The sequence below is a fragment of the Geotrypetes seraphini genome, chromosome 3 (assembly GCF_902459505.1).
Source record: "Geotrypetes seraphini chromosome 3, aGeoSer1.1, whole genome shotgun sequence".
Taxonomy (NCBI): domain Eukaryota; kingdom Metazoa; phylum Chordata; class Amphibia; order Gymnophiona; family Dermophiidae; genus Geotrypetes; species Geotrypetes seraphini.
Window position 1 is genome coordinate 362,470,298 of NC_047086.1, and position 144,179 is coordinate 362,614,476.

The following is a 144,179-nucleotide window of genomic DNA, read 5'->3' on the forward strand; positions in this document are numbered from 1 at the left end:
CGCTAAAACCGCTAGCGCACCTTAGTAAAAGGAGCCCTAAGTGTCATTTATAGAATTGCCTTGCACAAGTGTGGCCGTTATTCTACTTGAATCAGCACTTTGGAAAAAAAAAATGATTAATCCAGTTGACACAAAGAGAGATAAATTGCATTTTTTTAAACCTGTGGGCCTCTTCAAATGTGATCTATATCATAAATTGTCCATGTAATAATTATACGATGGAAAGATCATTCAGACACTGAGACAAAGAATAAGTAAACACGGTAGTAATTACACCATACGAAGGACGGCCACTCCTTTAATTTCACGTTGTTTTGAATTTAAACACACTTTCAATTTCATTTCTCAGGCTGTAGATCATGTCTTTGTTTCTTTGAGGGGAGGTAATGTAGACTCGATATTATGCCAGCAAGGACTGCAGTGGATACTTAGGTTGAAAGCAGTAGCTCCATCAGGACTCAATGCATATATTGGCTGACTCTATAAACAGCACCTAAATCAGCCGGTGCCCCCCCCCCCAAAAAAAAAGGCGCCAACTGCATGTCAATCACGCTTAGGCGCTGTTTACAGAATCGTGGCTAACATAAGAATAGCCTTACTAGGTCAGACCAAAGGTCCATCAAACCCTCTAGCCTGCTGTCACATTGGTGGCACCTGTGTAAAAACTGAATTGCAGGTGAGGGTTTTAAAGGCCTACATTTCAGGTGCCAAAGTTTTTGGAGAATCGCGCTTAGCAGCGCCTAATTCACGCTCCACCCATAGAAAATCCCAGCTATCACACGACAACATTATGAGGGAGGTGCTGAAAAGTTCTCCGCCCTACCAACCAACTGCCTAAATTCTGAGCGGTATTTTGCCACTGTAGCTGAAAAGGATGTTATCTTATTTCGTTAAGTGCCAATTTACAGAAACAAAATTCTATGTTTTTTTGACACGGTTTCAGATCACTGATTGAGCCATATCCATGTCATTCTCTTATTGGTTGGGCTGAGAATTTTTCATCACACACACCCCCTATCATATCTAGCGTGGTGTTTCCCAAGCCTGCTCAGATTTTCAGAATATCCACAATGAATCTTCATGAGAGGGATTTGCATGCATTGCCTTCGCTGCACGTAAATGTCTCTCATAAATATTTATTGAGAATATCCTGGAAATCTGACGGGTTGGGGAGGCCCCTGGACAGACTTGGGAACCATTGATCTAGTGCAATGATCTAAACCTGTCCTGGGGGGACCCCCCAGCCAGTTGGGTTTTCAAACTATCCCTAATGAATATGCATGAGGCAGATTTGCATGCCTGCCACCTATTATATGCAAATCTGCCTTATGCATATTCATTAGGGATAACTTGAAAACTCAACTGGCTGGGGGTCCCCTCAGACAGGTTTAAGAACCACTGATCTGGTGAATGCATTAATGACCTATAATTACAGTGTATGAGAAAGAACTACGGTTTCAATAAAGGATTACCGTAGATGTTTTCCTGAAGAAAAGGGGGATTGAAGGATATAGATAAATATGCAGGTCCTGGACCTGATGGGCCGCCGCGTGAGTGGGCTACTGGGCATGATGGACCTCTGGTCTGACCCAGCAGAGGCACTGCTTATGTTCTTATGTTGCCACAATATCTCGGCTGTGTAAGTTGTAAGGGAGATTTAAAAAATAGGGAACAATTTCCCTTTATCAGTGAAGGCACCATAGCTCTGTAGTGGCTGGAAATCCAAAAGATCAGGAGGATAGGTTTTCACTTAGCTGTGGTAGCGATTCTGCTCTGGTAAATGCACTGAAGCCCATTCAATTCCTATGGGTTTTGGTGCATTTACAGCAGCATCATCGCTACCATGAACATAAGAACATAAGAATAGTCATACTGGGTCAGACCGATGGTCCATCAAGCCCAGTAGCCCGTTCTCACAGTGGCCAATCCAGGCCACCACCACCTGGCAAAAACCCAAGGAGCAGCAACACTCAGGGCAAGCAGTGGCTTCCCCCATGTCTTTCTCAATAACAGACTATGGACTTTTCCTCTAGGAACTTGTCCAAACCTTCCTTAAAACCAGCAATGCTATCTGCTCTTACCATATCCTCTGGCAATGCGTTCCAGAGCTTAACTATTCTCTGAGTGAAAAAAAAAATTTCCTCCAATTGGTTTTAAAAGTAGAAACATAGAAAAATGACGGCAGAAAAGGGCCAAAGCCCATCAAGTCTGCCCACTCTAGTGACTCTTCTCCTTGATTTTGCTCACCAACCCCTGCCTTTACATCATTAGAGATCCCACAATTTCCTTGTAACTTCATCGAGTGTCCCCTAGGCTTTGTAAATTTTTGACGGAGTGAAAAATTGATCCACTTGTACCTGTTCTATTCCACTCAGGATTTTTTAGACGTCAATCATATCTCCCCTCAGCTGAAGAGCCCTAACTGTTTTAGTCTTTCATCATACGAGAGGAGTTCCATCTTGGCTTCGTATAAGGCGTATAGGATGATTACCCCCATCTTGTTACGAGTGTTTACGAACTAATTTTGATATTTTTTTTCAGCTTACTTGCTGCATGATGTTATCATAAGGCTAAAAGAAAGGATTAGAGAATATCTGGGCAATATAGATGCTTATCTTAGAATCTATTCTGTCTTTCTGAGAAAGAGAAAAAAAGAAAATTCCATTCGGGGCTTGTGACTTTCCAAACGTTTCCCAGTCACGCACTAATAAATATGCTAATATTGTCAGCCGTTTATGCTTCTGCCAGCTAAATATCTGTATTTTGGGAGGTGTTTACTTTGCCATTTGGAGTAAAGCAAAACATCTTTTAATGAATGTTTTGCGCTGCCTTTGCTTAGCCCTCCTACCTGGTCAGTGGCAGAGGAGAACAGTGTGCTCTAATTGCAAAGAATAACCGACACTAACATTTATTTGACAGGAGGTACGGCATACAGAATGTGCTATTTCAAAAACAGCCTTGTAAAAAGAGGCCACAGTCAGCAACCAGGAGGCTCCTACTGAAGACCAAACAGCTTCTTTTCCGAAGCAAGATGCCAGAGCACGGGAAGCGCATCGTTTGCGTCCTGCTGCCTAACAGAAAGCAACTCCGCATTACAGTTGAGGTAAGTCTTAAAGATCAGATACTAGATGGCGACCTAAATATCATATGCAAAAGCCAACATTTAAAAGGTGAATTTTGTAAACTGCTCAGCTTGTGAACTAAAGTATTTTTCAGCAATTGAGCATAATTGGCATTTTGCAAGATTCAGTACACTTGGGTGCAAATCCAAATACAGTGGTGCCTCGCATAACGAACGCCTCGCACAGCGAACGCTGCGCACAACGAACTTCATGTCTTGCTTCCTACAACGAACTTCGTTTCACACAACGAAGTCGCCCGAGCTGCATCCTTCCGCGCAGGCACTGCGCTTAACTGCCCTCTCTCCGCCTGGCTCCCTGTGCAGTGGCGGACCGTCGGCTCGCAGGGGCCCGGCGCCTACTGCTGATGCGTTGGGGGGGGCGGAGCTACTCTCGCCGCTTCCCCGATGCTAGAAAAAAAAATGAACAGTTAAGTCCCAGTTTTTGCCGCTGAGACTCTGCCCTCTCTCACTGTAAAATTAGACTCTACTTAGTCTGTCTTTAAATTTAAAAAATGTGTGTTGTTTTAAAAAACAATTATGTTTTTAGATGTATCTAAATAATAACAAAAAATTTATCTTTTTTTATGTCATCTTAGCATATTTTATGCTACAGAACGAATTATTTTTTTTAACATGTATTGTTATGGGAAAACGCGTTTCACATAACGAACTTTTCGCATAACAAACTTGCTCCTGGAACGAATTAAGTTCGTTGTGTGAGGCACCACTGTATTTAGTAGCCAGAATAAAAAATATCTTTAATTCATATATATATTCTTTAACAGATTTGGTCTAATATTCAGCGGTGATCGTGCTTTCCTAAACACTTGCTGCACTGTTTTCAAAATGCACGCATGTGGTGCCACAATCTGGATAAGTGGTGGTGCGGAATATAAGTGGGGAGGGGCCACACATTTAAATTGGATAATGGGCACTGAATCACTGGGTGATAATAGCCAATTATTGACGTCAATTAGCACTCATTGAAATTAACGCGTGTGTCTAGATGCCTGCTATTCTATAAGGCATGGCGCCTAAGCCCCATGGTGTGTATTAGAGAATGACACGGGGACAAATTTGTCCCCATCCCCACAGGAACTTAATTTCCCCGTCCTGTCCCCGCAAGTTTTGTCACTGTTCCTGTCCCTGCCCCATTCCTGTAAGCTCAGCCTTAACTGCACAAACTTCAAACACTTATGATTTTAAAGTGTTTAAGGCTTGTGCAGATGAGGAAGGAACTTGCAGGGACGGGAAAATGAGTTCCTGGGGGGGGGACGGGGAAAAATTTGTCCCCGTGTCATTCTCTAGAATGTATCTCAAAAGGGAATGTGGCCATGGACATGTTGGAGGCAGTCTGAAAAGCTGTGCGCGTAATTACAGAATACTGCCTAACCACGACTAACTTGGGCGCCAGCATCTATACCAGTTAGGGACGGGATCTACGCTAAACGCTATTCTATATAAGGTGTATGCCCTTTATAGCAATGAAATTTTTTAGCACCTACATTTTGGCCAATAAAGTATAAGGGGTAAAGAAAAAACTCACTTCTCGGAGAGATTTGTGAAAATAAATGATCACAAATGTAAAGAACCCAGAAAAATCTAGACTGGACAATAATATTAATAATAATAACTTTATTCTTCTATACCGTCACAATCTTGCGACTTCTAGGCGGTTTACAATCAAGAGGGCTGGACATTCAGTGAAATACAATAAGTAGATATTCAGAGGAAATACAGAGATCAGAGACCTCAGGAGGCAATAGTATAGAAATACAATTTGCTGAGCGAAAATGTAATATGTACATTTTAGTAGGTAATGTCCGACAGGACCTGTTGGGGATAAATAGCAACGTAAAGTTACGATAAGATGAAGATAACAGATTATATTTATAACAGTGCTGTAAGTTCAGGTGGAATAGGGAGGGGGGAGGGAGAGGGAGAGCGGGTCAATTGTACTCTCAAATGGCAATATATACTTCTTATAAAAGTTAATGCTCAGAGACAAGGAAGCCCTACATATAAGGTCTCACCATCCAATCACTGCATATGACTTCTGAAATGTCGGAACCCTACTACATTTTTTGAGATAAGTGTATATTCAAGAACCAGTTACAAATTTATGACACTAACAAGTCTTGATAGAAATTGAAGTGAGATATGCAATACAAACGACATTTCAAAGAAGTCTATATTGCCATTTGAGAGTATTGTCCAGTCTGGATTGTTCTGGGTTCTTTATATCTGTGACCTAAATTTTAGTGCCATATATTGAATTCCCCATTTCCCTCCTATATGTACAGCCACTAATATATATTAATATGTGGTTTAATTTAGGAGAGTTGAATATTGCCATTATGCATGCCCTCATTCTATCTTTGTTCCAACTCAGCACTAAGTTGCGCTGGAGGGGTTAGAGGTAATTTTCAGTAGCACCATCTGCATAGTGACATTTAAGCTTCGCTGATAGATTTATTTACTCAATTTTCCCAGGGGAGCTCAGAACAGTTTACATGAATTTATTCAGGCACTCAAAGCATTATTTCCCTATCTGTTGCAGTGGGCTCACAGCTATCTAATGTATTTGGGGCAATGGGGGGATTAAGTGACTTGCCCAGGGTCACAAGGAGCAGCGTGGGTTTGAACCCACAACCTCAGAGTACTGAGGCTGTAGCTTTAACCACTGCGCCACTCTAGAAATCAAAATGTAGCAAAAGTAGCCAAGTAGAGGACAATCAAGCCATTGTGACATCACTGATGAGGTTGGCTCTTAGGCATTGGTGGATTGAGGCATTATGATGTCACAATACCTGCTCTGCATATCAGAGGCTGAAATATTTCACACTATTTATTTATTCCATTTTCTATGCTGTTCTCCCAGGGGAGCTCAGAACAGTTTACATGAATTTATTCAGGTACTCAAAGCATTTTTCCCTATCTGTTGCAGTGGGCTCACAATCTATCTAATGTACTTTGGGCAATGGGGGGATTAAGTGACTTGCCCAGGGTCACAAGGAGCAGTGTGGGTTTGAAGCCACAACCTCAGGGTGCTGAAGCTATAGCTATAACCACTGTGCCACGTAACAGCTCCCACATAGAAAATTTTATAAAGCAGTTCCTAGTTTCAGAAGGCAAGAAGGTTCTGCTCTGTCGAGACACCGACCCTGTGTGTCCTTATAAATTCTCAAGTTAGTGGGACAAATTGGGGCCAATATTCAAACCATGGGAGTTATCCGGACTGACTCCCAAGGTTGATGCTGAGCCCAGATATTCAATGCCGGGCCTTATCTGGTGACAAGCATTGAATATACAGTTTATATTTGGCCACTTTAAACTTAGCTGGCTGAGTTGATATTCATTGCTGACTGACTAAGTCTATAACAGCCAAAGATAGACCTGCCATTTGCATGGCCTGATTTGACCACTAAACATAGCCGGCTGGCGCTTTCAATTTCACCAATAACTGGCCAAGTCATGCAAAACAGCCTGCAATCCACTAGCCATTAAGCGCTAATTTTCAGTGGCCATCCCATGATAGATAGTAGCATTTAGCTCACTAAATTTAATTTAACCGGCCAGGAGCTGTTCCTGGTCAGTTAAATAGAGATGAATGGCCATACTGGGTCAGACCAATGGTCCATCGTGCCTAGTTTCCTGTTTCCAACAGTGACCAATCCAGGTCACAGTACCTGGCAGAAACCCAAATAGTAGCAACATCCCATGCTACTGATCTAGGGAAAGCAGTGGCTTCCCCCATGTCTGTCTCAATAGCAGACTATGGACTTTTCCTCCAGGAATTTGTCCAAACCTTGCTTAAACCTAGCTACGATAACCACTGTAACCACCTCCTCTGGACTGTACCAATATTGCAGGTACTACTGCTACTACTATTTAGCATTTCTATAGCACTGATAGGCATACACAGCACTCTACAACAACATATTTAAGAGACAGTCCCTTTTCAATAGAGCATACAATCTAAATTAACAAACAGGATGAGTAGAGACTTAGGGAGTTTCTCAGGACGCTTAGGGAGAGGGATGATGAGTCAAACGCATTCTCGAAGAGGTGGCCTTTTGCTCTGACTCCGACACTTTGTTCCAGGCATATGGTGCAGCAAAAGAGAAAGGGCACAATCTGGAGTTGGCAATAGAAGAGAAGGGTACAGACAAGAGAGATTTGCCTGATGAACAGAATTCCCGGGGAGATATTGAGGAGCCAAAGAATGAATACACTTGTAGGTCAATATGAGGAGTTTGAACTGTATGCAGAAGTGGATGGGGAGCCAGTGAAGTGACTTGAGGAGAGGGGTGATGTGAGCATAGCGACGCTGGTGGAATATAATTCGTGTAGCAGCATTCTGAATGGATTGAAGGAGAGAGAGAGATGGTAGGGACATTTAAACCATTTCGAGAGCAGGTGTAAATACCTATACTTAAATGATTAAAGCATACATTAAAATTAGCTCATTTTATAATCTTTTGCGCATTTAGGGGTGGAGCATAGGCACAGCACACAAGTACATCGTTGGATTATAAAGCATTATAATTTACTTGTGTGAACCTACTTGTCTTTATAAAATGGCACGGGTCCAAGAAGTGACATCAGAGGGAGAGCCGACGCTGGCACGAGCAGCAGGTTGGGGGTTGCTGCTCACGCCCAGAACGTTAAAGAGGTATGGGGGGCGGGGAAGGAGCAGATGGGAGTGGGGGGCAGAGATAAGAGCTGGGAAGAGGCGCCACCGTCCTGGGCTCCTCTCACTCTCACTACGCCACTGGGCTCGCAATCTGTCTAATATACCAGGAACAGTGAAGGATTTAGGGCTAGATTCTCTAAGCAAACCGATCGGTTTGCGATCCCTTTGCGACCCAATTTCCCTCCTGCAGTATTCACTAACCTGTTTTGCGATCCGATTCCGATCCGCGCATGCAAATGAGGGGAACGGCATGCAAAGTAGGCAGGGACGCGATTCACTACACAAATTTGCCGATTCGACTGTGCTGGCCGTTCAACCCAAAAGGCAACCGCTGAGGACCAGTCGTTGAAGCCCTTTCCGACTACCTTCTGCCACCCTGCTCTCAGCCCCGTCAGCCCCGATCTCCTGCCTCCTTGATCTGCCTGCCTGCCCCGACTCTCCCAACCTTCCCCGCAGTGTAAGCCCGTGGTTTTAACCCACAGACTTTAAAGCGGGTTAAACCCACGGGCTGTAAGAAAAAGTTTTAAAAAAGAAAAAAAAAAAAAAGTGCCGGGCCAGAGGTCTAGCGCATGTGCAGATCATCGGGCCCGATTGGACAGATCAGTGAATCTGGCCCTTAGTGACTTATAGGGAGTAGCGCAGGGTGCTGTTGGTGGACAAGTCTGCTCTGCACTGAGAAACCTGCCACTACAGGTCAAAGAGGACTGCGGTCCTAAAAATCATTAAATTCACAATGATATGCGTCTGGATTGTCTGGGGGAGATGGGAGGGAAATCCCATCTATTGACACATTTCTGCCTTGAGTAGAGGCACCGGGGCACCACATAACACATACCTTAGGGACTGAGAGAGCCTGCCCAAAGGGTTTAATGCCAGGTTGGGTCCCAAACCCAGACATGCTAAATATTAGCGTGCAAACGTGTCCATAGACTTTAATGGCCGTGTTAGCGTTTAGCGCGCACTAAAACGTCTAGTAATAGGACCCCTAAGTTAGTCCAATAAAAAAGGTATTATATTTTTCCTTTTATGTTTTTGTTTATTTCTACATATTACCCTGTACAATCCAAGAAATCAGACAGAAATATCAAAGAGCATCCTTGCACTGATTTTTATCTGCAAATTTCAGACCAACAAAATTCCATCCTAAACAATTCATATTGTACTTTTGACTAAGGGCTCCTTTTACTAAGCTGCGTTAGGGCATTAACGGGCGGAATAGCGCACGCTACTTTGCCGCGCGCGCTAGATGCTAACGCCGGCATTGAGCTGGTGTTAGTTCTAGCCGCGTAGCGTGCGGTGCAGCGCGCGGTACCGCCCCGCGTGCGCTAAAACCGCTTAGCGCACCTTAGTAAAAGGCGCCCAATGTTTTATTGCACACATTCAACTGAGATGGCTACTTTGCCACAAGAGTTTATGCCTCTCAGGAAATTTGATGCCAAAATACCAACCAGTATATGGCCTGCCCCGTTTAATGATGGTTTTGCTGATTTTTAAGTTCTGCTTGTTTAACAAACGTCAAGTGCCATCTATTCGTCACAATTTAATTACACATTACTTAATGAAACTTATAGTTCATTTGAATGCACTGCATGAAAATTACACTCAGCAGGATTACACCTTTCTGCAATGTGTATACAGTATATAACTTTCTTGGCTCATAGTAGCAGCTGATCTGATTTCTAAGGACCGTGCATTACAATGCCATGATTCAGATAGCTGAATGAACACTTTACCTAGACTAGAGGGGAACAACTTTTTAAGGCCGTATCACTTTCCATTCTCTCCATTTCTTGGGCCTCATTTCTAATTAAATCCTAAATTTGGTTTTGTATCTGATAATGTATTTCTATTTTTGAATCTGTGGTCTAATTTAAATGTGATTTTCTTACTACCCGTGCTTGTACAGCTTTTTAACTAGAATCTTGATGAAACAGGAAGTGATCATTTAGCCAGGGCCTGCCCACCAGGGCCTGCAAGGAGGGGGGTGGCGCAGTGGTTAAAGCTGTAGCCTCTACACCCTGTGTTTGTGGGTTCAAACCCCCACTACTCCTTGTGACCCTGGGCAAGTCACTTAATCTCCCCCATTGCCCAGGTACATTAGTTAGATAATGAGCCCCACTGGGACAGAATAGATAATGAGCCCCACCGGGATAGAAAGAGAACAAATACTTGAGTACCTCAATAAATTCATGTAAACTGTTCTGAGCTCCCTTGGCAGAACGGTATAGAAAATTAAATAAATCTCCAATGGCTTTTGCTCAGGAAGGAAGAGCTAGAAAAGACCGCTTTAGTCAGTGATTCAATTAGTGGCGTGTAGATAGCTGGGTGTCTGGTGGATGCGAGGATCGTTTGATCCTTTGTCTGCCTAGTGTGTCCTCATGTGTCAACTAGATAAGATTTTAGACAGCGCTTGGGTACATATGGGCACCAATAACATAGCGAAGATTAACCCTTTTTTTTTGTGCTTACCCTTTATGCTCTTTCTTCTCTTCTATCAAAATTGTAACTATTCCCCATGTTAACCTCACATGTCGTGTAAGTTACCCACAAGTTTACTGTAAAGTCTTGTCTACACTAGTCTGTTTAGTTTGTTAAATTTTAACTAACCACAAATTTTTGTTTGGTTTGTAACACTAACATTTATCTGTTTTATTTTTATTAATTAATGTTATTATTATTGTACATCGCCTAGTAATCTAAATAGGCGATTTATCAAGAACGATTAAACTTGAAACTTGAACTTGCAAAATGTGTGAGGGAGGTTCTGAATGCCAAATTTAAGCTCTTGGGTAGGAAGCTGAGATTCAGAACCTTCAGGGTAGCATTTTCAGAAATGCTTTCCATTCCACGTGCAGGACCTGAGAGGAAGGCAGAGATTTGGATTCTTAATGCACGGATGGAAAAATGCTGCAGGTGGGAGGAATTTAGATTTGTTAGGAACTCAGCAACATCTTGGGGAAAGAGGAGCCAATTTTTTTTAAATATATATGATTCCTTGTAGAAAATGACACTGCCCCGTCCCCTTCACCGCCCCATCCCCATCCCCGCCGTCCCCTTCACCGCCCTGTCCCCACAGAATCCACCCTTCCCTCTCGCCACCTCACCGCCCTTCAGCGGCCCAAGGATCTCCCTCCCTCCCCCTTACCTTCACGACACTTTACTACAGAAATTTACTGAAGCCAGCTGCCTGCAGTCGCGTGTAAGTGGGCGGAAGCTTCTCTGACACAACCGGAAGTTGCATCAGAGGAGAAGCTTCCGCCCACACACACGCAACTGCAGGCAGGCAGGTTTTGCTGGCTTCAGTAATTTCTTTAGCAAAGCGCCTCGGCATCCCTTTCTTCCCCCTCCCCCTCCTTTAAACTTGTCCGTGCCAACAGCAGCAATGTTGAAGACACGGTTGCAACATCTCACCTCCTCAAACGCAACGTCTTGTTCTGTTGGGTCAGGATATGGCGGAGGGAAAGCCCCAGGCCTGCCAGAGGAGGTGTCTTTAGCGCTGCGAAGGTAAGGGGGAAGGAGGGAGGGAGATAGATTTGGGCGTAGGTAGGTAGGGAAGGGGCCACGCGCGATCGGTGACCGCGTGCCTACCCTCCCTTAACTGCGGGGACAAGGCCATACACCGCTCCACAGGGCGGTGGATGGCCTTGTCCCTGTGCCTGCAGTGAGCACTTTCACCCCCCCCCCCCCCCCCCATTTCAGTGGTTACCCGCAGCTAGCCGCGGTTAACTGCCACCGTGTCATTCTCTAATTCCTTGAATAAGCCTGGTGTGGCTTTCATTCTTTTATAGTTGATCTTCTGAGGATTATTTGTTTATGTTTGTTTGATCTTATTTGTTTTACTGAATTATGTATGTAAAGATATGAAAACCGTTTAGGTTTAAACGGTATGGAAATTTTTTAAATAAATAAAAAGATGTACTCAGGGTAGAACCAGGTTGCTGGCACTAACATTTAAAAAGGAGATAAAGCAGCTTTTAAACTAGAAAGTGGGGGAAAGCCAGCAGTTGCTCAGGAGTGCATGATTTGGAGTGACTTATCTTTGAAAGATACTATCAATATAGTGAAGTTAGGGCATCTTGATAGAGAAGTTGCAGCAAAGGCAAAAGTAGAGTCAAGATTGAGGATTATCACCATCACCAGCTAAGCAGGAAGTATACCCAAACAATAAAAACCACACTTTAGAATGTCTGTACATAAATTGCTAGAAGCCTGAAAAAAAATTATTTATTTATTTTAGTATTTATATATCACTTATTACCGAAGTGGTTTACATTCAGGTACTTAAGCATTTTCCCCTATCTGTCCTGGTGGGCTCACACTCTATCTAATGCACCTGGGGCAAGGGGGATTAAGTGACTTGCCCAGGGTCACAAGAAGCTGCATGGGATTTGAACCCACAACCTCAGGGTGCAGAGGCTGTAGTTCTAACCACTGTGCCACACACGCCATCATTAAGACAGGTTATATTACCACAAATTGTGCTATTTTAGCACTGGGTCCCATTATATGTAACGAGACCCTATCCTAAAATAGTATGATCTGTGGCAAAATGACCCAATTTAATGGTAGCCCATGTTGATAACTTCCCCTTCCTGCCCTAAATAAAGAGATAGTCATAATAGGCATCTCAGAGACTTGATAGAAAAAGAATACCCAATGGAATAATGTGTTATTAGGGGACATATTATTCTGCAACGATAGGGTAGATCAAATTGGAGGGGAAATGGAGCTATATGTTACAAAGGGAATTGAGTCAAACAGAATAAAAAAATGTGCAGGAAACAGGATGCAATATGGAATCCTTATGGATAGAAATTCCAACTGTGAAGGGAAATATACTGGAAGGGTTATATTGCCACCTACTGGCTAGAACAGTGTTTTTCAACCTTTTTACGCTTATGGACCAGCAGAAATAAAACAATTATTCTGTGGACCGGCATTGGTCCGTGGACCGGCGGTTGAAGAACACTGGACTAAGTCATGGGCCAGACCCCGCCCATCTCTACCCAATGTCCACCCCAGATCCCGCCCCCATAATAATACTAATTGCACCTTGCGCATCCCTTGCCTCATCTGGAAGCCTTCCCTCTGACATTGCAGCGTCAGAGAGAAGGCTTCCAGTTCAGGCGCAGGATCCCGTAGGAGCCACTGCCCGTGGCTTTGTGCACTGAATCAGGAAGAGGGAGCTGGCTCAAAGGTAACGCCGCATCGATCGCACCGTGGACCGGCGGTTGAAGAACACTGTTTTGGGCCTGATGCACGTGCTGGCCCTGTGGACCAGCAGGAAATTTATTTGGACCGGCACTGGTCCATGGACCGGTGGTTGAAGAACACTGGGCTAGAACATATAGACAAATGATGAAATGTTAGCAGAAAATATGAAAGCTAACAAATCTGGCAACACTATAATAATGTGTGAATTCAATTACACTGCAGATGTTAGGAAGAAGGTGTGTTACTTCTGCCCATGTTCTGCCCAAATTCTCATTGAGCACACCTACTGTACAAGTGCATACTGCCTTGCAGACATTCAGATGTGATATCATTTTAAAAGAACGAATTTACTCGTGTAAATCAGTATTTTATGCATGGAAATGATTCATAAAATTATTCTCAAATTGCCCTGAAACTTAAGGGCTCCTTTTACGAAGGTGCGCTAGGTTTTTAGTGCACGCATAAAATTACCGCGCATAGCAGAAAATCTACCGCCTCCTAAAAAGGAGGCAGTAGTGGCTAGCGCGCTCGGGAATTTAATGCGTGCTATTTTGCGCGTTAAGGCCCTAGTGCACCTTTGTAAAAGGAGCCCTATAAACACAAATATTATATTGCATTTCTAAAGATAAAAATGGAAATTAATTCTACATCCAATGATGTTATTATGAGTGAAATGGTGTGGGGGCAGTTGTAGTCCACTTTGCAAGGTAGTATAAAGAAATGAAATAAACAAAGGAAATAAGGTAATACATTTTTTAAATTGGACTAACTCAATGCATTTTATGATGAGTTTTCGAAGGTAACCCTGCTTCTAATATTATCATGCAACTTTAAATATGATTTTGCAATGAGGTGGGAAGAAACAGGAAGTGAGGTAAGCCCCTGCACAACCACAGTCCAAGAAACAGAGATAGTGCCAAATGTTGACGGATAAGCACAATTTTAATTAATTCAAAAAGCTTGTCACATGATTTTATGGAAAATATTGCAAAGGGATACGAGTACAGATACATCTCCATAGCTACTGAAAACGTGTTTGAAAATGAGGAGTACATTATTGCATACTTTGATAGCTATAAAGTTAACACAGTCTTGAGGCAACTTTATAAGGAAAACGAGTATACTGAGCCCATCTACTTCTGCAGTTTCTGTGACCCTACCTTCCCCACTTTTCTGCTAAGTTTTATATGCATTCTATGGGAATCAACATTCTTTACAAAATGGTGGCATCAGCGTTTTGCAAATTATGATGAATGACCATGCAGTTCATATCTTTTTGCAGATGAAAGCAACTGGCCGTGAACTTTTCATCAAGGTGTGTGATTTGATGCAGATTAGAGATTCTCACTTCTTTGGCCTCAGTGTTGTCAAAAGTAAGTACACTCCAATGTTGAGTTTGTTTTATCGCCCAGCCTTTCTGGAGATCACCTCAGTTGGACCTGCTCTAAATTTCCCTAATCTGCTCCATATTCTTCTTCTTTACCGCCCTTCCTGGTCATTGGCATGTTAGTTTATTTTAATACAATGCTAGATATACAGCCCTTAATAATAATAATAATAATAATAATAATTTATTTTTGTATACCGCCATACCCAGGGAGTTCTAGGCGGTTCACAACAAATAGATGAGTTACATACAGTGCAGTTGAAAAAAGAAGAACATAACAAGTCAATCGAAGGGTCAAACTAGTTTACATTGACAATTTAAGTGAAGGAAGGGCTAATACAGAGCACATATATAAATAAATAGCATAAATAAAGTATCAGAGCAGTTTACAACCAGACTAAACAAAGCAAGAGAACTAGAAAGAGAAGAATAAAGAGCAAAGGAAAACCAAAGGCTGAGACAGGGCCCCAAGTTAAATGTTTTTACCCCTATAAACCAGAAAAAAAACAGTAGGTCTTATAGCCCAAATTTCCAAATAACAATGCTAGAACATAGAGGGTTCTTTTAATAAGCTGCAGTAAACAGTAGTATGGCGCGAGGCGAAGTATCTTGGTGTGCTTTTGGATTCAGGACTCACTATGAGAGGACAGGTGCTTGCTGTAGTTCGTAAGGTGTATTTTCATCTTCGGTTAGTTAATGGATTGAGACCTTATTTAGTGGCCACATTGTTTAGGATGGTGTTACAGTTGATGGTTTTGTCCGTTTTCGACTATTGCAGTCTCGGGGGCGCTTCAGGTGGTCCAAAATTCAAAGGTGCGCTCTCTGTTTAAATTGGACAGATGTGAGCATGTAACAGAATATTTTATAAGGTTGTATTGGCTGAAAGCATAGGATAAGACCCGGTACAAGCTACTGGTGAATGTCTTTATGTGCTTACAGAAGTTGGCCCCTAAACACTTGGTCCAGAGCATCTTGCCGTGTGTCGCTTTTAAGGTGGCCGCCAACAATGGCGCCAATTAGAGAATCCAGACCTTAGTGTTCCTATTCAATGAAGTTTTTATCAGGCATTTAAGTAGGTTGTCCCTGGATATTCAACAACATTTTACTGCACTGTGCTGCTGAATAGTCTCCGACTACCACAGAACTGTATGGTTAGTACTGGGGTGGTCCAGGAGCTGCGGCAGGGAGGAGCTCACAGACCAGCACAAAAAGCAGTTCTATTTTGCCCTCTTAGCTGTGCAGGAGCTGGCACTGAATATCAGCCGGCACCTGCATAATTTCCAGGTCATGAGATGTCCCAGATATTCTGTTTCCCAGCCATGGCCGGATTTTCCTATAGGCTAACTAGGCTTCAGCCTAGGGCCTCAAGATCCGTGTCACATTTTTTATAAAGGTTAGTACCAATAACAACATGTTTCATTTAACATATTGATATATATCACAGTAATAATGTATTTTATTATCTCTCATGTAATTTACAAACTTAAAAATGGGAGGTGAAAGGGCCTCAGAAGTGGAATAGCCTAGGGCCTCTTTTCATCTAAATCCGGCCCTGGCTCCAGCACTAAATATCTGGATTACAGTAGATTCAGCTCACAAAGGCTAACTACCAGTACCACATGCTGAATATTAGGTCGTTAATACCTATCAAACGAGTGTGAAAGCCATTAAAAGAGCCTATTTGTAATTTCAAATTCCTTTCTTCGCCTTTTTCTCAAAGATGTTAATGCCCTCCTGGGTGAAGATCTCCTCCCATGTTCTTTTACCTTTGACTCTCTCTGAAGTGCAAAAAGTCTTTCATCTGGTCAGTTCCCTTCTAATTGGAAGACAACCATGGTTAAATCGATTTTTAAAAAGCAGTCATTGGACCCTTTCATTCTCTCTCATTATCGTCCGGTCTCCCAACTTTGCTTTTTATCAAAACTGACTGAAAGTGGTCTTTTCATCAGCTGTCTACCTTCTGGGAGAATAAGTCTATTTTACATTCCAGACAATCGGGTTTTAGGAAGGGCTTTAGTACTAAAACCACCATTAAGGCCCATCTCAGTGAGGTTCACTCTAACTTGGATGCAGATGGTATTGCCCTTGCTGTTTCTTTAGACCAGGGGTGGGCACTCCGGTCCTTGAGGGCCGGAATCCAGTCGGGTTTTCAGGATTTCTCCAATGAATATACATGAGATCTATTTGCATGCACTGCGTTCAATGCATATTCATTGAGGAAATCCTGAAAACCCGACTGGATTCCGGCCCTCGAGGACCAGAGTTGCCCACCCCTGCTTTAGACCTAAGTGCAGCTTTTATATGAAGTTCACTATAGTGTCCCACTGCTCTGCTGGGATGTCTGCGTGGCCAGTCTACTACAAATGCTGGCTCCCCTACATCCCAATGGCTGGTTTTGTGCATTTTTCATTTGGAAGTGCTTTTTTTTCTAAAATGGTTCAAAAAGATGGATGCCCAGAGGATAGAGCAGTGGTTCCCAAACCTGTCCTGGGGGACCCCCAGCCAGTCAGGTTTTCAAGATATCCCTAATGAATATGCATGAGAGAGATTTGCATACCTGTCACTTCCATTATATGCAAATCTCTCTCATGCCATATTAATTAGGGATATCTTGAAAACCTGACTGGCTGGGAGTCCCCCAGGACAGGTTTGGGAACCACTGGGATAGAGGTACAAAGCACATTTTTGAAAAAAACCCAAGATAGATTCTGTTTTGCAGCTTTGAAAATGTATTTTTGTGCGTTTTCTGCAAAATGTCTAAACTCCGATTTAGGCATCATATCGAAAATGCCCTTCCGCATCTAATTTTGCTCATGTTCATACAGTAGTATCCCATTTGAATTATTGCAATGTTGTGTTTGCAGGAATCCCACAATATCAGATAAAGAGACTTTAATTATTACAAAACACAGCTGTTAGGTTCCTTTGCAGAGCATATAAGTTTGACCATATTTCTATTTTTCTTTAGAAATTACATTGCTTGCCTATTTGCTATTGATTTCAGTTTAAGATTTTGGTCTTGGTTCATTGCACATTACACGATGGAGTACCTTCTTACTTAAGTGCCATACTCTCACTTTCTTCCAGGTTATTCTCACCCATCTCTACATGAGTAATGTTTAATTCCTCCCTCCCCCCAATGTCCATCTGGAATCCACATGTCACTCTGCTTTCATTTTCCTCACCTTCATGTTATGGAATGCCCTTCCTGTCTTACTCTGCAAAGAGAAGAAATTCAAATCTTTACTTAAGACATTTTTTTTACACTGGCTTATACAACTTGAATCAGTGTCTAATTACCTTGAGCTGGTATCCTGAATGCATTTATAATGAGTGTCTCTGTTGGTTTGTTTGAAACTGTCCCTATTTTTTATGGCATTCTGTTTTTCTTCTTTAAATTCTTTTATAATGTTTTAATATTTATTATGAGCCATTTTGACCTGTTTGCCAGAACAGACAGTAAGGCAAGTTCTGCTAATAAACATCTCTCAACAGATTTCTAGGAGGGCCTGTCCTGCTAAAGAATGCTATTGTTGAGGAATTATCAGGCCTCTCCCATTATCCTGCCAAAACTGACTTGTTACTGTCTGCAGATCAGCTTTCTTCCATCTTTTCCTCTAAGGTTTTAGACCTCTGACAGTCTTTTCTAGCAGGTAGCTCTACTATTGGCCTTAGCAAAGGGTCAGATCTAGCAAAAATAGGGAAAAGGCCATTTTCCATTCAATGAGAAGCTGATAAGCATTAATGGAGAGAAAGACTTTGAGGTGATTGTGTCTGAGGATCGAATGGCATCTAAACAGTGTGATAAGGCAGTGGCTGTAGCCAGAAGGATGCTAGACTGTATAGAAAGTAGAATAACCAGCAGAAGAGAGGTGTTGATGCCTCTACATAGGTCATTGGTGAGGTCACACTTGGAGTATTGTGTTCAGTTTTGGAGGCCGTATCTGGTGAAGGATATTAAAAAACTTGAAGTGGTCCAGAGGAAGGTGACGAAAATGGTAAGGGGTTTGGACCAAAAGAAGTATGAGAAAAGATTGGAAAACCTAAATATGTGTACTCTGGAGGAGAGGAGGAACAAGGGAGATATGATTCAGATGTTTAAATACATGAAAGGTATTAATATAGAACCAAATCTTTTCCAGAAAAGAGAAAATGATAAAACTAGAGGGCATAATTTGAGGTTGAAGGGAGGAAGACTCAGGAGCAATATTAGGAAATTCTTTTTCATGGAGAGAGTGGTAGATGCTTGGAATGCCCTCCCGAGGGAAGTGGTGGAGAGGAAAATGGTAATGGTGATGGAATTCAAAAAAGCATGAGATAAACATAATGGATCTCTAAGTAGAAAATGAAGGATGCAAATTAAAGAACTAAGGCTGGTACTGGACAGACTTGCATGGTCTGTGCCTCATATGTGGTGATTTGGTGTAGAATGGGCTGGGGAGGGCATCAATGGGAACTCCACTAACTTGGAACAGAAGGATGTTACTAGCCAGACTTTATGGTAGATAGCCTGCAAACAGGATGGTTGAATAGGCTGGAGTGAGCTTGGCCGGCAACTTCAGCATTTAGAACCTAGGACAATACCAGCTGGACTTTACATTCTATGACCCAGAAATATCAAATAAAAGACAAATTAATTTAATCATTCATTTTTAATGGATATAACTAATGGGCAGACCGGATGGTCCTATCAGGTCTTTATCTGCTGTCATTTACTATGCTAACATGTTTCACACACAGCTTTTTCAAGGATCCTCTCCTAGAATGAATTATTACAAATACAGCTATTTAAAAGTGTCTCGCCTCTAATTTAAACTTTAGTTATACACCTAAAAGGACAGTGAAAACATACCAGAGCCATCCTTTGTCACTTGACTCAGCTTAATTCATCGAGACAAGATGGCGGCAGTGTTTTGTTTTTTTTAAGTTAATTATATCACTCTCAAAACAATTGACCTCAAGAACTTTTTAACAAGTACTCATTGATTAGTGCATATTAATTCATAGGTAAATGTGTGTAAAATCAATTTAGTGTCCATGAAAACCTACCAAACCTTCAAGAAATCAATTAAAACCTATCTCTTTGATAAATTTCTCTGACTCCTTTCCTGCCTTGTTGTATCTCTGAAATGCCTCTGGATATACCTGACTACTCTTGACTTGCTAATGTAATTTGAAAGTCTTTTTCTGTAACATCGCTGTCTGTGTACAGTCTCTTCCTCTGTAAACCGCTCTGAACTGCTATGGTATTGCGGTATACAAAATAAAGTTATTATTATTATTATTATTAACAAACAAACGGTGAACTAACAAATGCACATTCTTACTTCCTTGATCCTACAGAGTACAAGAAATTAAAGCATGCGTTTGAATCCAGGACAACCTTGCTATAGAGCAAAGGTCCACAAGCTTCACTGCTAATCCAGCAAAAGTGACCTAAAAGAGGGACTCTGTTTTTTATAGATATTGATTTATACCACAGGCTGGCTTTCTGACAATATTAATTTCATTAAAGCTGGAATGTAGAGTTGAAATCTCTCTTAGTATGGAGGAATGCGGAGGAGCTGTGAAAGGAGAGGAGAGAGTGGTAGCATCTAGGTTGCTTCCAGTCTTTCAAAGTGGAAGGTCTAAACTTAAGTGTACACATTTGCTGTCATGTTTCCTGTGCTGTATTCTATGCCTGCTATGTCTTTCTTGCTTGTTATGATCCTGGTTGTATGTTCCCTTTGCAATTGCTAATAAAGACAATTTAAAAAAAAAAATGCAGAAGAGTCATAACACAATAGCTTTAATAACTACATTCTAAATTAGTACATACCTTATGGCTGATTAATGACAATGATTAAAAACTAAGGCCAGACCTAATTAATCTATAAGAGAGACATTTCATATAGGTTGGATAGAAGGACGTGTGCTTTGTGAACATGGGCTATCAAAATATCCACCTGCATCTCATAACCTCTTAGTTAAAGGCGGTGGCATAGCGAGGGAGGCTGCCTACAACATTTCTATTCTTCCTTCTCTCCCTGGTCACAGCAGCTTCTAATGCAGAGCTGCCCAAGTCCGGTCCTCGAGATCTACAGGCAGGCCAGGTTTTCTGGATATCCACAATGAATATGCATGAGAGAGATTTGCCTGCACTGCCTTCTTGGTATGCAAATCTCTCTCATGCATGTTCATTGTGTATATCCTGAAAACCTGGCCTGCCAGTAGATCTCGAGGACCGGACTTGGGCAGCCCTGTAATCTAACACATACTTGCCACTCATAAAAGCTCACCGTACCACCACACTTCACAGCTGAAATTGCTAGTAAGGAAGAGCAGTCAGCTTCCAAACCGCTCTAGAATTTCTCATTCTGTCAAGGCCTCTGCATACATATTATTTAACAGCTATGCCACCTTTATTCATATCTACATTACCTTCTGCACAGGGAAACCAAACAATACAGTCAAAGACCAATAAAACATGGCAGAAAGGTACAGAAATAGGCTCCATTGTACTGGGTGTCACAAGCTTGATTAAAAGGAAATTTCGAGTAGATAAGTTGCTTCTTTATAAGTTATATCTCAGAGACTCCAAATAGAAGCTTTCTTTGGCACAACACAATTACCATGGTGAATATTAGCAGTAAATTAGTGAAACTGAGATCCTACTTCACATACTTTAGCTTAGGAATGAGGTTCGTTACTGTCATGTTATGTGCAAAACTAACAACCAATTTAAAAATAGAGATAAATCTTGACTTAATCCACTGTATTCACAATAATTCAAAAACATGTCAATCAATGTACTTCATAACCCTTCAAATACTTTTCAATTATTTTACGTATTTTATAAGGAGGACAGTTGTTAGATCATTAACTGAATAGTTTAAATCAGGGGTCTCAGAGTCCCTCCTTGAGGGCCGCAATCCAGTCGGGTTTTCAGGATTTCCCCAATGAATATGCATGAGATCTATGTGCATGCACTGCTTTCAATGCATATTCATTGGGTAAATCCTAAAAACCCGACTGGATTGCGGCCCTCAAGGAGGGACTTTGAGTATCTAGCAACCAGATAGTTTATTATTGAAGGGTTGCTGGCAGTAGCAGTGATTTCCACCCACTGCATGCAGCTAACCCAGAAGCCTCTCCTATTCCAAATACTGCCCAGAGAAAAACAGGAAGTTGTGTCTGTGTGTGTGGAGGGGGAGGGGGTGATACACAGCAGAGGGAAGGCTTTTGGGTTAGCCACAGGCAGTGTGTGGGAATCACTGCTGCTGCTGGCAACCCTTCGATAGAAAACTGTGAAGGGGGGTACAAGGATCACACTGGCAAAGAATGCATGGGAGGGAAGAAAAGAAGACCTACATGTAGGGGAGGTACTAGAGAGGGTTAATTGCTGGATTGAGGTGGGGTGTGAGGGAGAGATACTGCATGGGGTAGTATAGGGGAAGAGAGAAGGAGAATTGCTAGACATAGGATGGGATTGGATGGGATGCGGTGGAACCAACATGATAGAAAAATAAAATGGCCAGAGAACAAAGGTAGGAAAAAAAATCCCCACCATTTTATTTTGAATGTATTAAATGAAATATGTTAATTGGGGGGGGGGGGGAATGTGCATAACAGATATCTTTGTGTTATGTTCAGTAATAAAGGAAATGCATTTCTGTTTTTATTTCTCTAGTGTTGTAGTACATGCCAAGTTTAACTTCTTGGGGTTCCCAGTTCTATTTTTGGGATCCCTTGTTCTGCATTTGGTGAGATAACATTATCATTTATTAATCCGACATACCACAATGCACCATAAAATGGTTTTCATGCAGTGTACAACAGAAAAAAACAGCCAAAGAGCAGGTAGGAAGGATAAGAAATGAGGAGAGAGGAAGGCCTTAGGTGAAGACAGCTGTAATAAGATGAGTTTTAAGACCAGTATTGTAGTAATGGCAGGCGGGAAGATTGAAGAGAGGCAGGGAAGAGAAGGGATTAGGAAGGCCCCCCCCTCCATTTATTTTCTGACCTGGGCCTCAGCATATGAACATTGGTCAGACCAATGGTTCAAGTAGCCCAGCATCCTGTTTCCACAGTGACCAATCCAGGTCACAAATACCTGGCAAAAACCCAAAAAGTAGCAACATTCCATAGTGATCTTAGGGCAAGCAGTAGCTATTCCCATGTATGTCTCAATAGCAGACTATGAACTTTTCCTCCATGAACTTGTCCAAATCAGTTTACATATTATATACAGGTACCTGGGGCAGTGGAGGGTTCAGTGAATTGCTAGAGTCCCAAGGAGCTGCTGTGGGAATTTAGGAGAATCCAGATACGACCTGCATGAAAATGTAGGCAAAGAGACCCCCGAGACCTGAGGGAGAATCTGGACTAAGATCTATATTGCAGGCGGAAGACACCCCAAAAAGTTATACTTCTAAGAGAGACATTGTACTTATGAATTCATGCTTCTGGACATATTTCTCTTTGTCAGCAAGAGACAGTCTGCTCTATGAGAGATTCACCTTTGCTCTAGTGACTGGCAGAGGTCTGCCGACTGTGATATCATTGATAAACTCAAGCACCAAGATAGAACGTACTACCAAAGAACAAACAGAACTACAATTTGGCTCAGGAAAAGAGGGGTGTTCTGCTCTCAGAAATTATTACCTTAGTATTAGGAATGCAGTGTCAGGGGAATTAGAAAGGTCAGTTTTGGCACTAGATGACGTCATGTTTCAGCATGGCTCCTTGATAAGTGTATAGACCATTCAGCCAATAAAAATGACATATGTGACAAACCAATGAGAAGTGAGTAACTAGGAGGTACCCTAGGCTACTGAAATAAAGTATATAAGTGACATGCAAGATGGCATAAGAAAAGAGAAGAAAGAGGAGTCAGTCCCAATAGCCAATATGCTGTACTTTGCTATTCCATGTGAGTTGCCTTTTGCTTATTGCTAATAAACCTATCTTATTGTAACTGTCACTATCCCGAGGTCTTTATTATGGGCTGATGATAAGATCTGCAGCCAATCTTATCATTTTGTGACCCCTGACGTGATAAAAATAGCCATCTTGGGTCAGACCAATGGTCCAAGTAGCCCAGTATCCTGTTTTCACAGTGACCAATCCAGGTCACAAATACCTGGCAAAAACCCAAATAGTAGCAACATTCCATAGTGATCCCAGGACAAGCTATTCCCATGTCTGTCTCAATAGCAGACTATGAACTTTTCCTCCAGGAACTTGTCCAAATCAGTTTACATATTATATACAAGTGCCTGGGGCAGTGGAGGGTTCGGTGACTTGCCAGAATTCCAAGGAGCTATTGTGGGAACTGAACCCAGCTTGCCTGGTTCTCAGACTACTGCACTAACCATTAGGCTACTCCTCTACTCCTGTGATATTTATGGGGTTGTTGTTACTGCCAATTTAAATTTTGTTGTATGATATATTTATTAAAAAATTTATATACCGCATACAACTATACGGTTTCCATAAAATCTTGTTTCCCTCCGATTATCACATATAACAGACATGTCAAGACAACATCGTTAATCGTCCCTGTTATAATAGGGATAGAGCACAAATTCAATCAATTCAGAAGTACAAACAAGCTTTAAATCATACATTGATGTCAGAAAAATTCTAAAAGGCGAATATCAACTGAAATATATATATATATAATTGTATATAGATATAGATATATATCTGATTGTAACCTCCTTGGTATTATTTAATGTAAGGCAGGGTAGAATGCATTGGTAAGCACCAGTAAATAAAGAAATACAAATTTTACAGGACCCAATCCCCAACCTATGATCCTTAAGTACTGGAAGATAAGGCTGAGAATCAGGGAACCCAGACTTCAATTCTCAATAACACTCATTATGATCTTGGGCAATTTCCTCATTGCCTCAGTTTGAAATATAACATATGAGATATAAATAAAGTGTTATATAAATATAATGTTTATGGACTTACCTACAATACTAGCATGTAACCAGTGGCGTGACTGTGATTCAGTGGGCCCTGGGTGGGAAAACTGAGATGGCTCCCCTCCTCCAGCATACGTGCCTCCCTGGATTCGACAACTCCCCCCCTCTGTACTCAGCTACTTACCTGCCCACCAGGTCCTCCTTAGCTACAGAGACCATGCTAAAACCTGCTTCTCTATTTAGTGGAACCTCTGTTACTGTGTCCCACCCACAGGAAGTTGCATCAGCATTGTAGGACACAGCAGAAGAAAGGTTTCGTTGCCCCAGAAGCAGAGGGATGGAAAGGTGCTGGAGCTTGACTCGTGGAAGGGAGAGTTCAGCTGCAGGCAGTCCCTACCACCAGGCAGCCTTGGGCATTTTGTTGAGCTCATTCAATGGTAGCTATGAGCTATGACTCATCTTGAGTTACTACTGAAAGGAATTGAGCTAAATCCAGCATGCCTAATTTGCTATGCTATAATATATATTTATTATTCCCTCCTCCCTTTACAAAACCACAGAAACGGTTTTTAGCGCAGACCAGCACGCTAAATGCTCTGCGCTGTTCCCGACGCTCATAGGAACTCTTATGAGTGTTGGGAGAAGCGCAGAATATTCAGCGCACCGGCCTGCGCTAAAAACCGCTTCTGCGGTTTTGTAAAAGGGGGGGGATATATTTATTTGGATTTATTAACTGCCTTTTATGGAGAGATTCACCCAAACCAATGTACAATACATTGAATAGTAATCAGGTACTCAAGCAATTTCACTATCTGTTCCGGTGGGCTCACAATCCAAATAAGGTACCTACTCTGACTGTCATGTTACTCTTTTATGTTAATTTATATTTATAAACTAAACATCTTTTTTTATGTGTCAAATACATGAATCTGTTTTAGCACATTATCTTTACTTTATAAAAGGCTCAGAGATGATCAAGCCTTCTGTAAATGCACAGGATATTCAACTGAGACTGTCTATAGTGCCACACTTTCTACTGAGTGGGTTTGTTGACAGAACTGGATTTCTTTTTCAGACAATGAATATATATTTATGGATTTGGAGCAAAAGCTAAGCAAATATTTCACCAAGAAATGGAAGCAAGAAGGAAATTTTGTAAGTTAGACTTCTCTTTAAAAGAAAAAAAAAAATCTTAATCACAAATATTTCAGAAGTCCTTATGGCAAGTAATTGTAAATATCTATCAGTTCTGAACAATATTTACCTTATAAACTACCGTTTTCAAGTTTTACTTATTTATCTACATGAAGTACAATATTATACAAGCTACATATATGTAAAGGACAAATAGGCATCTCTTGAATCCGTTTACATTTAGACCAGCTCATATATATTCACATCATATTTTATACAATATACAGATCCTTGAAGGATTCCTCAACTTTAGGAAAATAATAAAAACATACCTCTTCACCTAACCCTCCCTGCCCTTGACCGATGGATCACAAACAAATGTATATTGGTACCAGAATCCAGTATGTGTCACGTAAGGAAAACATATATTGTACAATCTTACACTGTAACTATGGCAAATCCAACCTGTAAACTGACTGTGTGCTAATTAGGATACAACTTGTACTGGAAAACTTGCGCTGTAAGGATAACTATGGTAAATTGTAACCGGTAAACTCTATATTAAGTATATTAATACAGTGGTACCTCGGTTTACGAGTGCACCGGTTTGCGAGTGTTTTGCAAGACGAGCAAAACATTCGGCAAACTTTTGTCTCGTAAACCGAGCACTGCCCCGATAAACAAGCACTCAGCAATGGTGGCCCAGGGGTGAGTACCTGCCTGTGGGAGCTGCAGCGATTCCAAAGTGGTGCCTTCCTTCCCTCGGGGTCCCCATGCGGCTGCCTTCCCGCTTCGGCCGATGCCTCTGCCGTCGGTCAGCGCCTACGGGCTCCCACCTAGGCTTGCCGCCATCATGAATGCGCGCTTCTTCACCTCTCCTCTACTAAGTCAGCCACTGCCCCGACAACACGCTCGCCACCTATAAGCACGCAGGACGTCCTGCGTGCTTATACGTGGTGAGCGTGTCAGGAACTTTGCCTGATAAAGGAGCTTTTTTGGATTACGAGCATGATCCTGGAACGGATTATGCTCGTAAACCAAGGTACCACTGTATTAAATATCTAGTATGTGTCAAGTTAGGATAATAACTTGTACTGAAATTATGGCAAATCCAGTGCAAATTGTAACCTGTAAACCAGGGGTCTCAAAGTTCCTCCTTTGAGGGCCGCAATCCAGTCGGGTTTTCAGGATTTCCCCAGTGAATATGCATGAGATCTATGTGCATGCACTACTTTCAATGCATATTCATTGGGGAAATCCTGAAAACCCGACTGGATTGCGGCCCTCAAAGGAGGAACTTTGAGACCCCTGGTTTACAGGTTACAATTTGCACTGGATTTGCCATAATTTCAGTACAAGTTATTATCCTAACTTGACACATACTAGATATTTAATACAGTGGTACCTTGGTTTACGAGCATAATCCGTTCCAGGATCATGCTCGTAATCCAAAAAGCTCCTTTATCAGGCAAAGTTCCTGACACGCTCACCACGTATAAGCACGCAGGACGTCCTGCGTGCTTATATGTGGTGAGCGTGTTGTCGGGGCAGTGGCTGACTTAGTAGAGGAGAGGTGAAGAAGCGCGCATTCATGATGGCGGCAAGCCTAGGTGGGAGCCCGGAGGCGCTGACCGACGGCAGAGGCATCGGCCCTCAAAGGAGGGACTTTGAGATCCCTGCTGTAAACTGTATACTGTGTATGTGTAACCTGTAACCCATTCTGAGCTCTTTGAGGACAACGGAATAGAAAACTAATTAAATAAATAAATAAATATACACGCAAATCCCAGCCCCCTCCCAGCCAAGCATGGACAGCAGAATGGGCTCTCAACTTTTTTTTTATATACAGACTGGGTCCGATCACAGAACAGAACATCTGCTTTATGTAAAGTTTGCATGGTGTAGAAGGAGGCCTCTGGGACTGGCATGTTTGGGAAGAAATATGTTTCTGATGATAACACTATGGCCCTGTTTTACTAAGGTGCGCTAACCGATTAGCGCGCGCTAAACGCTAGCGCGTGCATGTGAGTCTGTGGACACGTTAGTGTTTAGCGTGCGCTAATCCAAGTAGCGCGCGCTAATCAGTTAGCGCACCTTAGTAAAACAGGGAGCATGTAACGTGATTTTTGTTCCTGGGCAGTAAATGTCATTTCCCAATTGCTCATGCCTGAAATGTGTAGAAAATGCTTGTTATTTCCATAAAACTTTGCTTTTTCTGACCAGGAGAGTGAAATTTTGCAATTCACTTATTTGAAACATTAAAAAGTCACATTTTCATCTTTTCATTCTTATAAAGTCATAAAAAGCAACATATGAATCACAATTAACATGTAATTACAAAGAGTTATATAAAGATGACCACAGGAGATTTAGAAGTGAGTAGCTTTTGGAGATTTGTGATTGCATTGTAAGTCACTTTCATGAATCAGCCCCCAGTTGTAGTCTCCCATCATGCTCTCATTATATTGTTCTTGGTTACGGCGTTCAAAGTCCAGTATATCCTGGTGGAAGCTTTCACCTTGCTCCTCCTGAACATGCTCTCGTGTTCTTCTTGAATGTTTCAAGATGAGCAAAGACATGGACTTTGAGCCTATTTTACTGTTATTCTTCACCAGTTTCTCAACCAATTCCATATAGAATTTGGCCTTGTAATTGCCCTGGAAGCCCCAAACCACTACAACAAAGCTGTTCCAAGCCACTTTCTCCTTCTTACTTAGCTTCTCGGGAAATTCCTTGCACTCCAGGATCTATCTTTGGTCCGATGAAGACATCAGCCTTGACCTTTGCCTCAGACAGATTAGGGAAGATGACTTGAAGGCTGACAACTCCTTATCTAGAGCTCTGACATTGTTTCATTAGGCCCAATTTGATGTGCAGTGGTGGCATCAACTCCTTCTGGGGGGGGGGGTCCATCAGTGGTTCCTATCTGACATTGTTTCTCCCCATACAACTCGATTCACCGTGGTCAGACCCACCTTTGGTAGTGTGTCTTTGTGTGCCTGCTCTTCCAAAGGCAAAGACATCAGGGAAATGTAGTAAAACCACCTTGGATACCCATTAAGACTGCCACCATTTTGAAGTCTCCAATGACCTCCCAACCATACTCATCATATTTCAAGGTGCCTAGGAAGGGCTTGATGCTATTGTAATCCTCTTTGAGGTACACTGAATGAGCCCATGGAAGATATGAGTACTTGTTCTCGTTATGGAGCAGCATAGCTTTGATGCTCCTGGATGAGTTGTCAAGAGACGCCACCCATGTCCAGCAGCACCTCTCCTTCTGACTTCCCCACCACCACTCAGATCCAGCAGCACCATTCTTTTTCCCTATTTTGACCCAATCCAGCAGCACCTCTCCTCCCTCCTCTGCCTCTCTCTCCTCTCCGCCCACCCACCTCTTCAAAACTTGGACGGCAGTGAGCAACATACTCTACCTGTCTTTTTATTTGTGAGTTAGAGCTGTTATGGTTTGGTAAGTTATATAGGTTTTGAATGTGTTTTTGCAGGGTTTTATGTAATTTTGACATAACATAATATAAAATTCACTTGTATACCGCAAATACCATTAAGTTCTATGTGGTTCACAAAGACTAGTAATACAAATGAATAGACATCCGATTTCTAACTTCTAAAGTGTTCCCTCAAAAGATACGTTTTTAAGGCACGTTGAAATTGTTGATATGAAGTTGGGAGTGTAAATATATAAGTTAAATCCCTAGTCCATGAAAAGATAATAGTTGTTCCTGAAATTTCTTGTATTTACATCCTTTCACAGAAGGGGAAGAAAACAATGAATGAGTTTTCCTAGGATGTTTAGAATTTGTGATAATAAAAGATTCCTTAAGATACTCAGGAATTGAGCCTGTTAGTGCCTTAAAACAAATATAGCCCAGCTTAAATTTAACCCGTGCCTCAACTGGAAGCCAATGCAGTTGATGATAAAAATCAGTAACATGGTTATACTTCTTTAAATTGAAAAATCAGCCTAACTGCTGCATTCTGAATTTTTGAAAGTAGGCCCTTAGCACACAAAATAAAAATGTTCAAGTCTAGTGGTCTTCACATCCCGAAGTCGCCACCCAAACAAAATCCTATCTGATTTAATCGGTGTCTGGCAGTAGAAGGAGCATGATGCTCCTGAGGGGATATATCATAATTTGAATATTTTTTATTTGAGGGGTAGATCTATTATTGGGGAGGTCTAGAGCTTATACTGAAATTCTGTCCAATTCTGTCCAAACTTCACGCCGCATAGAAGTATTTGTTGAATGATGCTTTCACTTATAATGGCAGTTTTACATGGTAGCTGAAACTAATTGGAACATGAGGATTTCTTTATGCATAAAAGGCCATGGCATCTTATTTTGATAATTTAAAAAAGGGCGTTATGGGTGGGGTGTGTGATGTAGTGGGCATGATGTGCAGAAATGTCACTTTGGCTTGCCCCCTCCATACCTAGTTTGCCCTCCTATTGCCCCTCCAAATATTTCTGTGTGGAGATACCACAGATTATCTTCCTTTTCTATTTCGGTCTCTTTTTCCTTTATCCTTTTCCTGTCTTCTTTCTTCCTTCCTTGTCTACCTTTTCCTTTTATCACCCACCTTTTTCACTTCCTCTAGTTGTTTCTATTCCTTCCTTCGATAAGCCCCAGTCCCTCAGTTTTTCTCCCAATTCTTCTAGCCACATCTTTACTTCAGGTAGCTTACATTAATATCCAGTTCCAGTGGTCCAGCACACCTTCTAGTGGTGCTAAGGGGGCTACACTAGCAGGTCCCCCTCCTTTAGTTTCCGAATCAGGCCACAGTATCATGTACTTGCTAACCTATCTGATGAGCCTCAGAACAACACACTCTCCAACAAGGCTAGTCTCGACCAAATTGCCTCCATGTTTCCCTTCTCCAGTCTGCTCTGCTGACCCTCCATCGACCCCTGCCACCTTTTCTTCCTTCTCTGAAATCATTGAAGAGGAAACTGCGCATTTTCTTTCCTTCTCCAAACTCACTACCTGTTCCTCTGATCCCATCCCAACCCATCTACTAATCGCCATCTCTCCTATTGTCATCCCCTCTATTTACCATATCCTCAACCCATCGCTCTCCACTGGAACTATGCCTGACACCTTCAAACATGCCATAATTAAGCCCCTCCTCAGATAACCCTTGCTGGACCCTACCTACCCCCCAATTATTCCAATTATAGCTCTGTCTCCTTCCTCCTCTTCTTATCCAATCTAGTTGAATATGCTGCTTGCCATCATTGTCTTGGCTTCTTTTGTCTCGCGCTATCTTTGATCCACTTCAATTGAGCTTTTGTCTTCTTCGTTCTATAGAAACTACCCTTGCTAGAGTCTCCAATGACCTTCTCCTGGCCAAATCCAAAGGCCTCTATTCTGTCCTCATCCTCCTTGATCTGTCTGCAGTGTTTGACACTATAGATCACCGTCTACTCATTGATATGCTGTCCTTGCTTGGGTTTCAGGGCTCTGTTATCTCACAATTTCCTACCTTTCCTACTGTGGAGGAGTGTGTGGCGCAGTGGTTGGAGCTACAGCCTCAGTACCCTAGGATTGTGGGTTCAAACCCCAAGCTGCTTCTTTGTGACCCTGGTCAAGTCACTCAGTCCTCCATAGCCCCAGGTATGTTAGATAGATTGTGAGCCCACCAGGACACATAGGGAAGATGCTTGAGTACCTGATTGTAAAACCACTTAGATAATCTTGATAGGCGTTATATAAAAACCTAATAAACTTGAAACTATTGCACTTTTAGCATAAGCTCTGGAGGATCATCCTCTGGCACCATTCCACTATTGGTTGGTGTATCTCAGGCCTCTGTCCTGGGACTTCTTCTTTTCTCCATCTATACTACTCCCCTTAGTTCTCTAATCTCCTTCCATAGCTTCCAGTATCACCTCTATACTGATGACTCGGAATTCTACTTTTCTACACCTGAAATTTCTACAGGAATTCAGGCCCAATTTTCAGCCTGCCTGTCTGACATAGATACCCGGATGTTTCACCGCCATCTAAAATTAAACATGGCCAAGACTGAACTCCTTATCTTTCCTCCTAAATCTGCCTCTCTCCTTCCTCCTTTCTCTATTTCAGTAGATAACCCTCTCATCCACCCTGCCTTGTCGGCTCGCAACCTTGGGGTCATGTTCAACTCATCTCTTTCTTTTTCTTCGCATATCCAACAGACTGCCATAACCTGTCATTTCTTTCTCTACAATGTCGCTAAAATCTGGCCCTTTCCTTTCAGGAGCACACTGCCAAGACCCTCATCCAAACTTTTGTCATCTCTTCTCTGGGGACTACTGCAACTTGCTTCTCACAGGTCTTCCGCACCTTGCTACTCGCAGGTCCCCTTCAATCTGTTTAGAATTCTGCTGCACACCTCGTATTCCACCAGTGTCGTTTTGCTCATATTACCCCTCTCCTCAAGTCACTTCACTGGCTCCCTGTCCATTTCTGCATACAGTTCAAACTCATCTTATTGATCTTCAAGTGTATTCAATCTGCAGCTCCTCAGAATCTCTCCTCTATACTGCTACTACTATTTATTATTTTTATAGCGCTGAAAGGCGTATGCAACGCTGTACATTTTAACATACAATAGACAGTCCCTGCTCAGAAGACAGGACATTTAAACTAAACTAAACTAAACCTTAGGTTTGTATACCGCGCCATCTCCGCAAGCGCAGAGCTCGGCACGGTTTACAGAAGTTAAGAGGAAAGGAACTACAATGAAGGGATATAGGAGAGGGACTGAGAAAATAGAGAGGGACAGGGTACTAGAGAACGGGAGGTGATTAGATTTTTTGAAAAGAGCCAAGTTTTCAAGTGTTTTCGGAAGGATTGGAAGGAGCTTGAATTTCTGAGCGGGGATGAGAGGTTGTTCCAGAGTTCTGTGGTTCTAAAGGGGAGGGATGTTCCAAGTTTTCCTGCGCGGGATATACCTTTTATAGAGGGAAAAGATAGTTTCAGTTTTTGGGAGGGTCTAGTGGAGTGTGGGTTTGAGGAATTCCAAAAAAGTGGGATAACGGGAGGAAGGACGCCATGTAGGATCTTGAAGGCTATGCAGGCACATTTATAGAGGACTCTGGAGTATAGTGGGAGCCAGTGAAGCTTGGAGGGTTGGGGAGGTTATAGTGGGTATAGGTATCTGACAGCAGCAGGGTTGGGGGGAGATTATAGCGGATCTAGGTATCTGACAGCAGTGAGGGGGAGTTTAAGAGTTGAAAGCAGTTTCAAAAAAAGTGGGCCTTTAGCTTGGATTTGAACACTGCCAGGGACAGAGTATGACGTATTGATTCAAGCAACCTGTTCCGGGCATACGGCGCTGCAAGAAAGAAGGGACAGGGTCTGGAGTTGGCAGTGGAAGAGAAGGGTACAGATAAGAGGGGTTTGCTCAATGAGCAGAGATCACAGGGGGGGGGGGAGCATAGGGGGGGAGATGAGCGAGGAAAGTACCCGTGGGAACTCTGTTAATCTGTTAAATCTCTCTTGTCAATCCCCTTCTCTTCTACCACCAATTCCTGACTCCGTCCCTTCTACCTTGTTGCGCTGTATGCCTGAACAACCTGTCTGACTAGGTATGTCAGGCTCTATCTCTGGTAGTATTCATGCTGAAAGTCCTCTGTTTTTAATCTGCATTTAAGTCCTAACCCAATCAACTTGTAAAGCACATATATCTGTTTGCCATTCCCTCTATAGTCCCCTACCCTTTCCACCTCAACATTTCCCTTGTAAGTCCCTGAGCAGTGTGGATAGATTCACCCTTTTTGACCCGTGTGCCTGTCATAATTAGGGTTACCAGACGTCAGAATTTTCCCGGATATGTCCTCCTTTCAGAGGACACGTCTGGACAGCTTTTCAAATCCCAGCACTTTGTCCAGGCTTTGAAAAGCTTTCACCTCGGGATCGCATTGGGAGGGCACCTGCACATGCACGGATGCAACATTGTGATGTCATGCGCATGCATGCATGCGACATCATCGTATTGCATGCGCACATGCACAGATGCCTTCCTGATGTGGCTCTGAGGATGAGAACAGGTTGAGGGGGCATGGCTGGGAGATGAGGCTGGGTGGAAATGGGCGGGTCTGGGGCGGGGCTATGGATCTGGATTTTGCAGGAGTAAAATCTTGTAACCCTTGTCATAATTTGATTGTAAGCTCTTTCAAGATGGAACTATCTCTTGTGTGTTTAATGTACAACGCTGCATGCTTGTGGTAGCGCTATAGGAATTATAAATACCGTTTCCCTGAAAATAAGACCTATCCCGAAAATAAGTCCTAGCATGATTTTTAAATATGCTCCTAATGGGAATGGGGAAAATGGTAAATTTATTGCAATTGCAACAATCATTTGGTCATTTCAAAATCTCAGGGTTATAAATGGTTGCAGTTGAAACAGACCATTCAGAAAGGGTTCCCTGACTGGCATAACTTAAAAAATCAGTATAGCTTGCCGAGCCTATTTTTTCAGACAGATTTGCAAGGGCACCAGGGCGCCAAGTGGTACAAACTAATATCTGAATATTTGACTAAAAAACCTAAAACAAGCCTAGAAGACATTTGGAGCATTGACATGAAGCAGCATATTTCTGCTACGCAATGGCCACAGATTTGGACTTGGAGAATGAAATGTACAGCGTCAGCATCTAAGAGACAAACTTGGTTTTTTTTTGTTATATAGAATTTTTTGGACCCCAGTTTGTTTACAAAAGTTGGATAGTTCAAAGTCTAATAGATGCTGACACTGTCATCCTGATGAAGGAACATTGGATCACTTGTTATTCTACTGTCCGTTGATGCTCAACTTTTGGAAATCAATTTGGGGTAAAATCAACAGGATATTGGAGACTTCTATTCCACTGTCTTATGACATTGTTTTATTTGGGGCTTTATTGAAACCTAAGAGTCCAATTGATGCAAAAAATAAAAAAAACCCAAAACCCAGACTTCTTATGACAGGGGTGGCCATGAAGTTAATAACGAGAAATTGGAAGAACTGGGACAGACTGAACTTTACTTTTTGGTGGGAAACTCTTTGTCAATATTATATATATGAAAGAATAAATGCTGAACAATTGGGACATAAAAAAAAGTTTAAAGAAACATGTGGTCCATTAGCGGCATTTCTTAAAACTAATTAATCAAATAAACCTTTAATTCCTAGTTGATTTCTACAAACATCCAGAGAAGGAAGGAGGGGGGGGAATGTACTTTGTATTAATATTTGTTTGGCTATAAATGCTGTTTAATGTATTATTTAATTGTATATTGTTTGCACTTTGTATTTGATCTGAAAATTAATAAAGATTTACAAAAAAAAAAAGATGCTCCTAGTATAAGCCCTACCCAAAAATAAACCCTAGTTAAGATTAACCCCCAAAGCCCCCGACACTCCCCGACTCCATCCTTGACACTAGTGCTGCCTGATTTGCTGATTAAAAAAAAAAATCCTGCTGCTTTAGGAGGCCTTGGAGTGGAGGTATGTCATTCTCACAGTAGGAGGATTGGTGGGATGGAAGGGATGGATAGAAAGATGCTGCACAAAGGGATGGGTGAGAGGGGAGGAAAGATGCTGCACATGGGAGGGGGAGAAAGGAAAGAGGAAGAATTGGGTTGGAGGAGAGGAAGGGAGAGATGATTGTTGTACATGAAAAAAAAAAAAGATATCCCCAAAAGTAAGCCCTAGTGCATTTTTTGGACTCAAAATTAATATGACTGTCTTCTTTTCGGGGAAACACGGTAGTAGTAGTAGTCTTCTTCTATATCATATTTTGAACATGGCTTAGCACCTGGAATTTTTCTGCTTCCGCTTTAAATATAGTTACACTTCAGACATAAGAATAAAACATGACATAACAAAGGCAGCAAGGAATGGAAATTCTATGAAGAAAATAAAAATTTGGGTTGCAGTGACAACATCCATGAGATAATACTTTTCTATATTATTCTCCTGTAGGGAACGGACAAGTTCAGGCCTCCCTTTCTTGCCTTCTTCAGAGTCCAGTATTATGTGGAAAATGGAACGATAATAAGGTAGTATTTTATTACTCAATGGTCTTATTTACAGTCCAGGTTTGTGCCCGATGGCTTGGAACTGTGTATGAATTGTGAACTTGTCTTGAGTGAATTGTATTCCCCAAGACCAAGCAGCAGAAGTTGAACATATCCAAAGTGCTTGAGACACTTGGCCTGTTACAACACATACACAGACATACTCCCAGATACACAAACATATAATCTCATGGACCAGAAACAGGGAAATGTGGTATGGACATGGGAGCGGGGGCTTTGATTGGTGGGGTACTGGATCAGGTGTGTGGGGTGGGGGATTGGATCAGGGATGAGATTGATAGGAGGGGGGACTTATTGAGAGGGAGCTCTGACAGCCTTTGTAAAATGCAGCTCGATGCTTCCAGGCTGCTGGAAAAATGCTGCCCCCAAGCAGTGTTGTTCATTTAGGGTTTCTTTTATCAAGCCCGATAGCGTGGGCTGCCACTGTAAATGCCCATAGGGCTTTGGGGCATTTGCTAGTAATGCAGCACTTGCTAGTAATGCAGCTTCATAGAAGAGGCTCTTACTAAGACTCATCAACTTTTGAGACTGTTATACTGCAGGTCACTGAATCCTGTGTTAATTCAAGGTGTGGTGAAAGCTTGCAATAGGAAGTAAAAAAAGGTGGGTGATGAAAGGACGAGGCAAACAAGGAAGGACGAAAGAAGACAGCATAAGGATAAAGGAAAAAGATAGAGACAGGAATAGGAAAGAGAAAAAGGAAGATCATCTGTGGTATATCTAGAAAGAAATATTCAGGGTGGTAACGGGGGAGGGTGGGGTGGGGGAAGCTAGGTATGGAAGGGGTAAGCCAAAGTAGCATTTCTGCACAGCATGCCCACTACATCACACACCCAACCCCCAACTCCCTTTCTTAAATTAGCAAAATAAGATGCCATGGCCTTTTATGCATAAAGAAACCAAGTAAAACCACCATTATAAGTGAAAGCATCATTCAACAAATTCTTCTCTTGATTCTCTACAGCGGTGTTTCTCAACCTGCGGTACGTGTAGCCTAGGGGGTATGCAGACCACCTGTTGGGGGTACACGGGCTGACCGCTGATTGCTCCCTGCCACTCCCTTCCGCCGCCACACACCAGATCCATTTAATTATCTCCTGCCACCACCACAACCCACCCTCTAGCTCCATTTAATTATCTCCCGCCGCAACTCCGGGAAGGGAAGGGCAGGTGCGTGCAGCGATTGAACACCGCTGGACCACGACTTCCAATTCTGGCATCGGAGAGAAGGTTCCAGGCCAGAATTGATGTCAGGGTTAGGCTTGTGGGCCCAGAATTGATGTCGGGGGTAGGCTTGTGGGCCGGCAGCATGCCTCCTATTACCGCCAGTGGGCGGGTGCTGCAGAAGGAGAGGTGAGGAGAAGGAGCGGGGCATCGGTGATGATAGGCACAGGTGCTTATGGTGAAATAAAACTTCAATTATGAGATAAATCCAACTTAGAAAGGTTAGATGGCTTTTCAGGCCGCCAACCCAACAACATTCAAGGAAAAATATCCAGACAGGACAAACAAAATTCTTAAGGTGCAAAACTTAAATTGTCAGAATGGCTTTCAAAAACACAGTTTGTCAGAATGGTATCAGGATACAGTTCAACATAGAAAGAACCAAAGGTAAAAGTTCCAGTGAGCTTTCCTCTCACACTCCAAATAAATGCTTCAGGGTTGTTGTCCTGCTTGTGTTCAGCACAAAGTAAAAAAAAAAACAAAATTCAAATTATTTAGTCTTTGCATGAAATGTCCAGGTTCCTCAGCAAGTCCTGTAAGCTTTGAGAAAGGTGTTCCAACAAATAGTGATAAAAAAATCTCTTCAGAAATAAAAACCAAACATTCTAGACCAGGGGTCTCAAAGTCCCTCCTTGAGGGCCGCAATCCAGTCGGGTTTTCAGGATTTCCCCAATGAATATGCATGAGATCTATGTGCATGCACTGCTTTCAATGCATATTCATTGGGGAAATCCTGAAAACCCGACTGGGTTGCGGCCCTCAAGGAGGGATTTTGAGATCCCTGTTCTAGACAGAGTGCGGGGCTGCACAGCTGAGACTAGTCACCTCCCCCACCTGCACTCCATTGTAATGGCAAAAAAAAAAAAAGTAAAGTCCTTAGCAAAAATTAGGTAAGCAGTTTTCAAACACACACATTCCAAGCTCAGTCTTTGGTAAGGAAAAACAACTTCTTAAGGTGTTCAGTTTTCCCACACAGGTTACCAGTACAGCAATACAAAAACAGTAGCAAAAGGTTTCTTTCCGTTTCAATTGCAGCTTTTAACTTGGCTTTTCAGATAAGATAATAACCTTTTCCACTTGCCTTAATGAATCAGCAGGTCTCCATGTCCTGAGACTGTGGGTCTGCTGGCACTGGAGAAGCCTCAGCTTCCATCCAAACTATCTGACATTGTAGTCCCTGTACCTGCTTCTTCCAGGTCCATTACCATGGGCTGCTCTGCGCCAGCCCGACTCCTCAGCCCTGAGAGCTCTGTATCATGAGGAAGCCTGCGTGCTTCTACCTGTGTGGCTCTCTTCCTTATTCCAACTCCCAGGCATCTGTTCCTCTCTGAGTTCCTTGCCTTCTCCAATGCAACTTGCCTGTTCTACCTAGCAACTCAGCATTAGCCCTTAAAAACCCGCAGCCCCACCCATCAAGCAGGGCAGGATTAACCAACAGGCCAAGTAGGCATGTGCCTAGGGCCCAAAATGGTCAGGGAGGCCCCAATGAAGGAGGGCATCAACATTGTTTTTTCCAAACGGCGATGGGCCCCTCCAGCATCGATTGGCAACGCAGCCCCCCCCCCCCAATCAGCAACGTGTCCCCCCCACATCGATGGAAAGTAAGACAAGCAAGCAATGTGGGTAAGAAAGGCAACGGGAACTGTAATTGTGCAAGCGGTGCTGCTTGCCCAAAGCTTCCCTCTGACGCAGCTTCCTGTTTCCGCCTAGGCGCATGGTGGGGTGGGGCGGGGCAGGGGGGTCCCAGTATACTTGTGTGCCTAGGAGCCCTTGACGAATTAATCCTGCCCTGCCTCCAAGCACCTGGTGCCGGAGAATCCCTCTCACTGCCTCTTGATAATGAGGAAAGTTCTTTCAGTGTGCTGTGTGTGCTAGGGGAAAGAGCAGAGCTGCTCCCTCTAGGGTTCTGGACAGGAACAGCATCAAACTTAGCAATATGTAATGTAATGTAATGTAATTTATTTCTTATATACGCTACATCCATTACTAGCAGGCATAGGCTGCTCACCACAAGGTGCCCAGGGTGGTAGTACCACTCTCCCACCCTGTTCTCCAACCCCCGCTCCTTCCCTGCCACCCCTGCACAAGTGCCTTTTCCCTTCCCCATACCTCTTTAACTTTCCCGGCGTGAGCAGAATCACCAACTTGCGGCCCGCGTTGGTGTCGGCTCTCCCTCTGACATAGGCAGGGGATCCAGAAGTAATGTCAGAGGGAGAGCTGACACTGGCGCGAGCAGCAGGTTGGAGTTACCGCAAGCGTCGGCGAAGAGCTAGAGATACAGTACAGAGGAGTGGGAAAGAGTGGGGGGCGGAGAGGAGGAGGGGTGCCAGTGCCCCCACCAAGAGGGCACCTGGGATGGACCACCCCCTATCCCTCTTACTATGCCACTGTGTACATGCCCATTGACTACGTACAACGATGTGCTGATGCACTACTCATATTCCATGAGAGCTGCTATTCTCACATTACCCCTCTCCTCAAGTCGCTTCATTGGCTCCCCGTCTATTTCCCAATACAGTTTAAACTCCTCTTGCTGACTTACAAGTGCGTTCGCTCTGAAGTCCCCGATATCTCTCCTCGCTCCCCGCCCCCCACCCCCCCTGGTGATCTCTGCTCGCCGGGCAAGCCCCTCTTATCTGTACCCTTCTCTTCCACTGCCAACTCCAGACTCCGTCCCTTCTTTTTTGTGGCGCCGTATGCCTGGAACAGGCTGCCAGAATCAATACGTTGTGTTCCGTCCCCGGCAGTGTTCAAATCCAAGCTAAAGGCCCACTTTTTTGAAACTGCTTTCAACTCTTAACTCCCCCTCGCTGCTGTCAAATACCTATACCCACTATAATCTCCCCAACCCCGAAATGTCCTGTCTAAATTAGATTGTAAGCTCTTCTGAGCAGGGACTGTCTATTGTTATAGAAATAAATAGTAGTAGTAGTAGTTTGGAGGTAAGTCTTTAATGTGGGATTAGTGTGTGAGAACAGGTTATGGTAAAAATATGCTAAAGAGTTTTGCAGAAATTTGCCTTTGTGACTTATCCAGCTAAGCTGGGTTCCTGGTTATGTTGGTGTAAAGTTAACCTGGGGGGGGGGGGGGGGGATCAATTTAGGAATTATAGTTAAAACCAAAATCTTGTAATGGAGATCATTGCTACACCCCGTTTTTGTTTCCCGTAGTAGCAAAACAGCAAGGCACCTGTACTACTGCAGCCTCAAGGACCAGATACTGAGGTCATGTTGTACACACAGGGAAGAAGTCTACTTTTTCTTAGCTGCCTATGGATTACAGGCTGATCTTGGAAACTACAAGAAAAATGTTCACGTCGGAAGATATTTTGAGCCTGAAAGCTATTTCCCACAGTGGGTAAGATTCTACAGGAGACCTTCAGATTGTACTTATTTTGTATTTTTTAATTATCGCTTTTAACAGTGTGATATACAAAATTGTGTGCTACATAATTTTAACCAGAAATTCGGCTGCAATCATAAGCTGGGGAAAACCATTTAAAAAATGTTTATTACTTAACAAGAGAACATTGATATTATAACAGCATAAAACATGGTGGAACAAACTAGAAAGTGGGAAGAGCAGATCTCACAAGAAGGGAGCAAAGGAAATCAAGCAAATCTTAGAACAAGGTGAGAAGGAGAGACGAGGAGAGAGAACGAGAGGAGTGGTGAGATGAGCAATAACAGTTAAGGAGGGCAGTGACATGTATGCAATAGATTAGAATATAAAGATGCAAGTTAGGATTTCATTCACTTGGCCTGTAAGCATATTTGGGTATTCAATTAGTTGGATGAACTAGGAAATAGCCACTGAAAAGAAACATCTGTGACTATGACCAATTTTAGATCAAAGTGTTATACGGCCCAATGAGGATAACTAGGAGTTCTAATCTATTTGCCTATCCAAAAATAAATGGCTGCAGATACAAGACTTTTTTTGGATAAGACTCTTGCATTTCAAGCAAGTAAGCAGCAGTCCTGGTGGGGTAATTGTATCGGTGGAGTTATGTTGTCTTATGGTGCATTTCGAAAAGTAATTAAAACAGCGCTGTTTGATAAATTCATTTCCTAAGCGTGGATACTATGGTTAACAAAAATTTTGTATTGAACATAGTTAAGAAATTGTTGAATTTTTAATTAATTGTATTTCGCTGATTGTCCAGCCTTCTTCAGTGTAAACCACCTAGAAATTGTTTGATTATGGTGGTATAGAAGAATAAAGTTATGTTATGTTATGTTATCTGAGTTGGTCTCTTTCCCCCTTCTTTTCCCATTTCCTGATTCTTTTCTCTTTTTTTTTTTCAACTTTTTTATTTGAACAGTGATCAATGCATAAGAGAGATTTGTATATAATGGAGGAGAAAGTATGCAAATATGTCTCCTGCATATTCATTATGAAACCCAAAAACACACAAGTCCAACTTCAAACTATTAAAAAATAATAAACATCTTTTTAGTGATATGATGTGCTCAGACCCATAATTAATATGCCACAAGTTAGACATAGTCGCATTAATGTCCCTGAACTGCTCTTCCCTCTCACACAACTGTTCAATTTCAAATCCCATTTAAGATATATATTCTCAGAATAAACTTATGTACTAGTAGATCGGCGGACGTCATAATGCCGCTTTACAGAGCAATGGTCAGACCATATTTGGAATACTGTATCCAACACTGGTCTCCCTATATCCCAGGATATAGCCCTGCTGGAGAGGGTGCAGAGGAGAGCCACGAAGCTAGTAAAAGGGATGGAGAATCTGAGCTACAAGGAACGGCTCGGAAAACTGGGATTGTTCACCCTCGAAAAGAGAAGGCTGCGAGGAGATATGATAGAGACTTTTAAAATACTAAAAGGAATCGACAAAATAGAGCAAGAAACATTGTTATTCACATTGTCAAATGTGACACGGACAAGAGGTCATGGACTGAAACTGAGGGGCAAGAGGCCCAGGACAAATGTCAGGAAGTTCTGTTTCACATAGCAAGTGGTTGTGCTTGGAATGCTCTCTCGGAGGAGGTTGTGACGGAGACCACCATTCGGGGATTCAAGGGCAAGTTGGATGCACACCTTCTTGCGAATCACATTGAGGGATATGGGTAAACAAGGTATTCATCAGGGAACACCTACCTTAGTCTCCGTGTGCGTGGGTCGCCAGTCTAGATGGACCTAAGGTCTGATCCGGTGAAGGCATTTCTTATGTTTAATGTACGTATGCACTTATCTTTCTTGTGTGACTGGTGGTTCCACTTCTTTAATTGTCTGCCTTGTTTACTATGCATTACCACCCAAACCATTCATACTATAAATACATATAGGAGGAGTGTTTATGTACTGTATTTATAGTATGAATGGTAAGGGTGGAAGGAAGAGATGTATCAGCTTTGGTCAAAATTTTTGGGCCAAGAGCAGGTCCAGATGATCCTCCATATGCCTACTGACTCGCCCTGGGATGGGTGACGTCTACCTGAACTGGCTAAGGAGACCAAGGGCTCCTTTTATCAAGCTGCGGTAGGGGTTTAACTTGCGGAATACCACGCGTTACACAGGTGTTAGTTTTTTGGCTTGCCGCAGGGGTTAGCGCGTGATGAAATGTCCGACGCACTAACCCCTGTAGCACACCTTGATAAAAGGAGCCCCAAATGTAGATAAGTACAAAATGTGACTGTACCATCTTTTTCAAGCCTTGTCAGAACCACCCGCAAGTAAAAGAGATTTACAGGGCAAGATGGCGGAGATGGCGGCTCAGTGAGAGGACGCTTGGAGCAGCTTTGGATACCGCCGAAGAACAGCATGGTGAAGTATGTTAAGATGTTAGTCTCTGTGTACTTTTGTCAATGTTTTAATTATTATTATACAACGCTTAGTATTTTTGATAGGCGTTTAATCAAATAATCAAATAAACTTGAAACTTGATAAACTTGAAGAGGAAAGGGAAGCCACGTTTGTTCCCAGCCGAACCGGCTCCCTCTCCGGTGTCGATACAACAGACGCTGGAGAGCTTTCTCTTACCGGCTAAGCCCGAAGGAATTTCCGGGGGAGAAGGCTAGCAGCTGACAGGAGATTTCGCCTACAGTGTGGCAGAAGCCACGCTGAGCCCCGAGGATCGCGAGACTCCACTTCAACTCGGAAGTACAGCTGAAAAGTCTATGGGAAGCCCCACGGATACCAGAGAGGTTGCTGGCGGGAGCTTTGTCGCTGGATCATCTTTTCTTCTTCTCTGTCCCAAGAGGTGTTACAACCAGCCGGGGAAATCTGTGAAGGAGCTGCAGGAGGATGGTCTGAGGGATTGTCCCCGAGGTCAGACTATGCAGCAACCAGCACTACAAAAGCTGGGACTAATCTTATACTTTCAGCTAAGAAGAACTCTTTTGAGCTCATGAACCCTGATTCTGACACAGAGATCTATCCAGAAATGACTGTTCTTGCTACAAAGATTATGACTGACAGCAATTTGAAAGCTCACCATTTTTCTCATTTCTTAAGTTGATCATCACTCAGACCATAGTACACCCTACCACATTGCAACTCTAACTCATCGACCAGCTGATGAAGGACTAGACATCTATCATTGAAGTTTCACCAGAGAGTCAGAGCTTCAGATCACCAAGAGCAACTTGGCACTACCTGGGAATTTGAACATTCAACTTCCACAGAAGACAACATAGTTCTTCAGCAGAGCCATCACTAACCCAGTGATCTACACACATTGTGAAGGAACATGATTTGAGGACATCATGGACCATTGTCCACTCCAGAGACTCTTTTCTCTCTGTTTTATGTTGTTTGTCTGTGTTGTCAGTCTCTTGTTTCAGCTCTTGAGAGACTGCAAGAAAGAATTCATCTGTACATCAGAGATGGCAGGACAAGCCAGAAGTCATAAAGTTTTCAAGTTCCAGTTACCGTACTTATAGACTGTGAATGGATTATGTGGTATTATTAAGTTTGAGTAGTAATAGTGGTATCTATAGACACCAAGTGGGAAGTGTACTTCATGTGAGCAGATTCCTGTGTGGAGAACAATTTATTGCTTCACATTACCATAGGAAAGCAGAGAGTGGTAGAAAACTGGAACGCTCTTCCGGAGTCTGTTATAGGGGAAAACACCCTCCAGGGATTCAAGACGAAGTTAGACAAGTTCCTGCTGAACTGGAACGTACGCAGGTAGGGCCAGTCTCAGTTAGGGCGCTGGTTTTTGACCAGAGGGACGCTACATGAGCGGACTGATGGGCACGATGGACCACTGGTTTGACCCAGCAGTAGCAATTCTTATGTTCTTATGGTTTACACCTTTGAATCTGCTAGTCTCAAATTTACTAACTTTGAATTTGCTAGTCTAAATACAGCTTAGTGGGTTAAGTTGGAGCAAAATATTATTACTTCACAGAATATGTGAAATACATTACTGGCTTCCCCTACTCATTGGATATGCCAGTATAGTGTGGACTTATATAAGAAGAACTTCCTTGAGATCAAATGAACTGTAGATTGTTTATTTCTTTGTTTTAATTTTTGTATTAAAGAACATTGTTTAAGTAATAGAGTCTAGTCTGATAATATTAAAGGCTACAGGCTCAGTTTATCTGACTGGGATTCTCTGGAAGAAGCTCAGTGACATGGGTCATCTCCCGTACACCCATCGGGAAGCCAGAATTTCCCACTGAGCAGCTTCTTCATCCAGAGGTAGCAGGAAATATTTTCATAAAACATTCTTTCCTGTTACCACTGATCTCTGATCTTATAAAAGCATTTCCTGCTGCCACTGAATGTGGAGGCCACTTCTTTTGCCCCTGGATACAAATCAGCTGAGCCAGTGGCAGAGATATGGGCAGGGTTGGCTGTAACAATTGGAAAGACTAGGTGGAGCTGTGGGCAGGGCTGGGGCAGAGTGGATGGTCTGGGGGCAGGGCCTAAATCTCCCACTGATTAGGTTGACCCCCTTGGCAGCTCTGTATTACATGCAGATTGGTGTATGATGATACGTAATCGGTCTTAGGCTGGAGCTGCCTTTGTTGCACCTAAACAATGTATTTGCATCCATCTTCAGTGGGTAATTGTTATACTAGTAGGGGGATAGGCTCAGAACGCTATCTAGCTGAGCATACTCACTTTGCAAGTGTTTTATTTTTAAGCACCAACTTAGATTCAAACTATATTCATTATTCAAAAACAGTCTAGAATCAATTTTGGGAAATAACTTCCTTGTTGTTTGCATTAGGAAGCAAGGCATCCTGGAATTGTTTGACCTTGAACCGATTATCCTTAAACGGGCAGACCTTATTTACATAAGGTTTCCTCTACCATATTAATAGAAACCTTGTGACTTACCTACCGGAACACAGGAGTATTGTACAAATTGCTGAAAATAAGGAGATATCAAGTGAATTGTTGTGTTGCCTTTTTTTTTTCTGCTATTTTGCAGGTAATTGCAAAGAGGGGCACTGAGTACATTTTAAGGCATACTCCTGAAATACATGGAGAGCAGCAAGGGTTTACAGTCAAAAAGGCTGTGCTGAAATTCATTAAGGACTCCTGTTTGTTGGAAGATGTTCCGATCCACTACTATAGACTGCACAAGGTAAACAAAGCATGGAAAACATCCTGTTTCTCTTTATGAATTTTAAACCTAGATTAACGCTAAACAAAAATTAAGCAGTGTTATGTTTTTCTTACTGATGCAGTTGTTTTGCTTCTGTATTAAGACTAGAGAATGAACTCTCCAAACATCATTAGTTGGTTACTGGTTTCCAGCAAGTAGAGAATGGCATGGGGCAAACTTTGGGGTCCTTTTATTAAGGTGCGCTAACCGATTTAGCACGTGCTAAATGCTAAGGTGCCCATAGAATATAATGGATGCCTTAGCATTTTGCACCTTAATAAAAGGACCCCTTTGTTCCCATCTCCGCCCCATCCCTGTGAGCTCAGTCCCCGTCCCCACTCCATCCCCCGCAATCTCTGTCTGATCCCATCTGTGCAAGCCTTGAATAGTTATGATTTTATATTGAAATCATTTTATTAAAGTATAAAAAGAAACAATATTCTGTGCAATTGTCTTTTATAAATCACAAATAAGACAGAACAAGGATCAACAAAACCCCTGTCTTCCCTCCCCTCCCCCTCCCAAATATCCCCTCCACGACTGAGAAAAACTACTGCAGAATGCTACATAGAACAATCATGCTAACAGAATACCTTAATCACACATGGCAGGAATAGAGTTAGGGGAGTGCAAAAAGGACAACTGCCCCTTGGCCAGAGAAAGCCCTAAGCCTGGTGGAAGCTAAAGAAGCTCAGCCTGGTAGTGGACTTTGTGGTCCCCAGTTATGTCTAATACCAGCTCTGGTAGAATACACATTTCAAATCTGATATATTCTAATCACAAAATATAAAATAAAATTATTTTTTCTACCTTTTGTTGTCTAGTCATTTTATTCTTCAGATCACATTGGTCTCAGGCTCTGGTTTTGGTTTCTTCCTGTCTTCTCTTAACTCACTCGCCAGGGTCTTTCCCCATGCTCACCATCCATCTTCCCTTTCTGTGTATGTTTTTTTTTTCCTCCATGTTCAGCATCTCCCTTCTCCGTTTCCTATACTTCGCTTTCTAGTATTTTCCTTGTACGTTTCTCCCTGCCTGCATCATCATCATCACCATTCTATATCCCTGTCCCATCCCCTTATGTCCAGTATCTCCCTTCTGCATTCCTATTCTCCCCCATAGCTAACCATCTTTATCTATATACCTTTCCATCTCTGGCATTTCCCTACTGAAAGCATCTATATACCACCCCATGCAGTATTCCCCTTTGTGACCCTATCCATATGCTCCCATCTATTCCCACCATCTCCTCTTTTTTTCTATATCTCCCCGTGTCCAGCTTCTCCTCTCTCTTGCTCCCTTACACCAATGTGTCCCTTGCCCTCTCTTTCTTCCAAGTGGTTTAATTCATACAATTTAGATCAGTGGTCTCAAACTCGCGGCCCGCCAGGTACTATTTTGAGGCCCCCGGTATTATAAAGGATGATTTTTTTTATGGAAAACTTGTGCCTTGAGTGTCCGGCGGTCGTGTCCAGTGGTCGCATTCTGGAAACATTTACCCCCCTCATTAACTAAGGTGCGCTAACCGATTAGCGCACGGTAATCGAATTAGCGCGTGCTAAACGCTAACGCATCCATAGACTAACATGCATGCGTTAGCGTTTAGCACGCACTAAATCATTTATCGTGCACTAATCAGTTAGTGCACCTTAGTAAAAGAGGGCCTTAATTATATAAAATTTACGGTGGTCAACAAGTGTTTTATGATCATTGTTTCTCCTAATTTCTCTTGCTTCTTGCATCGTATTCATTCCTTGCTGCTCGTATATCAGTACCAAATTTCTGTAAAACTTACTGAATTGAAAAAATGTATCATCACATACAAGAAGGGACCTACTTAAAAGAAGCAGCCAGTGAACTGACAAAATGTATTTACCTCCTCTTTTACTAAGGTGTGCTATGCTTTTTAGCGCACGTTAAATATTATTGCGTGCTAAACACGTGCTAATTACTAACGCATATATGTTATCCTATGGATGCATTAGCATTTAACGTATGCTAAATCCATGCTAAAAAGCGTAGCATGCCTTTGTAAAAGAGGGCCTTAATTACCCCCCTTTTTACAAAACCGTGCAAGAGGTTTTTAGCGCCAGCCAGTGTGCTGAATTCTCTACGCTGCTCTGACGCTCATAGGAACTCTATGACCATCGAGCAGCGCAGAGCATTCATCATGCCAGCTGGTGCTAAAGACCTCTTGCACAGTTTTGTTAAGAGTGAGATAGTTTTTTTTTTAAATCTCGTCCTCCCAGAAGAGCCCAGAACGGGCTACAAATTTTACTCAGAACCGGCAGGAGTGTTTGCACTGCTCACAGAAGCATTGCTTAAATGTTTCCCTGACGCAGCGGGAGTGCTGTTTGCCCCGCGAAACGCAGGCCGCGTCGGACGATGGATTAAGGATAGTAAAACAAGCAACAGCTTAAGCTCTATAGATACAGAGCATGAATTAAAAGCATTTTAAAGTTCTACAGATACTGAATGTAAGTTAAAGCACTTTAAAGCACCAGAGCACTTTTTTAAGATAAGTATCAGTGATTTTGTTACTGAATTAACTTTGACTTTGCATTTATCTGCCGGTTCTGCTTTCTGAGATGAGCTGCTAGGTTAATTTGTCTGTAGTCAAGAGTTCTCAAGTAAAGAATTAATTAGAAATATATATTTTTTTAAATAACTTTATAAACATAAATAAAATCTAATAAAGGTGATCAAAAAAAAACATTTAAATTTAGCGAGAGGTGGGGCGGGTTCAAGCCGGTGATGTAAAAAGGAGCAAGTGAAAAGAATCTTTTTCACAAGAGAACCCAAAGTGGGTAGACAGCTCCACATTCTGAGGCTTATAGAAGAAACACCTTCAGCCTCATTTCTTCTTTTACCAGTGGTTGTGAGTATTTGATTTAACAATTGGGTAACCACAAGTCTTTTTGGGGTGTTGCTGTATTACAAATTTTACATACACAGTGACAGAACAATAGTGGGACATTGTGGGCTCCTTTTTCAAAGGCACGTTAGGGTCTTAATGCGCACTAACCGCTACCGCCTCCTCTTGAGCAGGTGGTAGTTTTTCGGCTAGTGTGCACTAATCCGGTGCGTGCGCTAAAAACGCTAGTGCACCTTCGTAAAAGGAGCCCTATGACCCTAACATGACAATGAGGCAATAGGTATAGAAGCTCTTGGATATTGGAGAATTAGCTCACTTCCAGTGCATATTGTTTGTATTAAGTGGCAAAATGCTAATTGGTTTGGGGAAACTTGATCTCATTGGTTTTCTCTTGATTTACTTGAAATGAAGTAGGACAGCTGAATGAATGTCAAGGGAGGCAACAGTGAAAAGTAGGGGATGTGTGTTCATTAGTCTTCATTTTGTTTGTTAGTGCCTCTTAAAAACGCATACTAAATCGATTTAATTCACATTAACTTGCAGATTAACATAATTAAAGGCAATTAGGGCACAGTTCTATTTTTTTTATTATTATTAATATGAATGTATGAAATGAACTGGGGGGGAAAAAACCATCCATAAATGAGGAAAAAAAGGGCCAAACTGAAAATAAAGTAAAAATTTTTATTTTAGTAAAAACATGTCTTTTATGATATTTTACTGAAGACAAAACAACCCCCCCCAAAAAAAAAACCTACAGTTGACTATTCTTCAGTGGAAGAATAATAGCTTGATTGCAACATTTCTAACATATAAAAAAGAGAAATGCTCTATTAGTACTGAGCAAAGAACAGACAAGATGGTTGAAAGAAAAGAAAAAGGAAGACGGCTTCGTTATTTGGACAAAATTCCTCTGCTGGACATCATATTGCTGCTAAGTAGCAAACTAGTTCTAAACTGATCTAAACAACTTATGTTGTTACAGGATAAGAAGGAAACTTGTCAGACTGTTGTCCTGGGTTTGACTCTGCGAGGAATCCGTATATATCAGGTGATGTGATGACAATTTACGTAACCGATTGGTGATAATGAAACTGTAATTCCACTCTGGTTCCTGAAGTACTTATAAGGGGTTAGAGCAGACAGCATAGCTAAAGATTTGCGGACACTAAAGGGCAAATTCTGTAAGAAGCGCCTAAAAGTTAGACGCTGAATTAGGCACCGTTCAGTGCGATTCGAGTAAAATTGGGCGCTGTTTAGTGAATCGCGCTGTGCGGCACCTATTTTGGAGGCGCCCAATAAATAGGCCAGCTCTAGGCGCAACTAAAAGTTAGGCGCCCATGCGAGCGCTTAAGCACGCTTAAGAGCAGCGATTCAGTAACAAGGCGCCTAACGCGAAGCCACGCCCACGCCTAACGTGCATAGCGTCTATTTTTTTTTGAAGGCCACCTAAACTTTTAGAGGCGCCTTGTTACAGAATCGCTCTTTCTTGATAGGCGCCTACGTTTCAATTAGTGCTGGTTAAAAAGCTTAATTGAGCTTGTTATTCAATTTAGATAGGCGCCCATCTAGTTAGGCGCTTCCAGAATAGGTGCCTAACAGATGCTGGTTATAGAATTTGGGCCTAAATGCTAAGGTACCCATAGAATATAATGGATGCCTTAGCATTTAGAGCATGCTAATCTTTAAGCAAGAGCTAAATCGGTTAGCGCGCCTTAGTAAAAGGACTCCATTGTTGCTGTTAGTTCATTCAATTGGTTTATATAAACAGCTGTCTCCAGTCTAGTGTGCTTTTGTTGGTTGCACTTGCATTTGCGTATATGAGTTGCTATTTTACTTGTCTCCTAAGTTGTTTTTATTAATTACAATATTTATATGTAGGAGTGTGTGGCACAATGGTTGAAGCTATCGCCTCAGCACCTTGGGGTTGTGAGTTCAAACCCCGTGCTGCTCCTTGTGTCCCTGGGCAAGTCACTCAGTCCTCCATAGCCCCAGGTACGCTAGATAGATTGTGAGCTCACCAGGACAGATAGGGAAAATGCTTGAGTACATGATTGTAAAACCGCTTACGGCATCACGGTAACATGGTGGACTGATGAAAATGTCTGGGACACGGTGCTACCGGGATACAAATTATACCGCAGAGACAGAGTAGCTCAAAAGGGAGGAAGCATTGCCATATACGTCAAAGAGGGAATTGAATCTACTGGAGAGAACATGCCACAACGGACAGATAAGTTAGTCTCTATGGGTCAAAATTCCAGGAACAAATGGGCCAGAAACGAGAATAGACATCTACTACCGACCCCCAGGGCAGTCCGAAGAAATTGATGAAGAAATGACGGATGAGATTAAATGAAACTGCAAGGGAGGCAACGCAGTTATTATGGGCGACTTCAACTATCCGGGGATAAACTGGAACCTAGGCACCTCAGGCTGCACTAGAGAGACCAAGTTCCTGGATGCTGTAGGTGATTGCTTCCTGGAGCAACTTATCAAGGAAAACACAAGAGGAAACGCAATTCTGGACTTAGTTCTAAATGGGCTGCGAGACCGGCACAGGATATAGAAGTAGAAGGGATACTGGGAAACAGCGATCACAATATGAAACGTTGGTCCAGAACGACAGCCACAGCCCTAAATTTCCGAAAAGGAAATTACGGAGGGATGAGATGCATGGTGGGGAAGAAAATTAAGAAGAGGATAAACACTATAAAGACGCTGGAGCAAGCTTGGTCTCTTTTTAAGGATGCGGTCACCGAGGTGCAAAATCTATATATACCACGTATCAACAAGGGATCAAAGAGGAAAAAGAATAAAGAACCGGCGTGGCTCACTGTAGAGGTTAAGGAAGCGATCAAAGACAAAAAAATATTCATTTAAAGAATAGTAAAGATAAAAAACAGATGAAAACTGGAATAAGCACAAACATCAACACAGGTGCCATAAGGCGGTAAAAGTGGCAAAAAGAGACTATGAGAAAAAAATAGCCAAGGAGGCAAAAAACTTCAAGCCGTTCTTTTGATATATTAAAGGGAAATGACCCGCGAAGGAAGCGGTGGGACCGTTGGATGACCTAGGAATAAAGGGAGCGCTAAAGGAGAACAAAGTAATCGCCGACAGACTAAACACGTTTTTTGCATCTGTATTTACCAAAGAGGATATACACAGCATACCGGAACCCATCAGGCTATATGCTAGAAGCGAAAATGGGAAACTGACAGGGTCTACGGTCAATTTAGAAGAGGTATATCGGCAGATCGATAGGCTTAAGAGCGATAAATCCCTGGGACCGGATGGCATCCACCCGAGTGTCATCAAGGAACTGAAAGGGACCATAGCTGAACTGCTTCAACTAATAGCCAATCTGTCAATCAAAACAGGAAAGATTCCGGAGGACTGGAAGGTGGCAAATGTTACACCGATCTTCAAAAAAGGTTTGAGGGGAGACCCAGGAAACTACAGACCGGTGAGTCTGACCTCGGTACCGGGAAGGATGGTAGAGGCGCTGATAAAGGACCGCTTCATTGATCACCTTGACGGACACGGTCTGATGAAGACTAGCCCGCACGGTTTTAGAAAAGGCAGATCTTGTTTGACAAACTTGCTGCACTTCTTCGAGGGAGTAAACAAGCAGATAGACAAGGGCATCCCGGTTGACATTGTATATCTGGACTTTCAGAAGGCGTTTGACAAGGTTCCGCATAAACGACTACTTCGGAAAATTGCAAGCCATGGAATCGAGGGAGAAATACTCACGTGGTTTAAAAACTGTCTGGAGCATAGAAAACAGAGAGTGGGGGTGAATGGGCAATACTTGGACTGGAAGAGCATCACCAGTGGGGTGCTGCAGGGCTCGGTGTTTGGACCTGTACTCTTCAAAATCTTTATAAACGATCTGGACATAGGTATGACGAGCGAGGTGATTAAATTTGCGGACGACACAAAGTTATTCAGAGTAGTGAAGACGCAGGGAGATTGTGAAGATCTACAACGTGACATAATAAGGCTCGAGGAATGGGCATCGACATGGCAGATGAGGTTCAATGTGGATAAGTGTAAAGTAATACATGTTGGTATCAAAAATCTCAAGCACGAGTATAGGATGTCCGGGGCGGTATTTGGAGAGACCTCCCAGGAAAGGGACTTGGGATTTCTGATTGACAAGTCAATGAAGCCATCTACACAATGTGCGGCGGCAGCGTAAAGGGCGAACAGAATGCTAGGAATGATAAAGAAGGGGATTACGAACAGATCGGAGAAGGTTATCATGCTGCTGTACCGGACCAATGTGCGCCCTCAACTGGAGTACTGCATACAGCACTGGTCACCGTACATGAAGAAAGACACGGTACTACTCGAGAGGGTCCAGAGAAGATCAACTAAGATGGTTAAAGGGTTGGAGGAGCTGCCGTACAGTGAAAGATTAGAGAAACTGGGCCTCTTCTGCCTTGAACAGAGGAGATTGAGAGGGGACATGATCGAAACATTCAAGGTACTGAAGGGGATAGACTTAGTAGATAAGGACAGGTTGTTCACCCTCTCCAAGGTGAAATGGGCTAGATTCTGTACAAACATAAGGAAGTTCTTCTTCACCTGGAGAGTGGTGGAAAACTGGAATGCTCTCCCAGAGGCTGTCATAGGGGAAACACCCTCTAGGGATTCAAGACAAAGTTAGACAAGTTCCTACTGAACAAGGATGTACGCTGGTAGGGCCAGTCTCAGTTAGGGTGCTGGTCTTTGACCAAAAGGGTCACCGCGTGAGCGGACTGCTGGGCATGATGGACCACTGGTCTGACCCAGCAGCGGCATCTCTTATGTTCTTATAACTTTGGTAGGTGGTATATAAAATCCTAATAAACTATGCTTTTTATACAAACTTTTTAATACTTATGATTTTGATTGAGTTACTTTTAGTTTTGATTTTCTGTTATTTAGCTACATATGTTTCAGTATGTTGCCTATATTTATGTTCATATTTTAATAATATTTATCTCTTTTTAACAGTATTAAGAGCCCCTTACACAAAACCATGAAAGCAATTCTCCCGTGGCAAATACATCGAAACCTATATGAATTGAATGGGCTTTGGTGCATTTGTCACGGGGGGAATCACTAACATAGCTTTTTAATAGGAGCCCTAAATGCTTTGATGCAGCCCTATTGGTTGGCGAAACATGTTGGGTGATTTGTTAATTACATTCTCAAGTGTGTTGAATTAAAGTTTCTTTTGGGGAGCTTACTTTGACTTATTGCTGTCTTGGACTTTGACTATATATTTATATCACTTCTATTCATTGTAGGACGTGAACCATGTTCGTCAGTTACTCTATGATTTCCACTGGTCAACTATTAGGAAATTCACCTTCCTTGTAAGTATCAATAAACAAAAATGTTGTAGATGACAACTTTCCAATTGAAGTAACTTCCTATGTTTAAATATTTTATTACTCCAAAGTTTGCATCTTAATAAAGAACTCTAGCAAAAAAGAGTATTAAGAAGAGCCAGCAGTCATGAAAATAAAAGTCTCTCTTATCTGTACCCTTCTCCCATATGGCCAACTTCAAACTCCGTCCCTTCTACTCTGCTGCACCGTATACCTGGAACAAACTGCCTGACTCAGTACGTCAAGCTCTGTCTCTGGCAGTCTTCAAACCTAGACTCAAAACCCACTTTTTGGATGCTGCTTTCAATTCCAAACCCCAACCCACCTGCTAAGCACCAGTATCTGTCATCGTTCTCTCTGTAATTCCTCCACCTGAACAATGTCTATTAATGTACCTTCTTGTCCAGTTTGGCTGTCTTGACTAGATTGTAAGCTCTTTTGAGCAGGGACTGTCTCTTCTGTGTTTTGATGTACAGCACTGCGTATGTCTAGTAGCTCTATAGAAATGATTAGTAGTAGTAGGGTAGGAGGAGAGAATAACCTTGCACTCCTCCCCAGCACTGCCCCCTTGGGTGGGCTGGAAGTGATTTAAGCAGGGAGGCTGCCCCACTGCTCTGTTGCCATGTCTGGGTGGCCAGTCCATTATAGGATTGGCCCCTCCCATATCCAAATGGTCTTGTTCTGGCCATTTGGGACTTGGATGAAATTTTGTTCGAAAATGTGTATAAAGATAGACATTATGACAGGGTCTGGACGTCCTAATGGCCTGGACATCCAGATAGAAGATTTTCATAAAAATATATTTCTAGACGTATTTTCTTACTGCCGACTTTGGATGTACAGCGCAATACATCCAAATTGGACTTAGACGTATCTTTTGAAAATGCCCCTCCACACGCTCAAAAATTTTTCATAGCTGCTAAGTTTTACACACCAACCTCATCATTAGCCCTTCTTTTTAAGTACAAACTTTTTAAATATAAACTTTTCTTGTACTCATGATTATTATTTTTAGTATCACTTATCTCAGATCATGAATTGTCCATTCGGCTGGGGATAGTTAGCCAACATGGTTCGCCGAAACTGGCTTTTTCAAGGGTAACCTCTAAAAGAGTAAATATTTAAGTTATAGCCAACTGGTTAGTCAAACATGAGTTGTCTATCCGGGGCTACACTGCTAGTTGATTGACCTATCGCAGTTCCCCAGTACTGAGGTCTCTCTTTTTTCATTGGCCGTTGCTGTATTTTACTTATTCACTAAAACTTTCTAGTACTCTCCCCATTTTGGCTAATATAGTGAGGGGCTAAGGCCCTTTCTATATTTATTGCCAAAATATTTTTTTGGTATTTTGTTGAATTGTTTTTGGCAATTTTAGGTTTAGTTTCCACCCTATTATTAGGCATAATATAGGAATGGATAAAATGGTACATGGTTTTATTTGCTAACTTCACATAACATTGAATGATTAAGCTATACTGCAATCAAATTATTGGGCGGACTGGATGTCACCATTTACTCTGTTCCTACCATTTTACAGTCACCAAATTGGAAATTAATTATTTCAGGGGAAGAAATTTATTATACAATCTGATGACTTACCCTCTGCCCAAAAGCTGGTGTATTACACGGGTTGCCCTTTTCGGTCAAGGTATTTACTACAGTTGCTCAGCAACAGTCACCGATTCCACTTGAATGTACAGCCTATAATGATGCAGATCCGAAAGAGAGAGGATGCAGAAGGTATGTGATGGTTTCACAATGACGATCTCTTTTTATTCTTTTGTGTTTCTTCCAGTTGGAGAAGCCAGAGAAATTATGAAGAATAACACAATGATTTCCTTGCATAATTTGACCTCACCGACCCCCCCCCCCCCCAGACACACACACACTTTTACAAACCCACAATAGTAGCGTTTAGTGCAGGCTGGTGCCCTGAATGCTGTGCGCTGCTCACCACGCTCATAGGAACTCTATGAGTGTCGGGAGCAGCGCAGAGCACTCAGTGCGCTGGCCTGTGATAAAAACGGCTGTCGCAATTTTGTTAAATGGGGGGAGGGGGGAGTGAATGCTCTAATATCCTCATGGTTAGACATTTTGACATATCACTTTTGCATTTATTATCACATCTGGAAATTGTGACGATGTTCCTGTTAAAATATATACAATTGTCATTATTCTTCAAGAACTCAAACACTGACTCTCCAAGTATTTCAAATCAAGTACTGAAATTATGGCAAATCCAGTGCAAATTGTATAATATGATTGTTTAACCTGTAACCTGTTTTGAGCTATTTGGGGACAACGGGATTGAAAACAAATTAAATAACTAAATAAAAATGGAGTGCATACATGACAAGGAAGGCACTGTGTATGTTGTTGCAGCTAGAAAAGGAAGAAAAGGGGTATCTTCTCTGGAGATCCTTCCCCAGTATTATAGCTCTGAATGTTGCACAGCTTCTGACAGAAAGCTCAATGAATTTATTTTTGGTCGGGATTCAGTGCCCTAATTATTAATAAAATGGTTATATCAATGCATGCTATACACATTTTAAAATAACAACTCAACATTTTATAAACCACATTAATAGAAATGGCTGTTCACTACTGACAACTTATGTGCTAGGAGGAAAAGACCTCGAGTGCTCCTGGAAATAAGGTACAGAACTTACGGCCTCTTTTAGAAAGCCGTGCAGCAAGAGCCCCGAAGCCCTTTAAATCTCTATGGGCTTCGGGGCTGTTAGCGCGGCTTTGTAAAAGAGGCCGTTAGTCTTGCCTTATACCACTGTAAGCATAATCATTTTCACTGGTAAAGTCAACGAGATGTCCTTCCACTTCACACATAGATTCCTAATTTTGTCAATGTGGTTTAGGAAAATGGTTCTTAAACCTGTCCTGCCAGTCAGGTTTTCAAGATCTCCCTGATGAATATGCATGATGCAGATTTGCAATGCATATTCATTAGAGATATCCTGAAAATCCAACTGACTGGGGGGGGGGCGGTCCGCCAGGACACATTTAAGAACCAGTGGTCTAGGGCATTGGCTTCAAAGTGGAATGTACAAGGTGCAGGAATGTTTATTCAAAAACTATATGAAAATTTGTAATCCAAAAAAGTGACTCTCTTATACATGGAGTACGGACCGAACACGGTCCGTATTTCGGAGAAACATTCTTTCCTCAGGGGTCCGAAATGTCCTATGTATCACAATGTCCTATGTATCATCAATCTTTGTGTTAAGGAGTCAAACTTTTCATTTATGCCTTCTACTGTCGATTGCAGTTTATTCACATGGTCTTCTAAGGCTATTGTCACCATGTGGGAAATTTCTTACGCCCATTCGCCCATTGGAGTGAGAGCCTCTACTATGTTGTCCGCCATCTTTGAAGTGCTCACCTTCAATTTAGCATCTATGGATTTTGATTTTTATAAGCATTCGTTGCTCCCCGTCCCTAAAAAGGTCACTGTGGGAATCTTCCCATCTTCATGCACCGACATATGCAAAACCACGGGGCTTCGGGCCAATATATAGGGGGGGCGGAATAGCTGATATTGTCTGGGTGATTGCAGAGCCTGAGTGTAGCACGTCTTACCAGGCAGCATGCATCACGTTACCCCCTCACTTACCCTTGTGAATGCAGTTCTCCATAAATTTAAGTGCTTAAAATACACTTGAATTTAGGTGATCTGTTATAGAATGAGAGAATTAAAAGGAAATTTTATAAACTAGATGTGGACATTTGTGCACCCATTACACACATAAAGGTTTAGAGCAGTGGTTCCCAAACCTGTCCTGGGGGACCCCCAGCCAGTCAGGTTTTCAAGATATCCCTAATGAATATGCATGAGAGAGATTTGCATACCTGTCACTTCCATTATATGCAAATCTCTCTCATGCATATTCATTAGGGATATCTTGAAAACCTGACTGGCTGGGGGTCCCCCAGGACAGGTTTGGGAACCACTGGTTTAGAATATTAGCATTGGTGCACATTTTTTGTTTATTTGTGTTTGGTTTGTACGTTTTTCTAGTTATAGCTCAAGGTGAGTTATGTTCAGGTACAGTATGCTAAAGAAACACAAAGAACAGAGATGATCAAACATTGTCCAAATAAAATGGCAATCAATATTTATTGGAGTCATAAGAACATAAGAATTGCCGCTGCTGGGTCAGACCAGTGGTCCATCCTGCCCAGCAGTCCGCTCACGCGGCCGCCCTCTGGTCAAAGACCAGCGCCTTAACTGAGACTAGCCCTATCTTTTCATGTTTTTTCCCTAATTTATGTTTTTTTCCTCCATAAAGAGAAAAATTTGTAACTTTTTCCCCCCTTTCCCTCTTTTCATGTTTGTTTTTAACATTATATATAGGGATCTTTTCTGTTTTATGTAATTATTTAACAAATATTTATTTAGCTGTTATTAATGTATTACTAATATGACTATGTGTTCCCTTATAATCTGTTTTTAACTGTACATCGCTTAGAATGTTTTAAATAGGCGATTCATCAAAAATAAAGTGAACTTGAACTTGAACTATCAGCGTACGTCCTTGTTCAGCAGGAACTTGTCTAACTTTGTCCTTCGTGTACAATTAAAAGGGGGCCTGACATGTTTTGGCGTATCCACCTGCATCAGGAGTCCACAATTTGTTGTAAATAAATCACTCCATAAATCAGATAACATAAGGAAAATGCCATGAACTGATTAGCTGTGACACTCCAGCCATGAAATGAAGAAAACAAGTGTACACCTCCATCCAAATATGGGGGTAAAACCTTTGGAAACCTAAGGTCAGTGGATCTAATATTTTTAAATTTTGCCTTCTAGAGAAGGAGTGCTATAGGGAAGTTTACATCAGTGACACCTTTGAGATGGGTATTGATCAGCTGGATAAGCATTCTCACAAGAGTGGAAGCAACAAGGACGGTGTGCAGAACGATTGTTTATTTCAGCAGTCCACGGATAAACATATCAGCTCCTACAGCTCTGGCAGAGACACGAGTTCGAGGCAACAAATGTCAGTGGAGCATACCTTCAGGATGGATCACGCGTACCAGAAGGAAAAATCATGCTACTCAACCATTGGCCATTGGAGCTTGCAAATCAACAGCTGCTGGAAAGACAGACTAGCCAATGACGTGCAGTATGATGGTAAGAAAGCAAGTTGTTGTTAATAAGAACATAAGATGTGCCATACCATGTCATACCTAAGGTCCATCAAACTCAACATTTTATGGCAGTCACCATTCCAATTCACAAGTACACAGCAGAATCTTAAAAAAAATAAATCCAGTTCTTATTGGCTGGAACTTGGGCGCCAGAAATGTAAGCCTGTAAAACCCTGGCCTACATTTCTGATGCCTAGGATCCAGAATTTGAGAGTGCATGAATGATTGGAACTATACTGCTTTTTAATACGGTACTGCAGGTCACACCACCGTGCATTTAAATTGCAAAACTATATTTATTTGATATCATTATTCAGCCCATTGTGCTCCAAGGTATTCAGACTAAAAATCCATTTTTGTTCCTTTTGTTTCAAACACCTGATCTGATTATCACCTTTTCTACCCAGGCATTCTCGGTCAATGTCAGAACACATCAAACATCAAACTATCATCAAAACTGTGCGGCAGATCTATCTAATGGGACACCTCTTGAGCAGGCGGTAGTTTTTCAGCTAGCGCGTGCTACAGCGTGCTAATCCGCTAGCGCACCATCGTAAAAGGAGCCCTTGGTGTCCACCAATCATAAACTGACGATATTATCAATAATCCATTTTGACAATAACACTTCTTTAACAGTCTCATTTTTAAAAGGCTGGAGAGGCACTTATCTCATGGATGATGTTTTCTTTTATTCAAGCCCCACAATTTATACTCCAATTCGGCTCTGCAGGAATTCTTCACCATGTGATAAATTTGTGAAACTGTGTGGGGTTTTTTTTTTCTTTTTTCCTTCTCCTCAACTCAGTCCTGAATTTTTCCAAACATGGCTTCTCCAGGAGTAATAATTTAACTGGTACGCCGAGGAGCTCAGTGGCAGCCGTTCACAGCCCTGTGCGTGTGAAATGAGTATGTTGACATTAAAAATATTTGTCAGCCACCTGACTCACAATGGCCTGTATACTAGGACTAAGGGGCATGTAATGAATCTATTAAGTAGCAGATTTAAAACAAATAGGAGAAAATATTTCTTCACTCAACGTGTAATTGAACTCTGGAATTCATTGTCGGAGAATTTGGTGAAAGCAGTTAAAAATGGTTTGGATAACTTCCTAGAAATAAGAGCCTTACTCTAAATGAGAGGGGTCAAAATGACTTGAAACTCCAAAAACCAGACCTGCTCTCTATTCTCCAGACACCTGAAGGGTTTTGGGCTAACTGAGCCCAAACTTCAAAACAAACATTTGGTATAAGGGGCTTAGTTAGCCCAAAACCCTTCAGGTGTCTGGAGAATAGAGAGTAGGTCTGGTTTTTGGAGTTGGATAACTTTCTAACAGAGAAGTCCATAAACCATTATTAAGATGGACGTTGGAAATCCACTGCTTATTCCTAGGATATTATTCTATAATAATAAAACCCTAGAGCGCGCATGCACTCTTGAAACTTCGTGATTCCTGACGCCGTGAGGTGTGCTTCTGTGCCGAATTCGAAGCAGGCCAGAACACGGAGCAATTCCCCCCTCGCCATCACTCACCACCAGAGTGCCGCCTCACTGCTGCCACTGATTTGGACGGGGGGGGGGGGGGCACAGGCGCACCTGCCAGGATCTTCCCTCTTGCCTGCACACCCGCCCACTCTCGAACGGGCCGGGGACCACGGGTGGGCAGCCTGCAGACAGGAGGCTGCCGAAACGCACCAAGCTTCCCCCGGTGGGGAAGGGGGGGAACGGCAAGAGGCGGCAAGGAGGGTGTCGGAACAGGCCGCAGAGGCTGTCGGTGCCTGCAGGCCATGGCGGCGGTGGAGGGCAGAGTTGTAGGTGTTAGCTTCAGGTGGATGTAGGTGGAGGTAAGGGTTGCTGCTGGACAGGGGAAGAAGTGCTGCTGAACAGGGGGGGGCAGAAAAAGGAAAGGAGGCCTACTGCTGGACAGGGGGAGTAGAAAAGAGGTGCTGCTGGACAGGGGGGACAGAAAAAGGAAGGGAGGCCTACTGCTGGACAGGGGGAACAGAAAAAAGGTACTGCTGGACAGGGGGGAGTTAAAACAAAGGGAGAAGGGCTGCTGCTGGATAAGGGGAGCAGTGAAGGGGTGGTGGTGGACACAGGGGAAGAAAAAGGAAGGGAGAATGGACAGGGGGAGCAGGCAAGGGGTGGTGTTGGACAGCTGAGGAAAAAGAAAGACAAAGAAAGAAATACAGAAATAGGCTAAGGAGAGAGAGAGAAAGAAATAAATACAGACACACACACACATATTCTAGCACCCGTTAATGTAACGGGCTTAAAGACTAGTAAAATATATTTTACTGTTTGGCATCTTGTCAGGTACTTGTGACCTGAGTTGGCCACTACTGGAAACAGGATATTGGGCTTTATGGACCAGCAGTCTATCGCAGTATGGCAGCTCATAGGTTCTTATGTAACAAATCACGATTGTTGTATTTAGTTCTTTTTTTGTGTGCCCTAGTCAAAATTCTATTTGGATATCCCCTTTGTTTCAAATTCTTCATCAAACATTTAGTTTGTGATTTAAATAATAATGTCTGTGTGCAAATCCTTCTGAATACGGAAAAGTTCTCCGCCCAACCAAGAAGAGAATAACGTGAATATGGTTCAATCAATGATCTGAAACAATGTCGAAACACATAATTTTGTTTCTGTAAATTGGCAGTTAACGAAATAAGATAGCACACTTTTCAGCTACAGTGGCAAAGTAACGCTTAGAATTTAGGAAGCTGGGACTTTAAAGCAACCCCTCGTATTTTTGAGGGACGCTGGATGACAACATGCGTATTGTAGTACAGTATTTCTGCCAGTGGATTTGGTATAAACCTTTCTCATGGAAACTTCTTTCGGTTTGTATAACCTCCACATCTAAAAATTTTATCTTAAATTGGGAATATTGACTAGTGAATTGAATGCAAGAACTGGTGTTTAACCATTGCATTAACTTAACCAAGTCATTTTGTCCACCAGTCCATAAAAGGACCACGTCATCTACATAGCTATATCATCTATAGATGTATTGTTTGAAGGGTTAAAGAGTAATCCATTCTTCTTCAAACTCAAGACATGTTCAGTTTTGCTGCTGATGGTGCAAATGTGGCATCCGTTGCCACTCCAAAAGTTTGCAAATTAATTTGATTCCTGAACATAAAATAATTTTCTTTTAATGCTAAACTCGTGAACTTCATCAAAAACTCAGTGGCATGTGGTCTGTTCGAAGATGTAAAGTGTGTGCTCTATTATCCATAATGCTTTCTGAAAGACAAATAATATACCCCCCCCCACACACACACACTTTTTACAAAATAGTGAGTGGTTTTTAGCGTAGGGTGGCTTGCTGAATGCTCTGCGTTGCTCCTGACACTCATAAAGTTCCTAAGAATGTCGGGAGCAGTGCAGAGTACTCAGCTCGCTGGCCTGCGCTAAAAAACGCTATTGTATTTTTGTAAAAGGGGGGGGGGGGCTTAATTTTCAACCCTCAAAGTAACTGGGAGGAAACAAAAAGAGGTGAACCTCTTTCTCATATTTTGCAGAAATAGAGCTTTCCGTAGATGAGCCTGAAGAGGTCCTTGTTGATGACCCATGGGATTTTACTCAGATCAAGGATGCAGTTGATGAAAAGTCTGTCGATTCCTCTGTTTTAGATGAAGAGTTCTGGGAAGGTAAGATTCTCCATATTCCTATGAACTGTACATGCTATCCTGTCTAAATAACACCCAACACTGATAACTGATGAGATCCTAAAGGAGTCCTGAGACAGGATCCAAGTTTCCAAGTTTATTCACAGTTTGATATACTCACCATCAACAAGTATCTGGTTGGTTTACAATGCTAAAATTTAAGTTAAAATAAAAGTAAAAATGGGGTAATATGTGGACAGGACACAGACAAGAACATAGACAATATCGATAGAGGAGAGATCTGCCACAGTTGGTAAAGAATCTGTGTGTGTGAGCATTTATGAGAGGGAGAAGAAAAGAATGATGTGGATATGATTGAATCAATGATCTGAAACATTGTCAAAAACATAAAATTTTGTTTCTGCAAATTGGCACTTAACGAAATAAGATAGCACACTTTTCAGCTACAGTGGCAAAATAACACTCTGAATTTAAAAAGTAACACTATCCCCCTCTTTTACTAAGGTACACTAACCGATTAGCACACGCTAATTGAATTAGCACGCGCTAAACGTTAACGCGACCATAGACTAACATGCACGCGTTAGCATTTAGCACGCTAAATTGATTAGCGATCACTAATCAGTTAGCGCACCTTAGTAAAAGAGGGCCTATGTAACATGATTGTTGTTCCTGAGCAGTAAGTGTAATTTCCTAATGGAGAAATTCTATAACTAGTTCCTAAATTTAGACCGTGGTAGGTGCCCTAAGTGATTGAAAAATGCAGTCAGACTCGGTAGTGTTGAAGCGCCTATTGATGCCTAAATAAAAGGCGGCTGAAATGGCCACTGGAATCGCGACTAGGTAGCCGCTTTAGAATTCAAAACGCCAAAGTAGGCATGGCCAACACCAGCAGTGGCATTAGACGAGCTAATGCGGCTGCCACGATTCACGCCTGGAAAATCCTGGCCTACATTTCAGATGCCTATCTTTGCCACTGGACTGCATCAGCTGATTGTCACAGAGGAATTTCTCCCCCTCCCCCATCAGCTGAGTGGCGGGGATTCCCCAAAGTCGCAATTCTGTAACTGGCACCTTAGAATGATTGACAGGCGATCAACAGCCACTTTTAAGGCCACCGACTTGGGTGCCGGTTTCAGAATCCAGCCCTAATTGCTCATGCCTAAAAAGTATAGAAAGTGCTTGTTATTTCCATAAAACTTTGCTTTAGTGACCAGGATAGTCAAATTTTGCAGTTTACCTATTTAAAATGTAAAAATGCCAAATTTGGCTTAGTATTAACAGAATAGAGTCATCTTTACAAAAAACCGTTTTGAACTTATGTCAATTTTCATCTGATGTAACTGTGAAAATTAAAGAACAAAATGATAAAATTGGAGAAACAGCTGTGAAGGTTGAAAAGTTAGATCAGGTAGTAGGTAATTTACAAGCTAGTGCTGTTTCTAATATAAAGGATAGTATGATGACACATGCTAAATTAGAAAAAATGGAAAATGCTATCAGAGTTAAAAATCTTCGCCTATTAAATTTTCCAATCACACATTACCTTTCACCGATGGAGCTCTTGAGAATGTATTTGAGGGAGATATTGCATTATACTAAAGTGGAGACCTTTGAGGTTGATAATCTATATTACATCTCAAGAGATACCAAGGAAAAGGTAGATGAAGGTGGAATGGATAGAATAGTGTTACCTGATAGTTTGAATGTATCACAGTTTTTGGAGTCATCTAAAGACATAATTGATAAACGAGCAACTCTTCTCGTGACCTTTAAGACAGAGCTTGAAAAACAAGATATTTTGAAATTATATTTCCTGAAAAAACAAGAAATGTTTTGTGGTCAACGGGTGATAATTTTTCCAGATGTCTCTAGACAAACCCAGTTCAAGAGGAAACAGTTCCTTCAGCTAAAGCCTAAGGTTTTGGCAGTCGGAGCTACTTTCTTTTTGAAATTTCCCTGTAAATGCTTGATTTCATATGGAAGTGATAAATACGTGTTTTTTGACCCAGCCCAGGTGGAAGATTTTATTAAAGATAAACCTTTGTTGAAAGTTTAATTTTTATTATTTAGTTTACTTTTGGAGGATTAGGTATAATATATATAAAAGCCATTTGCCTGTTCCTAGATAGTACATATAAAGATTTGATGTTTTAATTTAAATTACTGGCTATCAGTAATAATGTGGACTAGGATATGGTTGATTAGTTTCCTCATATATTTTTGTTGTTCCTTAAATGGAATTTACTTTTTTAATTTTTGTGTTCATTCATGAATGTTTGTTACTAAGGTATTGTAATGATTAAATCTAATAAATAAAGAAAAAAAAAAAAAAGGATGATTTACAGGCGATCAACAGCCACTTTTAAGGCCACCGACTTGGGTGCCGGTTTCAGAATCCAGCCCTAATTGCTCATGCCTAAAAAGTATAGAAAGTGCTTGTTATTTCCATAAAACTTTGCTTTAGTGACCAGGATAGTCAAATTTTGCAGTTTACCTATTTAAAATGTAAAAATGCCAAATTTTCATCTTTTCATTCTTATAAAGTCATAAAAAGCAACATATGACTTACAATTAAAATGTATTTATATTGAAGTTATATAAAAATGATCACAGAAGATTTAGAAGTGAGTAGTTTTTTGAGATTTGTGATTATATTGTAAGTCATTTTCATGGCTCAGTCCCCAGTTGTAGTCTTCCATTATGTCTCGTATATTGTCCTTGGTAGCAGGGTTCGAAGTCCAGTATATCCTGGTGGAACCACTCACCTTGCTCCTCTGAGTATGCTCCCATGTTCTCCTTGAATGTCTTAAGATGAGCATCAAGAGACATCCTACAGCCCATTTTACTGTAATTCTTCATCAGATTCTCAGCCAACTCCATATAGTTTTAGGTCTTGTGATTGCTCAGGAAGCCCCAAACCACCGCGAAAAAGCTGTTCCAAGCCACTTTCTCCTTCCAAGTTATTCTCATGGGAAATTCCTTGTACTCCAGGATCTTCTTTATTTGTGGTCAGATGAAGACAATCAGGACCAGATTCTGTATAGGACGTCCAGTCTCAGCAGCTGCCTAAGCTGCTTTTGAGAATAGCATATGGGCGTTCTATACAGAATCACGTCTATCCTGATGGACAGATGCCTAACTATCTCGATTCTCTAACTGTCATCATTGTCGCAGGCGCCGGTTAAAGAATTGTATTGCCACTGAGCTGATCGCATCAAGGGAATCTCCCTGCTGCGATCAGTTTAGTGGCTGCAGCAGGGGACCTGTCCATTCCTCCCATGAAGACAATTGGCAAAAGGAATGCCCACTCTATCCTGCAGGAACCTCCGAAGGCCCCACTGCTACCCCTTAATGTCCAAGGCAGGAAGAGTGCTGAATTCCTCCTGCTGCCATCCCCCAAGACATCTCCCGGCAGGAGGAATGCTCATTCCCTCCTGCTACCCCTCCCCTCCAAGACATTCCCTGGCAGGAGGGATGCCCACTCCCTCCTGCCGGAAACCCACCCATTCCCGAGACATCCCCCGGCAGGAGGAATGCCCATTCCCCACCCATCTCCCAAAGATCATTGGCCACTCTCTCCTGCTGGAACCCCCCTCCTATGATCATCGACAGAAGGGATGCCCAGACCCTCCTGCTGGAACCCCCCCTGAAGGCATGCCCCCACCCCCACCCCCGAAGCCCACCAGATCCCACCAGTACCTATTTTTCATTGGCTGACCCGCCTCCACAGAATGGTGGGCCTTCTGATGCACCAGGGAGGGCCTAAGGTCCTGATTGTCCCAGGCACCTAAGGCCCCTCCCATAGGAGGGATGCACTGGGATTGGCCAAAGACTCCAATTGGCCAGATCTTTTATGCCACTCCCATGGGGGGGTGGCCTAAGGGATCTGGCCAGTCAGAATCTTAGGCCACTCCCAGTTCATCCAAGAATGCACTAGGAGAGAAGCCTAAGATTCCAGTTAACCCAGGTGCCTCCCTCTTGCAGGTGTTTACCTTCTGGCCGGCTCCCTCCTCCTTCTGCACAAAGCTTGGGCAGTGGCCCCTATATGTGTCCCAAGGCTGAGCCAGAAGCTTTCCCTCTGACATGGAAGGAGCTTCCTCTGATGTCAGAGGGAAGGCTTCCAGCTCAGCCGTGGGACGCAGGTAGGAGCCACTGCCCATGGCTTTGTGCAGAGAAATGACTGCGGCTATAAGGAAGAAGGAGCCAGCCAGAAGAAGGTAAACACCCGTTGGAGAGAGTCAAGTACTTGAGGCACAGAATGGAGGGAGAGAGAGGGGCGCATTGGGTCACGGGAGGGAGGGAAAGGGGTGCATTGTGACTCGGAAGGGAGGGAGCACAAACTTCAGACATGGAAGGAAGGAGAGAGGGGGCATGAACTTGGGACACAGAATGGAGGGAGGAAGGGGAGCATTAGCCATAGGATGGAAGTATGGAGGGAGGGAGGGCAAGAGATGCTTTGGTGGGGGAGGGAATAGAAAGGGAGAATTGGGTGTCTGAGTGAGAGGGAAAGAGAGATGGTGCACATGGGGAGATAAAGAAAGGAGAATTTGTTGGGCATAGGGAGGGAGAGAGAATTAATTGGCATGGTGATAGGAGAGGAGTGAGGTAGAGATGAATGGGGAAGAGAGATAAGTAATATTTGATGGGGAGGAATATTTGATGTGGTGGTGGAGAGGGAACAGTGAAATGGATAGAAAGGGATGCAAGAGGGCCCTCAAGGAAGTGGAGAAGGTTGGAAGAATACTAGGATCCAATTTACATATAAATTCAACTTAAAAACAGTTTAAAAAATGGAACCCATTCTTAACCCAGGGACTGTCTGTATATTTCTGATTAATGCTCAGAGAGCACAATGATCCAAATTAATTTTTTGCTGTATCTCATTTTTGCAGAAGTGGTGCTTTCAGTAGATGAGCCAGATGAGTTCCTCGTTGATAACCCATGGAGGAATATTCAAATCAAGGTTACATTAGAAGAAAACGCTGCTGATTCATGCGATTTAATCTGAGATTGCTGACAAGGTGAGATTCTCCATCAGAACTGTGCATTTTATCTGAGTTAAAAGTGAACCTATACAAGTATTTGTTAAGTTAATTATTGTAAACCGAGTCGAGCTTTCTTGGATTGAAGTCTCGGTATATAAAACCAAGCATTAGATTAGATTTCCCTAGAAATATCAACGGACCCCAGAAACTTCTTCATAAGCACTGGTGAATCCCAAATTTGTTGCAGCAAAATACAGCCAAACTGACTAACGTTCACTCTTTATAGCAGAAATAGATCTATGTGGAGTCATCCTAGATAAATATTTTTGCTTAATAGCTCTGTACTGCATTATGGGCTCCTTTTACTAAGGTGCGCTAGCGTTTTTAGCGCATGCAGGAAATTACCACCCGCTACACCGCACGCTATGCTTCTAGAACTAATGCCAGCTCAGTGCTGGCATTAAGGTCTAGCTCGCGCGGCAATGTAGCGCGCTCTATTCCGCGCATAAAAGCCCTAGTGCACCTTAGTAAAAGGAGCCCTATATTGCATTCTAATGGCACTCTTTTTTTCTCTCTCTCTTCCTTTTTCTTTTCTTTCTTTTCCCCCGTCCTATTGTTGCTTTTTTTTTTTTTTACCATATATGTCTCTCCTCTGAAATTTAAAAACACTTAATTGCAGTTCTATTCCCTATCACCTTTTGTATTAGTTGGTCTGTATGTCCAATTGTCTACCCCACTATTTTAAACTGTGTGTAGAAATGTATGTTTATATTTTATTAATTTTTGTATCTTGCTTAGTAAAACTAAATAAGCGATTCATCAAAGTCGAATAAAACTTGAAACTTAGGGCTCCTTTTACAAAGGCGCGCGCAGAATAGCGCACACTAAATTGCTGTGTGCGCTAGCTGCCACCGCCTACTTTTGAGCAGGCGGTGGATTTTCGGCTAGCACGTGCTAATCCAGTGCGTGCGCTAAAACCGCTAGTGCACCTTCGTATAAAGGAGCCTTTAAACTTGAAACTTGTAGTTAATGAGGGCAGTTTTTGGAAGATACTTAGCCGGTTAAAACAGCCTGACTGAAAATTGCCCTCTAATAAAGTTAAGGTGTACCTGAGTTCAATAACATGCATATTTTTATCCATGTTATAAAAAGATATTCATATGGGCATGTTTACGTGTACTTTGGAAGAGTAAAATAGTATGCCTTGTGGTGGGGTGCAGGGTCAGCCAAAGGTGGAACCCTGAACCTCAGCACAGTCCAGCCGAGCAGTACCTGGAATAGCCTTGAATAGGATTATTATCAAGTAAAAGGCAAAGATACTTTTCTAGTGCAAAACAAAGCTTTTATTATTAACCCCATTCCAGGGTGTTCCATCTTCAGGGTATAAACGGGTGCCTTCCTTGGCACTACATTATGTCCATGTTAAAAAGTTCAAGGAAACAAAACATGCAGTTTCTTCACAGTTGTAAAGTAAAGTCGGAAAGCACCAAAACATGTGCTATCTTCTTCTGCTTGTTCCCTCACAAGACAGGCACAGGATAATTAAGCTCTTTAGCCAGAGTCCTTGTACTGTTGACTATAGCTAACAGTTCATTAAAGCATTAGCTTTTATCTTTAAAAGACTTCTGGCAGGCTTAACACTGCCCGTGATCTTGTGCTGTGACTATACCATTCCCCTCAGGGTATAGCCACTACTGAGGTACGTAATGCTCCGATCACCTGTGTGCACTGAGGGCCAGGTAACCACTGCTTCAGGGCCTTAGCGCCAAATCCAGGCTACCCTATAACACAAAACACAAACCCAAAAGGGAAATGAAAATGCTCACCTGCTGAAAGTTGAAAAAGAGCAAAAGCTGAAGCAGTGGTTGCCAGCCACGAAACGATCGTCGGCCTTGCCTGTTTGTGTTCAGTGGTTTTTACCATTAATCATTCTTGGCTATTTTTTTGCTCCCACCTGCTAACTTTAAACTTGTGCGAAAGTTTGTTTGCCTATGATGCTTGGGTGGAAGAATGCGGATACACCTCGCCATTTGTCTGAGGCTTTTCTTTCGCTTAAGTAATAAGCTAGCTTTCTTGGCTTGTGTGGTGCTTTTGTCTTGGAGTGATATTTTTGTAATATTAAAAAAAACACAATAACGCAAGCCTTGACTTGAGAAGCTGTATCAAAGGCAGCACTAAGATCGAGCTGATCTGACTGGGGTGGAGGATGAAGGGAAGGGGGGAGGGAAGGGGGACACTCAGTGGGTGGTAGGACATGGGGGCTGAATCCAGGTCCTAAGAGCCAAGACCTGGACTATTTTTCATTGGGTTTTCTTTTCCTTGAGTGGCTATTGCTAATGATCGTTTTAATTGTATCTTTTGAAATTGAAATGTTTAATCGGATTATGTATTTCTGTATTGCTTTTCTTGAATAAACTGAAGTGGAGGGGAAAAAAAAAAAGATCGAGCTAAACCCACAGTACATGAAAACCCTGATTGGTTTTTACCAGAAAATCATTTAATATGGCAGACAACAAAGTCTCCATAGTGTGGTTGCCGCCACTGAATATACGTTTAATTAGAATATTTACTCTGGTATTTGTGCTATGAAAATGTTATCTCCAGGACGGTACCTTTTGCTGGTTTACAATTTTGTTTGTTCTTCTTCTGGGAAGATTGCGTTTTCATTGTTTTCTGCTTCACACCCTGCTGAGGGCGTCTTCGTGCGTTCTAAATATTCCACTGCTCCATAGAATACTATTCCAGCAATTAGCATACCGAGGACTACATACAGCTTTATATAAACACATAAAAAATTAGAATATGCAAAAGCTATAAGAAATCCCACTGATTCCCAAAGACGAAAATTAGCAAAAGCTGCTTCCTTATGATCATTGAACAAAATTCCATAGAGAGCTGTGAAAAAGTTAGAGAAAGGTTAAATTATTGAGATTATAATAAAACATTTTCTAGTCTAAGTTTATTTTTAGATAAACTGGTTCAATGAGCTTTTCATGCAGTGAAAGGTCTAGTGCTATACACTCGTAGATGGTATTGGTGCAAATTAGGCTATCAAAACTGAAATGCTACTTTCCGCTTAAGAATATAGGCCCGTATTCTCTAAACAGGCATCTTAACTTAGGCACTGGTAGATGTCCTACCAGTGCCTAAGTTGAGTCCAACCATGTCAAAAGGGATTATTCCAGTGTTATAATAATCTCCAGATTCATAAGGAGAAGTTTAGATACTCGGTCCTCAGAGGGTCAAATTACCCAATGGTTCAAATGAGCGGAAGCTCACAGAACCCGATCTTCATAGGATCCAAAGGTATCTTTTTTATCTTTTATCCATATATACTTTTTTTTATCAATTTTTCTTTTATCCAAAAATTATTGGTAGAAATAGTTTTTACTTAGCTTTTATCTAGTTTTTAAAGGGGAGCGCCTCCACCAACATGTCCATGTTTCACACGCTTTCCTCAGGGTGGAGGCTCCCAATTATATCTGTAAGACATTTGAATATCAAACATTACTCCTGAACTATTGTTAATTTATATTTTAAAAGAACTCTTATGTATTAATATAATATATCATGATATGACTATAAAAAAGCTCTTAACATCAAAGAGCAAAGATGGATTTATGAATTAAATGCTCTATCGCATAACGGATTGAATGAAGAAATTGACTGGATATCTTTAGTTTGAATCAATTGACGTTTCCTACATTTCTTCAGTCTCTTCCGGTAAAATATATGACGTGTCTTTTGCTGAGTTAGCATTTTTAGGGTTTAAATACCAGAACTGACGTCAGACGCTCCCGACCGGCATGAAATTACCTCGAATGGAGCGATTTCTACTGTGTGCATGAGTAAGTTGATATAGAGTTTAAAAGTCTTGACTAGTCATATCATGATATATTATATTAATACATAAGAGTTCTTTTAAAATATAAATTAACAATAGTTCAGGAGTAATGTTTGATATTCAAATGTCTTACAGATATAATTGGGAGCCTCCACCCTGAGGAAAGCGTGTGAAACATGGACATGTTGGTGGAGGCGCTCCCCTTTAAAAACTAGATAAAAGCTAAGTAAAAACTATTTCTACCAATAATTTTTGGATAAAAGAAAAATTGATAAAAAAAAGTATATATGGATAAAAGATAAAAAAGATACCTTTGGATCCTATGAAGATCGGGTTCTGTGAGCTTCCGCTCATTTGAACCATTGGGTAATTTGACCCTCTGAGGACCGAGAATCTAAACTTCTCCTTATGAATCTGGAGATTATTATAACACTGGAATAATCCCTTTTGACATGATATAACATATTAATTCCAGTTTCCAGTATAGCCATATATTGTAAGTTGAATCCAAAACATCATGTAATAGAAGACTTAAAAGAAAACTGAAGGCGCCTTCCGATGCCTATAAAATGGCACCGGCATCACGCCTCTGAAAGCACTTTTCAATGCCTAACGCCACTATAGGTGTGGCTAATGTCAGAAGTACATAATAAATAGGCTTCAAAAGAATCAGATAAGTACTTCTGCATAAAAGACATCCTCCAGGGCAAGAAAGGGGGCTTAGGCCGCAGCTGAGTCCAGAGAAACAGCTGGTAAACAAGATAAGTTGTTGCCAAGTGGTGAGTCTGACATCTTTAGTGATTTGCTGGTTGAGAGAGGAGTTTGGCGACAATGATCTGCCAATACTTTGTAGTGGTGGGCTGGTGAGTGGAGACAATGATGTTTTTGGGAAGAAGAGTCGGAAGTTATTTGGGCAGCGGCTGTGGGATAAAACATTTTTAAAGTGTCGTAAGCATGTTGTGAAGTGGCTGGATGTAGAAAACAGCCAAAGGCAGAGTAGATAGTAAGGATCCTATCCTTATTTGGGACTTAGGCTCACGGGATTCTTCTCATGACATCATGGGAGTCTGAGACAGAAAAGCAGACAGTTCCAAAGGAGACGGTGCTTCCAGGTTTTGTGGACATGTTTAGGGTTTTTAGGCATGGGCACACATTGTGTGAGAAAGCTTCCTTGGACTGTCAGGTTCCTCAGAGGTTGTATTGGAAAATATTGAGGGGTCATACACAATTATCACAGGATAACAACTGATAGATTCAAAGCTCAAAACACAATAACAAGTTGTTCGGTTGTGGTCACTGAAAGACATTGCTTTTCAAATCCGGTTACTAAAGTATGAGAGGGAGAAAAAAGCCTCATATTCTTGTAGCACCATACAATAATCTGTTCATTTTAACTGCTTTCAGTATTATCATAGGCATTAAAAAACTCCCTCTCACCACAACCAAGCTTAGAAATGAAAACATTGCCAGTCAGGTGCACATATCGGGACTTATCTCAGAAACAGGGCTTTTTCCACCCCACTGTGTCCATATCTTAATCGCTGTCTCATGACTCCCAACAAGAGACCTTGTTTCGCCAATGCCTTTGGCTGCTTTGGGGCAGAAACTCAAAAATCCTTTGTGCAAATTACCACATCTAACATGCAGTGGCGATGCGGACAAAGGATTTTTGAGTTTCTCCCCTGAAACAGCCAAAAGAGTCGGCGAAACAAGGTCTCTACTAATTCGATTTTTGCCAGGTACTTGTGACTTGGATTGGCCTCCATGAAGACGGGATACTGGGATAGATGGACCATTTGGTCTGACCCAGTAAGGCTATTCTTATGTTCCTACCAACTAAAACATGGTGCAAATCCTCATGCATAAAATAGGCTCGGGTCCCCCCTATAATTGCGTATGTAAATTCTAGGAACACCCACGATCTGCCCATAACCCTCCTTTTCTGCACCTCTTTTTGGACTCGCACCTAAATTATGTTCATAACTGTTAACTAAACCCAATTAGAGGTAATAATTACTTGTTAGGGTGCCAATTATCAGCGCTAATTGGCTCATTATTCAATTATGTTGCACACGCAAATTGGGTGCATGCCAAAATTTGAGTGCACAACTCAAAACATCATACAGTATATAGAATCCAGGGGATATTGTAGAGGTTCCTTTGTGCTGAAAATCTGGCACTAACCAGCTAAAGGGCATAGGGCTAGATTCACTAAGCAAACCGATCATGTACCCCTCGCTTTGCGACCCGATTTTACTACAACCCGATTCACTTACCTCTCTGCTGATCTGATTCCGAATGAGGGGAACGGCATGCAAAGTAGGAAGGAACGCAATTCACAAAACAAATTTTGCAAACCGACTGGGCTGGCCAATCAACTCAAGAAGCGACTGCTGGGGAACAGTCGCAAACGCCTTTCTGACTCTCCAGCTCCATTGCCGCCCTGCTCTCTGCACACCCTGCTCTCTGCTGCTCTGAATAATAACTTTATTCTTCTATACCGCCACAGTCGAATGACTTCTAGATGGTTCACATCGAAGAAGGCTGGACAATCAGCGAATTACAGAATGCAAGAAGTAAGGGTACAACTTATTACATAAGAAATAGATAAAAGGAAAATATGAATCTTAAGTATGTAGTATAGATCTCATATATGGAATCTTGTGGAATCTCTCCTGCCTGCTCTGCCCCAAATCTCTCCTGCCTTTCCCCGCACTGCGAGCCCATGGTTTTAACCCGCGGGTTTAAAGCGGGTTAAAACCACGGGCTCAATGGGCTAGTAAAGTAAAGTAAAAAAAAAAAAAAAAAGTTGCAGCTCAGACAGGTCTTAGACACATGCACAAACTATCAACAGATGGTCTGCGCATAAGTCTGGATCACACACTAGCGATCCGTGCGGTCGGAGGGGGGCATTCCTCCAAACATAAGAACATAAGCAATGCCTCTGCTGGGTCAGACCTGAGGTCCATCGTGCCCAGCAGTACGCTCACACTGCGGCCCAACAGGTCCAGGACCTGTTCAGTAATCCTCTATCTATACCCCTCTATCCCCTTTTCCAGCAGGAAATTGTCCAATCCTTTCTTGAACCCCAGTACTGTACTCTGCCCTATTACGCCCTCTGGAAGCACATTCCAGGTGTCCATCACACGTTGGGTAAAGAAGAACTTCCTAGCATTCATTTTGAATCTGTCCCCTTTCAACTTTTCCGAATGCCCTCTTGTTCTTTTATTTTTCGAAAGTTTGAAGAATCTATCCCTCTCTACTCTCTCTATGCCCTTCATGATCTTGTAAGTCTCTATCATATCCGCTCTAAGTCTCCTCTTCTCCAGGGAAAAGAGTCCCAGTTTCTCCAATCTCTTAGCGTATGAAAGGTTTTCCATGCCTTTTATCAAACGTGTCACTCTCCTCTGAACCCTCTCGAGTATCGCCATATCCTTCTTAAGGTACGGTGACCAATATTGGACGCAGTACTCCAGATGCGGACGCACCATCGCCGGATACAACGGCAGGATAACTTCTTTCATTCTGGTTGTAATACCCTTCTTGATTATACCTAGCATTCTATTCGCTCTCTTAGCAGCCGCTGCGCAATGTGCCGTCGGCTTCATTGTCATGTCCACCATTACCCCCAAGTCCCTTTCATGAGTACTCTCATTCAATAACATCCCTCCCATCGTATAGCTGTGCCTCAGGTTTCTGCTTCCCACATGTAGTACTTTACATTTCTCAATGTTGAACTTCATCTGCCATCTCGTCTCCCATTCCCCCAATCACCCTCATTTAAATGTTTTTGTTTTGGGAATTTGTCAGGCCTGCAGGGATCAGCCACGCAATTGAGGTTAGTGAATCTAGCCCATAAATACCAAGGTGGGCTACCATTAAGATGCTCTTTTACTAGGAACTCATGATATTTTAGCACAAGTCCCATTTTATGCAATAAGATCTCTGTGAGTCTGGTATCCCTGGCCATTTTTACACGTAAATAGCAGCATCCTGCTAACACCATTTATATTTGTAAGTAAACTACCTGAGGAAATGCTACTATTTACATGTGCAGATACCATGAAAGGCTTCTAAAAGGATCTCCCATATTTCTATTTCTTGTTTCACTGTTGTCAGAAGCCTAGGAGCTAGTGGGAACAAGGAGCTGGCTGGTTGTTCAAGAATGTGGTAATACAGCAGTTTTAAAGGAGAAAAGTACCAAACTACCTCTTTAATTGCATGATACGACAATCTCTACCTCAAAGAATCCCAACGGTCTTGATGTATCTCCAGTGCAGCGCGACTCATAAATCCCAGGTTAGATTAGATTAGGTAGAGCCACTTATCCTGAAACTTACCGTTAATTTGTGTCTGCCAAATAGCATCAGCAAAACCCCAGAGAGCCGGGAATACGAAAAAGACAGCAAACTGATTTGGCAGAGGCTTCCATAATAGTAGTGATACAATACAGGCTATATTAATAGCTGTAGCTGTGAATATGTTGAGAGGAGAAAACCATGGGAAAAAGGTTATATAGATTTTTTAAAATAGCACATGATATATTTTAACATAAAAACACTTTTGTTAATAATAGCATATTTGAAGTCTATTTACAATAAGCTGCTGTATAGTAAAAAATAACTGGTTAATACATAGTGACATAGCAAATGATGGCAGATAAAGACCTGAATGGTCCATCCAGTCTGCTCAACAGTCGCACAAATTATTAATTCATGATTAAATTTCTGGGACATAGACCATAGAAGTCTGCCCAATACTGCCCTCGGGTTCCAACTACTGGAGTTGCTGTCAAAACCCTCCCCAGCCCATCCTAAACTGAATTGCCGTAACGGGACATGTAAGTCTGCCTAAGTTCTTCACAGCCGAAGTTGCCATCTAAGCTTCATTCGACATACAAACACACACGCAGCCATTTAACTTTTGTTATACCATTTGTTTTCTAATTAGAGATCCTCCATGTTGATCCCATGCTTTTTTTTTTTTTATTTCATCACCATTTTCATCTCCACTACCTCCCACAGGAGGGCATTCCAGGCATCCACCACCCTCTCCATGAAAAATAATTTCCTGACATTACTCCTAAGTCTTTCTCTCTGCAACCTCAAGTTATGCCCTCTAGTTTTACCCTTTTCCCTTCTCTGGAAAAGATTTGGTCCTATATTAATACCTCTATATTAATGCCTTTCAAATATGTAAACATCTGTATCATATTTCTCCATCCCTCCTCTCCTCTAGAGTATACATATTTGGATTTTCTAGTCTCTTCTCATACGTCTTTTGGTGCAAGTCTCATACCTTTTTTGTCACCTTCCTCTGGATTACTTTGTCTTTTTACAATCCTTAGAAAGACAGCCTCCAAAATGGAGCATAATACTCCAAGTGGGGCCTCACCAATGACTTGTACAGGGATATCAAAACCTCCTTTCTTCTGCTGATTACGCCTCTTTCTATACAGCCAAGTATCCTTCTGGCTACAGCCACCATCTTGTCACACCTACTTCAGATCTTCAGACACCATCACCCTAAGGTCCCTCTCCCTGTCTGTACATATCAGCTTCTCGCCTCCTAGCACATATGTCTTTCGTGGATTTCTACTCCCCAAGTGCATCACTCTGCACTTCTTTGCACTGAATTTTAATTGCCAAACATTAGACCATTCTTCTAGCATTTGCAGATCCTTTTTCAGGTTTTCCACTCCCTCCTGGGTGTCTACTCTGTTACAAATCTTGGTATCATCCTCAAAATGCAAACCTTACCTTCGAATGCTTTGGCCGATTCTGTTCAACATATTTGTAAGTGGCATTGCCAAAGTAATAGAAGGTAAGGTTTGCCTTTTTGAGGATGATACCAAGATTTGTAACAGAGTGGACACCCAGGAGGGAGTGGAAAACATGAAAAAGGATCTGCAAATGCTAGAAGAATGGTCTAATGTTTGGCAATTAAAATTCAGTGCAAAGAAGTGCAGAGTGATGCACTTGGGGAGTAGAAATCCACGAAAGCCATATATATTCGGAAAGGTCTCCACTCTTTTGAGGTAGGGTTCTATAAGACCAACCCATATCAAATAAATTGTTTGGGTTGTTTTATGGGGTTTTTTTTTTGCCTAGGTTGAGTGCCACCACGGAAGACCAAGGTAGCAATACATGTTGGGAAGAATGCAGCAATCAGCTTTGTGTGTATACATTGATGCTGTCCCCTGCAAAATAGTTTCAAACAGAAAAATGTGTATCGGAGAAAAAGAAGAATCTCTACATAATCCATAAAGGAGTGGTCTTACCTATAGCAAGCAAGGCAGTTCTGCCAGTATACTGGGAAATCTTTCCACAGATGAACGAGCAAAGCGAAGTGCTTATTCCAAAACAGATCATTACATAGCCAACAAACTGTATTCCAAGAACACAGGTTACATAAGCCTAAAAGAGAAAAATATGCAGTGGTGTACGCTTTACATTGATTTTTCACATTTCTAAAAATTAACAGCTTTACTCTATTTGTGCAGCTATAGTTTGAAGAGGAAAACCAATGGAAAAAAATAAAGGCGTCCAAAGTCTGAATTGTTGGGACGTCTATGTGCTGATTTTCAAAGCTGACTTTCTGGAGGTCTTGTGGGTCGTTTTAGCCACTGTGCATGCAGAGTGGCAGGGGGGGTGTTGGGAGGCATATTATGGATGGGTTTTGGGTGTGCTTAGACATGGGCATCCTGAGATTTTTGTTACTGACATGCATCACCATACACTTATCCATGTTAAACCTCTTTTGCCATGCTGCGGCCCATTTCTCGAGGGTGTTTATGTCACGTTGCAGGTCTTCACAATCCTCCCGCGTCTTCACTACTCCGAATAACTTTGTATCGTTTGCTAATTTAATCACCTCACTCGTCGTACCAATTTCCAGGTCGTTTATAAATATGTTGAAGAGCACGGGTCCGAGCACTGAACCCTGCGGCACTCCACTCGTGATGCTCTTCCAGTCCGAGTATTGTCCATTTACCCCCACTCTCTGTTTCCTATCCGCCAGCCAGTTTTTAATCCACATGAGTATTTCACCCTCGATTCCATGGCTCGCAATTTTTCAAAGTAGTCGTTCATGTGGAATCTTGTCGAACACCTTCTGAAAATCCAGATATACAATGTCGACCGGGTCACCCTTGTCTATCTGCCTGTTTACTCCCTCGAAGAAGTGCAGCAAGTTCGTCAAGCAAGATCTTCCTGTGCTGAAGCTGTGCTGGCTGGTCCTCATCAGATCATGTCTGTCAAGGTGATAAATGATGCAGTCCTTTATCAGTGCCTCTACCATCTTTCCCGGTACCGAAGTCAGACTCACCGGTCTGTAGTTTTCTGGATCTCCCCTCGAACCTTTCTTGAAGATCGGCATAACGTTCACCACCTCCAATCTTCCGGAATCCTTCCTGATTTGATCGACAGATTGGCTATTAGTTGAAGCAGTTCAGCTATAGCCCCTTTCAGCTCCTTGATTACCCTTTGATTGTGCCATCCGGTCCCAGGGATTTATCATTTTTAAGCCTATCAATCTGCCTGCATACCTCTTCTAGACTGACCGTCAACCTAGTAGAGCAGCACACAGATGTTTTAAGTAGCCTAGTGAGTGGGCTAATGAACCATAGAGAGAATGACCCAGGCCCATAAGCCACTGTAACCACTACATTTTTGGTGGAAAATGTGAGGCCACAAAAATCCTACTACACTGCCACATAGGTGCAACCTGCAGCCATAAGGGCTATTGGGGTGAGAGACAGGTGAGTCTAGTAGTTTTGGGGGGAGTTTTGGAGGGCCCAGCATAAATTATAAGGAGGTTATGGTGAGATGTGGTACTCTTTATGTGAAGTTCACTGCAATACCCTCTAAGGTGCCCCACTGCTCTGCTGGCATGTCTGTGTGGCCAGTTCAGTACAATGCTGGCCACCCCCAAGTCCAAATGGTCTGGATTTGGATGTTTTGAACTTAGACGTTTCTGTGGTCAAAAATGGCTCAAAACATTAGACATCTCAGGTAGCTGATTTCCTTGGCTGGTGGGGGTTCAGCTACCCCACCAGCCATTGAACAGGCAATGCAGTTTTGGAGAGGCTTGATCCCCAAGAGGGGGACCTAGGTCTTCAAGGCCCCTCCCCTGGCTATGCTACTTGTTAAAGGCCCACTATCTTCCTAAATGTCTTCTGACCCCAGTCCAACTCTCTCTTTCCTTCCCCTCTACCCTCAGGTTCATTGCTTTCTTCCCTCTGTCCCACTCCCCTGTCTTACACCTCTCTTTTTCTTCCATCCCTCTACCCTCTCCAACCCAGGTACATTATCTGTTTCTTTCTTTCCCCCTCTGAGTCCAAAATCTCTCTCGCTCTCTACATCTCCTTATACCCTTCTCTTCTTCAGTTTGGCTTCTTTCCCTCCCCCATATCCCTATACCTCTCTTCCTCTCTCCCCTTCTCTCTCTCAGTTCAGCATCTCTCTATCTCTCCATCCCATCCCCGCCTGGTCTCGCATCTCTCCCCCTTCAGGACCTGCCTGCAGCTCTCTCTTGTTCCATGCTCCTACTACACTTCCCAGTCAGGCCTCCCTCCTCTCCCAGAGTTGCCCATGGTTCTCTCAGCCCTCCCCCCCCCCTTCTCATGGCTCAGTGCCCTGGCTCCTTTTTTTTTCTTAGTACAAAACTTTAGGCCACCCAAATCTCTGCTGACTACAGAGGGGCAGCAGCGCTCCAAGTTCTACAGTCTTATAAAAAACCTTCGAGTGTGCTAAAGACAAATGGCTGATTCTTGAAAAAGGCACTTAGGTGTCAAAACACTGGCCGTGTTGAGTCCAGACCCAATAAAGATTCCATTTGATGACATATTCCTGGTTGGTGTCTTCTCTTCCTCACAACTTTTGTGTTCCAATTTTCGTTTTCATTGTGGAGGTGTTTGGTCCTATTTTGGTGAGTCTAGAAAAACTTTAGGCACCATTTATAGAATTCCATTCTAAATGACTAATACTGTCATGTATTTTGCAGAGCACCTTTGTTCTGCTATACTGCATGCGTTTTACGATCGCCAGTCACTTGGCGTTCCAAGTATTTAGTCCTTTGGAATTTCAGATACTCAAGCGCCATCTACTGGATCATCACCGACACCCCTGAGGCAGGCTTCTGCCGTGAAGCAGAAACATGGACCGTGTCAGGTTTGGAAAACATCCAGAGACATATTGATTGTATCTGATTTTATATTATAATAGATGTTTGTATTTAATGAACTCAATTCTGCTCAAGGTTGATACGTACTTTTCCTTCCCCACTTTTTTACTCTTTGGAGATCCATAATTTACAGTGGGTTATACATATGTTTTTCTACCTCTTCCCCCATTAGTTATTGACATGAGAGTACTACAAAAAGCCAGACTTGGTCCATTATAGTTATGTTGCTGCACACTGATAAAAATTAAATGTTGCATAAATTAGTTTAATACTCAAGACAAGCTTACTGAAATATATATTATGGTTCAGTGAATCACATGGATGGGATGCAAACATACCGGGATATAATCTTTTTAGGAAGGACAGAGATGGTCATAAAGGTGGAGGAGTAGCTCTCTATGTAAAGATCAATATCCAAGCGACCGAAATGCAAGGGACCTGGGGAGAAGAAGAAGCGATATGGATTGCTCTGAAAAGAGAAGATGGAACTTCTATCTACGTGGGTGTAGTCTACAGACCTCCGACTCAATCGCAGCAAATTGATAAGGATCTGATTGTGGATATCCAAAAGTTTGGAAGGAAAGAGGAGGTTCTGCTGTTGGGAGATTTCAACCTGCCGGATGCGGACTGGAATGTTCTGTCTGCGGAATCGGAAAGAAGTCGGGAGATTGTGGATGCCTTTCAAGAGGCTCTGCTCAGACAAATGGTGGCGGAACCCACAAGGGAAAAAGCGATATTGGATCTGGTCCTCACAAATGGAGAGAGTATCTCTAATGTTCGAGTGAGTGCTCACCTGGGTAGTAGCGATCATCAAACGGTTTGGTTTGATATAACGGCTAAAGTGGAGAGCGGCCGCACGATACTTAAAGTCCTAGATTTCAAACGTACGGACTTTAATGCTATGGGAGAGTACCTGAAGAAAGAGCTGTTAGGATGGGAGGACATAAGAGAAGTGGAAAGACAGTGGTCTAAGCTGAAAGGAGCGATAAAAATGGCTACGGACCTTTATGTGAAGAAAATCAATAAAAACAAGAGAAAAAGGAAGCCGATATGGTTCTCCAACCTAGTGGCTGAGATAATAAAAGCGAAAGAGTTGGCGTTCGTGAAATATAAAAAAAACCAAGACGAGGAGAGCAGAAAGGACTACAGGGTGAAACTGAAAGAAGCCAAGAGAGAGATACGTCTGGCGAAAGCACAGGCGGAAGAACAAATGGCTAAAAATGTAAAAAAGGGAGACAAAAATTTTTTCAGATATATTGGTGAAAAAAGATGAAAAAAGGAATTGCTAGGCTAAAAGACGCTGGGAACCAATAAGTGGAAAGTGATGTGGAGAAAGCGAATGTGCTAAACAAATACTTCTGTTCTGTGTTCACAGAAGAAAATCCTGGAGAAGGACCGAGATTGTCTAGCAAAGTTACACGGGAAAATGGAGTAGATTTTGCGCCGTTCACGGAGGAGGGTGTTTATGAGCAACTTGAAAAACTGAAGGTGGACAAAGCGATGGGACCAGACGGGATCTATCCCAGGATACTAAGGGAGCTCAGAGAGGTTCTGGCAAGTCCTATTAAAGACTTGTTCAACAAATCTCTGGAGACGGGAGTGATTCCTGGGGATTGGAGGAGAGCGGATGTGGTCCCTATTCATAAAAGTGGTCACAGGGATGAAGCAGGAAACTACAGGCCGGTGAGCCTCACTTCAGTTGTTGGAAAAATAATGGAAGTTTTGCTGAAAGAAAGGATTGTGTACTTCCTTGAATCTAATGGGTTACAGGATCCGAGGCAACATGGCTTTACAAAAGGTAAATCGTGCCAAACGAACCTGATTGAATTTTTTGATTGGGTGACCAGAGAGTTGGATCGAGGACATATGCTAGATGTAATTTACTTGGATTTCAGCAAAGCCTTTGATACAGTTCCTCATAGGAGGCTGTTGAACAAACTTGAAGGGCTGAAGTTAGGACCCAAAGTGGTGAACTGGGTCAGAAACTGGCTGTTGGACAGACGTCAAAGGGTGGTGGTTAATGGAAGTCGTTCGAAGGAAGGAAAGGTGAGTAGTGGAGTCCCTCAGGGATCAGTGCTGGGGCCAATCCTGTTCAATATGTTTGTGAGTGACATTGCTGAAGGGATAGAAGGAAAAGTGTGCCTTTTTGCAGATGATACCAAGATTTGTAACAGAGTAGACACCGAAGAGGGAGTGGAAAAGATGAAAGAGGATCTGCAAAAGTTAGAGGAATGGTCTAATGTCTGGCAACTAAAATTCAATGCAAAGAAATGCAGAGTAATGCATTTGGGGATTAATAATAGGAAGGAACCGTATATGCTGGGAGGAGAGAAGCTGATATGCACGGACGGGGAGAGGGACCTTGGGGTGATAGTGTTCGAAGATCTAAAGGTGAAAAAACAGTGTGACAAGGCAGTGGCTGCTGCCAGAAGGATGCTGGGCTGTATAAAGAGAGGCGTAGTCAGTAGAAGGAAGAAGGTGTTGATGCCCCTGTACAGGTCATTGGTAAGGCCCCACTTGGAATATTGTGTTCAATTTTGGAGACCGTATCTGGCGAAGGACGTAAGAAGACTTGAGGCGGTCCAGAGGAGGGCGACGAAAATGATAGGAGGCTTGCGCCAGAAGACGTATGAGGAGAGACTGGAAGCCCTGAATATGTATACCCTAGAGGAAAGGAGAGACAGGGAAGATATGATTCAGACGTTCAAATACTTGAAGGGTATTAATGTAGAACAAAATCTTTTTCAGAGAAAGGAAAATGGTAAAACCAGAGGACATAATTTGAGGTTGAGGGGTGGTAGATTCAAGAACAATGTTAGGAAATTCTACTTTACGGAGAGGGTGGTGGATGCCTGGAATGCGCTCCCGAGAGAGGTGGTGGAGAGTAAAACTGTGACTGAGTTCAAAGAAGCGTGGGATGAACACAAAGAGTGTAGAATCAAAAAATAAGATTAAATATTGAACTAAGGCCAGTACTGGGCAGACTTGAACGGTTTGTGTCTGTATATGGCCGTTTGGTGGAGGATGGGCTAGGGAGGGCTTCAATGGCTGGGAGGGTATAGATGGGCTGGAGTAAGTCTTAACAGAGATTTCGGCAGTTGGAACCCAAGCAAAGTACCGGGTAAAGCTTTGGATTCTTGCCCAGAAATAGCTAAGAAGAAAAAATTAAAAAATTTAAATTGAATCAGGTTGGGCAGACTGGATGGACCATTCGGGTCTTTATCTGCCGTCATCTACTATGTTACAATGTTACTATGTTATTATCCCCTCAATATTTAGGCAGTGACGTGCAGCTCTTTGAATGCCCACCATCAGCGTTCATCCTAGATATTCAATGTCAGGCCATTTCTGCCAACTGGCAGATACTGAGAGATATGTAGGTACAATGGGATTTGGATGGATTTTGGAAGGTTTGCATATTCCACCATAAGTGTAGTAGTTAGAATGGAATAAGGGCCTGAATCCCCATCTCTGTGGTTGATTACACAACCCACTAGGCTGCTCTACTAGGACTGGCCATAACATCTGAAGCTATTATACATGCAGGTATGTACTTTCTTTCTTATTTTTAGGAGTTGGGATTTTTGGTGAGTGGGGTGTGAGGGGAGGTCACGCCTTCATTCCTCCAGTAGTCATCTAGCCAGTAAGGCATCTTTTGGCACATATTGATTATTAATACAAATCTTGACCCAGCCATCCAAATGATGCCTTGCACATTTTCTAAAATATTCAAATATTGCAGAAAAGTGTCCAAATAATAAGCTCGCCATAGTCCTGTCCAAACCACACCTCTAACACGCCCCCTTGAAATTCAGATGCACTGCAGACAAGCACCATAGAAATCCGTCTACAAAATATGTTTTGAAAATAGCAAATTGGAATGGTTTGGTGAGATAAATGTCCATCTGCTTCCTTATGCCACATTTTGGATATTATTATTCTTTTGAAAGTGAGCCCCAAGCTATTCCAAAAAGCGCCTGTGGGAACATCCCAGTCCTGAGGGCTACGATTACGAAGTTTTTCAGATTGTATAGAAGCAGGTTGTTCTCATCTGGCAAAGGAACAGCATATGGTTTTCATTTTCAGACGGAGACAATAGATCCTCACGCTAAACCCTTTAAATACTGTTAGTATATTGATGACATATTTATGATTTGGATTGCAGGATTTGCTACTGCAAACAGTTTTATGGCTCTTTTCATTTATCCCGTCCTTTAATCAGATTCAAAATGACTGCTCCACAGTAAAAGTCAACTTTCTAGACACCATAGTTTCTATTAACGATGTCTATATACAAGCATCTATGTACAGGAAACCAAATGACAGATTCAGCTACTTCACAGCTCCACCAATGCTGGTCTTCTGACAACCACCTGAACTGAAGCAAAAAGCAGACTGGAAGTAACTGAAATGCTAATTGTAAAAGCCCATTTCTAAACTGTCTAATGAACTGGATCATAACAATAAGCCAACGCTGACCTATATGAACTTAATCCAACCCTGCCTATACCAAGACAGGGAGCCAACCGGGAAGTAACTGAAATGGTAATTGTAAAAGCCCATCTCTGAACTGTCTAATGCAACTCCTAGGACATAACGAACCAAAGATGGCCTACTTAAACTCGTAACTATGATCTAACTGTACTAATAACTGTACTGATCTACCTGTACTAGCAACTATATTGAATGTCCGAATCAAATTGTCTATTGTAACTTCCTGGGTAACTGACCCAACCCCTTGTAATGTAATTCGACATGGAACTGAATAGGTAAAGGTGGAATAGAAAACCTGGTTAGTATAACATAAGATATATACAGTATGGTTCATAGATGAAAGCGTGCAGGATAATCGCGCTAAGACAAATGTGCAGGATGTCAGCGCGCCAGATTAAAAGGTAACTTTAAAGCGCTCCGAGGGGGGAGGTGTGGAGGAACCCCCCGATTTTATTTAGAAGTGTTGGTGCTGCCGTTGGGGGATTTTGGGGGAGGAACCCGCCCCCCCCATTAGAAAGGAAAGTATAATTTTTCCCAGTGTTTTAGTGAAAAATTAGTCTCCTCTGTAAGTGTGTGTGTGTGCATGGGGGGTAGTTTCCACCCCCTCCCCAAAGGCAGCAGCAACACCTCTAAGTAAAGTCGGTGCGCTTTAAAGTTACCTTTTAATCTGGCGTGCTAATGTCCTACGCGCATTTCTCTTAGCGTTTTTGTCCACGGGCGATTGTCTGGCGCATTATATTCCCGTCACCATACAGTATACCAGGGGTGTCCAACCTTTTGGCTTCCCTGGGCCGCACTGGCCAAAAAAAATGTTTCTGGGGCCGCACAAATGCTGCAGTAAGACAGAGGAGGAAGCCGGCAAGACGATAAATACCCGGCGGCAGCAGAGGAAAACACTGCATCGCCCTTGACTGGGGCCGCACAAAATACTTCACTGGCCACAGGTTGGACACCCCTGAAGTATACAGACAGTGACATAGTAAGGAGGGGTGGGGGACGATCTGGCCTGGGCGCCTCTCCGTTCCCCCATGCCATGCTTGTACCCACCCTTCACCCTTCCTCTTTAAATCTTCGCTAGCGTGAGCAATTTCTCTGGCCTGCTGCTCACGCTGGACAGGCTCCCCTCTGAAATCATTTCCTGGTTGTGGGGCCAGGAAGTGAAGTCAGAGGGAAAGCCAATGCCGGTGCAAGCAGCAAGCCAGAGAAGCTGCTTGCACTGGTGAAGATTTAAAGAGGTACAGGGTAAGGGAAAACACGAGTGTGATGTAGGGGTGGGGAAGGAGTGGGAGGCACTGAAGGAGTGAGAGTAGGGCGTGCCACTGTCTACCGGGCTGCAAACTGTGCCAGCATATATCACAGGACCCCATGCTCACATGGGAAAAGCATTCAACACACTGTGAACCTATCCATGCTCTTTCTCAAACATAGTACAATAGACTCTCAGCTATCCGACATCCATGGTGATTGGTGAATGCCGGATAACTGTTTTTTCTGGTTGATTGAGAGTTACTGTAAAAGAAAATATTGTTATTAGAAATCAGCCGTTCTTGACAGCACCTCTCCCTTCAGCTCCAGAGGTAGCAGAGCCGGTCCTGACGACTCCCCCCGCCCCCCCCGGGCCCGAGGCAGCGGCAGCCAATCCTAACAACCTCCCTCCCTTGGCCCCAAAGCAGCAGCGTCAGCAAAAGCGGTCTTAGCAGAGATCTGGGTTTCCTATCACATAAACTAGGGGTCCTCAAACTATGGCCCGCGGGCCACATGCGGTCCGCCGAAAACATTTATCCGGCCCGCCAGGTGTTTTTGCTGCCGCTGCTTGTCCTGCTTAGCAGCCGACTCGACCCGGGCCCGCAGTGCGCATGTGTGGAATGTGCGCCGCACTCTCCAACTCCCCTCCTTCTCTCTGTCTCTCGACTCCTCTTCTCAGTCTCGGGAGTGATCGGACGAGTCACGAGCTTGCCTGTGCAGAGCCTGCTGCTGCCTGAGGACCGAGGTAAGAACAAGTTAGGATTTTCTTTTTTTTTTTTAAGTTAGGAGGTCTATTTTTTTTTTTAATTTTGCAGTTAGTAGGGCCTTTTTTTGCAGTTAAGGGGGTCCTTTTTTTTTCTGAAGTGCATAGGAATTTGTTCATAGTTTGTTTGTTTTTTAAACTATAGTCCGGCCCTCCAACGGTCTGAGGGACAATGAACTGGCCCCCTGTTTAAAAAGTTTGAGGACCCCTGACATAAACTATAACATTGTACTGCTTTGTCATCTTCTGTTCTCCTATCCACCTCCTTGATTCATTATGCTCCACTTGACCTTTCCACATGAGACTGTTTTTAAAATATTTTTATGTCTCATGTATATATTCTGATACGATCACCATTTGCTCAAGGCATTGCTTTTGAAAGCTAGTCAAAATCTATATTGTGAGTCTAATAAAAAGATTTGATCTACCCATTACTGCACTAATAATAACAAAAGAATCCCCACTATGACCACCTATTAACTCTCTTACAAACCACCTCACCCTCAACAACCCGCTAAATGTTTATAAGATCTACAACTTACTTCTCTAGCTAATCATTGTAACTCTGTTTTTTTAAATTAACCTTTTGTAATCCGCCTTGAACCGCAAGGTAATGGCGGAATAGAAATCCCTAATGTAATGTAATTTCAGCTTCTACATTTTACCTTATTAATTTTGCTTCTCATATTTCTATTAAAATGGACTAACGTGGCACTTACACTATTTTATCAAAGCTAGTGTTGACACTCAAATTTTTGATGACTTCGTCTATCAGGATTTTTTTTTTTTTTAATTTAGGTGGTTGAGTCAATCTTTTAGTATCTTCATTTTGGCTAGTGTATTTTATTATGGAATCCCTTAGAGGGACTCCTGCGTCTTGAATACTAGTCTAGAACAAGACAACAATGATTGCTGAACAGTGGCGTTGCCGGAGTGAGAGGTGCCCGGGGCAGTGGTGCCCCTCCCCAGCCCTGGTCTCTGTCCCCCCCCCCCCCCCACTCCTTCCCCAATCACCCCTGGCGCGCGCGACCCCCTTCCCTCTAGTTGTTCACCACCATGAGCAATGAGAACTTCAACATGCTCCTTGCAAATTCATTGGCTCTCTCTCTCTCTGATGTCATTTCCCATGCACGGCGCCCAGAAGTGACATCAGCATGAGAGACGACGCAGTCGCAAGGAGCACATTGAAGTTGATGCTCATGGCAGTGAACAACTAGAGGTAAGGGGAAGGGAAGAGGCACGTGCATGGCAAGGGGAGGAGTGGGAAGAGGCGGGGGAGAGGAGAAAGTGCCCAGGGTGGACTGCCTCCCCCCACCCCCCCCCCTTACCTTCAGCAACAGTGGCATAGTAAGTCATACATGCTTCAGTGGGTAATCTGTGTCAAGAGCTGCAATTTTAAATACTTAATCTGGACCACTGGTAAGCAAACAATCTCTTAAGAGAGCTGAACTTAACACCATGGAGCCTGGAAAAGAAACGACTCAGGGGAGATATGATAGAGATCTATAAAATACTGAGTGGAGTGGAATAGGTAGATGTGAATTTCTTGCTTACAATGAAGTTACTAAGTAGTAGATTTAAAACAAACTGGAGAAAATATTTCTTCACTCAATGTGTAATTACACTCTGGAATTCATTGCCAGATAATATGGTGAAAACAATTAGCTCAGTAGGGTTTAAAAAAGGCTTGGAAACTTCCTAAAAGAAAAAAGTCTATAAACTATTATTAAGATGGACTTTAAAAAAAATCCACTGCTTTTAACTAGGAAAAGTAGCATATGATCTGTTTTACTCCTTGAGATCTTGCTGGTACTTATGGTCTGATTGGTCACTATTGGAAACAGGATACTGAATTTGATGGATCTTTAGTCTGTCCCCAGTATGGCAACTCTTAAGAAAGAGAAATTTCAAATAAATGCGAGGAGGGGCATAATAATTTAAAAAAAAAAGTCTAAGTCCCCTGGTGTCTCAGGCCCCACCTTGGGCGGGATTTGAGCCGCCTGGGCTAATCAGGTCCTAAGGCCAGCCATTCAACGGATGGCTGGCCTGTCAGACGGATGGGCTTGGCACCCGTCTGTCCGACCAACATTTTTGAAGGTACCGGGGGGGGGGGGGTCGTGGGGTCGGCGGGGGGGGAGTCGCAGGTCATCGGGGGGGGCAATCGAAGATTCAGGAGGGCCCTTGCATCGAGGGCAGAAGGGCTTGGGCTCCCTTCTGCCCGATCGTGTTGGGGGGGGTCCGGGGGTGCCGCACAGCAAGAGGACTTGGGCTCCCTCTTGCCCCGATCTTCATATGGGGTTCAGAGGTGCCACGGGGCAGGAGGGTTTAGGCTCCCTCCTGCCCCGATAGTGTCGGGGAGTTTGGGGGTGCCACGGGGCAGGGGGGCTTGGGCTCCCTCTTGCCCCGATCTTCATCATGGGTTCGGGGGTGCCGCTGGGCAGGAGGGCTTGGGCTCCCTCCTGCCCTGATCATTGTGGGGGGGGGGAAGGGTGGATCGTGGCAGGGGAGATGAGCCATCTCTCCTGCCACAATCATTGCGTAGGGGGTAGGCAGGTTGCTGGGGCCGCTGAGCTGATCGCAGCAGCCACGATCAGCTCAGCAGCCCCTTTTCGGCACTTATAACTATTTTGACTTGGTCTAAGTCAAAACGTATAAGTGCCAACTAGGCAACCTGCCTAAAGTTTTGGGTATACCTGCTGCACGCCTAGGTGTAGGTCGGCCCACCTCCCGCCCTTTCCCCTCCTCTAAAAATGCCTCTTTTCTCTCTGTGCGTTTAGAGGCAGGGGAAAGGCCTAAGCTGGTTTTAGATACGTCTAAAACCAGCTTTGATTATGGGTATTTGGACAATCAGGCTTTTTGATCGTCCAAGTACCCATTTAGGCCACTTTTTAGATGTTTTTTTAATTTTATTATTATGAGCCCCTTACTGAATAATAAACTTTTCTTTGGAAGTTGTGACATGCTTACCTGTAATTTTCAAGAAGAAAATATACATAAATGTAATTAAACATAGTACTATTAATGATCACTTATAATCGATAGAGATGTGGAGATATTTAATGCATTTCTATTTCAGTTTCTCCTTACCTTTGTGTACTCACTAGAAAGAAATGCCACTTCAAATCCAATAAACATCGTCAAAGGGATAAGAAGACACTGGCGTTTATCTCGAAGATGATAGAAGGTTGCTAAGAACGTTGTACAGAAGGACCGATTGTCGTCCTCCTTGGCCTGCCCTTCCAGAAATATAGCAGTCAGTACCACTGCCAGAATGCCACAGCCTGATAACAAATTTAAGAAACCTTAGATTGACCCAGATGAAATACTAAGCAATGCATTGAGATTTACAAAGACTAGGGGACTCAATGAAGTTACACTTTTAAAACCAATAAGAGGAAATATTTTTTCCCCAGGAGAATAGTTAAGCTCTGGAACGCATTGCCAGAGGATGTGGTGAGAGCAGTTAATGTAGCTGGTTTTAAAAAAAGGTTTGGGCAAGTTCCTGGAGGAAAAGTCCATAGTCTGTTGTTGAGACAGACAAGGGATGGTAGCATGGAATGCTGCTACTATTTGGGTTTTTGCCAGGTACTTGTGACTTGAATTGGCCACTATGAAGACGGGATACTGGGCTAGATGGACCAGGCTATTCTTATGTTCTTATATGATTTATATGATACCTTGAAGGTAGGGCTCTATTTCATTTGGACTTGAAAGCACTGAGGGAAATGAAATGACCATTAACATCTAGAAACTCATATAATTTATTTTCTTAAACGAAAGACAATTGAAAGATCCCCTCAGGCTGTTAGCAGGTTCACTATATTGGATATTGCTGCAGCCATGGGCAGGAACGAATGGGCATCGCAACTGCCCTATTGTTTCCCCGCTGGACCACTAGGGATTGAGGGGGGGTCTTGCATCAATGGGGGAAGAGGGGCCATGAGAAGGGGACCAGAACATTTTATTTTGTGTCATCTCTTGTGATGAGATGGGATGGGGCCCCGAATGAAACAGAAATTTCTCACAATGACATGAAACAAAATTTTTCTGGTTCTCCATCCCTACAAATGACACAACATGTTTTGTTTTGTTCTTGTTTTTATTCATTTATAACCCGCCTTTTTACAGAGCGGCTCACAAAAAAACATACACAATAAATAAAGCACACAGACATACATAAATCAAATCAAACATTACCATGTCAGCAACCAGGAGTTCACATACTTTGTTACCTGTATATAGGTGTGCTTAGGGCAGAGAATGGGCAGAATCACAATTTATGTGTGTGCTTTATAAAATATACAAATTCACATGAACTTTGAATGTACCCCTACTCCCGAGAAGAATGGTCTCACTCTGGCTACAGCTTCTGCAAAATGTCATAACAGCAAATAGACTAATATGTTTTTATAAAATAGATTACAAATACCGTGTTTCCCTGACAATAAGCCCTAGCATGATTTTCAGGGTAGGTCCTAGTATAAGCCCTACCCCAAAAATAAGCCCTAGTTGGTCGACCCCCGAAGCCCCTCCTGTATGTCCCCAACACTCTCCAATTCATCAGCTGCAGTGCTTTCTCCTCCTCCCTCCTCCCCCCCATACAGCATCTTTCCTCCCCTCTCACCCATCCCCTTGCGCAGCATCTATCCATCCCTCCTTCCCATCCCACTCAGCAGAACCCCACCGACCCTCCCATCGCGAGGCCGACCTACTTCCATTCCAAACAGCAGCACTGAAGAGGCTGCTTCATGGCCTTCACCACCGGGGCCTTCCTATCCCTCAGCCGCATCACTGATGATGTCATCTGTGACATGGCACAGGGAAGGTCCCTGTGGGGAAGGCCGCGAAGCAGCCTGTTCAGTGAGGCTTGCTTTTTATTTATTATCTACCACTGTTCTGCATTTTCTCATATACTATTTAATGATTTAGCTTACATTTTTTTCTCACTAGGATCTCTGAAGATGTGTTGATCGAAACACGGACCGTGTTGGGTCCCATTTTGCAAAAAGTGGTCTATCTGTACGCAAGAATCTGTTTATTTGTTCAGAATAAACTTTGCCTGCATCTTGTACACCTGTCTGCAGTTCCTTTCTTTGTCATTGGTTTATCGCATCTTTACTGCAGATTTTGTTGGATCTTCTTTTTTTTGTCAGAGTTATCTGGTCAGTTTCAGCTGCATTTAATTGTTTAACTCAGGGGTGTCAAAGTCCCTCCTGGAGGGCCGTAATCCAGTCAGGTTTTCAAGATTTCCCCAATGAATATGCATGAGATCTATTTGCATGCGCTGCTTTCATTGTATGCTAATAAATCTCATACATATACATTAGGAAAATACTGAAAACCTGACTGGATTGCGCCCTCCAGAAGGGACTTTGACACCCCTGGTTTAACTGCTTTTATTTACCAGAGGTCCAGATTAAGTGGTTAAAATTGGAGCTCCTGAAACAAACTACTCGCTGTCACTGTTGTAAGAACACTACAAGGCTTTGTTGGTTGTGAAAGGTGCTTTCTATCACTATTGGTGACTTAAATGGACAAAGTTATTCCTATAAACAATGCAAATCTGTTGTTTTAAAACTGTTATGATTTTGTTAGAGGTGTTAACCAGAATCAAAAAGCAGCAGGTTCGCAAACTATACAAATACCAGTAAGCCTCAAACTGTTCCAAGCCGAAAAAAAGAAAAGAAAAGCTCTATAGCTGAACTCTTCATCATTGGCATAAAAATCCAGCTGTCCCAAAATCTCAAACAAACCATTTTTTTACTTTTATATTGTGTTTCTTATTTATAATGGGATCCTTTTATTAAGGTGCACTAACCGATTTAGAGCGCACTAAATGCTAAGATGCCCATAGGATATAATGAACGCTTTAGCATTTAGCATGTGCTAATCTTTAGCGAACTTTAATAAAAGGACCCCATTGTGCAAAAACACTTAACTGATGAATGCTCCACAACTTGCCTTGTTATTTATGTATATCCTAGTTTTTCGTAATCGAGTTCTTTGTGTGTAATCCGCTATGAACTATTTGATGGAAATAGCGGACTATACAGTGATACCTTGGTTTACGAGCATAATTAGTTCCAGAAGCATGCTCGTAAACCAAAACACTCGTATATCAAAACGAGTTTCCCCCATAAGGGAGACTTGCTTGATACGTTCCCACCCAACCCCACACCCCGAGCCACCAGCGCTGCTCTACCCCCCCACTGAGAACTGGCATTGCTCCCCCCGAAGGCCCCCACCTGCGTGATCCGGCACCCTTCCCCCCTCGATCCGGCACCCTCCCCCCTCAATCCAGCACCCCCCTCCGAGAACCGGCATTGCTCCTCCCGAAGGCCCATCCGCGTGATCCGGCACACTTCCCCCCGCGATCCGGCACCCCCTCTGCTCGTGTCGCACACCCCCCCGCCGTGATCTGAAATCCCCCATACCCACCTGAACACGCTTCTTACTTCCATCTGGCCACCGGCACCAGCATGTCCTGTGCGTTGGTGCCGGTGCCCGAAGATCAGCCTCCTATTCTTTGCTGGGCCTTGAGCATCTGCGCAGGCTCAAGGCCTGCGAGTTCACGCTCTCTCCGAAGCGTGGTCGGGTGGGTCTGGGGGATTTCAGATCGCGGCGGGGGGGGGGGGTGCCGGATCGCAGGGGGGAGGGTGCCGGATCACGGGGGGCGCGGCTTGCAAATCGAGGCAAGCTCAGTTTCCGAGGCGCCGATTTTGCGAATGTTTTGCTCGTCTTGCAAAACACTCGCAAACCGGTGCACTCGTAAACCGAGGTACCACTGTAAATGATTTAACTATAACTCCTAAGAACAAACACTTGTGCACATCCCACAGACAAGGATGGCCAGTGTTTCGCTAGGCTGCTTCAGGGCTTGTAGACAAAAATAACTATCTTGGTTCCTTCTCTTCTAGAGTAGAGCTGTTTGCGTCCACGGGCCCTGAAGCAGCATAGAGAAATGCTGGCCATTGTTGTCGTGGGTTATACCCAAGCATTTGAATATTCTGAGAAGTTGGGGAGCTCTCATCAGTTCTATTATGTCAGTTCCAAGCAGAACTGCTGTTACAGAATTTGTACTTCATTCTTGTATCTCCGTGCCTTTCTTTTGGTGCCGTTTGCTGAGCCTACTCCATAGTGTACAAATATTGCAACTGAGGCCCCAGACTAGACCACAGAGTTGAAATTTTGACGATGGCATTATTGCTTATAAATTTTAAACTTATATTAACTATATTTTGCAACGAATAAAGATAAAATTGCCATTTATAATGGAATCATGAAAATTACAAGCAATTACATACACTTCTCACCCCCCCCCCACCCACCCCTGACCTTCTCCCCAAAGAAAACTTACCAGTATAAACAGCTAGTAAAGTATAGACTAAGCTTTTAGCCGGACGATGGAATTCTGTGGTGTTATTATTATCCATATTTGCTCCCGGACAATCACCTGCTCCACAGTGTGCATAGGCGGATGAATTCAGGATCTCCACTAAGAAGATGGGAATCAAAACTTTGGCATTACGGATAAATAGCTCATATATTTTGGAGGTGATTCTAGAAGGTTTAGGTAGGATTTATGCATAAAAAAAGCTGATTTTACACAAATTTCCCTACCCATATAAGTGGTGATTTAGAACACTATCTCATATTAGCCCCATTTTAGGTGGGACCTAGAAATTGAAACAGACATCCAAGCTGGGATGTGACAAATTCTGTTGGTATTTTAGAAAAGGATCTGCTGACATAGAGCCTTTTCTACAGTAAAATAGACACAGGCATGCACATGTTTGCACTGGTTATATGAAACGGGAACAGTCACTTTACAACAGTGCACGCGGCCCGGGGGCCACATGCGGCCCACTAGGTACTATTTTGAGGCCCTCAGTATGTCTATCATAATCACAAAAGTAAAATAAAACAGTTTCTTGATCATTTGTCTCTTTAGCTATAAATGACAATATTATTATTAAGACTTAGCCAAAAGGAAAGATTTATAAACTATAAAGAGTTTTACCTCATGCAAAATTGTCATTTCTTTAATAAGACATTAACTATTTTTTTCTGAGGCCCTCCAAGTACCTACAAATCCAAAATGTGGCCCTGCAAAGGGTTTGAGTTTGAGATCACTGCTTTACAACAAGCGACATACAGTATGGGGGAAATTCTTGAAGACACACCGAAGGTTAGCCGGCACCAACACGGAAGCATGTTTTCTAAAACGATGAAGGCGCTGAACGGCGCCTTCATTTACGATGCAGGCGTCACTCTTACAGAAGTGCTTAGAGGTGCATAAGGATGCCTAAAGCCAGCACGGGCATGGCTTGCACCGGAAGTGCCCTTAGGCATCCTTAGGCGCCCTAGGTGCTTTCATAAGTGCGCCACTGGCATCTTAAATGTAGGCTTCTAAAATGTTGACCTATGTTTAAGGCGCCAGTGTAAAAAAAAAAAAAGCGAAATTCTGTAATCGGCACAGATTCAAGATTAACATGCTATCGGTGGCCATTTCTTAGGTGGCCGCCGGTACCAGTGCCGATTATAGAATTTCCCCCATGTGTCTATGTGTCAGCACATAAACATTAATTGGCATTTCATAACCTGGACGTGTAAATGCCAACACAAAGCCGTGTATGTCTGCCATCTTGGAAACCTTTGCGTCTAAGTGCTTCCAATTAAACATGGAGACTGCAATCATTAAGCACAATCAGTTCTGTGGTGCAATCACTGGGGGATTAAGGTGGGGTCACCAGACGTCCGGATTTCCCCGGACATGACCAGCTTTTCAAAACCCGCCACTTTGTCCGGGTTTTGAAAAGCTGTGTCAGGCAGGCAGGAAGTCCACGCATGCGCGGCCGTCACGCGATGATATGTGCATGTGATGTCATCGCGAGATGGCTGCGCAGGCGCAGACTTCCTGACCGACAAGAGCAGGCAGCAGGGGGCGGGCTTGGGGGCAGGATTAAGATGGGGTGGGCGTAACTAGGCAGGCCTGGGGGCGGGGCTAGGGGGGGGGTCTGGATTTTCCGAAAGGAAAATCTGACAACCCTAGATTAAGGGGGGTAACATCCCCTATTTCCCCCTGTAAAGTGCAGCCCAAAAAGACCAGTTACAGTACCCAGTATCGGCGATAAATCCCAATATTGATGATAGTGATCATAGACATGCATTCCCCTTCTGAAATGAGAATACATGTGTATGTTTTTAGCCTGGGCTAGCCCTGCTCACACCACATCCTCTTGCCATATGCTTGTACTTTCTAAAATTAGCCAGGAAATATTCAGGCCATGTTCAGTGTTTTTATTAAATGCTAACTACCAGAAGCAGAATTAGCCTCAAATATTCAGTGCTGGGTCATGTCTGGGCCCTGGTATTGAATATCCAAGAAAAATTGTAGTTCTGCTGACTACTTAAAATTCCCATAATGCAACAATATAAAGTCTACCAAGCAAATGATCTTATCCATCCTGTATCAATTAGCAAAATGCTGGAACTATCACTTACACTACAATCTTATGACCACTATCTCAGGTTCAGAAAAATTTTAAAAGCATTCCTATATGAAGACAGGTAGCCAACCCGGAAGTAACTGAAATGGTAATTGTAAAAGCCCATCTCTGAACTGTCTAATGCAACTCCTGGGACATAACGAGCCAAAGATGGCCTACTTAAACTTGTAACTATATATTTGTATCTATGATCTAACTGTACTAATAACTGTACTGGCAACTCTATTAAATGTCCATGTCAAACTGTCTATTGTAACTTCCTGGGTAACTGACCCAACCTCTTGTAATGTAATTCGACCTTGAACCAAATAGGTAAAAGTCGAATAGAAAACCTAATTAACATAATATAACACCTGCACTTATGTGGGTCCCAGATGAATAACGATTGGGATCTGCTTAAGGAATGCAGGTGCCCTCTGCTCCTCCTGCTGTGCTGATCCCTCTCCCTCTTATCCCTAACATAAAGAAAGGTTGACTACGCTCCTACCCCCTCCCACCCCCACAGGCCCCCCCCCCCCTGGGCCTACCTAGTAGAGTTCTGGTGTTTCAGTAGGGTCCAAAGGGCAGGAGCGATGCCCATTTGTTAATGCCCATCACAGCTCCTTTTACAAAATGGCCACCATAATCTCTAGTGGCAGTCTCATAGTACTAGTGAGAACTGTGAGACTGCTGCTAGAGGTTGACTCGGTAGGTCAGGCTCCATCTCTGGCGATTCTAACCAGTCAAGTGCTTCTGAAAATGAGTGGTTAATCTCAAACAACCAGTGTAATTGGCCAGGAGCCATTTCTGGCCAGTTAAATCACATTGTTGACCCCTAAGCCTTTAAAGCCAAAATATTCAGAACTCCTCTAGCATTTTACTAAAGGCTTTGCTACCGAAATCTGAGTCTTTTATAAAAGAAATATATGAATGTCAGGACCCCTGTGTTTTTATCATTGATATGGTACAAATTAGGAACATGTTTAATAGCGCTTTACTTGGATATTTTTTAGCATTATACTGACATCTGGTGATCAAATTGAAAATTACAATTTTATTATTTTGTCCTTTATGATATATTTTGGTTGTCAATTAATTTATGAATTTCATTATGATTTCATATAGCAGATTTGGCAGCCTACTCAAGGTTAGTAATTTGTCCACTAAAGAAACCATCCCTCCTGCCCGACGAAAGCAGGCACAGAGGGCGGGATTGGGGGCAGGGCTAGGACGTAACGGGGCGGGGACAGGTAGAACTGGGCGGGCCTGGGGACAGGTCTAGAAGTCTGGATTTTACTAGCATAAAATCTGTTAACCCTACTTAAAGAAACTACTGTATCAGAAGGCCTACTCCTATGGTGGGTCAGAACTGTGACATGTGGTAGATGTGATCACATCAATATTGAAATGATATAAAGTGGACAGCATTGATATAATAATAGTTTGCAGGTTGAGGAGCCCAATTTTAATTGTTTGCGGTCCAGTATTTTATTTTGCAATGTTAATGTTTATTCTGGATTTTAAGTATATGTCTTAAGTATAAACCGCTTCAGATTGTATAGTTGTGGTATATAAATATTAAATCAAATCAGAATCAAATAAGTATTTTACCTTTAGTAGAATTCTGACTAAATATCAGCGATGATATGAGATTTCCAAAAACACCTGACAATTGGAATATAAGAAAGAAAATGCCAAAGTATTGGTTGACAATATCTTTTCCGAGCTTTCCTGATTTCTCAGCATATTTATTTCCAATCGTAGTCAGGTAGGTACTTTTGCCGGTCCACAGAGGGCCGCCTCCTAAACCCAAGAGGAAAGCTGTAGGGATTAAAGTGTACCTGCAGAATAACATATGTTATTAATTTATTTGACCAATTCATTTACACAGTTATTGACTTCTGCTTATTTAGTGGTATAGATAAAATACAGTTAAAACTCTGTTTTGCTGAGGTCGTTCTGTTAGAAATTAAGCACCTGATATTCAGCCGGTGACAATCAGCATTTTGTTGACCACTGCCAACGTTAAACCCTGGAAATTCAATGTCAGGCCACATCTGAGCACCAGCTTCGAATTTCTGAGTTTGCGGAGCCAGCTAGCACATAACTGGCTATGGGTTATCGCATGAAGGGCCTTTTTTTTTTTTTTTTACTTAACTGAAATGATTTTAATGCTTTTGTTCATAGTTTGGTACATATAAGTCAATGAGGATGCTAACTTACTCAGGCAAGCACCCTTCATATTCCAAAGGTGAGTCAATGATAGCACTCTCAAATTTTCCGATAACTGAGTGACAAAAGCAAACTTTGTCAGGGATGGAGGGGGGGGGAGAGGCAACAGGATCTTTTACTCCTTCTCCTTGGCTGTTTCTTTCAGGATGTCCTGCCAATTCTTCTCCACCTCTTCTTTGCACTTGAGGAAGGCCTCTTCCAACCTCCTCATGGAGTCTGCCAGGGCTGGGTTGGTCCGCATCACCGTCATGTCGTAGGCCATCCAGGTAGCCTGACATTTTCTCAGTTTCTTCAAGCATTTTCTCTAGATCCTTGTTCAGGTCTCGCAGCATTTTTGATACACTGTCATAGTTGTGTTCCCCAGGCTCCATTTCGGCCATCCTCCTCCCCCAGATCCAGTCACCCTCTGGCCCCCCCTCCCCGGCCTTTTAACTAAAACCCCTTACGTGAGTCTTTCCCACTAAGGCCACGTGTGCTACAGCTAAAAAAATGACCCATTTTGCCATTTTCCAAATTAAATGGCCCATGCTAATTTTGCCATTAGTGCACACTAAACTAAAAAAAAAAAGGGATCAAAAACTATGCACTGCAAGCCCAACATAACTATCTCAAAAAGGACGAAAAAGGCCTCAGAACTCCAGAGGTGATCCAAAGCTGTCAGGCTCAGAATTTAACACCTCTAGCGGACTCAGTCTCTTTCATTGGCATTAAAAAAACCCTCCATATTAAGGATACACTATACTGTTCATTCTCATCATACAGTTCAGAATAGCAAGCATTTATCTTCAGTCCCTAGTAAGTACAACACAGAACCCTGAAGAAAGAGCATGGCACACGGCAAATTCTGTCCAATGCAGCACTTGGATCCCCTGATGAAGCATCTGTGAAACGCGCTCCCGTCAGGACTGAAGATAAGGGCTTGCTATTTTGAACTGTATATTGAAAATGAACAGTATAGAAACATAGAAACATAGAAATAGACGGTAGATAAGGGCTACGGCCCATCTAGTCTGCCCACCCCAATGACCCTCCCCTACCTTTCTCTGTGAATAGATCCCACGTGTCTATCCCATTTGGCCTTAAAATCAGGCACGCTGCTGGCCTCAATAACCTGAAGTGGAAGACTATTCCAGCGATCAACCACCCTTTCAGTGAAAAAGAATTTCCTGGTGTCCCCGTGCAGTTTCCCGCCCCTGATTTTCCACGGATGCCCCCTTGTTGCCGCGGGACCCTTGAAAAAGAAGATATCTTCTTCCACCTCGATGCGGCCCGTGAGATACTTGAATGTCTCCCCTCTCTCTGCGTTCCTCGAGTGAGTACAGCTGCAACTTATCCAGCCGTTCCTCATACGGGAGATCCTTGAGTCCCGAGACCATCCGGGTGGCCATTCTCTGGACCGACTCCAGTCTCAGCACATCCTTACGGTAATTCGGCCTCCAGAATTGCACACAGTATTCCAGGTGGGGCCTCACCATGGATCTATACAATGGCATAATGACTTCAGGCTTACGGCTGACGAAACTCCTGCGTATGCAGCCTATGATTTGCCTTGCCTTGGATGAAGCTTGCTCCACTTGATTGGCAGTCTTCATGTTCTCAGTGACGATTACCCCTAAGTCTCGTTCTGCTTCAGTTCTTGTTAGGATCTCGCCATTAAGGGTGTAAGTCTTGCATGGATTTTGGCTGCCCAGGTGTATATTTAATATGGAGGGTTTTTTTAGGCCGACGATAACAACTGAGTCCGCTAGAGAGGTGTTAAATTCTGAGCCTGACAGTTTTGTATCACCTCTGAACTTCGGAGGCTTTTTCTTTCGTTCATTTTGAGGCAGATGAGAGATCAGTTTTGTTAGGCTTGCCATTAGTGCATGGCCATTAAAAAAATGACCGTGTGAGCCCCTATCACCACCCAGTGGCATAGTGAGGGTGAGAGGCACCCCTGCCCTCTTCTCTGCTCCCTGCTCCTTCCCCATCACTCCCTAGCTGTGAGCATACGTGCCCCTTCCCCCGTTCCTTTTTAACTTTCCAGGTACGAGCAGTATCTCCAACTTGCTGCCTGTGTTGGCTCTCCCTCCGATGTCACATCCTAGGTGCGGGACCCAGAAGTGATGTCAGAGGGAGAGTCGAAGCTGGCGCGAGAAGCTGTTTGGAGCTACTGCTCGCACCAGTGAAGAGCTAGAGGTACGGTGGGGGGAGGGGGGAGAGTGAAGGCGCACAAGTGACAGGGGGAAGAGTGGGACGGAGCGGGGGTGGAGAGGAGGATGGGAGTTGTGCCCCCACAAAGACTATGCTCAAGACAGACTGCCCCCCTCCCTTACTATGCCACTGAGGCCACCTATTTTGTAGGTAAGGGCCCCCACACTAATCAATTATCATGCAGCAGAGAATGACACGGAACAAATTTTTCCCCGTCCCCGCAGGAACTCAATTTCTCCACGTTTTGTCGCTGTCCCTGTCCCTGCCCCATTCCTGTAAGCTCTGCCTTAACTACACAAGCCACTTATGATTTTAAAGTGTTTGAGGCTTGTGCAGATGAGGACGGAGCTTAGGCATTGGTGGAATGAGGCATTATGACATCACAATATGAGCTCTAGAATATTGCTACTTGTGACTTTAAAGTGTTTGAGGCTTGTGCAGATGAGGACGGAGCTTGCAGGAATGGGGCAGGGACAGAAAAATAACTCGCTGGGACGGGACGGAAAAATGAATTCCCACAGGGACGGGGAAAAAATTTGTCCCAGTGTCATTCTCTAAGCAATACCTCATGTGCCAAATGATTAGTGCTGTCACATCAACTCTCCACCCCTTAACATGCCTCCTTAGAGGAAAATGAAAAATATTTTTGTAGTGTGTGGTGTATGTGTGCTACCAAAGTTACGCTCTTCTGTGTAGTTTGGTTTGAAAATTCTAGGGTTACTAGATTTTGGGGAATGAAAATCTGGACCCATTACTCCGCTCCAGCCCTGCCCCATTCTGCCCGTCCCCATCCCATTCCACCCTGAGCCCTGACCCCTCCACATGTTTACTCGTTGGGATGACATCACTTATTGCTTGAAGCTTTTCAAAACCCGGACAAAGTATTGCAATCGCTCAGCCAAGTACTACAAACAAAGTATTGCAACCGCCCAGCAAAGTATTACAAGTATTGCCAAGTATTGCAAATATTGCAAACAAAATATTGCAACCAAAGAATATTGCTCAGCCAAAGAAATTTAGCGCAGAGGACTGGTGCTGAGCACAAACACCTTCTCCCTCCATCTCAAACTTTCCAGCCTCTATTCTGACAGAATTTTTAAAATGTGACCAACAGACTTTCTTGCCAGAATTTAAAATTGTGACCAATAGATTTTCCCTCCACAATTCAAATATGTGACCAACAAAATTTCCCGCCAAAATTCAAATTCATGACCAATGGGCTTTCCTGCCTCAATCACCTCAAACTCCAGCCAATCAGGTTAGAGGACCCACTATACATAAAGACAAACTGTAGACCTCACAACATACCAAGAAGAAAGCCACAGTATGATGGCTGAAACATTGGTTCTACCTACCCAGACGCGGTGATACCCGGACAACTGCAACAATCTAGCAGTTGTTCATCTGAAGATTGTAAACGGCATAAAGATTTATAAAAGCGCAATACATTTGCCAAGGTCACAGAACCATCATTATTCAAGATAAATGGATATTGACATATATGTGTATATAGGGTTACCAGATGTCCAGATTTAGAGGACTGTCTGGGCAGCTTTTCAAAATCCGGCACTTTGTCCAGGTTTTGAAAAGCTGTTAAGATCGGGGCTGAGTGTTTTCCCCTATAACAGCCTCTGGAATAGCGTTCCAGATTTCTACCACTCTCTGGGTGAAGAAGAACTTCCTTAAATTTGTATGGAATCTATCCCCTTTTAACTTTAGAGAGAGCCCTCTTGTCCTCTCTACCTTGGAGAGTGTGAACAATCTCTCTTTCTCTTCTAAGTCTATTCCCTTCATTATCTTGAATGCTTCAATCATGTCCTCTCTCAGTCTCCTCTTTTCAATGGAGAAGAGGCCCAGTTTCTCTAGCCTCTCACTGTATGGCAACTCCTCCAGTCCCTTAACAATTTTTGGCGCTCTACTCTAAACCCTTTTGAGCAGTACTAGTCCTTTTTCATGTACAGCGACCAGTGTTGGACGCAATATTCCAGGTGGGGGCGCACCATGGCCGGGAACAACGGTATGATAACCCTCTCCAATCTGCTTGTTATCCCCTTCTTAATCATTCCTAGCATTCTGTTCACCCTTTTTGCCGCCACCGCACATTGCGCGGATGGCTTCATTGATTTGTCTACAAGCTCCCAGGTCTCTTTCCTGGGGGGTCTCTCCGAATACTGCACTGGACATCCTGTATTTGTGTATAAGATTTTTGCTACTAACATACATCACCTTGCACTTATCCACATTGAACCTCATTTGCCATTTCGCGGCCCATTCCTCGAACATGTTTATGCCTCGTTGTAGGTCTTTGCAATCCTTCTGTGTCCTCACCACTCTGAATAACTTTATATCGTCCGCAAATTTAATCACCTCGCTCGTCCTACCAATTTCCAGGTCGTTTATAAATATGTTGAAGAGCACGGGCCCGAGCATCGAACCCTGCGGCACTCCACTCGTGATGCTTTTCCAGTCTAAGTATTGTCCATTTACCCCCAGATCAGATCATTTATTGAACCATATCCACATCATTATCCTCTTGGTTGGGCTGAGAACTTTCAATCTGGTAACCAGAGCTGAGACTGTGATGTCATAATGCCTCATTCCACCAACCTCATCAGTGATATCACAATGGCTTGATTGTCCCTTACTTACTGTATTTTTTGCTCCATAAGATGCACTTTTTTCCAACCAAAAGAGGATGGAAATGTCGGTGCGTCTTATGCAGCAAAGATCCCTTTTTTTAAACACCCCCCCTCACCCCATCGTACCTTTTAAAATGTCCCATATAGCCTGGTGGTCCAGTGGAGTATCGGCCGGTAGGAGTAAGATTTCCTGCCTGGGCCCAGTCTGCTTTCTGAATGGCTGCTGTCAGTTCTTGCAGGACTCGCAAGAACTCACAGTAGCCATTAAGAATGCAGCACGGGCCTAGGCAGGAACGAGCTTCCGATCCCCGCTGCCGTTGTTCGGCTCCCGCTGTCACCTGCCCTCCGCCGTCTTCAACTTCATGCTCGGCGCGAGCTTCCAATCCCTGCCGCCGCTGCTCAGCTCCCGCTGTCACCCACCTGCCGTCATCTTCAACTTTATGTTTGGCATCCTGCTGCCTTGTCTTTGCCAGGGGGGCGCGCAAGAGCAAGGTCAGTGGGGCTTGATCGTGGGGCTGGGGAGTGCAAAGGGTACTGGTAGAAAACAAAGAGCGGAGTGAGGGAGGCTGTGGGATTCTGAAGAGATGTGGGGTGGGGGACTGCGAAGCGATCCTAGGGGCTTTTGTCCGGCGAAGGGAAAGGTCACAGCTGATGGGGGTGATTAACGCTGCTCGCATTGTTTATTGTACTGGCATCCTCCTTGCTTTAAAACAGCTCAGTATTGCAAGCCTCGCTGCTCTTGCCCCCACCCCCCCTATTATTTGGGTTAATAATTTTGGGCTGGAAGGGATAAATAGACCACTGCCCCTACACTCCCCAGGAAAGATTTGGATTCGGGCAATTGGGGAGGGAGAAGGGAGGGGGTATTTGCCTTGGTTTTCTCTAACCCTTGGAAGGGGGTGGAGGTTGGTTCTTCCTCAGGGACCATAAGAGTCCAGATCCCTGATGGGGGTAATAGAGTTTTCACATATTTGGGATTTATGGGGTTTGGTAGGGTGGGGGATAGGCAGGAAGGGGGGGACAAGGTGCAGAGCCTGGCAAGGACTTGTGTGGGGTTGGGTGCAGAGCCTGGCAAGAAGGGGGGGGGGCAGGGGGCAGAGCCTGGTATATATTAGTGCACAATTTGGTTCAGAATGATTTTATTCTTGTTTTCCTACTTTAAATCTAGAATGCGTCTTATGGTCAGGTGCGTCTTATGGAGCGAAAAACTCACTTTTATTATATATGAGGGGGAGCTGAAAAGATCTCAACCCAACCAACCAACTTCCTAAATTCTGAGCATTATTTTACCACTGTAGCTGAAAAGAGTGTTATCTTATTTCATTAAGTGCCAGTTTGCAGAAACAAAATTCTGTGTTTTGATATTGTTTCAGATCATTGATTGAACCATATCCACATCATTCTCTTCTTGGCTGGGCCGATAACTTTTCAGCAACCCCTCATACATTTAAGGCAAGGCACAAACTACAATGAATTAAAGGACAAATATTAATCCCATCTCAAAAGATATCTACCCCAAATCCTACATTAACCTCCCACACCCACACACTAGCAGTCAAAGGCTCGGGGGAAAAGTTGAGCCTTATCTTTTTCCTGAATAAAGGTGCAATTATTCCATCAACCTAGCCTGCAATATTTAAATTTAGTTTTGCTTAATGCATCTGGGAAGAACAAAGAACTGTGCTATAAACATAAAACTTTAACGAATCAAGCCCTGCAAGGCTTTAAAAACTAAACAGAGCAGTAAGTTAGGAGATGAACAGGTAAAAAGGTGTGAGTATATTTTTAGTAGTACCTGGATGGGTAAAAGTTCCCCACAGTATACGTGATGTAGCAGCACATGGCAGCTACAACAGACCACTTGCAACCAATTGACTTGATAATAATCGGAGGAAGGAACATTGAAGAGGCGATAAGAGCTCCATAAATAACACTCAAAGACAAGACGCCCAGTCCTCCTTCGACATTAAGACTGCTCTATAAAATGAAAAGTATTGAGTTATGCCCATGCAGCAGCACATTAAAAATCAAATTGGTCCCAGACTATGGAAAGGTTAAATAAATGTTTCAAGTCAGGCACTTAACAATATGGGTCTGGTATTCAAAGGATTTATGTTACTAACTTTACACCCCCCTCTTTTTTTCATTTTTTAGAAAACCATAGCATATGTACTGGCCCTGCTGGATTTGGTTGACATGAGACACTGGTTGTATTGACTTATAATTAATACTATCGCTTAACTATGATATGTACAACTAGTCTGTTTCATGTTTAAGTTATCTTTTGTATATTTGCATATAGGTATGCAAATATACAAAATATACAAATATACAAATATGCAAAAGTTATCTTTTGTATATTTGCATATAGGTATGCAAATATACAAATATGCAAAATAGGGCTTCCGCTTTGTGAGGAACTGGACGTCCTTCTGGGGAAAGAGCAAGCTCTACCGGCGGGACGGCCTGCACCTGAGCACAGCGGGAACCAGACTACTGGCAGCCAATGTGAGGAAGGAGATTGAGAGGGCTTTAAACTGAGGAGAGGGGGAAAGCCGACAGCTGATCTGATGTTGACGCTTCGGACAACAGTATCCAGAACAGATGCTGAACGGGCTGACTGCAGGGAGGAAACAGAGGGACCGGAAGATCTTAGAATCAGACAGCGAGGGAAACATCAGGTAAAGGGAGCTTGCTGGGAGAAGACTAAGGGGCATGGGGACACAGGGGAACTGGGTGGCATGAGGGCGAAAACCGAGGGTAATATAAAGGTACCACAAGGCGAGGGGGATCAAACAGAGGCTCAAGGGATGATAGCCCAGGAGGGGGCCGGTAGGGCTAGAAAACCCAGAGGAAAAGCGGGGAAGTGGGGTGGCAGGAATGTGGGGAAGCTGAAAGCTAAGAGGGTAAAGGCTGAGGGCAAAGCAGAAGCACAGAGAGCGGGAAAGCTGCCAGAAATCCAAGGGCAAGTGGCCCAGGTAAATGCAGAGGTGGAAGAAAAACGACGGGACCTGCGTTGCTTATACGTAAATGCAAGAAGCCTCATGGCCAAGATGGGTGAACTAGAAGTCGTGGCCAAGGGGGAGGACCTGGATATAATTGGAATTGTAGAAACCTGGTGGACAGAGGAAAATCAATGGGATGTAGCGCTGCCGGGGTACAAGCTCTACAGGAGGGACAGGACCCACAAGAAGGGTGGAGGCATAGCACTATATATAAAGGACTCTATATATCCATCCCACTCGGTCGGGATGGATATGGCAACGGAGGCAGAGGAGCTGGAATCGCTATGGGTCAAATTACCGGGAAACAAGGGTGCGGGCATAAAACTGGGGCTGTACTAGCGACCACTGGTACGCCAGAGGGAGTCGGACATGACTTGGAAGCGGAATTGAGACAGGAGTGCAGGACTGGAAGTGTAACAGTGATGGGGGACTTCAACTACCCGGGGATAGACTGGAGTACGGGTCACTCCAACTGCACTAGGGAGACAGGATTTGTAGAAGATGTGAAGGACTGCTTCATGGAGCAACTAGTCAAAGAACCGACGCGAGGGGGTACTACTCTTGACCTCATCCTAAACGGATTAGGGGGGCCTGCAAGAGGGGTAGAAGTGGGAGGACCACTAGGCAACAGTGATCACAACACGATCAGATTCACATTAGAAAGAGGGACACCCATAGTTAGGAGGACCGCAACAACTGCGCTGAACTTCAAGAAAGGGAACTATGTTGCTATGAGGGAAATGGTGGGGAGGAAGCTCAGAAACATCTTTAGGATGGAGACTGTGGGAAGCGCCTGGACCCTATTCAGGGACACCCTGCAGGAAGCACAGAGAATGTACGTCCCCAATTTCAGGAAAGGCTGCAAGAACAAGCGATCAAAGGACCCGGTTTGGAGGTCAACAGAAGTAAAGAGGGCGATAAAGGACAAAAAAGTATCTTTCCGGAGATGGAAAAAGGACCCAACAGAGGAAAATCACCAGGCGCACAGGAAATGCCAAAAGGAATGCCACCGGGAGGTTAGAAAAGCAAAGGGGAAATACGAAGAGGGGCTGGCCAGGGAGGCGAAAAACTTCAAGGCATTCTTCAGTTACGTTAAGGGGAAGCGACCAGCGAGAGAGGAGGTGGGGCCGTTGGACGATGGGGACAGGAAGGGAGTGATTAAGGAGGATAAAGAGGTAGCTGAGAGGTTGAACACGTTCTTCTCGTCGGTTTTAACGAGCGAAGACACATCTAATATACCATACTCAGAGGAGCTCATGAGTGGGGAACAGGCTGAGAAATTAGAGCACATAGAGGTAAGTAAGGAGGATGTCCTCAAACAGATAGACAGGTTAAAATGCGGCAAATCACCGGGCCCGGACGGGATCCACCCAAGGGTTCTGAAGGAGCTAAGACAGGAAATAGCGGGCACAATCCAACATGTTTGCAACCTATCCTTGAAAACTGGTGAGGTACCAGAGGACTGGAAATTGGCAAATGTCACACCTATCTTCAAGAAGGAATCGAGGGGTGACCCCGGGAACTACAGGCCGGTGAGCCTGACTTCAATTATAGGGAAGATGGTGGAAGCTATGATCAAGGACGGCATTTGCGAGCACATCGAGAGGAATGGCCTACTGAGAACAAGCCAGCACGGATTCTATAAGGGAAGGTCGTGCCTAACGAACCTTCTGTACTTCTTTGAGGGAATAAGCAGTCGGGTGGACAATGGGGAGCCCATAGACATCATTTACCTCGATTTTCAAAAGGCTTTCGACAAGGTGCCACATGAAAGGCTACTTAAGAAGCTGTGGAACCACGGGGTGGGAGGGGATGTGCACAGATGGATCAAGCACTGGTTGTCGGGTAGACTGCAGAGGGTCGGAGTAAAGGGTCAATATTCTGACTGGCGGGGAGTCACGAGCGGTGTGCCAAGGGATCGGTGCTGGGGCCGTTACTCTTTAACCTATTCATCAATGACCTGGAAAAGGAGGCAAAGTGTGAGGTTATAAAATTTGCAGACGATACCAAACTGTGCGGCAGAGTTAGGACCAGGGAGGAGTGTGAGGACCTACAAAGGGACCTGGACAAGCTGGAAGACTGGGCAAACAAATGGTAAATGCGCTTCAACGTGGACAAATGCAAGGTCATGCATATAGGGAAAAAGAACCCATTGTTCAACTACAAATTGGGGGGGTATTGTTGGGAGACAGCAGACTCGAGAGAGACTTGGGTGTGCTGGCGGATGCATCACTGAAGCCATCTGCACAGTGCGCAGCAGCCTCGAAAAAAGCCAACAGGATGCTGGGCATCATAAAGAAGGGCATAACAACCAGAACACGGGAAGTCATCATGCCATTGTATCGAGCGATGGTGCGTCCACATCTGGAATACTGCGTTCAGTATTGGTCGCCGCACCTCAAGAAGGACATGGCGGTACTTGAGAGAGTCCAAAGGAGAGCAACGAGAATGGTAAGAGGGCTGGAACACTGCTCATAAGCCGAGAGGCTGGATAGGCTGGGGCTCTTCTCTCTGGAGAAAAGGAGGCTCAGGGGAGATATGATAGAGACCTTCAAGATCATGAGGGGCAAAGAGAGGGTGGATAGGGACAGATTCTTCAGACTGAAGGGGACAGCAAATACGAGGGGGCATTCTGAGAAACTGAAGGGAGATAGGTTCAAAACAAATGCAAGGAAGTTTTTTTTCACCCAGAGGGTCGTGGACACTTGGAATGCGCTACCGGAGGAAGTGATCAGGCAGAGTACGGTCCAGGGATTCAAACAGGGATTGGACGGATTCCTGAGGGATAAAGGGATCGTGGGATACTGAGGGAGGAGCTGGGATGTAACACAAGTAAAGAAAGCTAACCAGGTAATGAGTATAAACCAACCTGGTCGTGCATGTGCAAGACCGGAGGGCTAGGACTTCGATAGGAAGGCAGGATTTAAATGGGAAACCAAGGTGGCAAGGGAGCCCCTTCTGATGATTCAGACAGGTCGTGACCTGTTTGGGCCGCCGCGGGAGCGGACTGCTGGGCAGGATGGACCTATGGTCTGACCCAGCAGAGGCACTGCTTATGTTCTTATGTTCTAATACAAGGAAAAGAATACATTTTACACTTTATACATCACCTAAAGTCTTTACAATATATAGTGAGATCAACATATTTGCCCCGTAAAAATTATTTTATATAAAGTTATTTATAAAGTAAATTCATACGCTTCCAAATATGCAAATATTTAATTGTGCAAACCCCAACCCAATCCTTCCCACCCACCCAACCCATCCCCTCTGGATGTGCAATTGATATAACAACAAATTCAAAACTATAATAGATCTACAAATGACATCAATGGGCCCCATATTAATTTAAAAATTTTTATGTTTCCCGACAAATCAGCATTCACTTTCTCATATTTATAAATTAGACATAAATTTGCCCACCAGAATGTGAAATTTCAATGGTCCCAATTTTTCCAGTTTCTCATAATTAATTGTATAGCTGTTCCTGTCACAATTAAAAACAATCTCTTTCTATATTTATCTAGGGGATCTTTAACATACAATATTGTCCCACAAATCACAACTTCATAAGATAAAGGAATATTGGCAAATTTATAATAATTATTTGTATACTTTGTATGTTTATTGTGAAAAATAAAAATAATTTATGGAAAAAAAAAAGAAAACCGTAGCATGTTTTTTAACGCCGGCCGCAATGGTAACAGCTCCGACGCTCATAAGAATTCTATGAGCATCAGAGCTGTTACCTCCGCGGCCGGGTGTGGGTGTGAGGTATTCTTCTAAAGTGTCCTCTTTGAAAATCTACTAGTACTGGATCCAGATTCTAGAAATGGCATCTGCCTAGATCAGCATGCCTAGCCTATCTAAGCGCTTAACTTAGGGCTCCTTCTATTAAACCATGGTAGAGCTTCTTACCACAAGCTAGCGAGGTAAATGCTCCAACGCTCATTCAGTTCCTAAAAGAATTTCAGCATTTACCTCGCTGTCCCGCGGTAAGAAGCTCTGCCGCGGTTTAGTAAAAGCCAGCTTTAATTATTCAATATGCTTAGCTGGTGACAACAAGCTTAATTGGCTTGATAATTAGCTTAATTTAAAATTAATTGGGTGGTAGGTGCCTAACTCAGTCGGCACCTACTGATTTCAGATATGCTCGTGGCTAATGGCTGCCCAGCTTCCGATATTCAGTGGCACTAAGCTGGGCAGTGCTGATAAATATCAGCTCTGATTGGCACAAAAAAAGTGGGCCAATTGTGGGCAGTGGAGTCTGGGTTTATGTGAGCTCTGGTGATATTTAGTCAGGGCCCGCATAAGATGAGCAGGTGAATTTAGGAGAGCTCAAAAGCTTTTCTAAATTTGCCAGCTCATCTTATGTAGACCCCAGTTGAATATCGGGCTTTGGCCTCCATTAGATTTTTTTTGTTTCTGTAAATCTAAATCCACCCCTCTGATGCCCCCGATCCATGCCTCTTCCCTCATTCCCCCTCCCCCAACACATTAGTAAACCTCTTCTCCCTGATAGCCCCCACCCCCAACATGTAGGTAGCCTCCCCCCCAGGGCCTACCTTTGTCCCTGGTGGTCCAGTGGGGAGCAGTGACAAGTCCCCTCACTCTTCCCCCATGCTTACGGCTCCTCAAAACGGGTGCCACATCCTCTCAAAGCAGCTCACAGTACTTCCTGTAGTACATTTTGTTTTGTACTACTTGGCTATATTTTTGAAAATGATGTCCCTGGTTTTTTGTTCTTTTTTTTTTTTTTAATTTATTGATTTTCACATAACAACAGTGCAATACACAAATAAGTCAAGAAAAGCACATTCGTCTTACAGACATATATGAGTAACCATTTTAAACCCACCCACCCACCCCATGACTAATCAATAAAAACACAAATACATAGAATCTTTCAATAACCTTTCCCTATTTAAAATAGTAAAGGAATCTCACCCTCCTCCCACCCATTCTGGACGTACATACTTAAAGGGCTAAAATTAATATAGCGATAGTCCTCCCCCCCACCCTCTCACCCTTCCCTGGATGTATATGGAAATAAACAAAATTAAATACAAAAAAAAACTATAATGAAGAAATAAAAGACATCAATGGGCCCCAAACCAGTTTAAATAAATTGCTATGCCCCAACATGTCAGCATTCATTTTCTCATACCTATAGATTGAACATAAATTCGCCCACCAAAAAGGAAAATTGAGGCGATCATAATTTTCCCAATTACGAGTTATCATCTGCATAGCTATCCCGGTCATAATTAGGAAAAGCCGGCATTTATAACGGTCCATGGGGGGCTTAATATGCAATAATGTTCCACATATGACTACCTCATATGTCAATGGAATTGATGATTCCAGTATGGTATTAATCTGTCTCCATATTGACATCCAAAAGTTGAGTATCAATGGACAATAAAACAACAGATGATCCAGTGTCCCAATGTCCAGATGACAGTGCCAGCATCTATTAGATTTGGAACTATCTACTTTCTGTAAACGAACAGGGGTCCAGAAACTTTTATGTTTGTCTCATAGATGCTGGGCCGATGGTGATTCGGAGAGAATCGGTGCCGATGGTGATTCTGAGACAATCGGTTTATCAACTTGTTACTTAAAAAAAACAAAAAACAACAAACCTGCAGTTTTTTGTTGTTCAAAAGTTGTGTTTCACTTTGGGAAGTGGCTGTTCATTTTAGATGTTTAGTGCAGAAACACCCTTCTCACAGTCATAATCGAACTGGAAATCTAGACATTTTTCCTGTTTGATTAAGTCTGTGAAATGGACAGAGTTTTTTGGACAATATGAACAGAACCTTTGGGGGGGGGGGGCTTAGATGTTGTTTTAAAAATGCCTTTCTAAGCAACCAAAGTAAGGACAGGCTTTCGTGTGGTCCTCTGCAGCTATGTGGCTATGTGGGCACAAGCACTGAATTTCACTGGTACCCTTATAACTCTCAGCTCCTTCCTGATTCCCCAACCCCTACCGGACCCAGAATTCGACATGGCTGATTAGAATCAAAATTCAGTTGCACTTCCTGGTTAAGTGTCTCAGAGGCTAGCCCGCTCAGCATGTTTTAAATAGGCATAAACCTCTCATGCCTGGTTAAACCCTTATGAATATTGGGCCCTAAATGGGATCAGGGACCAGAATGTGATGTCATATGTTCTCTTTTTTGTCTTCACAAATGTGGTAGCCCTAAGTTTGTGAAACAGGTCAAACAAAGGTGTACTGAAAAGTTCTCAGCCCAACCAACTTCCTAAATTCTGAGCATTATTTTACCTCTGTAGCTGAAAAGAGTGTTATTTTATTTTGCAACGGGCCAATTTGCAAAATCTTAATGCTAGGTTTTGACATTGTTTCAGATCATTGAAGCACCATGTCAACGAAAAGTACAATTTTCAAGTGTGGAAGACCGAGCCGTCAAGAAGTTCCTATGCCTGGAGAAGACAACTCCAAAGGAAATCCATGAATGTATGATGCAAATACTGAGTGACAAATGTCCATCATCACCTTCCCTTCCTCCCCCGTATCTCTTTAAATCTTCACCAAAGCAAGCAGCTTCTCAAGCATGCTGCTCACGCTGGCTTTCCCTCTGATGTCACTTCCTGGCAAACCGGAAGTGATGCTCCCCCCCCTGCAATTCTTCCCTACCCCTATCCTCCATCACACACCCCCAAACCCCCAAATTCTTCTTGCCCACCAATACTGCAGCTTTTTGTCTCCAGTCCCTCTCGGAAGGGGACGATTCATCACAGCCATGCTGAAATGTTCCACGATGAAATGGCTGTGATGTATCTGATCCAGATAGGACAAAATTATTCTAACAAGATGGCGGCCAGTTAGGTTACCAATATAATAAATCAAAATAAGTTCAATAAAATAGATCAAACACAAACAGAAACAACTAAATAAAACAGAAAACCAAAAATAAAAAATGGGGAAAGGGAGACAGCCCAGTTGATGTTTCAAATCTTATTTCTCTCTCTGTCTTTATATTTCAAATCTTTACTATTCATTAATTGTTTTTCTCAGGTACTTTAGCTAGATTGTGAGCCTTCGGGACAGTAAGGGAATTTCCAAGTACCTATCTTTATTTATCTTATTTCTATTGTATCTTTAATGTATCTTTATTGTAAACTGCTTTGAACCTCATGGTATAGCGGTATATAAGAAATTAAAAAAAAAAATCAAATCAAATATTTGAGCATTGCTAAATATTCCAGAGCAAACAAATGCTGCCATTATATAGATAGTAAGAGGTATTTAAGGGGTGGGAGGTATAAATGTGAAATTAATGTTAAAATGTATTATTTTAGCTGTTAACCCAAGTAATTAATAATTAGTCTCTGCATAAAATTGTACTTGTGCTAGAATAGCAAGTGGTAACTAACATATCTTAATGGCAGCTCATGTTGAAAACTATGGCCCTCTTCTATCAAACTGCGATAGCAGTTTTTAGCGTGGGGAGCCGCGCTGAATGGCCCGCACTGCTCCCGACGCTCATAGGAACTCAATAAATAATAATTTATTTTATATAACCGCCTAACCAGCATTTCATAGCGGTTTACACAATTGGTACTCAGCATACAATAGAATAATAACATCATACATAATAAAATTCTAAGTAACTAATACAAGCATTAAACCTAATGAATAAAAAAACACAATATAAACTAAAATAAGTATAGATAAAAAGATTAAAAGTACATTTAACTATGAGCATCGGAGCAGCGTGGGCCATTCAGTGCAGCTCTCTGCGCTAAAAACTGCTAGCACAGTTTGACAGAAGAGGCCCTATGTTCCTCATCCTGCAGTTTTTCTGCCTAACTTTATCCAAATAATTATACGGATAGGAGTTTGAATATTGCTGCTAACTGGATTATTTTTGCCTCAGTTCTTGCTTTGACCCCATTCTGTCTTGGTGCTATCTAGTTATTGTTGGGGCACTTTGAAATGATTTTCAGAGGTACTATCTGGATACTGCCCCTGAAAATCAATGGATGGCCCCAGTCAGCAGCGTTTATCAGAACAGCAAGTACTGCTGTCCAATTAAGTACTACCGTGTTTCCCCGAAAATAAGACAGTGTCATATTAATTTTGGTCCAAAAAATGCACTAGGGCTTATTTTTGGGGATGTCTTATTTTTATCATGTTCAGCAATCATCTCTCTTTCCTTTCTCCCCGCCCTCCCCCTCCCATGTGCCGCAATCATTCCTCTCACTCATCCCCTTGTGCAGCAGAACCCCACAGACCCTCCTACCGTGAGGAATGATATACCTCCTCTCCGAGACCTCCTAAATAGCAGGGGTAAGGGTTGCTGAATCGATGAGTCTGATTTTTTCAGCAAATCAGGCAGCATTAGTGTCAGGGATGGAGTCAGGGAGTATCGGGGACATTTGGGGGGGGCTTCGGGGGGTGGGGTCGATCTTAACTAGGGCTTATTTTTGGAGTAGGGCTTATATTAGGAGCATCTTTAAAAACCATGCTATGGCTTATTTTCGGGATAGATCTTATTTTCAGGGAAACAGGGTATATATTTGAATATTGGGACCCTGCCAGAGGCGTGAGGGGAGCAGCCACTCCCCCAAACAGAATTCAAAAGAAAATGACACCTATGCGGTTTTCATGCTGGCACCTGTTTTTTTTCAGCGTCTACTCTTCCCGATGCCAAATCCTGCCTACCCCTCTGGGCCCTGCATTTACAAAAAAAAAGTTTGGAAATGTCCAAGAAAATTTCTGTATGTAATTCATAATTCTTTCCCAGAGATGAAAGAGGCAATTCTTACCTGCAGGTTCTGAAGCCCTCCATAAGCAGTAAACAGTAGCAGAAATCCAATAGAAACCACAATGACATTCTTAAGATGGTTTTCTTTAAAGAATGTGCAAATTTCTTGCATTGATCTGGTTTTTTTAAAGCATTTCATGCTCCCGTAATCAACGTTCCTGTACTGGGAAAAGAAGAAACATCATTCTTAACATCTTCATTTACAGTATTAACATTTTTCCTATTAAAAAATTCAAAGCTTGTTCATTTATCCCCCTTCACCCCTACTTTTACATTGAATTTTCGGTCTATGTTCAGTCGTATTTGGCATAGCCAGCCAAGCCGACATTCATTGGCTGACCGGCTAGGTCATAGCAGCCAAAGATAGACCTGTTTTTTTAGGCTGGTCTTTCTGGCTGCTAAACTTAGCTGATCAGCCAATGAATTTTGGCACTGACTGGCTATGTCATGTGATATAGCTGGTGACCACACTATATCTAAACTAAACTAAACCTTAGGTTTGTATACCGCGCCATCTCCACAAGCGTAGAGCTCGGCACGGTTTACAGGGTTAGGTTGAAAAGGAGCTACAATGAAGGGTTATAGGAAAGGAACTAGGAAGATAAAGAGGGACAGGGTACCAAAGAGCGGGAAGTGTTAGATTTTTGAAAAGAGCCAAGTTTTCAGGTGTTTGCGGTAGGATTGGAGGGAGCTTGAAATTCTGAGTGGGAATGTGAGGTTGTTCCAGAGTTCTGTGGTTCTAAAGGGGAGGGATGTTCCTAGTTTTCCTACGCGGGATATACCTTTTGCAGAGGGGAATGATAGTTTCAGTTTTTGGGAGGATCTAGTGGAATTAGGGTTAGAGGAGTTCCAGAAGAGTGGGATAACGGGAGGGAGGATGCCATGTAGGATCTTGAAGGCTAAACAGGCACATTTAAAGAGGACTCTGGAATGAACTGGGAGCCAGTGAAGTTTGGACATATCAACTGGCTCTGTCATGTAATATAGCTGGTGACCACGCTAGCCACAAACTGGGATATTCTGCAGGAGAGAGCTGGCTTTCTCCCTCTAAATATTAGGGCATAGCCAGCTTAGAGTTATTTAGCTAGCTAGGAGCTGTTCTTGACTGGCCAAACAGCCCTGAATATTAGGTAGATTGTGTATACAGAATTTCTGTTGGAGAGCTTTGACTTTTCTTCTTCCTTGTCAGACGGTCAATATATTAGGACTGCTGAAAAATCGTGGTAACAATCATACAAGGGTGAATCAAAAATTAAAGGTAGGGGGTCACGTGATGACGTTGTGCTGAGCGGTGGCTGTGCGCTCGAGCTCCGACCCTCACCCGCCTATTTTTTCTTTTCTTTTCACTCTGCCGCGCTCGTGGTCGGTATCGCCGCGTTGACCTTTCTTAGCGGCACCTTGGGGAGAGGCTCCGGTTCCTGGGTGTGGAATTGGGCTCGAGTTATGCCCGTTAAAGCGTCGCGCCAGGCCAAGATAACTAAGCCTTCCTGTGCCGGCAAGATGGCGTCCGAGTCTCCCCTTTCCCCAACGGTGGTCCTGCAAGACGCTGCTGTTAAAGAAATGACGCAGACCATCTCGACAGTGATCGATGACCGACTTTCCAAGCTGCAGGTCACCGTGGAGGACATCAGGGATCGCATGGAGCGCCACGAACAACGGCTGCACACGGCGGAGTCCCGCATTGCTGACCACGAGGATCGTGCATCCACCATCGAAGCGCAGGTTCGTGCGCTGGAGACACGCTGTGCAACATTCCATGCCCGGCTTGAAGATCAGGAGAACCGGGGCAGACGTAACAACGTGCGTCTAGTGGGGATTCCAGAGACGGTTCGGGATGAGGAGCTTTGGCGGCTGGTTGAACGCTGGCTACCTGAAGCCCTTGGACTCCCTCCTGAGGGCCCGAAAATGGCTGTGGAGCGGGTCCACCGTTCTGGCAGCTGAGTTCTGGCAGCTGATTCCTGTGGGGGTCTGGTTCTCGCCGATGTGACTGTTACTGCACCTGCTGTTGCACCTTTCGTGCCATGGGACTTGTCCGGTGCATGGACTTACTCATGGGCCCATGGGTCCACTAACTGTTTGCTTCTTACTTTGTTTCTTAATGCTATCTGCCCTATGTTTCCCTTTTCTTTCTTTCTTTTCTTTCTTTCTTCTTTCTTTCTTTCTTTCTTTCCTTTCTTTCTTCTTTCTTTCTTTCTTTCTTTCTTCTTTTTAATTGCCATTTCATTGCCATTTATTGTGCCTTGTTGATCTGTGGACTGTTACACTGGCTCTGGTTATTTTGCTGATGGATGCCTTCCTTGGGTTGGGTGGGGGTTGGACGGGAGCTCTTCTCTCTTTTTTTTTTTAATCTGGCTGGGTTGGGGCTAGTTGGGGTGGGATTGGGTGGGTGTCTTTGGGGCTCTGTGGGGAGTATGGTGTAGGATTTTCTTTGTAGCGTTGCTTTGTCTTTGGGGTGTCTATGGGGCTGGGGGTTGGGGGACCGGGGGTGCGAGTGTGCTGTGTTTTTCTTCTGTATGCCTGTGTGTCTGTGGTGTTGGTCTGCGGTGGGGGTGAATGACTGTGGATGGATGGGGGGGTGGGGGTTGGCTGGGTGATTGGATCTTTTTTGCTTGTCCTTGGGGGTCTGGCTGGGAGACTTCAGGGACTATACATAGGCTTACACATCTGCTTGTTTTGGATCTTGGCTTCTCCTATGGCTATGGAGCTGACTTCACATGCATCACACTGAATGTAGCGGGGCATTAACTCCCCGGTGAAACGAACAAAATTGCTCTCCTTTCTTTCTCCGGAAGGAGCGAGGTCTCCATGGCTTTTTGCAGGAGGACGCACCTTACGGCTGCTGAACACTGTAAGCTGTCGAGAGATTGGGTGGGTGAGGGTTGTCTCCTCCTCCTTTTCTTCCTAAACAACGGGGGTGTTGCTATTCTCATTCACAAAGGGCTCACGGTGGTAACGCACAAGGTTATTCAGGATCCTCAGGGCCCGTTTTGTCATCGGGACCTTATTTGACAAACCTAGTAGGTGCTCTGTAATTTATATGCCCCTAATGTTTATTCGCATGTGCTTTTTTTTTCGGTGTCCTGGCTCACCATACAGCACTTCCTGCCTACGAACTTATTAATTGGGGGGGACTTTAATATTACCAGTGACCCTTCCATCGATTGTAAACCACCTCGGGCGTGGTGCGTAAAGATAATGAACGTTTGGGGGTGAATTTTTTGATGGCTGAGTTGGATCTCCAGGATTGTCTGGCGTGTGTATCACCCCGGAGAGGCCGATTTACATTCTTCTTGGGGGTGCATCACTGCCATTCGAGATTGGATTACATTTTACTTCCCTCTCGGTCTATTGGGCGTGTGGTGCGCACACATATATTGGATGTATCCTTTAGTGACCATGCAGCGGGTCGGTTGACTCTTAAGTGGGGTGGCCCCTCCCCGGACCGTATCTGGAGATTCAACCCAACTCTCTACTTGGACGATGCATTTCATACTTACCTTATTGAGGAATGGTCCTCGTTATAAAAAATCTAACAAGGGGAGTGATGTCTCAGATACTGTGTTTTGGGAGGCCGCCAAGGCATACCTTAGGGGTTGCATCATTGCCTACACTATCCGTCAGCGTAAGAAGCGGGATGCTGAACTTACATCGCTTGCGAAACAACTGAGAGAAAGCAGGGCCTACCACTTTCAACATCGCTCTGACGAGGCCCGTCAGGCGTACCTTGGCTTGCGTAAACGTCTTGATGCTCTTTTCACTGCCCGAGCGCTGACTCATATCGACGTTTACAAGTATAAATTATACAAATGGGGAACCGTGCGGGGACACTTTTGGCCAACCTTGTTAGACCCGTTCGGAGAGCTAAGCGTATCTCTAGTATCCGAGAGGGCGCCGCGGTGAGGCACACGGCTGATGCTGCCATTCAGGAGCAATTTGTGCGATTTTATAGCGATCTGTATAGCGCGGGACAGTGCGACGAAGTGGCGAGGGATTTGTTCTTTCAGGACCTCGTCCTTCCCCAGCTTACCGACGCTCACCGGGATTTACTTAATGGTCCCATCACTTGCTCTGAGATTAACACCGCTATTGGCAAGTTGAAGCCTGCTAAAGCCGCGGGGCCCGACGGTATGGGACCGGAGTTTTACAAAATTTTGAAACCCCATATTGGACCTGCCCTGAGTGCGATGTATGCAGATGTGCAGGCCGCTGATCGCCTCCTTCCCGAACAGACTCATGCCCATGTAGTAGTTCTCCCTAAGCCAGGTAAGGATCCTGAGTCTTATCGACCCATTTCCCTCCTTAACCAGGATATGAAGATCCTTACTGCCATCTTGGCGGGCCGCTTGGCTAAGGTGATCCCTTTTCTTATCCACCCCAATCAAGTTGGGTTCGTTCCGGGACGCTTTTCTTCTGCAAACATTCTTAAAGCACTGGTGGCACTCCGCGAGGGTCGAGGACGGGCAGGGGATGATTTGCTGGCCAGTTTGGATGCTGAGAAGGCTTTTGATAAGGATCTGTGGCCTTATCTTTTCTGGATTCTACGGCGGTTTGGTATTACTGGTTCGTTCCACGACTGGATTGTTCGCTTTTACACTGCTCCGACCGCCCAGCTTCTCATTAATAAACGTCGTACGGCCTCTTTTCCCCTGCGGAAGGGTACCAGGCAGGGGTGCCCCCTGTCGCCCTTGCTGTTCATTCTCTCGCTTGAACCCCTGGCATCTATGATCCGAGCTGACCCGGATATTGTGGGAATTCGTGTGGGGCAGGAAGATTGTAAGATCACTCTATTTGCCGATGACATGCTCCTCTTTGTCGGCAGGGGCCGGGCTTCTATTCCGCTTCTTACTAGCCTTATAGCCCGGTACGGGTCCTTCTCGGGTCTCTGTATAAACTTCAGTAAGTCTGAGGCCCTGCCAGTATCCTCTCCCTGTGCCTCATGTTCCATGTCTACGTTTCCTTTTCGCTGGGCTACGGAGTGAACTTAAATATCTGGGGATCTTTCTCAGTGCGGAACTGGGCTACTGTGTACAGACGTAATATTGTGCTTAAACTTGCCCATATTCGTGATTTATGTCTCCCGCTAGGGGCGACCTCCCCCCTGTCTCTCTTGGGTAGGGTTGCTTTGGTAAGATGGTCTTATTTGCCAAAGCTTCTCTATCCTTTGAAAATGTTACTTCTTGGCTACGGGGCAGGGAGATACGACCTTTCAATCTTTTATTGGTTCCTTCATTTTGGCATCACCGTCGGGCCCGCATATGCTTCGGAAGCTTACTCAGAGTCGGTGACCGGGTGGGTGCCTTGGCGCTGCTGATCTTCGTTTGTATAACATGGCCGCCCATCCTGCGTTGGGTCCATGAGCTTTTTACTGCACTGTTCGGTTTGCCCCGGTAAGGGCCTCTTTGACTCCTTGGGTAGCTCCGTATAGTGCTTTGGCGTGGCTTGACTCTCCCTCGGTGGCGACGACCCCCGGTGGGTGGTAATTTGGTTTGGATGGACCCATTGAGATGGGCAATTAGCTTGGTGAGGAGAAGGAATATTGGGGCGGGGGCCGGGTAATTGGGCTTTCCAATTTATTCGTGGCAATCCGGAATTCCCCCCGGGCGGTGGGAGGTGCCAGAGGGGTGACCGCAATGCTTTGGTTCAGGGTTTTGTCTGGGACATGTTTGCCCACCGGGTGTATCGCGGTTCCCTTCATACGACGAGCTGCGTCGCACCTGGTCTTTGCCCGCCAGTGCCCTTTTATGCCTATCTTCAGCTGCGTCACTAACCTTCCGGCTCTAGTCTCTTAAAAGATGGACCAACTTTTCTGTCTATACCTGCACCTCTAAACTCCATGTCTCTTTGGTATGGGATGGCTCGGGAGGAGCGGGGAGACTCTTTGCTCGTTCCATTGGCCTCTTGATGGACGTTGGAGCTGGGCGAGTCCGTTAGTGTTGACCTTCTGAAGGTTTGTTTTGCGGATATTGCTAGGGGGGCCCAGGACAGCTCAATTGCAGGAAACCCAGTTTAAGTTACTACATCGTACGTATTTTACTCGGACACGAGGAGCCAGGGCAGGCTTATGGGTATCTGATTTGTGTGTTAAATGCAAGCGATTGCGGGGGACCCTTTTGCATATGTTGCTGGAATGTCCCCAGCTGCATACTTACTGGAATGGTGGTGTTGGAATTCCTGGCGGGGGATAGTGAGGGGCAGCCCATTCAGTGGTCCTATCTACTCCTTGTCCTGGGATGTGAGGGAGCGGTGCTTGATCAGGGCCTGGGGACGGACCACTGGTGCTTTCTCTATACTGCGCTGCTGGTGGCTAAGCGGGGGTTGTTCCGACGGTGGATGGACGAGTGTTCCCCTGATGTGATGAGTTGGCATAGGTCCCTTGAAGAGGTGGCCCGCTGGGAACTCCGGGGCGCAGGGAGGGGGATGACAACCTCCCAGCGACTGTATCGTTCTCTTTGGCAGGCAGCCTTGGAGGGAGCTCCTTCGTGTGATGGTTTTTTGCCCACATCCTTTTCTTATTTACATTCCCTTTTTCTTTCTCTTTCTTTTTTCTTTCCAATCACCTGGGTGGGGTGGGGGGTTAGGGGGGTTTGGGTGTGGGTCTATGAGTGTGAGTGAGTCTGCGTGGGTGTGCTTGTGAATTGGGGATAGGCTGCGTCTGGGTGCGTTTTAGTGTCTGGACTGTATGTGTGGGGGAGGGGCTCTCTTCCTTGTCTTTTTCTCTGTTTAAAAAACTTACGGAAAATAGTGAACTGGGAGATAATTTTCTTGCCTGTTGCCTTCTGTTTGAGGGCTGATTGTTGGGGATTGGTTCTGGGGCGTGGAGATGGGGCTTTGTCCTCTGCCCCACTACTGGGGCCTCTCTGTTGTTGTTTATCTGTCTCCGATATGCGTGCCATGTTGGCCTGTTGTGTATGTTCATCCTATTTTCTGTTTAATAAAAAATTATTTCAAAAAAAAAAAAAAATTAAAGGTAATAAAATTAAGCGATAATCAGAACAGAGCTAGCAAAATGCAACATATGCACTTGTACATTGCCTGTTGGATAGTTCATCCACGCACAGTGCAGCGCTCGGCCTTTAATCGTGTGGCAGCCACGAGGTCAGAAACATGGACACTCAATTGCAAGATTGTACTATTGAAGAACAACATGCAATAGTGAACTTTCTTTGGGCAGAGGGAGTGAACCTATGGAAATTCACCATCAGATATCGGCTCAGTATGGATATAGCACCATGAATCAACAAAAGGTTTATGAGTGAGTAAAAAGGTTTAAAGCAGAAAGAACAGGTGCAACTGACAAAGATCATTCTGGTCGCTTATCAACATCGTGCACACAAGAGTACATTGACAAATTTGGATATCAGCTATGGATCTGCATTTGCTATAATGCATAATGGCTTGGGATACAAGAAAGTCAACGAACGATGGGTTCCCAAACAGCTTACTGATCTGCACAAGCAATAGTATATGGAAGTTGCGATCCATTTCCTGAGACGGTATGAAGAAGATCTGAGTATTCTGGAGAGAATTGTCATTGGCAATGAGACATGGGTGCATCACTGCGACTTGGAGAGCAAAAGACAAAGCACGATGAAGTAAAGGAAGCAGCCGAAAAACTTCTCTACAGAAATGCAGAAGCTAGTTGAACAATACAACAAATGTGCCCTCTTGCATGGGTCCTTTGCTCACTGTTACTTCTATTAAAGCTGTTAAATGTATTTGCCTTTACTTTTTGATTTGCCCTTGTACCTTAGTGCAAAATTGCATTACTAAGATTTTCAACTTCTGATATTCTACTACAAAAAACATTTCTCATAAGTTTGTAGTTACTTTAGGACAGTGTTTCATAAGATGCAGTATGCATACCCTTAGGGGTACGCAAGCCGCTTGTTGGAGGTATGCGGTAGTACTGCCCGATTAATTTGAATGATTCACCAATGTACTTTGGTGAATCGATTTGAATGGATTTGTTTTCTCCAGGTCAAAGCAGCAGCAGTGTGAACAGGCTGCTCCTGGCCTGCCCGCTGGGCGTTCCCTCTGCTGCATCAATGATGACATCACTGATGACACGGCAGAGGGAAGGCCTGGTGGGTAGGTCGCCAAGCAGCCTGTTTACTGCTGGTGTTTAGGTTGGAGAGAGGGGAGGGGGCAAATCAGCATCAAATCGGAGGCAAAGGGGGGGGAAGGAATCAGCATTGAATTGGAAGCGAGAGTCGAATCAGCATCGAATCTCATTGCGGTATCAAGTTTCAAGTTTCAAGTTTATTTACATTTGATGTATCGCTTATTACAATATCTAAGCGATGTACAATTTAAAAACCAACAGATTGTGGTAATACATATAGTTTATCTAAGTTATACAAGTTATGCTGCCGTATCGGCAGCAATTCCCACAGGCTTCCTGACGCTGACTCAGAAATCTCTCTAAGACAGAGGTGAGACTTCTGGGTTAGCAGCAGGCAGCATGTGAGAGTCACTGCCGATACGGTGACCCGAAGAAGCAGACCTTGGAGTACAGGGGAGGCGAGGAAGGAAAGCTGGTGGCACAGGAGGAGGAAAGAGGTAAGAGGAAGGAAAGATTGTGGTACAGGCGGAGGGGAGGGTGAGAGGAAGGAAAATTGGTAGCACGGGAATGGAAGAGGTGAAAGGAACTGCAGGAAGGAAAGCTGGTGGCACAGGGAGAGGGAAGAAGTAAGGGGAAGGAAAGATTGTGGCACCGGCAGAGGGGAGGGTGAGAGGAAGGAAAATTGGTGGCACAGGAGACGGAAAGAGGTGAAAGGAACTTCAGGAAGGAAAGATGGTGGCACAGGGAGAGGAGAGGGAGACTTGTATGCTGAGGGGAGAGGATGAAGTTGCACATAATGGAGCGGAGGAAGGGAGAGATGGTGCATGGAGGGGGATAGAGAGATTTGACACAGGACACAAGGAATGGAGGAGAGAGGTGTTGGACATGGGGACAGATGAGAGGGAGAGAGATACACAGCAGGTGGAAGGGGAGAAGGAGAAAGATGTTGGATCCAGAATCAGAATGAAGTGATGGAGAGATGCACAGAATTCTGCCAGGAGTAAACAAAGAGATAGAAAGGGGTGAAAGGGAGAAATGTTGGATATGGTGGTGGAGAGGGAACAGAGGGACAGATTGAAGGGGATGCAAGGGGGAGGAATGTTTGACATAGTGATGGAGAGAGAGATGTGACATTGTGCTGGAGAGGGGTAATAGAAGGAGAAATGGGCATGGGGATGGTGGGCAGTGATTAAAAATTGTTGCACTTGATCCAGGGGATGAGAGAGGGAGAAATGTTAGATGTGGCAGTAGAGGGAGTGGGAGAGATGCACCCTGGATCTCTCTCTCTCTCTTTCCCTACTCCCTTTGTAGCAAGGGAGGGAATGAGAGAAGGGCAGTGAGAAAGAGAGGAAGAAGTGTTGCCAGTGGGGGTGGAGGGAGGAAGAAAAGTTGGAATCATGAAGGGACAGAGAGAGATGTTGGTTGGGAAATGGAATTAGGTCTGGAGGAGAAGAAGCGTGCAGGAGACAGAAAGAAAGAAATATTGAATGCACAGTCATAGAAACATAGAAACATAGAAGATGACGGCAGAAAAGGGCTACAGCCCATCAAGTCTGCCCACTCTGCTTACCCACCCCCTGTCTATGCCCTAATGACCCAATTTCCTTATCTTGACCCTCGTAGGGATCCCACATGGGTATCCCATTTATTCTTAAAGTCTGGCACGCTGTCTGCCTCGATCACCTGCACTGGAAGCTTGTTCCAATGATCAACCACTCTCTCTGTGAAGAAATACTTTCTGGTGTCGCCATAAAATTGTCCGCCCCTGAGTTTGAGCGGGTGCCCTCTTGTGGCCGAGGGTCCCTTGAGAAAGAAAATATCATCTTCCACTTCGACACGTCCCGTGAGGTACTTAAATGTTTCGATCATGTCTCCCCTTTCCCTACGTTCCTCGAGAGTGTAGAGCTGCAATTTGTTCAGTCTCTCTTCGTACGAGAAACCCTTGAGCTCTGAGATCATCCTGGTGGCCGTCCGCTGAACCGATTCAATTCTGCGCACATCTTTACTGTAATATGGCCTCCAGAATTACACACAGTACTCCAGATGAGGTCTCACCATGGCCCTGTACAACGGCATTATAACTTCAGGCTTTCGGCTGCCGAAACTTCTATTGATACAATCCAATATCTGCTTTGCCTTAGATGAAGCCTTCTCCACTTGATTGGCAGTTTTCATGTCTGCACTGATGATTACTCCTAAATCTCGTTCTGCTGAAGTCCTAGTTAAAGTTTCTCCGTTCAAGAAGTACGTCCTGCATGGATTTCCGCTTCTGAGGTGCATGACCTTACATTTCTTAGCATTGAAGCCTAGCTGCCAGGTTGAGGACCAACTTTCCAATGTAAGCAGGTCCTGCGTCATATAATTCTGTAAACTGCATTCACTTACTATATTACATAGTTTGGCGTCATCGGCGAATAGTGTTATTTTACCTTGAAGCCCTTGAGTCAGATCCCCTATGAATATGTTGAAAAGGAGTGCAACCAGAGACACATGAAATCACCAGACAACAAAGGTGGGAAAAATGATTTTATTTTCAATTTAGTGATCAAAATGTGTCAATTTTGAGAATTTACATCTGCTGTCTATATTTTGCACTATATTTTTCTGGTTTTCTATAATTGTTACAGAGATGACATTACATATTTTAAAGTCATCAGCCTTGACTTCTTTGGAAACCCCCCCCCCCCAGATATAAAATGATAATTAACATTTCTCTGTGTACAGTGTGCTTTGCATTTTTCTAATTTTGTGGCTACCATTATGTATTAATAACATTATATTGTGTGTACATGATAAATGGATGGAAGAAATTGCATTACAATTATTATAGGAGTGGGGGTCAAGGGTGGAACTTGGGTGGGTCTAGGGCGGAGCTTGGGCAAGGGTACTTGGTTGATATTTGTTAGACTTAGGGGATACTTGGGTTGAAGAAGTTGAGAAACTCTGCTTTAGGATACATTACAATAGATAGCTGAAAAACCAGTCATTTGCAGATGCAGCAATAGCTGATCAGCAGCTTTACTTATGCTTTCAATGACTCTGGCAAGGCTGATAGCAGGAAAGTGCAATTCCTCCTTAGGTTGGCAGTTCAGATCCAACAAAAGATTATTTTAATGCAAAACCACAGAGCCTGGTCCCTTGCATGTCTATCAGGTCAGTTTCAAAAGGTGTCTGCCTCCATATATAGATGCCTGGCCTACCTTGAGGCTGTATTGTTTCAAACATCTCTTTTTAGCAGTTCCTCAGTTATCGCTGGCAAGGTTTAGAGACATTCCTCCTTGATCTGGGCCCATGCTCTCCTACCTAGGCTTCCTATTAATATGTGTATACCTTAACAGAAACTAGGATATGCTCATGCATTTTCCAATCCAATCCAATCCTTGGTTTTATATACCGATTCATCCCTACAATAGGGCTCGACTCGGTTGACAGAAATAATTGTAGGACATGGAAAGAGTATTAAGTTACAAGCTTCAACTTATATAATCACTCATTTAAAAGAGAAGAATCAGTTAGGAATTTCTGAAACAGATAAGTTTTCAAGGCTTTCCGAATGGTTGATAGGAAAGGGAAAAGTCTAACTTCTGAAGGAAGTTCATTCCAAATGTTTTCAAAAGAAAAAGCAAAAGATTGGCATATATTGCCTAAAGCTTTGATTCCTTTAAGAGAAGGAAAGGCAAGTTTGTATTTATGAACTCCCCTGGAATTTGATGGGTGTTGGGAATTGAAAGAGACAACAACCAGTGGAGAAAACATCCCATACAAGATTTTAAATATTATGCTGGTAGAAACCAAAAACTGTGGATACAGATATTCTGGAATTGATTTATTGTACGCTGTCATATAAAACTATAAAAATACAATGATAAAAATCCAAACGGACCCTACACGGTCTATGTTTCAGCGAACACGCCTTCCTCAGGGGAGCAATGGTTTTCAAATGCACATATGAAGAATTGGACTGAAAACAGTCTATGATCTTTAAACGTGTGTATTGTTATGGTTTTCTATGACAGCGTACAATAAATCAATTCCAGAACATCTGTATCCACAGTTTTTCAATTTTTATCGGTGGATTGTTTTCACTGTGGATCATTGGGTCTTCTTTTTCTTTGTGGTGCTGCAAATATTATGCTGGCACATTTAAATTGGATTCTCCAATAAACCGGAAGCCACTGAAGGGCTTTCAAATGAGGAGTAACATGATCATACTTACTCCGCTGTGTACTGAATAAGTTGCAGCCTTTTCATGTTACGTTTGCTTAATCCAAATGAGCCAGTATAATTGCCTGAACCAAAACGGCAAAATATTGTTGGTGAAACAAATGATGAACCCTTCTCAGCATCTGAAGACTAAAGAAAATTTTTTTGTTACGTTATTTAACCTGGCAAGACAAGGAGAGGGTAGAATCCAGAAAAAAAAACCAACAGAATTTTAGATGAAAATTCAATCTTCAGGACATCACCTGAAATTAACAGCAGCGAAGATGGCAACAGATCTAGTTTGGAACTTGCACACAAGCGCCATTGCTTGCAGGTAGAAGCTGTCAAGTGAAACCACTCTTTTTGTGCATGTGTATTTTTATAAAATGTTTGCTGCATGTTTAAGAAAATATATGTGTACAGTATTTGAAGAGGCTCCCTGTGGATTGAGGGCATACACTAGATATAGTTTATTTGGATATTAGGAAAGACTTTGACAAGGTTCCTCATATGTAGGGTTACCAGACATCCAGATTTCCCCGGACAATGTTCTTCTTTTTGAGAATATTTCCGGAGGGCTGGACAGCTTTTCAAAACCTGGCACTTTGTCCGGGTTTGAAAAGCTTTCCAGGTAGCAGCGCCATTGGGACGGCATCTGTGCATGCAACACGGTGATATCATTGCATCACACCAGTGCATGCCCAGATGCCCTCCCAACAAGCGACCAGGTTGAGGAGGACTGGAGGCGGGGCTGGTGGCGGAATGGGGCGTGGCTTGGGCGGAATAGGGCAGACCTGGGGGGCCGGATTTTCATTCCCAAAAATCTGGTAACCCTAGTCATATGAGGCTCATTAATAAGCTCAGTGGACTACAGTCAGGAACCAAAGTAGTGAACTGGATAAGAAATTGGTTGATTGATGACTGAGGACGGTGGTAAACGAAATCTGCTCAGAGGAAAGGTAAGTAGTGGAGTGCCACTTGGGCCTGTTTTACAAAGCCGCGCTAGTGGATGCAGCGCGGTAACGGCCCTGAAGCCCATAGAGATTTAAAGGGCTTCAGGGCTGTTGTTGCGTGGCTTTGTAAAACATGCCCTTTGTGATGGACATTGCTGATGGATTAGAAGGAAAAGTCTGCCTTTTATGTGGACAACACAAAGGTTTGCGACACAGAGACATCCTGAGGGAGTAGACAGTAGAGGAAGTGATCTACAAAAATTATTTATTTAAAAGATTTCTTAACCTTCTATAACTAGGCGGTTTTACAAAAAGAACAATCATATAAAAATAAGAAACATACAACACATGTTATACAAACAATAAATACAGCAGTTCCTTCATATCAGCCATGATTTACGGCACTCAACAGCGTATCAATACAGGAACATTCATAGCCCAGGAAAGACATTTATTGAAATGCTTCTACAAATAATGTAGTTTTTAGGAGTTTCTTAAACTTCTGAAAATCTACAAGAGCTCTTAGAGGTCCAGTCAACTTATTCCACAGTGTTAGAGGAATGCTCTAATATTTGGCAGTTAAAATTTAATGTGAAAAAGTGCAGAATGTTGCAACTGGAGAGTAGAAAATCAAAGGAGCAGGGGTAGACAATTCCGGTCCTCGAGAGCCGGAGCCAGGTCAGGTTTTCAGGATATCCACAATGAATATGTATGAGATGGATTTGCATGCACTGCCTCCTTGAGATGCGAATCTATCTCATGCATATTTATTGTGGATATCCTGAAAACCTGACCTGGTTCCGGCTCTCGAGGACCAGAATTGCCTATCCCTGTACTAGGGGCAAAAGGCTAATATGCACGGACTGGGAGAAAGATCTTAGTGTGATAGTGTCTGAAGAGCTTAAGGCATCGAAACAATATGACAAGGCAGTGGCCAGGGCCGAAGGACGCTAGACTGCAAAGAAAGAGGCATATCCAGAAGAAGAAAGGAAGTGTTATTGTCCCTGAACAAACTGGACATTGTCACTTCCAGCGCATCAGAGGAAAGGCCCTCTGCTTGCACCAGTAACATTACAGAGGTATAAGAAAAGGGAAGTGGCGTGCACGCATGGCAGTGGAAGTGGAGGGGGGGAAGGAGAGGGGGGGGGCAAAGAGGAGGACAGGTGCCTGTGCCCTCATCAACCCCATCCTCTTACTATGCCACTGCACCAATCCCCATGGGTGCCAGATAACTGAGATTCTACCTTATTTGCCTTCTGTTGTTCACCCACCTAAGCCCCAAGGGCGACCTCTGGGAGACGAAGCCCAATTCCCTTGGGTAAGAAATCAATATGTTATACCACCTGACCAGGAAAAGCCCAATGAGACCAGGCATTACACCTGTTCTCCCTCTTCCCCAGGGCTGGGGGAGGGAACACCTTTCACTGAAGCAGAAAAAGAGGAGTCCAGCCCTGAGCCTATGGAGTGGGCTGAAGCTGACTCCCGAGGAACTGAGGAGCCAGAAGACATGGACTGTAGGAGGGAGGTGCATGTCTAACCATCCAGTACTTAAAAGAATGCTATAAAAATTACTATGAACATTACTTATCTTGGACTAATAGTATAAAACAAGAATTTGTTTGGTGGAGTGTGAACTATGTAGTGGGGAACCTGTTGAACGCTCCCTGCTTTACTTAATCCCAAATTGCTTTCCTCTCCCCGCCCCCTTTTGCTTGCCTGGTTATGAGATATATGAGACATAAAACACAAGGAAGTTACGAGCTTAGGTTGATTTTAAAGGGAGAAAACCCGGACCGGCTCACTGTGTGGTCATGAATTGAACTTCCTGTTTCCTCTTCTGAGATGTTTTCTAGAACTCCTCAGACACTGGACTGATTTTTAGCAGTATTTCTTGAAGGGAAGCGTTGAAGAGCCCTCAGGAGCTTTTGACAGTCCTAAGAGGATTACTTCAGAAACCTGTTTTGCTGAGAGAACGGACTTGCCTAAAAACTTTTGCATGGACTGCCATAGACTATTACAGTCTGCATATCATAATTACACGGTGACAAGTCAAATGCGCGCAAGACAAATGCACGTGGACAATTGCACGCAGACAAGTGAGCGCATGACACTTCAGCACAAGACAATTCAGCCCAAGCAAGTGAGCGCAAGACAATTGAGCACAACAATTCAGCGCGCCACATAACAACATAAGAACATAAGAAATGCCTGCACCGGATCAGACCTGGGGTCCATCCAGTCCGGTGGTCCGCACACGCGGAGGCTCAGCCAGGCTTACCTGGGCGAATACCTTAATCATTCGTATCCCTCAATGTGTCTCGCAAGAAGATGTGCGTCTAATTTTACCTTAAATCCTAAAATGGTGGTTTCTTCCACCACATCTCCTGGGAGAGAGTTCCAGGCGTTCACCACCCGCTGAGCGAAGCAGAACTTTCTGACATTAGTCATGGCCGTGACCCCTCTCAGCTTCAGTCCATGACCTCTTGTTCGAGTCACATTTGACAAAGTGAATAACGCTGTTTCTTGCTCTCTATCCTTTCCCCTTGTCGTGACGGTGTTTTGCAAGTGCATTTTTATCACTATGGTTACCTAGCCTAATTACACCACTAAATCTAATGAGTTTTGTTTAACCTCAGTTCTTCACTGTGTTAGAGAATTTTAGGACTCACCGTTTTCACTGGTTTACGATGATTCTCGATAAACCGGATTCTCTCCTCTCATCAGATGTAGACATAAAGAATAAACATCAGCTACCAGCAAGTTTGTACGGATCAACTGATGAATATTCTTGCCACAGCTGTGTTACTTGAGAAGTGTCTCTACTGGGCAACACCCTAAATTTCTAAATTTAAACCTCTTCCGGTAAGGTTGCACCTTTACTATGTACAGTATCGAGAACACTCACTAAGCCATGCCTGTATTGTGATTTAATTTCTTAATAGCATCAGCAGAGTGGTTATAATTAGCTGATATGCTAATTAATTCATAATTATGCTGGTTAGGGTTTGTGGGTTATTCTGATTGCTTGGAATAGGTGGTCTCAAAACACAGAACAAGGTTCTTCTCATACAAAAGTTTTACTAGCCATATACAGGAAGATAAGATGTTAAATCCTTGCTCAATCTCTCTCTTTCCCTCTTCTATATACAAGTACACAGATATAGGTATAAAACTATTTGTCGGTGATATTAAAGTATATTGGTATAGCAAAGAGTTGCAAAACTCAGCAGTAAAAGCTTTCCCAGTACTCTTACCCTCTCATTTACAAAGCTGCCCTAGTGTATTTAGCGCTGGCCGCCGCGATAACAGCTCCTTTGAGCGTCCAAGCTGTTACCACCGTGGCTGGAGCTAAAAATGCTAGCACAGTTTTGTAAAGGAGGGGGGTTAGTGAGGTAGTGTAGCAGTAATAATTATTCCTGATATAATCTTAGGGGCATATTCTATAAACAGCATCCCACTTGTAGGCGGCAGTAGGCGTCCTACTGCTGTCTAACCAGCCAATAGGGACGCACATTAAAAAAAAAAAAATCCAAGGGAGGTCACCTACACCATAGGCATCAGTCACGGTTGAGGGAAACGCGTCAGGATGCTTAAGCTCGCCCAAGGTGAGGCGTGGGTGTGGTTTCGCCCAGAAGTGGCCTTGGGCGGCCCTACGCATCTCCCTAGGGCCACAATAGGCGCCTAAAATGTAGGCCAACAAAAAGCTAGTCTGCATTTTAAATAGACAGGGCTGCTAATGCTGATCGTGGCAAAAAAAAATCTCACTGCCGCGATCAGCTGAGTGGCCATGGTAGGGAACTTGCTCCCCTGAAAAGTCAGGTGTCAGGAGGGATGCCCACTCTCACCTGCCACTACCCTTCCCGAAGCAACCCCCCTGAACTATCCCCCGGGAGGAATGCCCCATTCCTCCTGCCGGAACCTCCCCACCAAGCAATCCCCAGCAGGAGGAGTGCCCAATTCCTCCTGCCGGAAAGCCCCCAAAAAACACCTCCTACCCAAGCGCGATAATCAGGGGGGATGTCTGCTCCCTACTGCCAGAAGCCCCCCAATGCCCCTCAACCCCCCCCCCAATCATGATAAGTAGGAAGGATAAGTTTAAGTTTGTTAGGTGTTTATATACCGCCCATCGAGGTTATCTAAGCAGTTTTACAATCAGATACTCAAGTATTTTCCCTATCTGTCCCGGTGGGCTCACAATCTATTTAATGTACCTGGGGCCATGGAGGACTGACTGACTTGCCTAGGGTCACAAGGAGCAGTGCAGGGTTTGAACCCACAACCCCAGGACGCTGAGGCTGTAACTGCAACCACTGTGCCACACACTGCTCCAACTACTGCCCACTCCCTCCTACCAGAACAACCCCCAAACCCACCCCACCCAACCACGATAGGCAAGAAGGATGCCCACTCCTGCCATGGGAGTGACTTTAGGTATCTGACCAATCGGAGTCTAGGATGCACTGGGAAGGAGGCCTAAAACTCCAGTTTGCCCAGGTGCCTAAGGCCTCTCCTATGGGAGGGGCCTTAGGTATCTGAGCCAAACAGGGCCTTAGGCTCCTCCCTGGTACATACTAGAGTGCATCGGGAAGGGCAAAGCCCACCATTTTCTAGTGGCGGGCCAGCTAGCTGGAGGGTGTATGCCTTCCTCAGGCTGGACCATCTGTTTATAAAGTACAGTGGAGGGGTAAGTTGGGGGCTGGTGGTCTTCCTTTAGGGGGATCGCTGGGTGGGTGGAGGGGTCATTCGGTTGGTTGCAGGGTAGAGGGGGTGTTTCAGGGGGTGGGGTTGGCAGGAGGAGTGGCCATTCCTCCTGCCTATTGGTTGCAGGGTTGCAGGGGGGTGTTTTGGGGGGTGTTCTGGCATAAGGAAGTGGGCATCCCTCCTGCCTATTGTGGTTGGGTGGGGGGCCTGTTTTGGGGGGGTTCCTGCAGAAAGAATTGGCACTCCTCCTGCCTAGAGATGCTTTGGAGGGGATGCTTCAAGGGGAGGGTTCTGGAAGGAGGTGGGGTGTTTCGAGGAGGTTCTTGCAGGAGGAATTGGGCACTCCTCTTATTGGGCGTTGCTCGGGGGGTTCCGGCAGGAGGAATTGGACACTCCTACTGCCAGGAGATGCTTTGGGGGGGGGTGGCAGGAGAAAGTGGGCATCCCTCCTGCCACCCAACTTCACATGAGGGGGTGTCAAGTTCCATGCTGCTGCTCAGCTGATCACGGCAGGGAGAATCCTTTGCCACGATTAGCTCAGCAACAACGCTATTCTCTAAATCAGTGTTCTTCAACTGCCGGTCTGCAGAAATTTTCTGCCGGTCCATAGGACTGGCACGTCCATCGGGCCCAAGACAGCGTTCTTCAGCTGCCAGTGCACGATGCAATCAATGCGGTGTCTTCGGGCCGGCTTCCTGAGTGCTGCAGTTCACAAAGCCATGGGAAAAGGCTCCTACGCGCGGCATGCGCCTGAACCAGAAGCCTTCTCTCTGATGTCACAACGTCAGAGGGAAGGCTTCCAGATGAGGCACGGGATGCACAGCTTTGTACAATGCAGCACTCAGGGACCCGGCCTGAAGACGCCACGTTGATCGCACCGTGGACCGGCTCAAAGATAACACCGGGGGGCAGGCCAAAAAGCAATTTGTCTGTTCAGGAAGAAATGCATTTGTTTCTTTTCCTCTTCTTGCAAAGTCTTGCATCTTAGGGTTTGTTTGTAAATATTAGTACTTTTAGTTTTTGGTCCTGCATTTGCATGGGGTTATCTGTTTTCTGGTAGGAATGAATGTTAAAAAGCATACAGTGTGATTAGGATCCAAGATGGCTGCGAGTGGCTGAACTTCGGAAGCGTCTCCTGAACGTTCGGTAGATCTTACATTTTACCTGTTTTGAATTGATCAGCTTGCTCTGAAAACTTCCTCATGCCTAAGAGGAGAGGGAGACGTGCCGCTGGAGCCTCGCGGCATTCTGTAAAACCTCCTCCTCTCACTATTGAACGCCTCTTGATGCGACTTCAGAGGGAGCCGGTAACTTCGGGGAATCCCCTGCAGGACTCGGCGGTACAGGGTGACGCCGCTAGGATCCAAGGGCTAGAGGTCACGCTGAGCCCGGAAGTAAGAGATACTCCCCCCCAACCGCAGCATATTAGCTCGCCGCAGGCACAAGGCACGTCCATAGAGGCAGTGCCGGTAGCCCAGGAGGCTGGTTCATCATCGAGCTATGTAATGGATCTATCAAAAGACTTTTTAAGTCTGGAGAGGGATACTGCGGCTGGAACATCGAGGGAAGGGGAGACACAACAAGACAGTTTGGCAGGTGAGACTTCTTCCTTTTTGGTTGAAAAACCCACTGAAATTACAATGGAGTCTCTCTGGGACTTAGTAGTTAAACTGGGAAATTCATTGAATCCACAACTTAAAGTACTGGAAATGAAAATTGATAAGCAGGAACAAGAATTGACTCAATTGCAATCAGAACTGACTTCAGTTAAAGCTATGTCAGAAAAAAACAAAAATGAGATAGTAGGGGTTAAACAAGTACAAGAAACTATGATAAGAGATTGTACAAATATCAGGATGAAACTGGAAATGATTGAAAATGGCCAACGAGCCAATAATTTGCGGTTCTTAAATTTCCCCAGGATATCCTCTATGTCTCCTAGGGAAATGTTAAAAAAATACTTCTTGGAAATTTTCTCAGTTTCAGAAGAATTAATTCCACCATTTACACAAGTATTTTACTTGCCTGATAGAAAATTGGATCAGCAATTGATCAACGAGGGACAACAAGAATCAAAGTTGGACATAACTACATTACTGGAAAGTTCAATGAAGGAATTAGTTAAACCTGCGACACTGCTGGTAACAGTTGTATTGATGCCAGACAAGAACTGGATTATGAAGATGTTCTTTAGAAATAGAACTAAAGAGTTCCTGGGTCAGAAAGTACAAATTTTTCCAGATGTTACCAAAGAGACTCAAAAACGAAGAAAGCAGTTTCTGTTATTAAAACCTGGTGTAACTTCAGTGGGAGGAAAATTTTTTCTTAGATTTCCTTGTAAATGTATTGTTCATTATGGTTCTGATAAATATGTTTTCTTTGATCCGACACACCTAACTAAATTTGTGGCATTGAAACGTCTTGAGAAAGGTGAAAAAATGGAAGTAACAACAGAAACACATGATTTGCTCCCTGCGATTTCATCCACTTAGATTTTCTTAAGTTTAAGATTAATATTATGATCTTATCGTTTTATCTCACTCTATTGAAGTCTAGGATCCAATAATTGTGGACTAGAGATTGTTTTCATAAGGAGAGGATGTTATGATATTTAATATCTTCTATATTGTATTGTAATTTGTTTTCCTTTTCATCATTTGTTTTAATACAATCTTACTGTACAAGATGTTTATGCTTGGGAATAATGTATAAAATTATAAATAAATAATGGGGAAAAAAAGCATACAGTGTGCTTTGTGTATTTTAATTTTGTGGTTAACCATTATGTGTTGTTAATACAATTATATTGTGTATATATGAAAAATGAACGGAAAAAATGGTGTTACAATTAGTACTATTATGGGGGCGGAGTCTGGGGGCGGAGATTGAGTGGAGATGGGCACAACTTAGCCCAGTGTTCTTTAACTGCTGGTCCACGGGCAGGTGCCGGTCCACAAAATAATTATTTTATTTCCGCCAGTCCATAGGTGTGAAAAGATTGAAGAACACTGATCTAAATGGCGTCTGTGACATGGACGCCGGTTAGAGAATCGTGTGCGATTTTCAAAAGCCGCTTAGGCAGCTGCTGAAACCAGGCATCCTATATAGAATCAGGCCCTTAGTATTCCCTTTCAGACAAACAACAGAACCCTAAGGAGCCACATGCCAAAGTACTGAGTTACACCTGGCACTTAGCAATGCTTCCCTTGTAACCCTGGACCATAGGAAAGAAACTGCTGTCCTCACCTGAGTTGTGGTGCGCACATGGAACAGTCCTGATCTCCTTCAGTGTGGAAAGGTTTCACTTCTCCCCTGGACACTAAGCTGATGTTTCACAGCCGGGGCAGACTGCAGAAGGTTGTGTAGATAGGAGGCCCTGTTCTTCAGTCTGTATTCTTGGTGGCTCACCATCTTTTTGTGGTTATACATTCAAAGCAGTTTACATATATACAGGTACTTATTTTGTACCTGGGGCAATGGAGGATTGAGTGAGTAAGCGTCCCAAGGAGCAGTGTTGGGATTTGATCCCTTAACCTCTGGGTGCAGAGGCAGCAGCTCTATCACTAGGCTTCTCCTCACCTAAATCTGATATGCTGGATGCACACCCTTCTCAGGAACTTAGTTGCAGTGGAGGTACATATGGTATATTCTTGTGGTTCTGATCAGGTATTGTTCTGAGCACCAAGTCTCATGTAGTCAGAATCACTGCTTGAATTACATCTTAGGTGGTAAGGTAACACTCATCAAAGAAAGATAGCTAAAAGCTCAAGATCTCTCTCTCTCTCTCTCTCTGTCTCATGGCTTGGGAACTCCTTAGGAGTCTTAGGAACCTTAGGAGCCCTCCTTTCTATCAGTATGAGCTCATGATTATGTAGTGTACATCAAATCATGAACAAAAGAGTTCTCTGATTTGATGATGGGATGAGTTGGTCACATGAATTCCTTCAGGACCAATCAGGTACAGGTGTAAAAGGTATGAGCAATGGCTGAGATGCTGATGGACAAGACACAGGCCATGATGGACTATGGTATCAGACTGGTTTAAGTAGGTGTGCATACAGCGTTGCTCACCAAGGACATAGGCCCCAAAAATATTTTGTAGAACGTCCCAGGCGTCATGATCATATAAAGAAAATGAACAAAGGCCTTTCCAGTGTCTCTGGACAAACAATGTGTCCTTAGCAACATGCATCATGCAGTGCAGTAGGAATCTGTGACCTTGATGGTTATGATGCCGTCATAGTTTGGTTCATAGGCCTCGATTAAGCTATTGTGGTTCCTAAGCACACAAACAGATGTAAATGGCATTTATCCAAGTTTATTATAAATTTGATATACCACCTCAGGACTAGGACAATAGACATTTTAGGGCCCGATTCACTAAACTCACCGATCCTGTAACGATCGTTGCTAAACCAAAACCGCCAAAGATGTACACGAATAAACCATGCCCACTAACTATATAGTAAAGCGGGAAGAACAAGCGCATGCGTACATTGCATCAAGAACCAATAAGAATACTCTGCGCATGCGTTTTGATCGCTCTTACAGCAATCCATTGGATCGCTGTAGGGTGTGCGTCTGATTGGATCATTTGCATGTAAACTCGGTTGTGTATCGATCGCTCAGCAAAAAATCGGCAAGAGAATCAGCCAACAACAATCCCGTCTGTAAGATTAGTGAATCGGGCCCTTAGTCGTCTATATTAGCTGGCCTTGTGAGTGCTAAGCCTATTATCTAGGTGTTGCTAGGGAGACCAGTGTTTGGCCCAACAGCTTTTTAAATATACATGAATAATCTTTTGCTAATGAGACAATGGTCAAACAAATTAGCACTTTTTATCTGTTTAATATTCTACTGCTAGTGTTTTAAATACTTCTAAAACGTAGAAGTGGGTAGTCGGTGGGTACACTGATAAGCCTCATTATCCATGGTTATTCAAAGATATATACACATATGTAAGTGGTTTGATCTTTAAAGGCATGACTTGCTTCCTGGATAAATGCTGCTGACCAAGGCTAGTCATTGATTATCATTACGGACCACTCCAGTCATATCTGGACAATTTGGGGGTGGAGACTAGACAGAACCCCTTGTAATCTCTGCATGGTGCAGGTATACATTTACACGTGTACTGTAGACTATCTTTTTATGCATATAAATAGTGCCTAGGCCCTTTAAAACGACCTTCAAATTCTGCTACTGTTGAAAACATGATGGCTGGTTGTAATTATGAACAACAGTCACTGGATGTCACTATTTACCAAGCTATTATTTCAGCAGCCTATTCACGTTCTGGCAAATTCTATATAGGCTGCCTAAAGGTAGGCGCCTATATTGGAACACCTAACCAATATAGATGCCTGACTTAATTGATTAATAGGCAAAATCTGCACCAATAATTGGCACTTAACCTCTCATAATTGGCTTTAATTGGACTGAATTGAAAGTTAGGTGCCTAACTCATAAAATATGATTCTATAATAAGTAGGCACCTAGCCCAAAGTGCCTATATAAAAGTAAACATGGTTAGGGGCGGACTGTGCATGATTTCGAGTTAGATGCCTCTTTGTTAGGCACCTAACTTTACTCCTGGCAGAATTCTGTGCAAAATTTTTGAAAATTCTGTGCACAAAATTCTGCAAAGATTATCTGTAGTGTTGTGCATAGAATTCTCCTATCCTGAGGTCTGAAATTCCTTCCTACCTTTTTCTTTCAGGTTCCAGCCTCCTCCGTTCCCTCTTTCTCACCCCATCTGCAGTTCTGTCTCCCGCTAAATCCAAACCCTCTCTCACTTTCACCATGAATTCCCTCCTTGGCCCCCATAGTCTGGCATCTCTCGCTCCCTCTCTCCACTGGCTAAGAATCTCTTTCTCCCCTCCCATCCCCTTTCTGGTCTTGGTCACTCTCTCTTCCTCCCTTTACCATCCCCCCACCCCCTCCCTGGTACAGTATCCATGTTCGCTCACCCCACCCACCATCTATCTTACTTGCACCCTGAATCTCTTCCCTACTCCCCATGGTCTGGCATCTCTCCCTCTCTCTATGGTCAATCATCTCTTCCTTCTCACCCCTGTTTCTGGCCTGGGTTTCCTTTTTACCCCCTTTCCCCTCTACTTATGGATCCAGCATCCTTGACCCTTCCACTCCTCTCCTCCACCTGCAGGTCTAGCATTCTTGTTCCCTCCTCTCTCCCCTCCCCCTCCACTTGCAATACATCATCTGTGTCCCCTCCCCTCCTTCCCCTGCAGATATTGCATCCATGTCCCCTCCTCTCCCCTTCCCACTTGCAGGCCAGGATCCATGTCTCTTCCTCTTCCTCCCTACTTGCAGTCTAGGATCCATGTCCCCTCTTCTCCCCCCCCCCCCACCATGGGCTTAGTATCTATGTTTCCTCCTTCCCCTCCAACTTGTAGTCTAGCATCCATGTCCCCATCCCCATCCCTTCCTCCCCCTGCCCCACCTGGGTCTAGCCTCTCTCCCTCTGATTGCCCTCCCCCATGAGATCAGACGTACAGGCAGGTCTCCCAGAGCCGGCCAGCAAAGGCAACGCTGTCAATGGGCTACTTGTGGCTGGCCCCGCCAGGGCCTTCCCTCTGCCACATCATCCATCTACAGGAAGTGATGCAGCAGAGGGAAGGCCCTGGCAGGGCCAGTTGTAAGCAGCCCATTCACAGCACTGCCTCTTCCAGCCAACTGTCTCCACTTCTTCTTCCTTTGGAGGTCCAAAGGTATGTCTGATCTCAGGGGGAGGGGTCGGTCAGAGGAAGAGAGATCAGACCTGCATGGGGGAGAAGAAGGGGAAGGGGCAGAAAGGAAGGTTTGCGCAGAACTCTGCACAGCATGTACAGAATTCTATGCAGACGGGATTCTGTGCAAATTCTGTGCTGTGCAGTTATGCAAAATTCCGTCCCGTGTATTTAGGCGAAGAAAATCCTGGTATAAAGTTAGGATGCCTAGGTAGTGCTAAGTGTGATTCTATACAGTGCACCTAACTTTTATAGAACCACACTTAGCACTGTACTAGTCAGCACTGATTTTTTTTTTTTTAGGTGGATTATATAGAATCAAGCCCATTCTGTATAGGGCTATTTCCTATTTTGCAATGCCAAATACTTCTACTACTATTATTTCTAAAGCACTACCAGATGGTATGCAGTGCTGTACAGAGACACAAAGGAGACAGTCCCTGCTTGAGTGAGCTTACAATCTAAACAATCAAGACAAACAGGATGCCAGGGTAGGGGTTACAATTAGAGGGGATGGTTAAACTGCTGGCTAGGGTGGTGAACAGAGGGCAGAAGGGAGTTGGGTTTTGAGTTGAGGGCTGTCTCAAAAAAGTGGGCTTTCAGCCTACTTTTGAATTAGGAAAGGGAAGAGGTATGGCAGACGGACTTGGGTAGTTTATTCCAGGCATAAGGGAAGTGGGATGAAAGGAGCAACGTCTGGAATTGGAAATGGAGAAGAAGGGTACAGATAAAAGCAATCTGACTGAGGAATGGAGTTCAGGTGAATGTGAGATAAGAGAGGAGAGATACTAAGGGGGCTGAAGAATGAACACACTTGTAGGTTACTAACAGTTTAAACTGTTTGCGAAGGCAGATAGGGAGTCAGCGAAGTGATTTGAGGAGAGGGGGTGAGGTGAATGTAGCAAGTTGGAAGAAGTTAAGTCGTGCAGCAGAGTTTTGTACAGATGGAGAGGCCAATTTATGTGAAAAATTTCCTCAAAAAAATTTCTTCATCAACATATACTCCTGCTCTAAATCACACACACATATCAGCTAACCGCTCATTTGGATCTGGGCTTTGAAGAAGTGTGCTTATATCTCTGGTGTGTAAAATCACCCAAAAATCAGAGAAGGTTGGTTCTTTTATTGGTTCACCTTGGATACAGGTGTGTAGGTAACTCAGTAACATAATATATGTTGGCAGATGAAGACCTGCTCTTCTGTTTCTATGGTCAACTGCTGGCACTTATGCATACAAAGTGATTCTGATCTGTTTGAGAAGAAATACAATTTTTATAAATGTAGGGGTTACCATAATACATGTATGCTTATCACCTCCTTATGCATATTTTATCAAAAGCTCCACAGTTGATAATATTTGTGTTTGACTTTGTGACCAGTTAATAGAAAGTTTTAGGATATGGTATAAAATAAAACAAAAAGAAATCAGAGGATACCTTTTTTATTGGACTAACTAGAATATTGTTAGATTAGCTCTTGAAGGTAATCCTTCTTTTTCTTCAGATCAGGAAGAAGGATTACCTTCGAAACCTGCAACAAGCCACGATGTCAGCTGTGGAAACCCTGAGAGAACATATAACCCAGCTTCACGGGGTGAATATCTTTACACTCACTAGACACTTTTCCATTCTATGGGAAAAAGAGACCAACTGAATCTCCTCCAAAATTCAAATTTGAGACCAACAGACTTTCCTGCCTCATTTACCTCAAGCCCCAACCAATCGGGTTTGAGGACTTACTATTTAAAGACATACAGCAGACTAGAGAGTTGTGTGAGGATAGAAATCCCACCCATCCCCACCCGTCCCCACCAGAATCCCCTCTATCCCTGCGAGGAATCCCCTCCGTCCCCACCTGACCCCCTTGAGGAACCTCCTCTATCCCCACCCGTTCCCCCATAAAAGTTACCTGCCCCCATAAAAAGCAGCAATTACTTCTGACAGTTTTGATTTTTTTTTTAAGTCTTACTTTATTTAAACCAACAATAAAACACAATATAAACAAATAACAGTGAACAGAAATAAGAGATGCATACATCACCAGAAAGAATTAGAATAGACAGGTTATGTGACTGTAGGGTTGACCATTTCTTATTGGATTTTTGGGCAATATAAAGCTCATATCTGTACAGCAAACAAATCTAGTTCCACCATCTGGCATAGGTAACTTGTGAGAGGTCCTTCCAAGATCCACAAATGGTTTTTAACGCAGCAAGGAGTAAAGAATAAAACAATACAGCATTGAGAGAGGCACTTTTCAGGACAATAGTTGCAAAAGAAAAATGTGCCAAAACTGAACTGGAAACCCCAAAACAAACTCAGCAGGTACTTCATTTTGTATTAAACACAATTGGTGGCATAACCATGAGAGGGGGCTGGGCCTCCCACTTTGAGCTTAGCCCTCCTCAAAATGAACATCTCCCTTGCTGTAGCTGGTGGGACATTTTGTTTTTCCATCATCTTGGTCCCAGTTTCTGCTTTTGACTATCTTCTACTAATTTTCTTTCCAGGCCTCAGGAACCCTGGTTCCATCCCCATGGGAGTCCTGTGAGCCTGGAGGGGATCCCCTTGGGAGTCCCATAGACCTGGGAGGATCCCCGTGGGAGTCCTGTAGATCGGGGGGGGGGGGATCCCTACAGGAGTCCCGCAGGACCCATGAGATTCCCACAATCTGTGCAGACCTCTACTGCAGACCTCAAAGCATACCCTGAAGAAAGCCACAGGATGATGGCTGAAACATTGGTTATACCTGACAAGACACAGCGAGACCCAGAAACCTGCAACCTGCAACAAGCATGGTGTCAGCTGCGGAAAACCTGAGAGAACATACTCTAGTCCAATAAGAAAAGTACTACCTGATTTCTTTTTGTCTTCTTTTTATTTCTACATATTATCTTTAAGAGTAGACTAACATGGCTGCCATACCATTTCTCTCAGGATATGGTATGATATTATTTCATGAACTGCATCATAATATATCTTATTACTGTGTTGCAATCATAACTATTATCAATAGAGATTTGCTTTAAGTTGAAACAAAACAGGACATTGTCAGAGAGTGAGTGGTTTAGTGACAGGTTTCCATAAAACATTCCTGTACTGGTATTGAAGTTAAACCACCTTACAGCAAGTGGCGCCATCTTGCTGAGTCAGAAGAGCAGGGCTCAGGCAGGGAGGTGATTAAATGCCTGAGGCAGAGCAATTCAGTGAGGTCCTGAGGGAAGAAGTCTCCAGGAGAGAGATTCCAAGTACAGAGGTCTCCTGGAGAAAGGTAACCACGTAAAGGAATCCAGGGTGTTGGCTGGGCTGCAGTACCTGGGGGAAATCCCAGGGAAGCAAAGAGTGGCTCTAGCTCAGAGGTATTGAATTCTGGGTTAAGAAGTAGATGCCCAGGAATTTCATGAGAAGAAATAGAAGGTTGCCTTTATTTGTTTGTGCAAATCCTAGTCCTGGGTGTTGCAGCTGGAACTAGATCTGAATTTAGTGTAAGAAACTGAAATGTGCTGAGAAAGCCTGGCAAGACAGAACAGTTAAGAGATATGGAAACAATTGTCGATGTGGTTGCTGCCCATGTTTGAGCATGAGTCTGGCAAGAACAGGGTGTGCTACTTTTGATGGTTCATAGACAGTAACGCGGAAGACAAAGGCGCGCACCGACAACTGAGCGCAAGATGGAGGCATGCGCCGAAGAAAAAGACTGTTTTCAGGGGCTGCGACGGGGGGTTTTGTTGGGGAGCTCCCACTTTACTTAATACATATCGCGGCGGCGTTGTGGGGGGTTTGGGGGGTTGTAACCCCCCACATTTTATTGAAAACGTAACTTTTCCCTAAAAACAGGGAAAAAGTTACGTTTTCAGTAAAATGTGGGGGTTTACAATCCCCCAAACCCCCCACAACGCCCCCACAATGCGGCACGATCTGTATTAAGTAAAGTGGGGGGGTTCCCCCCACACCCCCGTCGTAGCCCCTAAAAACAGTCTTTTTCTTTGGCGCGCGCCTCCGCGCTGCGCTCAGTTGTCTGCTCACGCCTTTGTCCCAGCGCGCTTTTGACCTGACACCCTTTTGATTGCATGTTCAATAATAAAGCTTTTGTTTTGACTTACACTGCACCCTGCCTGTGTCCAAGAGGGCCACGCTGCCACAGACATTAATAAAATTTCCTTTTTGTTATGTTATGTTTTACAAATACTTTTATTCCA

The 144,179-nt window shown here is 43.5% G+C and overlaps 2 protein-coding genes and 1 pseudogene across 6 annotated transcripts; 1 reads left to right on the plus strand and 2 right to left on the minus strand.

Moving 5' to 3' along the window:
* Positions 1 to 2,980: 2,980 nt before the first annotated feature.
* Positions 2,981 to 92,032, plus strand: LOC117356310 (FERM domain-containing protein 6-like). 5 transcript variants are annotated; one of them, XM_033935370.1, is made up of 14 exons: positions 2,981 to 3,103; positions 14,314 to 14,404; positions 25,408 to 25,487; positions 35,441 to 35,517; positions 39,951 to 40,137; positions 45,206 to 45,361; positions 49,240 to 49,305; positions 53,558 to 53,626; positions 55,208 to 55,382; positions 58,468 to 58,791; positions 62,337 to 62,465; positions 67,340 to 67,468; positions 90,038 to 90,214; positions 91,912 to 92,032. In XM_033935370.1, the coding sequence occupies exons 1-12, from the start codon at positions 3,032 to 3,034 to the stop codon at positions 67,453 to 67,455; spliced, it is 1,542 nt and encodes a 513-aa protein (XP_033791261.1). In that variant the 5' UTR covers positions 2,981 to 3,031; the 3' UTR covers positions 67,456 to 67,468; positions 90,038 to 90,214; positions 91,912 to 92,032. The 5 variants fall into 5 exon arrangements, with proteins under 5 accessions (XP_033791261.1, XP_033791262.1, XP_033791263.1 ...); XM_033935371.1 differs by having other exon boundaries at positions 90,066 to 90,214; XM_033935372.1 differs by having other exon boundaries at positions 39,954 to 40,137.
* On the minus strand, positions 68,766 to 115,434 carry UNC93A (unc-93 homolog A). The gene is made up of 9 exons (XM_033935375.1): positions 115,315 to 115,434; positions 105,309 to 105,490; positions 98,061 to 98,290; positions 94,319 to 94,456; positions 90,049 to 90,242; positions 77,557 to 77,692; positions 75,617 to 75,748; positions 70,045 to 70,327; positions 68,766 to 69,213 (listed from the first exon to the last, which is right to left on the minus strand). The coding sequence occupies exons 1-8, from the start codon at positions 115,423 to 115,425 to the stop codon at positions 70,056 to 70,058; spliced, it is 1,395 nt and encodes a 464-aa protein (XP_033791266.1). The 5' UTR covers positions 115,426 to 115,434; the 3' UTR covers positions 68,766 to 69,213; positions 70,045 to 70,055.
* Positions 98,797 to 99,061, minus strand: LOC117356312 (annotated as a pseudogene).
* Positions 115,435 to 144,179: the final 28,745 nt, after the last annotated feature.

Coding starts and splice junctions, on each gene's coding strand:
- LOC117356310 (XM_033935370.1), top strand. CDS start 3,032: ATGCCAGAGCACGGGAAGCGCATCGTTTGCGTCCTGCTGCCTAACAGA. Junction 3,104..14,313: donor AACTCCGCATTACAGTTGAG/GTAAGTCTTAAA, acceptor ATCTTTTTGCAG/ATGAAAGCAACTGGCCGTGA. Junction 40,138..45,205: donor AAAGCTATTTCCCACAGTGG/GTAAGATTCTAC, acceptor GCTATTTTGCAG/GTAATTGCAAAGAGGGGCAC.
- UNC93A (XM_033935375.1), bottom strand. CDS start 115,425: ATGCAAGAAATTTGCACATTCTTTAAAGAAAACCATCTTAAGAATGTC. Junction 94,457..98,060: donor TAGTCAGAATTCTACTAAAG/GTAAAATACTTA, acceptor CCATCTTCTTAG/TGGAGATCCTGAATTCATCC. Junction 75,749..77,556: donor AACTGCCTTGCTTGCTATAG/GTAAGACCACTC, acceptor ACATATTCACAG/CTACAGCTATTAATATAGCC.